The sequence below is a fragment of the Lithobates pipiens genome, unplaced genomic scaffold, assembly GCF_037356315.1.
Source record: "Lithobates pipiens isolate NorthernLeopardFrog02 unplaced genomic scaffold, aLitPip1_a1.2 Scaffold_8, whole genome shotgun sequence".
Classification (NCBI taxonomy): Eukaryota; Metazoa; Chordata; class Amphibia; order Anura; family Ranidae; genus Lithobates; species Lithobates pipiens.
In genome coordinates this window covers 639,177,051-639,321,229 of record NW_027507903.1, presented here as the reverse complement: position 1 = coordinate 639,321,229, position 144,179 = coordinate 639,177,051, and the positions used below count along the sequence as shown (strand labels likewise).

At 44.6% G+C, this 144,179-nt stretch overlaps 1 protein-coding gene across 1 annotated transcript; it reads left to right on the top strand.

Moving 5' to 3' along the window:
- Positions 1–35,188: 35,188 nt before the first annotated feature.
- LOC143964152 (proteinase-activated receptor 1-like) lies at positions 35,189–122,655 on the top strand. The gene is made up of 3 exons (XM_077473845.1): positions 35,189–35,352; positions 86,566–86,592; positions 121,470–122,655. Exons 1-3 carry the CDS (start codon positions 35,208–35,210, stop codon positions 122,447–122,449), a joined length of 1,152 nt encoding a protein of 383 aa, XP_077329971.1. The 5' UTR covers positions 35,189–35,207; the 3' UTR covers positions 122,450–122,655.
- The last annotated feature ends 21,524 nt before the right edge of the window (positions 122,656–144,179 follow it).

Here is a 144,179-nt window from a genome sequence, read left to right as displayed (position 1 = left end):
TCAATCCAACGTTTCTATGGCAACCCTGCTTCACTGTTTATAGCTGACTTGTTTATTTCATAGTATTTACTTGTGCTGATTACCTAGTGTTTGCCTGTATGAGTCCTTTCAGCTTCAGCTGATAAGACTGCAGTACTGCTGTCCCATTCCCTGCTTTACACTGTATGTGATGTCACATGGTCACATGGTGTGTAGAAGGCAGCTCTGAGTGATTAGCAGCCTGCTGGGAGTTCAGTGCTGTGGCTAGAAAGTCCTGATAACAGATGCACATAAAAAAAGGGGAAGTTTGGGACTTTAAATGAAGCACTCGGATAGTAAAAGACAGAGATATATCATTGGACCATATAAATTTATTTAATTGGGTGTTCAAAAGAACTACTCATTATAAATAAGTCCAATTTATGATATATATACATATCGATACAATAAAAACATAATATATGACATAATATATAGTATCCACATGTAGTTATACATAACAGTAATACATAGATTAATTAAGTAATGTGGCAAAATAATGCCCATGACAGCATGTCCGACATCGCAGATGTATGCACATGATAGATATGCATCCCATAAATGAGGACAAAATTTAATTTGTAATGAATGGTCAAGGACTTCTAAATAGGTAATTAAGGACTTATAGATGTGGTTCCATATACAGGTATAACCCGAGCATCAGAAAGCAGAGCTCGACGCTTTTCGTGGGTGTCTCCCCACTCATCAGGAGCAGATGCTACCACAAAGTTTCAGTCCAGGCGTCAAATGCAACGCACAGCGGTAGGCGCCGGGCGGGCCAGGGACAAGCTCCCCCTACGGGCACTGAGGCGGCAAATAAATGGATACGACATATGGCACAGAAGGAGTGTATCAGCATGAGAAAGTGTGCCGAAGTAGCGTTGAGACTTAATATCGATCCTGGAACAATAACCAGCTAACCAGATAGCTGGTGTGTTCAGACCCCATGCAGAGACTGGCCTGATAACAGATAGATAAGACATAGAGAGTGTGCCGTAAATCAGGGGAGATCTGGGCATGCTCAGTGACATAATTCTAAAGAACAAAAAGGATTACAACAATACTAAGCAAGTAAGGAGATATCTACAAGCAGGGTTCATTGGGGTTTTTTATGTTGATTCACATTACTTTAATTCCTGTTTATTTCTATATTGATTTTTCTGTACTTTTTTTCTTTTACACATTTATATAATATTTGTGATTTGTTTGGATGCACACTTATTATTTGTATATTTAATTTGTTTATCCTCATGTATTCAGATGAGTGGTGAGTGTTGCTCTGGAAAAAAAAATGACACTAAGCACAAAAATAGGATTTTTATATACAGCTTACCTGTAAAATCCTTTTCTTGAGAGTACATCACGGGACACAGGAGCTTCATTACATAGTGGGTTATATAAGCACCTCTGGTGATTGGACACTGGTTGACCCTAATTAAGGAGAATTCCTCCCCTATATAACCCCTCCCATTTGGGAGGCACCTCAGTTTTGTAGCAAAGCAATAAGAAACCACGTAAAACCCAAGAGGGGCGGGAGCCCTGTGTCCCGTGATGTACTCTCAAGAAAAGGATTTTACAGGTAAGCTGTATATAAAAATCCTATTTTCTTGATCATACATCACGGGACACAGGAGCTTCATTACATAGTGGGATGTCCCATAGCAATGCTCAGGTTGAGGGGAGGGAGACACAGATCATAAATATAGACCGCCAGGGACCGGAGGACCTAAACTGCAGCCTGCGGTACACTGCGCCCGAAGGCGATATTCTCTTGCCCTCTGACATCCACCTGATAGAATCTGGTGAATGTGTGGACTGATGACCAAGTCGCAGCCTTACAGATCTGAGCCAGGGAGGCCTGGTGATGCACTGCCCAAGAAGCACTAACAGCCCTAGTAGAGTGCGCTTTCACCCGAAAAGGAGGAATCTTCCGCTTTAAGTCATAGGCCTGAGAAATAACTTGCCTGATCCACCTTGAGAGAGTGGACTTTGACGCTGCCTGGCCCTTTTTAGGGCCTTCCGGCAGAATAAATAAACAATCAGTCTTCCTTATCTGAGAAGTTGCTTGAAGATAAACACTGATTGCTCTAACCACATCTAAAGTGTGTAAAGATTCTTCTTCTGTGGACTGAGGGTCCGGAAAAAAGGATGGTAGGATTACATCCTGATTCAAATGGAAACCCGAAACCACCTTAGGTAGAAAGGACCTGTTGGGATGCATGACCACCCGATCCTTATGGATAATTAAATACGGCTCTTTACTGGAAAGAGCTGCCAACTCTGATACTCTTCTAGCCATAGATATGGCTACTAAGAAGACCAGCTTTTTAGTCAGAAGAGCTAAAGAAGCCAGCTGCAAAGGTTCAAATGGTTGCCCCTGTAAGGCCGAGAGAACCAAATTCAGATCCCATGGGCATACCGGAGGTTTAACTGGCGGTTTTGTCCGCATGGCCCCCTGGATAAAAGCCCGTACCAGGGAATGTGATGCAAGCGGTTTTTGAAAAAAAAAAAAAATACCGACAGGGCCGAAATCTGCACTTTGATAGTGCTTATGGCCAAACTCATTTCTAGGCCTGACTGGAGAAAGGCCAGGATTCTGTTAATGACATACTTTCTAGGATGCCACTTCCTGAGTTCACACCAGGAAACATATGTCCTCCAGATTTTGTAATAAATAAGCCTGGAGGCCGGCTTTCTGGCATTGACCAGAGTAGAAAGGACTGGCCCTGAAAGGCCACGGTCTCTCAGAATGTGGGTCTCAGCAGCCAAACCGTCCAATTCAGACCGCGTAAAGCAGGATGGTAGATTGGACCCTGTGAGAGCGGATCTGGCCGGAGAGGGAGGGTCCATGGCCTGCCTACTGCCAGCTTCATGATTTCCGCATACCATGGTCGCCTGGGCCAAGCCGAGGCCACCAAAAGGACTGACTTTGTCTCCCTCTTGACTCTTCCCAGGAACCGCGGCAGAAGCGACAGATTGTACTGATCCCAGGGAACTGTCAGAGCATCTGACCCCTGAGCAAGTGCATCTCTTGTCCTAGATACAAACTTGTCCAGTTTCCTGTTGAACCTGGATGCAAACAGATCTACGTCTGGAGTACCCCACTTGTGACATATGTTCTGAAACACGTCGGGGTGCAGAGCCCATTCTCCTGGGCACAACTGCTGGCGGCTGAGGAAATCCGCCTGCCAATTCTCCACTCCTGGGATGAAGACTGCAGAAAGACACGGAACATGCTTTTCTGCCCAGACAAGTATGCGATTCACCTCTTTTTGGGCCACCAGACTTCTGGTACCGCCCTGGTGATTGATCTAGGCCACTGCGGTGGCATTGTCGGACTGAACCCGAACCGGGAAACCTCGCAGTCTGTAAGACCACTCTATGAGTGCCATGTAAACTGCCCGAATCTCCAAGATGTTTATGGGCAGTAGATTCTCGGTCGCAGACCATTTCCCCTGCGAGCATGTTTCCTCCAATACAGCTCCCCAGCCTGTCAGGCTGGCATCTGTTGTGATAATCTTCCATGAGAGAGGAAGAAAAATTTTGCCTTTCAGCAAATTCTTGGTTTGTAACCACCAGACAAGACTCTTGCGTGTCCCTGGGGATAAACGCATAGGAAGATCCAGAGATTGGGGCTTCCTGTTCCAAGCCGCAAGGATGCATCCTTGCAGAGGCCTTGAGTGGAACTGGGCGAATGGGACGGCCTCGAAGGAGGCGACCATCTTCCCTAACAGTCTCATGCACAACCGAATGGGGGAAGATCTTCTGCCCAGAATCAGGCGTACCAGATCCCCAATGGCCAAGGCTTTTAGCCTTGGGAGAAACACCCTGCCCTGGGCGGTGTCGATGATCATACCTAGGTATTCCAACCTGGTAGTCGGTTGTAGGGACGACCTTTCTAGGTTTATGATCCAACCTAGGCGTTCTAGATGTTCTAGCGTTTTGGTGACGCTGCGACTTAGGAACGCTGCATTATTCTCCACGAGAAGCAAGTCGTCTAGATAAGCCATGACGGCTATGCCCTGAGCTCTTAGGATTACTAAGAGAGGGTCCAGAATCTTTGTGAAGACTCGAGGGGCTGTAGCAAGCCCGAACGGTAAGGCCATGAATTGAAAATGGCGCCGCTCTACCGCGAACCTTAGAAATTTTTGGTGTGCGGGAAAAATTGGCACAGGGAGATATGTATCCTTGATATCTATTGATGCCATGAATTCTCCCCCTTGCAGGGAGGAGACCACAGTGCGGATTGACTGCATTCGGAAGGACCGGATGTTTAAAAACCGGTTCAGATCCTTCAGATCCAGGATAGGTCTGACACTTCCATTTGGTTTTGGAAGGGTGAAGAGATTTGAGTAAAAACCCTGAACCCTGATCTTTCGGGCTCACTTCTACTATCATACCCTGGGATAGTAGCTGATCTAAGGCCAGAAATAGCGGTTTTTGCTTTACTGGATCCCTGGGGATCCTTGGCCTTAGGAAACGAAAAGGTGGAATCTCCAACTCTAGCTTATAGCCCAGAGATACTGAAGAGATCACCCACTTGTCCTGGATCTCTTTCCGCCAGACTCCCGCAAACTGCGGGAGCCTTCCCCCCACTCTGTAGAGCGGGGGCGCCCCTTCACAAGGAAGTTCTTGGGCTTTGCTTGGCAGGCTTTCGCCCCCAAGTCTTTTCCTGCCCCTGGGCTCTGCCTTGAGCCTTTCTAGTAGAGGAGGACTGAGAAGGCCATTGCCATTGCTTAGAGCTTGATGCTTCGGAAGAGAGAGCACGCCTGAATAACGGACGTTGGCTCTTTTTGATTGGAAGGAGAGTAGATTTTACCCCCTGATATTTTGGACGAACTTATCCAAACAAAACGTTCCCCTTTAAACGGGAACCCAATCAAATGCTTCTTGCATGACAGCTCAGCTGCCCAATTCTTTAGCCATACGGCCCTTCGCATGTGTACTAACATGAGGGACAAACGTGATGCTTGTTGGACGGAATCCAAAATCGCATCAATCATAAAGCACAGAATATGAGGCAGTTCTGCATAATGTTCTACTTCCTCACTGGGAAGGATCCCAAGCATCTGCTTAGCCTGTTCCTTGAGGAACTGACAACCCCACGGCTGCGACTGTAGGTTGCACCACAGCGCCAGTCATGGAAAAGGAGGCTTTTAATAAGGTTTCCAGCTTCTTATCAGTTGGATCCTTTAAATACCTGCGCAATATCCAAAGGACAAGTCAGGTTTCATTCACGTAAGAAACAACCGCATCAACAGATGGGACCCCCCACTTCTTGGTGAAACTTTCCTCCAGAGGATAATGCAAAGAAAACCTTTTTAGGAGGAGCAAACAGTTTATTGGGATGTCCCCAATCCTTATACAACAATTCATCCATTTAAGGGATGGATTGGAAAGGAATAGGCAGTCTGTGAGGCTTTCCTGACTCCCAGGGAAGAAACAGAGGATGTAGCGACTTCAGCAGCAGGCATTCTGAATGTGGTACGCACCAATTCAGTATAATACTGCACCTGTTTTCTGAGTGCCTGGGAGGAGGGGACTATCTCCTCTTCCTCTGATTCCTCCGACTGCTCAAGATCCCTGTCCCAAGATAGGGATCTCTCCTCATTGTCAGAAGATTCATCTGAGAGAGGAATTTCAGCAGAGGGAGGGGATCTACCCCTTTTCATGCTATATTTCAGGGAAGCAGTAATAACATTCATTATTTTCTCTTCAAAACCCTCCAATGTAGCCCTAAGGGAGTATCTCAGTGACATAAACCGGGGCTGACACATTAGGAGAGGCTGCAAACCTGACAGGTGCACTGACTCGTCTAGAGAGGCTGGCTCCAGTCTTGCAGGGGGGGATGGTAACTTACAGGCACTCTTTTCGAACCCCTGGACCTAGGCGGTGACTTACCAGTGCCCTTATTACCTCCCCCTGAGACCCTCTTACGAGGAGACAAAGTACTAGGCTACAAAGCAGAGGTACTAGTACAAGTGCGATCACTGTTGCGCTTAAAGTCTCACAATAATATATATGCTTAAATTGCACAACCTGATGCTGAGTAGGTGTCTTAAGGTTTGCCTGGATCCATTCCCCACGGATGCTTACTGCCCACAGCTCCTGTGTCTCCAATTACAGCCCCCTGACGCTCTGGGCTTTTAAACTGCCGCCTGGCGCCTGCGTGCACAGCTCGCAACCACACCCCCCCCTCCTCCATTAGGCTGGGAGCACGCCCGGCGCTCGTGCATGCGCCCGCGCGTGTGCACGAGGACCGCGGAATCCAGGGGGGGGAGGAGAACCCAAAACGGAGCTGCATGGATCTGCGTGGGACCCCTGTTTACCTTATTTGTGGCAGGGACTGCAATGGAGACGTGAGTTAGCTGGAGAAAACAGGCTTTCACTGAGCGTGTGTATTGAAAGGCATGTAAGTATGCATCAGGCTGCTCTTACTCCCTCTAGTGGTGGAAACCAGGTAAGACATACAACTACTCACAATGAAGAAATCCATTCATATATTAAATATACAGGATGACTTCCCTTACCTGTCCCCGCCGCAGGAATTGCTGTACCAGACAAATTCCAGCCTTCACCCATCACGGCGGGTATTGTTAGCCAACCTTCAGGTATATCTGGGGCTCTTACTCGGAAGAACCTCCCACCTGGGCCATGTAAAAAGCTCTGCCAGAAACTTTCGTGCGCTCTGTATAAACAGTACACCAAGTCTGGTTTTCCCAGAGCCCAGTCTTCCAATGGAGAGGACTTACAGGCAAAACCTCGCTTCTTCGGCAGACGAGGCCCGGGTACCATACCATCTTGGGAGTCAAATATCGGCCCGAGGTTTGGATCCGGTTTGTTGTAGCCCTTCGGCCCTCGCAGGGACCTGCATAGAGCTAAAGTTTTACGTGACCATCACCTAGACACTGGCGAAAAAACTGAGGTGCCTCCCAAATGGGAGGGGTTATATAGGGGAGGAATTCTCCTTAATTAGGGTCAACCAGTGTCCAATCACCAGAGGTGCCTATATAACCCACTATGTAATGAAGCTCCTGTGTCCCGTGATGTATGATCAAGAAAATGGGATTTTTATATACAGCTTGCCTGTAAAATCCTTTTCTTGAGAGTACATCATGGGACACAGGAGCTTCATTACATAGTGGGTTATATAGGCACCTCTGGTGATTGGACACTGGTTGACCCCAATTAAGGAGAATTCCTCCCCTATATAACCCCTCCCATATGGGAGGCACCTCAGTTTTGTAGCAAAGCAATAAGAAACCACGTAAAACCCAAGAGGGGCGGAAGCACTGTGTCCCGTGATGTACTCTCAAGAAAAGGATTTTACAGGTAAGCTGTATATAAAAATCCCATTTTCTTGATCATACATCACGGACACAGAAGCTTCATTACATAGTGGGATGTCCCATAGCAATGCTCAGATTGAGGGGAGGGAGACACAGATCATAATTATAGACCGCCAGGGACCGGAGGACCTAAACTGCAGCCTGCAGTACACTGCGCCCAAAGGCGATATCATCTTGCCCTCTGACATCCACCTGATAGAATCTGGTGAATGTGTGGACTGATGACCAAGTTGCAGCCTTACAGATCTGAGCCAGGGAGGCCTGGTGATGCACTGCCCAAGAAGCACTTACAGCCCTAGTAGAGTACGCTTTCACTTGAAAAGGAGGAATCTTCCCCTTTACACTATAGGCCTGAGAAATAACCTGTCTAATCCACCTTGAGAGAGTGGATTTTGATGCTGCCTGGCCCTTCCTAGGGTTCTTCCGGCAAAATAAACAAGCAATCAGTTTTCCTTATCTGAGCAGTTGCTTGAAGATATATACTGATTGCTCTAACCACATCCAAAGTGTGCAAAGATTCTTCTTCTGCGGACTGTGGGTCCGGAAAAAAGGATGGTAGGATTACGTCTTGATTCAAATGGAATCCCGAAACCACCTTAGGTAGAAAGGACCTGTTGGGACACATGACCACCCGGTCCTTATGAATAATTAGATACGGCTCCTTGCTGGAAAGAGCTGCTAGCTCCGATACTCTTCTAGCCGTGGATATGGCTACCAAGAAGACCAATTTTGTAGTCAGGAGAGCTAACGAAACCAGATGCAAAGGTTCAAATGGTTGCCCCTGCAAAGCCGAGAGAACCAAATTCAGATCCCATGGGCATACCGGAGGCTTGACTGGCGGTCTAATCCGCATGGCCCCCTGGATGAAAGCCCGCACCAGGGAATGTGACGCAAGTGGCTTCTGAAAAAACACTGACAGGGCCGAAATCTGCACCTTGATAGTGCTTATGGCCAAATTTATTTCTAGGCCTGACTGGAGAAAGGCCAAGGTCCTGCTAATGACATACTTTCTAGACATGTGCAGAGTAAAATATTTTGTTTCGTAATTTCGTTTTCGTCCGAAAACTTAATTTATTTAGTTACTCCCGAAATTCGCTTTTATTTATTTCGTTTTTCGTTCAAAAATTGCATTCGTCCGAAAATCCACATGAATTACGATCAAATCTGTCTTTGAAGGCTTATGGTGTCTGTCGAATGTATAAAGAAGATTCGATGGAGCTAGTATACAGCATACTTTAGAACCCTATTAAAGTCTATGGGACTCCAACGTTCAAAATCTAAAGTGCTAATTGTAAAGACTAATTTGCAAGTTACTGTCCTAAAAAGTGTTTGGGGACCCGGGTCCTGCCCCAGGGGACATGTATCAATGAAAAAAAAAGTTTTAAAAACTGCCGTTTTTTTGGGAGCAGTGATTTTAATAATGATTAAAGTGAAACAATAAAAGTGTAATATTCCTTTAAATTTCGTAGGGGGGGGTTGTTTATAGTATGCCTGTGAAGGGGCGCATGTTTCCCGTGCTTAGAACTGTCCCTGCACAAAGTGTCATTTATGCAGGAAAAAAAGTCCTTTAAAATCACTCGCAGCTATTATGAATTGTCGGCTCCGTAATACAGAGAACACTCATTGAAAGTCATTGATAAAAAAATTAATTAATTAATTTAAAAAAAAGCGTGGGGGTCCCCCAAATTCAATTACCAGGCCCTTCAGGTCTGGTATGGATATTAAGGGGAACCCTGGCTCAAATTTAAGAAAAAATTTGACGTGGGGTTCCCCCTAAATATCCATAACCAGACCCTTCAGGTCTGGTATGGATATTAAGGGGAACCCCGCGTCAAATGTAAAAAAAAATTGACATGGGGGGTCCCCCTAAAAATCCAAACCAGACCCTTTATCCGAGCACGCAACCTGGCAGGCTGCAGGAAAGAGGGGGGGACGAGAGAGCGGCCCCTCCTCCCTCCTGAACCGTACCAGGCCACATGCCCTCAACAATGGGAGGATGCTTTGGGGGTCTGTGACCCCTCAAAGCACCTTGTCCCCATGTTGATGAGGACAAGGGCCTCATCCTCACAACCCTGGCCGGTGGTTGTGGAGGTCTGCGGGGGGGGGCTTAACAGAATCTGGAAGCCCCCTTTAACAAGGGGACCCCCAGATCCCGGCCCCCCCCTGTTTGAAATGGTAAGGGGGTACAAAAGTACCCCTACCATTTCACAAAGAAAGTGTCAAAAATAGTTAAATAAGACAAACACACTTTTGAAAAATTCCTTTATTAAAAATAAAAAAAAATAAAAAAAAGATTCCAGCGGTGGTAATCCACTCTTGCTATCCAGCGACGGACGGTCATCTCTCCAGCGATGGCTCATCTCATCCAGCGCAGCGTATCCATCCTTCTTCTGTCTCCGCGGTGGAGACACTGCAAGGATTCCGGCTGCCTGACGTTTCTTATATACGGAGGGCGGGGCCACCCGTCACCTGACCCCGTCCCCCTCTGACGCAAGGGGAAACCCGGGGTTCCCCGTGACGTATGGGTGACCCCGCACCCTCTGATGTAACGGAAACCTGCCCAAATGGGGTTTAAATATGCCCATGGCGTTGGCGCCCCTGTCGCTGGTTGATGACCAGGGTTGGGCGCGACCCCTCCCCCTCTGTCTCACGCACGTGGCGTTGGCGGCATATTTAAACCCCATTCTTTTTTATTCTTACCTACATATTCCTTGCTCATGGGTAAATTGGCCATTCCTTCTTGCCTATTACCACCAACACATACCCTACCTCTTATTCCCACACTTAAATATATTTACGCACTCACACTCTCATACACATATCTAATTCACATCCTCACACTCATACTTTATCAAGATGTCAGTTATTCTTACATACTCACCACACAGCATCACACTGTTTTGTGTTCATTACCCTTTTAGGTTACTGTTGTAGAATATTTTCACATTTATTTTTCTTAGTATCAACACCACTTTTGTGCATACTTACAATTATCAATCTGTTCCCAGATATTTTGGTTTCCACATTCATCACACCTTCCACCTTTTGGTACACCTTCTTATGCTGGTGTATTCTTTCTGTGCTGGATATCACATCCATCCATCTGCCGCCTCAGTTCCCGTGGAGGAAGTGTGTCCCTGGCCCGCCCAGCGCCCACCGCTGTGCGCTGCATTTGGCGTCCGGACTGGTGAGTCCGCCCTGGCCAAACTACCTATTCATATTATATTCTCATGAATCTATTTCTATCCATTGGTCAGTATATTATTCATATAATTTTTATTTTATTCTATAGGAACTTTGTGGTAGCATCAGCTCCTGATGAGTGGGGAGACACTCACGAAACACGTCAAGCTTTTTAATGTGATGTCCTTGCTACACTGTATACGAAACCACACTTATAAGTTCTTGACCACTCACTTAGAAGTCCTTGACTATTTACTACAAATCGATTTTTGTTTTATATCTATTGGATGCATATTCACCATGTGCATATATTTGTCGATGTCGGATATGCTATCATGGACATTATTCTACCACATTACTCAATTAATTTTATTTATTATTGTCATGTGTAGTTATATGTGGATACTATATATCAGGTTATATATCATGTTTTTATTGTATTAATGTCTATACATATTATGAATTGGATTTATTTATAATGAGTAGTTTTCTATTGAACAGTGAATAAAACAAATAAACATGGCTTTAAAAAATATTTTTTCTTTCACTATCCAAGTGCTTCATTTAAAGTCCCAAACTTCCCCTTTTTTTGCGTATCGATTACCCAGATGGAGGTACTTAATTGTGCTTCATTTAAAGTCCCAAAATTTCCCCCTCTTTGCTTATATACATATATCGGGATGGAAGCACTTGGATAAATGGGTTTGGTAGTGTTCCCCTACCTTCCCTGTGATAAAATTGTCAATATAGTGTTATCTTCAGTGCTGAATTGCGTGTATCCACATACATTTATTTTTTCCATCTATGCACACATTGTACAATGACAGCATTTACCAACACCGTATAATATGTCTCATATGGATAATTAGTCATCATGGTTTGATACCCGCCCACTGGCCGGCCGATTTTGCTCCGTGTGAGGCGATTGGGCATTTGGGCGGTGCTTGGTCTTTTCCTTCCTCGCGGGTACTGCGATGCACCAGTGGGTCCTCCCCTCCTCCCTTTTCATTTTGATTGGGAGGTTCGGGTGGACTCCACTCTGCCCATCGGCGCCATGTTACCCACGCCATGCGTGTGACGTTAACCTTGACGTCATCACGCCGGCGTTCGGGGATTTTATTCTCCGTGTCTCTAAGAGGGGGTGTTGGCGCGCCTGTCACTAGTTGATGACCAGGGTTGGGCGCGACCCCTCCCCCTCTGTCTCATGCACATGTCGTTGGCGGCATATTTAAACCCCATTCGGAGCTAGCTGCTTGCAAGGCTAGTCTCTGCATGGGGTCTGTACACACCAGCTGTTTGGTCTGCTGGTTGTTGTTCCAGGAACAATATCCAGGTGCATACCTTTATTTCTTTCCTTATTTTCCTTCTTTCTTATTCTTACCTACATATTCCTTGCTCATGGGTAGTGATGGACGAACTTCCGACGGGACGTTTCGCGAACGCGGACCGGGAACGGGGCCAACCGTTCGCTAAACCGAACGTTCGCGGCGGGCCCCATTGACTTCAATGGGAGGCGAACGTTTTAAACCTTTAGGTCGAATTTCCAGCCACAGGATAATTATTAGCTGGGCAAACATAGTCCCACCACATGGCCAATGACATAATACATGTATGAGGTGAATTTGGGATCGATAACTACAAGCATTCTTTTTTTATATGGGAAATTGTTCTGACAATTCAGGACTGTGGAGCGCATGAAGGCAATGGAGGAGAGGGAAGGTCAGGGACCAGGGTAGGCAGAGAAGAGGGTGCAGGAGATGATCATCAGCAGCGTGACATACAGCAATGACACCTGCACCGTGACATACAGCATTGACAGCAACACCGTGATAGAGAGCACTGACATCAGCACCGTGACATACAGCATTGACAGCAACACCGTGATAGAGAGCACTGACATCAGAAGCGTGACATACAGCACTGACATCAGCACCGTGATATACAGCACTGACAGCAGCACCGTGACATACAGCACTGACATCAGAAGCGTGACATACAGCACTGACATCAGCACCGTGATATACAGCACTGACAGCAGCACCGTGACATACAGCACTGACATCTGAAGCGTGACATTAAGCACTCACACCAGCACCGTGATATACAGCACTGACAGCAGCACCGTAAGCAGCCCCAGGAGGAAGTCAGCACAGCACAGGGATGGTGTGATCCCCTCATAATAAGAACCCCCAGGTGAAAATCAGCACAGCACAGGGATGGTGTGATCCCCTCATAATAAGAACCCCCAGGAGGAAGTTAGCACAGCACAGGGATGGTGTGATCCCCTCATAAGCAGCCCCAGTAGAAATATGACACCGCTCAACCTCTTCAAAGAGGAGGGTAAGGGCATATAGTACGGTGTGCTTTTTTGGGACAAGGAAGTGAGCCAAATGAAGAAAGAAGGTCTGTGTGCTTGATTAAAAAAAATGTTTATAGACATATACATGGTCTACTGGTCACATGTGTTAAATTCCTCCGAGATCCATGCCTCATTAATTTTTAGAAATGTGAGGTAGTTAACACTGTCGTGAGCTAGGCGAGTACGCTTATCGGTCACGATCCCCCCTGCTGCGCTGAACGTCCTTTCGGACAGGACACTGGATGAGGGGCAAGCCAACAGTTCGATTGCAAATTGGGCAAGCTCTGGCCAGAGGTCAAGACTGCCCACCCAGTAGTCCAGGGGTTCATCACTCCTCAGAGCTTCCACATCGGCCGTTAACCCCATGTAGTCGGACACCTGACGGTCTAGGCATTCCCTGATGCTGGATCCGGATGACACCTGTCGATGGGTCGGCTGAAAGAATGACCTCATATCCGAAGTCACCAACACATCTTCAAACCGGCCTCTTCTTGCAGGCGCTGTTGGATTGGTACCCGCAGGTCCTTCTCTGGGAGTGGGAATTGCTCCTCTGCCAGCGCACGCAAAAGCAGAATGCAGCATTTCTCGAAGCAAGGCCTGGAGGTGCTGCATTCTGACAGCCCTCTGCAACGGCGGTAACATTTCCGCCATTTTGTGTTTGTACCAGGGATCTAAGTACGTTGCCACCCAGTACTGGTCCTTGACCCTTATGCTTTTTATACGGGGGTCCCTATTAAAACACTGGAGCATGAAGGCCCCCATTTGCACTAAAGTGGAAGCGGTGTGGTGGCCTGGCTCCTGCTCATCATCCAGGATAATGTCGTCCTCTTCATTCTCCTCTCCCCATCCACGCACAACAGGGATCCCAGAAAGGTTTAAAGCACGCTCTTCTTGCTCCTCCTCATCCGCCCCGGCACCATCCTCCTCTAACTCCTCTTCAGACTCCTGTTGTTGACTTGTCTCATATAGAGTAGCCCCCCCTGGCAATTCATCCAGCATTGCGACTTCCTCATCTTCCCGCTCCTGCTCCTCCACAGCCTGATCAATGTCACGACGCAATGCAAGCTCCATAAAGAAGGCATAAGGTACCATGTCACTGATGGCGCCATGGCTGCGACTGACCAGTTTGGTGATCTCCTCAAATGGCCGCAGAAGTCTGCATGCGTTGCGCATGAGCAGCCACTGGCGCGGTGAAAAAAACCCCAGCTCCCCAGAACCGTTTCTTTCGCAGAGTTCATACAGGTAGACGTTAACTGCACGTTTCTGCTGGAGCAGCCTATCAAGCATATAGAAGGTTGAGTTCCATTGCGTCGGGCAATCGCAAATAAGACGTCTGACCGGCAGATTGTGTCGCCGCTGAATGTCAGCAAGGCGAGCCATGGCCGTGTAAGATCTTCTGAAATGGGCCGAGATTTTCCTTGCCTGCCGCAAGATGTCCTGGACCCCAGGGTATTTGACAACGAATCGCTGCACGACCAAGTTTAAGACGTGTGCCATGCATGGCACGTGCGTAATTTTGCCCTGGGCAAGAGGGTTATCCGGCGTCATCATTTTTTTACGCTCAAACATTTGGCCCACGGAAGCCTGCCTTTTTGCAGAAAAACGTGAGCTTGGCGTGATGTAAGGTAGAGTGGAGGACAATTGTGAGGAGAAGGAGAAGTAGAAGACGAGGCCTGACGGTGAGAGCCTGGAGAGTGGCTTTGTGTGTTCCGTTGCTCCCACTGGGCTCAGTGATGGCAGCTCATGTGCCTTCTTAAGGCGGTCGTCCCTAGGTGAGTGTTGGGCTTACCGCGATTTATGCGTTGACTGCAAAGCCACTGGCGCAGTGAAAAAAAAAACAGCTCCCCAGAACCTGTTCTGCCACAGAGTTTGTACAGGTAGTTGTTAACTGCATGTTTCTGCTGGAGCAGCCTATCAAGCATATAGAAGGTTGAGTTCCATCGCGTCGGGCAATCGCAAATAAGACGTCTGACCGGCAGATGGTGTCGCCGCTGATGTCAGCAAGGCGAGCCATGGCCGTGTAAGATCTTCTGAAATGGGCCGAGATTTTCCTTGCCTGCTGCAAGATGTCCTGGACCCCAGGGTATTTGACAAGGAATCGCTGCACGACCAAGTTTAAGACGTGTGCCATGCATGGCACGTGCGTTATTTTGCCCTGTTTCAATGCGCTAAGCAGATTGGCACCGTTGTCACACACCACTTTACCAACTGTCAAATTGAGCGGTGTTAGCCACTGATCTGCCTGTGAACGCAAAGCTGAAAGGAGTGCCGGGCCAGTGTAGCTCTTGGCTTCCAGGCACAACAGACGTAGCACGGCATGGCAACGTCTCACCTGGCATGTGGAATAGGTTCTGGGGAGCTTGGGCGGTGCAGCGGAAGAGACGCTAGCAGCAGAAAAGGAGGAGGCAGCTGAGGAGGAGAGGGAGGAGGATGGAGTAGGAGGAGGAGGAGAAGAAGAGTCAGGCCTGCATGCAATCCGTGGCGGTAAAACCAAATCTACATGGGTGCCACAGGTTACATGCTTGGCGGCCGTCAGAAGGTTCACCCAGTGGGCAGTAAAAGTGATATACCTTCCCTGCCCGTGTTTGCTAGACCACGTGTCTGTGGTCAGATGTATCTTGGCACCGACACTGTGTGCCAGAGATACATTCACTTGCCGCTGAACATGGCCATATAGCTCTGGGATGCCCTTCTCAGAGAAATACTTCCTTCCTGGGACCTTCCATTGTGGTGTTCCAATGGCCACAAATTTGCGAAAGGCCTCCGAGTCCACCAGTCTATATGGCAGTAGTTGGCGGGCTATCAGTTCTGACAAGCCAGCCGTCAACCGTTGGGCAAGAGGGTTATCCGGCGTCATCATTTTTTTACGCTCGAACATTAGGCCCACGGAAGTCTGCCTTTTTGCAGAAAAACGTGAGCTTGGCGTGATGGAAGGTGGAGTGGAGGACAATTGTGAGGAGAGAGGAGAAGGAGAAGTAGAAGACGAGGCTGGATGGTGAGAGTCTGCAGTGTGGCTTTGTGTGTTCCGTTGCTCCCACTGGGCTCGGTGATGGCTTCTCATGTGCCTTCTTAAGGCGGTCGTCCCTAGGTGAGTGTTGGGCTTACCGTGACTAATGCGTTGACTGCAAAGATTGCAGATGGCAACGCTATTGTCAGCAGCGGACACGTTAAAAAAAGCCCACGCCCCCCTGACTTGAACTACAGAGTAATGACTCTTAGATTACATTCTATGCTGACTCTGTATTGTTCTGCCATGTTCTTTTTGCTAGGTTGTGTTCTCGATCCCATAGATTCTGCTGTACGCATTACTTTTAGGCATATGGCTGTTGGTTACGAACCATGTAACTGTGTTCCGTGTTCCTTGTATATCTACTGTTTATGTTTATTGACTGCTTGTCATTCACAGTAAAAGTAATAAAAATTGTATTAAAAAAAAAAAAAAAAAAAAAAGCCCACACTGCGGAGCCATGTGTCGGTGTCCTGGGAGTGCCAGATGTGACCGTACATGGTCGATGACTCGCTCCTGATACATTTGCAGTCTGCTTTGTCCCTCTTGTGCAATGTAAGTTAGTCCTGCTTCTCCTCCCTATCTGCTGGTCCATATATCCCTCTGAACTCCCCTCCTCTTCCTCTCTTGTGGGCACCCACGTGACATCACTAGACACGTCATCATCAACGTCACCTTCCCCACCGCTATAAGTAGAGATCTCGGAGTAGGCAGCAGCAACACCGGGGACCAACCTCCTCCTTGGGCTGATCTGGGTACTGTCGTCAGACTGCTGAGTAGTGGTTGTTGCTACCTCCTCTTCCTGATCCAATACCAAGAGTGGCTGCGCATCAGAAATGTCCTCTTGATATGGATCGGAAAATAATTCCTGTAACTCAAGCGGAAGGTATGTGGTGGTGGTGGTGGTGGTGTTGTTGGTGGTAGTGTCTTTGGGGGTGCACATAGCAGAGAGTGAAGAAGAGGGTGCAGATCGAGAGGATGAGGAGGGTGCAGAAGAGTAAGGCTGAGTGAGCCACTCAACCAAGTCTGGTGCATCCTTTAAAATAATTGAACGCACCTTCTGCAACTTCCCACTTTGGCTCAAGGCTGTTGCTCCTGCCCTACCCCTACCACCCCTGCGGAAGGGCCTGCCTCTTCCTCTGCCTGTCATTTTTTAAATGACCCTGTGACAAAACTGTTAGTCCCTATACCGATGAAGGACTGCTGCAGTATAGGGCAGCGGTCAGCAGTGGTGCACCTCAACCCTATGTATTGTGGACCGATAACAGTCCTTATAGAATAGCAGACTGTACCTCACTCAACCCTATGTACTGTAGCACTCTAGACCAAGTTACCAGTCCTTATAAGAACTTTTGTGGACCAAGCAGGTTGTGTGTTAGTGATTAGCAGTCTGTACTTCAGTCCCTATACCAATGAAGGACTGCTGCAGTATAGGGCAGCGGTCAGCAGTGGTGCACCTCAACCCTATCTATTGTGGACCGATAGCGGTCCTTACAGAACAGCAGACTGTACCGCACTCAACCCTATGTACTGTAGCACCCTAGACCAAGTTACCAGTCCTTATAAGAACTTTTGTGGACCAAGCAGGTTGTGTGTTAGTGATTAGCAGTCTGTACTTCAGTCCCTATACCAATGAAGGACTGCTGCAGTATAGGGCAGCGGTCAGCAGTGGTGCACCTCAACCCTATCTATTGTGGACCGATAGCGGTCCTTACAGAACAGCAGACTGTACCGCACTCAACCCTATGTACTGTAGCACCCTAGACCAAGTTACCAGTCCTTATAAGAACTTTTGTGGACCAAGCAGGTTGTGTGTTAGTGATTAGCAGACTGTACTTCAGTCCCTATACCAATGAAGGACTGCTGCAGTATAAGGCAGCGGTCAGCAGTGGTGCACCTCAACCCTATCTATTGTGGACCGATAGCGGTCCTTACAGAACAGCAGACTGTACCGCACTCAACCCTATGTACTGTAGCACCCTAGACCAAGTTACCAGTCCTTATAAGAACTTTTGTGGACCAAGCAGGTTGTGTGTTAGTGATTAGCAGACTGTACGTCAGTCCCTATACCAATGAAGGACTGCTGCAGTATAGGGCAGCGGTCAGCAGTGGTGCACCTCAACCCTATCTATTGTGGACCGATTGCGGTCCTTACAGAACAGCAGACTGTACCGCACTCAACCCTATGTACTGTAGCACCCTAGAACAAGTTACCAGTCCTTATAAGAACTTTTGTGGACCAAGCAGGTTGTGTGTTAGTGATTAGCAGACTGTACGTCAGTCCCTATACCAATGAAGGACTGCTGCAGTATAAGGCAGCGGTCAGCAGTGGTGCACCTCAACCCTATCTATTGTGGACCGGTAGCAGTCCTTACAGAACAGCAGACTGTACCGCACTCAACCCTATGTACTGTAGCACCCTAGACCAAGTTACCAGTCCTTATAAGAACTTTTGTGGACCAAGCAGGTTGTGTGATAGTGATTAGCAGACTGTACGTCAGTCCCTATACCAATGAAGGACTGCTGCAGTATAAGGCAGTGGTCAGCAGTGGTGCACCTCAACCCTATCTATTGAGGACCGATAGCGGTCCTTACAGAACAGCAGACTGTACCGCACTCAACCCTATGTACTGTAGCACCCTAGACCAAGTTACCAGTCCTTATAAGAACTTTTGTGGACCAAGCAGGTTGTGTGTTAGTGATTAGCAGACTGTACGTCAGTCCCTATACCAATGAAGGACTGCTGCAGTATAAGGCAGCGGTCAGCAGTGGTGCACCTCAACCCTATCTATTGTGGACCGATAGCGGTCCTTACAGAACAGCAGACTGTACCGCACTCAACCCTATGTACTGTAGCACCCTAGACCAAGTTACCAGTCCTTATAGGAACTTTTGTGTACCAAGCAGGTTGTGTGTTAGTGATTAGCAGACTGTACTTCAGTCCCTATACCAATGAAGGACTGCTGCAATATAAGGCAGCGGTCAGCAGTGGTGCACCTCAACCCTATCCATTGTGGACCGATAGCGGTCCTTACAGAACAGCAGACTGTACCTCACTCAACCCTATGTACTGTAGCACCCTAGACAGACCAAGTTACCAGTCCTGATAAAGAGCTTTGTGGAACAAGTGAGTTGTGAATGATTAGCAGACTGCAGCAGATGGGCAGCAGTCAAGTATAATATTCTTTCTATATTTGGAAGAAAGAATATTATACGTGTACAAGCCTATTACCATACCACTGATACCAGTCCTGAAAAGAACCTTTGTGGAACTAATAGTAACAGCAAGTCTTTAAACTGACCCTCACTGCCTGACACACTGCTTCCTTCCTGTCCCTATACAAAGTGGCAAAAAAGAGGAGACTGAAACGATTAGTGGTTACTGGAATAGCTCTTTTGTGGACCTGATAGTAACAGCTAATGATGATGATGATGATGATGACTAATCTGGCTGTCCCTAAAATAGCAGCAGACACAGCGCTCTGTCCCTTTCTCTAAACTGACAAAAGACACTCAGGCTGCTGCAAGAATCAGTAGCACAGCAAACCTATATACACCTAACACCTATACCAGTCCTGAAAAGAACTTTTGTGTACCAAATAGCTAGCGATTTATCTCTCCCTACTCCACACAGCAACCTTTCCCTATAGTGACAGAAGAAAGAATGTAAAATGGCCACCGGATCGGGTGTATTTATAGGTTAGGGGGAATGTCCAAGTGTCCATGTGCTGTCATGTCTCAATTGGCTGTCCTGTACCCCATGATGGATGTGTCATCATAGGTCAAAGTTCTTTTACACATTAAACACGTAAGTCCGCCGGGGCGAACGACGGCAAAAGGCGAGCGAACGAGTGGACCACGAACGACCGAAATCTGCCGCGAAACGACCGCCGGGCGAACCGTTCGGCCATCACTACTCATGGGTAAATTGGCCATTCCTTCTTGACTATTACCACCAACACATACCCTACCTCTTATTCCTACACTTAAATATATTTACGCACTCACACTCTCATACACATATCTAATTCACTTCCTCACACTCATACTTTATCAAGATGTCAGTTATTCTTACATACTCACCACACAGCATCACACTGTTTTGTGTTCATCACCTTTTTAGGTTACTGTTGTAGAATATTTTCACATTTATTTTTCTTAGTATCAACACCATTTTTGTGCATACTTACAATTATCAATCTGTTCCCAGATATTTTGGTTTCCACATTCATCACACCTTCCACCTTTTGGTACACCTTCTTATGCTGGTGTATTCTTTCTGTGCCGGATATCGCATCCATCCATCTGCCGCCTCAGTTCCCGTGGAGGTAGTGTGTCCCTGGCCCGCCCAGCGCCCACCGCTGTGCGCTGCATTTGGTGTCCAGACTGGTGAGTCCGCCCTGGCCAAACTACCTATTCATATTATATTCTCATGAATCTATTTCTATCCATTGGTCAGTACATTATTCATATAATTTTTATTTTATTCTATAGGAACTTTGTGGTAGCATCAGCTCCTGATGAGTGGGGAGACACCCACGAAAGGCATCAAGCTTTTTAATGTGATGTCCTTGCTACACTGTATACGAAACCACACTTATAAGTTCTTGACCACTCACTTAGAAGTCCTTGACTATTTACTACAAATCGATTTTTGTTTTATATCTATTGGATGCATATTCACCATGTGCATATATTTGTCGATGTCGGATATGCTATCATGGGCATTATTCTGCCACATTACTCAATTAATTTTATTTATTATTGTCATGTGTAGTTATATGTGGATACTATATATCAGGTTATATATCATGTTTTTATTGTATTAATGGCTATACATATTATGAATTGGATTTATTTATAATGAGTAGTTTTCTATTGAACAGTGAATAAAACAAATAAACATGGCTTTAAAAAATTTTTTTTTTCTTTCACTATCCAAGTGCTTCATTTAAAGTCCCAAACTTCCCCTTTTTTGTGCGTATCGATTACCCAGATGGAGGTACTTAATTGTGCTTCATTTAAAGTCCCAAAATTCCCCCCTCTTTGCTTATATTCCCCTGTAAAGCCATCTGGACCAGGTGATTTCAAGTTAGGAAGAATACAGATAGTTTGTAGAATTTCAGGGATAGTAAAGGGAGAATTGAGAAATTCTAATTGTTGTGGGATAATAAATGGAAGTTTGACACTCTCCAAAAAGGTGTCAATCTCCTTCTGAGAAGGTTGATGGGTATCGCCATCGTTCTCAATGTTATATAAATCATTTTAATATGAGCTAAATGCTTCAGCTATTGAAGAAGGCTTAAGCAATTTTTCATTAGATGGTAGAGGAATGGGATTTTAGTCTTAGATCGATAACCTTTAATGTGTAATGCCATTGTTTTCCCCGCTTTGTTACCTGTTGCATAAGTGGTAGCTCTGATTTTTTTTATAGGATTTCTCATGTGTCTCTAGAAGTAGGGTTCTTAATTCATTACGTAACTGGAAAATTTGTGTTTTTATGAAAGGAGAAGGATCATTTTTATTGTGTTCCTCAGCTTTGGCTATCTCCTTAGTAAGTTCATCCATTCTCCGAGTTCTCTTTCTTTTAGCTTTAGAACCTAATTGCATAAACACCCCTCTCATAACAGCTTTATGAGCATTCCATAATATCATTGGGTCAGATATAGACATTGAATTAATTGAAAATAATTCAGTAAGGTGTTGGGATGGGATGATGTGGTTGTTATAGACATGCTAATGGGAGCGTGATCTGACCACATGGCCGTATGTATATGGGAGGATGAAATCTTGTCAAGCAGCCATTTATCTGTCAAGAATAAGTCAATTCTGGAGTAGGTATTGTGTCGCGGTGACAAATATGTGTAATCCCTTTCATTAGCATCTCCACATCTCCACACATCAAATAAGTCGGTCGAAGTTATGAACTTATCAAGGGGAGAAGCATATCTTTGGACTTAGCAGAAGAATCCATATCATTGTTTGGAATCAAATTGAAATCTCCACATATCAGGAAGTGTCCTTTTTGAACTTTCTTCAACTCCTCTATAGTTTTTTTTATGAAATGCATTTGCCTCATATTCGGAGCATAAATAGACACAAGGGTGTATTGAATATTGTTAATGGTACAAATCAAAAAAATATAGCGACCTTCAGGGTCAGTGATACAATTATCTAATTGAAATGTAATAGTATCTCTAATAGCTATTAACACCCCTCTTTGTTTTTTGGAGAATTTTATTTGAAAAATATGAGGAAAATGTTTATGTTGACATTTGGGAGATGCATCTTTAGCAAAATGTGTCTCTTGAACACATAATATGTCACAATTAAAGGATAAGGCAGACCTCCACATAGAGGTTCATTTCGCTGGGTGATTCAGTCCCCTTGCATTTAGGGACAATATTTTGAAAGACATATTAATATAAATCAAAATGAGATGTTACTATAATTCTATATATTCCTAAAAGAATATTCTCTAGTTTCTATAAGGCTTAAACTAAATATCTAAGTATTTGTTATATGATCAGTTCACAGTTACTATTAAATCATGCACACAACAATGTAGATTTTTTTTTTTCAAACCTATGAAAAAATTAGTTATTACTCTATTAGTAGTTATTTTGCAATATATATTGCAAGAGGAAAAAAAAAAAGAGAGAGAAGAAAAAAAATAAGAGTAAAGAAAAAATATTTTCCAAGAGTCAGCAGTAATCCACTCAAAGGAATGCTTACCAGGATAAGGGGTGAAGTTCAAGTAGTAAGGTATTGAGCATCAAACCAGACCGTATATGTCAGCAATGTGATAATATGAGCTAACAGGCAGGAGTAGTTCATTTGTATTTAATTCTATTTTGTTCACGTTTTTGTCCAAAGTGGAACAAATTTGGTTTTTCCTTCAAGGCAGGGGTGTTATGTGGAAGATCAACTATAATACCCCATGTTTGGAGTAATTGCATGCCATCTTCAATGGTAGATATAGCAAAATATTTCCCGTTGTAAGTGGTCAAGATAGTGGCTGGATGTCTCCATTTGTATGTGATCTTATGATTAGATAATGCCTTCGTTACAGTTTTGAGCTGTGTTCTCATTTGTAGTGTAAATTGCGAGAGATCGGCGAAAAAATTGTATATTTGAGTATGGTGGTGGCAGAGTAGTTAGCTCCCTCGCTTTGGAGAGAATTTGCTCTTTAGCTTGATAAAAATGAATTCACAGAATAACATCTCTGGGAATTGATTCTTCTAGATGTTTTGATGGGGAAATGTTGATGTATAAAATTCTTCACATTTCCCAGTGAAACGCACAGCCAACTTCTCTTTTAAATCGCTGACATGCCCACATGTTTAAGTTTATCAACATAAATTTTATACCAATATGTTCACAAAGGCAGAGTGTCTCTTAGACCCCTTTCACACCAGGGCGTTTTGCATAGAAGTTGGAAATAGCGTTAGAAATAGCGCCTGAAATCCGCCCTAAAGAAGCTGCACCATTATGTGTAGTGTGAAAGCCAGAGGGCTTTCACACTACAGCGGTGCACTGGCAGGATGTCAGGGAAAAGTCCTTCCAGCAGCTTCTTTGGAGCGGTGAAGGAGCGGTGTGTTTACCGCTCCTCCACCACTGCTCCCCATTGAAATCAATGGGGCAGTGCTGTAATACCTCCGGCAAAACACTGCTATTGTGGCGTATTGCCAGCGGTTTTAACCCTTTCTCGTCCACTAGCGGGGGGTAAAAGTGCCTCGCTAGCGGCCAAAATGCGTCGCAAATCCAGCGGTAAAACGCCGCTAAAAATAGCGGCTTTTTACCGCCCACGCTATGGGCGGTGTGGTGTGAAAGGGGTCTAACGGTCAAGTCGCTGTTTCCATAGCATGTATTGTTGTGGATTTATTAAGACTTGTTTGAAGGATTCCCTCACACTGTCTCTCACTCAGGCAGCTAGCAGATAGTGAGGAGATGTTTTTTTCCAGTGTGTTCAGAGGACAGACAGCTAGCAGATAGGGAGATGTTATTCAACATTCCCAACCATTTTCTCCAGGAAATGCATTTTCTAGTTTTTCCTAACATTATTTTCTTTGGTACTAGTTCTAGTCTTTTTATTTGTTTTTACTTTTACTAGTCTCTACTATCATAGGTCAAAGTTCTTTTACACATTAAACACGTAAGTCCGCCGGGGCGAACGACGGCAAAAGGCGAGCGAACGAGTGGACCACGAACGACCGAAATCTGCCGCGAAACGACCGCCGGGCGAACCGTTCGGCCATCACTACTCATGGGTAAATTGGCCATTCCTTCTTGACTATTACCACCAACACATACCCTACCTCTTATTCCTACACTTAAATATATTTACGCACTCACACTCTCATACACATATCTAATTCACTTCCTCACACTCATACTTTATCAAGATGTCAGTTATTCTTACATACTCACCACACAGCATCACACTGTTTTGTGTTCATCACCTTTTTAGGTTACTGTTGTAGAATATTTTCACATTTATTTTTCTTAGTATCAACACCATTTTTGTGCATACTTACAATTATCAATCTGTTCCCAGATATTTTGGTTTCCACATTCATCACACCTTCCACCTTTTGGTACACCTTCTTATGCTGGTGTATTCTTTCTGTGCCGGATATCGCATCCATCCATCTGCCGCCTCAGTTCCCGTGGAGGTAGTGTGTCCCTGGCCCGCCCAGCGCCCACCGCTGTGCGCTGCATTTGGTGTCCAGACTGGTGAGTCCGCCCTGGCCAAACTACCTATTCATATTATATTCTCATGAATCTATTTCTATCCATTGGTCAGTACATTATTCATATAATTTTTATTTTATTCTATAGGAACTTTGTGGTAGCATCAGCTCCTGATGAGTGGGGAGACACCCACGAAAGGCATCAAGCTTTTTAATGTGATGTCCTTGCTACACTGTATACGAAACCACACTTATAAGTTCTTGACCACTCACTTAGAAGTCCTTGACTATTTACTACAAATCGATTTTTGTTTTATATCTATTGGATGCATATTCACCATGTGCATATATTTGTCGATGTCGGATATGCTATCATGGGCATTATTCTGCCACATTACTCAATTAATTTTATTTATTATTGTCATGTGTAGTTATATGTGGATACTATATATCAGGTTATATATCATGTTTTTATTGTATTAATGGCTATACATATTATGAATTGGATTTATTTATAATGAGTAGTTTTCTATTGAACAGTGAATAAAACAAATAAACATGGCTTTAAAAAATTTTTTTTTTCTTTCACTATCCAAGTGCTTCATTTAAAGTCCCAAACTTCCCCTTTTTTGTGCGTATCGATTACCCAGATGGAGGTACTTAATTGTGCTTCATTTAAAGTCCCAAAATTCCCCCCTCTTTGCTTATATTCCCCTGTAAAGCCATCTGGACCAGGTGATTTCAAGTTAGGAAGAATACAGATAGTTTGTAGAATTTCAGGGATAGTAAAGGGAGAATTGAGAAATTCTAATTGTTGTGGGATAATAAATGGAAGTTTGACACTCTCCAAAAAGGTGTCAATCTCCTTCTGAGAAGGTTGATGGGTATCGCCATCGTTCTCAATGTTATATAAATCATTTTAATATGAGCTAAATGCTTCAGCTATTGAAGAAGGCTTAAGCAATTTTTCATTAGATGGTAGAGGAATGGGATTTTAGTCTTAGATCGATAACCTTTAATGTGTAATGCCATTGTTTTCCCCGCTTTGTTACCTGTTGCATAAGTGGTAGCTCTGATTTTTTTTATAGGATTTCTCATGTGTCTCTAGAAGTAGGGTTCTTAATTCATTACGTAACTGGAAAATTTGTGTTTTTATGAAAGGAGAAGGATCATTTTTATTGTGTTCCTCAGCTTTGGCTATCTCCTTAGTAAGTTCATCCATTCTCCGAGTTCTCTTTCTTTTAGCTTTAGAACCTAATTGCATAAACACCCCTCTCATAACAGCTTTATGAGCATTCCATAATATCATTGGGTCAGATATAGACATTGAATTAATTGAAAATAATTCAGTAAGGTGTTGGGATGGGATGATGTGGTTGTTATAGACATGCTAATGGGAGCGTGATCTGACCACATGGCCGTATGTATATGGGAGGATGAAATCTTGTCAAGCAGCCATTTATCTGTCAAGAATAAGTCAATTCTGGAGTAGGTATTGTGTCGCGGTGACAAATATGTGTAATCCCTTTCATTAGCATCTCCACATCTCCACACATCAAATAAGTCGGTCGAAGTTATGAACTTATCAAGGGGAGAAGCATATCTTTGGACTTAGCAGAAGAATCCATATCATTGTTTGGAATCAAATTGAAATCTCCACATATCAGGAAGTGTCCTTTTTGAACTTTCTTCAACTCCTCTATAGTTTTTTTTATGAAATGCATTTGCCTCATATTCGGAGCATAAATAGACACAAGGGTGTATTGAATATTGTTAATGGTACAAATCAAAAAAATATAGCGACCTTCAGGGTCAGTGATACAATTATCTAATTGAAATGTAATAGTATCTCTAATAGCTATTAACACCCCTCTTTGTTTTTTGGAGAATTTTATTTGAAAAATATGAGGAAAATGTTTATGTTGACATTTGGGAGATGCATCTTTAGCAAAATGTGTCTCTTGAACACATAATATGTCACAATTAAAGGATAAGGCAGACCTCCACATAGAGGTTCATTTCGCTGGGTGATTCAGTCCCCTTGCATTTAGGGACAATATTTTGAAAGACATATTAATATAAATCAAAATGAGATGTTACTATAATTCTATATATTCCTAAAAGAATATTCTCTAGTTTCTATAAGGCTTAAACTAAATATCTAAGTATTTGTTATATGATCAGTTCACAGTTACTATTAAATCATGCACACAACAATGTAGATTTTTTTTTTTCAAACCTATGAAAAAATTAGTTATTACTCTATTAGTAGTTATTTTGCAATATATATTGCAAGAGGAAAAAAAAAAAGAGAGAGAAGAAAAAAAATAAGAGTAAAGAAAAAATATTTTCCAAGAGTCAGCAGTAATCCACTCAAAGGAATGCTTACCAGGATAAGGGGTGAAGTTCAAGTAGTAAGGTATTGAGCATCAAACCAGACCGTATATGTCAGCAATGTGATAATATGAGCTAACAGGCAGGAGTAGTTCATTTGTATTTAATTCTATTTTGTTCACGTTTTTGTCCAAAGTGGAACAAATTTGGTTTTTCCTTCAAGGCAGGGGTGTTATGTGGAAGATCAACTATAATACCCCATGTTTGGAGTAATTGCATGCCATCTTCAATGGTAGATATAGCAAAATATTTCCCGTTGTAAGTGGTCAAGATAGTGGCTGGATGTCTCCATTTGTATGTGATCTTATGATTAGATAATGCCTTCGTTACAGTTTTGAGCTGTGTTCTCATTTGTAGTGTAAATTGCGAGAGATCGGCGAAAAAATTGTATATTTGAGTATGGTGGTGGCAGAGTAGTTAGCTCCCTCGCTTTGGAGAGAATTTGCTCTTTAGCTTGATAAAAATGAATTCACAGAATAACATCTCTGGGAATTGATTCTTCTAGATGTTTTGATGGGGAAATGTTGATGTATAAAATTCTTCACATTTCCCAGTGAAACGCACAGCCAACTTCTCTTTTAAATCGCTGACATGCCCACATGTTTAAGTTTATCAACATAAATTTTATACCAATATGTTCACAAAGGCAGAGTGTCTCTTAGACCCCTTTCACACCAGGGCGTTTTGCATAGAAGTTGGAAATAGCGTTAGAAATAGCGCCTGAAATCCGCCCTAAAGAAGCTGCACCATTATGTGTAGTGTGAAAGCCAGAGGGCTTTCACACTACAGCGGTGCACTGGCAGGATGTCAGGGAAAAGTCCTTCCAGCAGCTTCTTTGGAGCGGTGAAGGAGCGGTGTGTTTACCGCTCCTCCACCACTGCTCCCCATTGAAATCAATGGGGCAGTGCTGTAATACCACCGGCAAAACACTGCTATTGTGGCGTATTGCCAGCGGTTTTAACCCTTTCTCGTCCACTAGCGGGGGGTAAAAGTGCCTCGCTAGCGGCCAAAATGCGTCGCAAATCCAGCGGTAAAACGCCGCTAAAAATAGCGGCTTTTTACCGCCCACGCTATGGGCGGTGTGGTGTGAAAGGGGTCTAACGGTCAAGTCGCTGTTTCCATAGCATGTATTGTTGTGGATTTATTAAGACTTGTTTGAAGGATTCCCTCACACTGTCTCTCACTCAGGCAGCTAGCAGATAGTGAGGAGATGTTTTTTTCCAGTGTGTTCAGAGGACAGACAGCTAGCAGATAGGGAGATGTTATTCAACATTCCCAACCATTTTCTCCAGGAAATGCATTTTCTAGTTTTTCCTAACATTATTTTCTTTGGTACTAGTTCTAGTCTTTTTATTTGTTTTTACTTTTACTAGTCTCTACTATAATTAGTTTTGGTTCTTGGTATAATGGTCCTAGCTGAGCTCAGCCTTGTGTCCATGTATTAACCACTTCAGTGCCGGAAGGATTTACCCCCCTTCCTGACCAAAGCACTTTTTGAGATTAGGCACTGCGTCACTTTAACTGACAATTGCGCAGTCATGTGACGTGGCTCCCAAACAAAATTGACGTCCTTTAATCCCCACAAATAGAGCTTTCTTTTGGTGGTATTTGATGGTGGTGTGTATGTTTTTATATTTTGCGCTATAAACAAAAAAAGAGCAACGATTTTGAAAAAAGTGCATTATTTTTTACATTTTGCTACAATAAATATCCCCCAAAAATATATAAAAAAACAATTTTTTTCCTGTGTTTAGGCCGATACGTATTCTTCTAAATATGTTTGGTAAAAAAATCACAAGCAGCGTTGATTGATTGGTTTGCGCAAAAGTTATAGCGTTTACAAAATAGGGGATAGTTTTATGGCATTTTTATTAATCATTTTTTTTACTAGGAATGGCGACGGCCAGCGATTTTTTAAAAAAAAATTTTAATTTTTTAATTTTTTTTGTGACTGTGACATTATGGCGGACAAATCGGACATTTTTGACACATTTTTGGGACCATTGTCATTTATACAGCAATCAGTGCTATACAAATGCACTGATTCCTGTGTAAATGACACTGGCAGTGAAGGGGTTAACCACTAGGTGGCAATGTGGGGTGTGGCTGTGTGTGACATGTCACTGATCTCTGCTCTGATCACAGGGATCAGAGATCAGTGACACTGTCACTAGACCGGTTTTTCCTCCTGTAAGATGATCGCGGGTATCCCCAGCGATCGAGTCCGCGGGACCCGCAACCCGACTCACGGAGCTTGCCGCTGGCCGCCTCTTAAAGGGCAACGTACAGGTACGTGATTCTGCCTGTACAAGCTCTTCTGCCAACGTATATTGTGGAGAGGTTAATCTAGGCAGGAACTGTTTTCCTTCTTCACCGTACTTATTATTATTGTAGTCAGAGTCTTCAAGCGGGAAATGCGATACTCCTAAGAACCAAGGCCTGAGGTGTGCCTTGGCCTAGCTGGTCGGTATGCCTGAGAAGAGGGCATACCCTGAATGTAAGAATAAGAACAAAATACTATGAGAATGTATGAAACTGGGGAACGGGTGGGTGGGAACCCAGAAAACCTACCGACACTGGCCCTGCCAGAGGAGGAGGTTTAAATAGCCCTCTCAGGCTCCTCCTACAAATACAGGCTGGCCTGCGGCCAGCCTTACAACTTGTAGTCAGAGTCTTCAAGCGGGAAATGCGATACTCCTAAGAACCAAGGCCTGAGGTGTGCCTTGGCCTAGCTGGTCGGTATGCCTGAGAAGAGGGCAAAAAGACACAAAATTTAGGTGAAGAAGGGAAGGTAAAGAACCATCACGGATAAAGGTGTGCTCTCGGACGGCAGCAGTACGTATCCAGCAAGTAACTGGAAAGTGGTTGCAATGGCAAAGAACACACTGACTCCTGACTTGGTGATGAGAAGGAACCCCCTATCGAACCCGTGACACTACCCTGAACCCAACTGAACATCCCCTGAAAGATTGATTTGAGCCGGATGCCGCGACACCCAGACCCGAGAATGAACTGCTTGTGAAATGAGAAGATATGAGAGGGGAATGGAACAAGGCCTGGCCCAAGAAAAACCCCTGCAAAGATCGCAAAATACCCCAATGAACACCAGTGAAATAGCCCAGAGACATACCCCCCGAGAGGGTGAGTGGCAAAAAGACCACTAGCAGGAGTGTGAAAAGCTGGAAACCTGATGGATGTGACGGAGTAGGCAGATAAGGCAACATGGCAACAATACTGTCAACCTGGAGAAACCATACCGGACGCAGGACCCAGGTCCCACCGGATACGATCGGGTCATGCTACAGCCTGAACCCAACAGCTGGGACAGAGTCCTGAACCAAGGAGGGCCAAAACTCCCTCCCAGGGAAATAGTCCCCATGGCATGATACAGACATGCCCAAGCCCCCCTACTTGGAACAAGCTGGGGATCGGAAAAGACGACTGGACTGATGTCCCTAAGTGGAACTCCAGGCAATAAGTTCCAACAAGATCAGAGCCAAGAGTGCAATCCAAAACCATTGTGACATCTGCCCAACCTACCCCCCAAGGACCGTCACGGGGACGTGGCTTAACAAACACCCTGAGAGAGACTATACATCCCTGGGCAGTAACCAGGGCCTCAACACAACAGGACATCAACTGAAGGAAAAATTTGACTGCTTCTGACCCAAGGGTGAGCCCAGTGGTGAAAAGACATCAGCACCAATCAACTAGCCCCCAACAACGGCCGGGCTGAAGGAAGTGATAGCAAGCATGGATGATATCGGTAGGGATTCCAAGATGGCCCAACCTGAAACACAAACTAGAGAAATGACAGACAACCAGACATGAGAACAACAATACCCCCTGCCTAACTGAATGAAACATGAGTAGAAAAGTCAAGACCACTGCGCTTAAAAGAAACTGACGGATGGACCCCCCCCCCCCCAACATGTAAGTGGTAAGTGAGCCCGAGTAACCTGCAGTGCAGAGGCAGGTAATTAACTGAAAACTCAGGGCTAGCGTACCCACAGGCCGTGGTGGGTAGTCGTATATATGTGGTGAATGAACATGGAACGTATGACGTATGGTATACGGGCGAGAAGATTGAGGACAACAATCAATTAACAAACGAAACCTCAGCCCGTATGGATCTATAGACGTGACAGATCCGGACGTGTGAGCCCTAGCTACCTGACCCAGGTACAAAACATGACACAGACACGATGGGACATGACAATCAACAAGGACGAACGACTACCAGAGTATGCCATGAGTGAACAACGCCCCTCTGAGAAACTCTGAGACTGAACACCAAGTCTGAAAACCATGACAGTCATGCTGGCAGCAACACAAAGACAGAAAACGCTGAGACAGAAAACGCTGAGACAGAAAACGCTGAGACAGAAAACGCTGAGACAGAAAACGCTGAGACAGAAAACGCTGAGACAGAAAACGCTGAGACAGAAAACGCTGAGACAGAAAACGCTGAGACAGAAAACGCAACATGCCATGATAAAAAACACCATGACAGAAAACGCTGAAACTTAATGCTGAAGCAGAAATGTAGTGACAGAAACAGAGGCAAAACGCAATGACAGCAACAACCAAGTCTAAAACTCTGAGGCATAAATGAAATGCCAGAAAACGCTATGACAGCAGTCCAGGGGCAGACAGAAGTCCAAGGGCAGAACGCTAAGACAGAAGTCCTGGGGCAAAAAGCTACGACAAACATGCCGGGGCAGAACGCTATCACAGGTAACCAGGGGCAGAAACGCTATGCCAGACATGCTGAACAGAACGCTATGACTGAAAAGCTGGACAGACAGCTATGACAGTAATGACCGCTGACAGGAGATGCTGCACAGAAACGCTGTGCCGGAAATGCAGCGCAGAGCGCTGTGACGGAAATGCAGCGCGGAATGCTGTGACGGAAAAGCCGCACAGAACGCTGCGACAGAAAAGCTGCGACAGAAATGCTAGACTGAGCGCTGCGACAAATGTTACGTAGAGCTAAGGCGGAGGGGGGGGGGGGGGGGGGGGAGACCCGCCACGTGGAGCTCAGGCGGGTAAGGAGACCCGCCACGTGGAGCTCAGGCGGGTGGGGAGGAGGAAACCCGCCACGTGGAGCACAGGCGGGGGATGCTCACCACGTGGAGCTCAGAGGGGGGGGGGGGGGGGGAGACCCAACACGTGGAGCTCAGGAGGCCCACCATGTGGAGCTCAGGAGGGGGGTCCCACCATGCGGAGCTCAGGAGGGGGGGTCCCACCATGCGGAGCTCAGGAGGGGGGGGGGGTCCCACCATGCGGAGCTCAGGCGGGTGGGGAGGAGGAAAACCACCACGTGGAGCACAGGCGGGGGACGGGACCCACCATGTGGAGCTCAGGAGGCCAACCATGTGGAGCTCAGGGGGGGGGGGGGGGGACCCAACACGTGGAGCTCAGGAGGCCCACCATGTGGAGCTCAGAGGGGGGGGGGGGGACCCAACACGTGGAGCTCAGGAGGCCCACCACGTGGAGCTCAGAGGGGGGGGGGGGACCCGCCACATGGTGCTCAGGAGGGGGGAGAGACCCGCCACGTGGAGCTCAGGAGGGGGGCTCAGTAGGCCCACCACGTGGAGCTCAGGAGGGGGGGAAGAGACCCATCACATGGCGCTCAGGAGGCCCACCACGTGGAGCTCAGGAGGGGGGGGGGCCTGCACAGAGTCCTGACCTCAACCCGACAGAAACACCCATGGTATGACCCAGAACGAGAATCTCGAGATTGGACGAGAGTCTTGTGCAACGTCAATGCCCGATCTCACAAACGCGCCTCCGGAAAACGGCCAAACACTTCCACAGACACACCCCCAGCCCCCGCGGACAGCCCCCCCAGAAGAGCCGAAGCCGTCACAGCCACAAAGGGCAGGCCAACCCAACACCGGACCCCACGGATCAAGACGTCATTAAAGTTCATGTGCATGTAAAGGCAGGCGTCCCAACACTTTTGGAAATACAGTGTATGTGGCGGCTGGGCGTTAATGTCAACTTCTTGCTGTCGCACACGCTGAATGCCGTCGGCAAGAGGTTACGGGATAAAAAATTGGGGAAGTGTATGTTTGCAGAGATGTACTGCTTGCATTTTTTTTTTTTTTTTTTTTCTTATTGCCCCCACATGCACAGGACTTCAATAAGAATAGACCCGGAAGATGGAATGATCTGCAATGCTGTACATTACTACTAGTCATATTATCGACTTACCTCTTGTTAAATATTGGTATTTTAGCCAGTATGTGAAGACCCACAATCTATATTGAACAGGAAATCCCAACTGGCACACTCACGGTTTCCAATGATATGATAGTTGTAGATGGCCGGACGAAAAACGCTTATGCGAGGGGGGGGGGGAGGGACCCGACAGCGGCGACTACCTCCCCCTCCCCCCCCAGGAGAATCGGCGGTTACCCTGCATATGTGAGGGGGGGGAGGGGGAGCCGGCGTGGCCGAATACCTCCCCCTACCCCCAGGAGAATCGGCGGGTACCCTGCATATGTGAGGGGGGAGGGGGAGCCAGCGTGGCCGAATACCTCCCCCCAGGAGAATCGGCGGGTACCCTGCATATGTGAGGGGGGAGGGGGACCCGGCGTGGCCAAATACCTCCCCCCAGGAGAATCGGCTGGTACCCTGCAAATGTGAGGGGGGAGGGGGGAGTCGGCGCGGCCGAATACCTCCCTCTCCCCCCTGCCAGGAGAATTGGCAAGCACCCATCTGATGGTTTGGTGCTGTTGACATCTGATATATCGGGGTGGGCTGCTCTGGACATCTATCTTAAATGACTGACGGAGTCAATCAATGTGAGTTAGCCAATCAGGGGCAGCTCAAGGGAAAGGATGTGCACTGTGATGTATGGAAGGGCCCAGGAAAGCAGGCGCTGGGCGGCTGCACACTGGCCACCCGGAGCCGCGGGGGGGGGATCGCAAGATGGAGGACGACTGCCCACCCCCCTCCCCCCGGTGGGAAACCGGGGGGGAAGGGCGGACTGCACGCGGGAGGGGAGAATGTGAGCGGAGGACGGCCGATCACCCCCCCTCCCCCCCGGCAGGAATCCCGAGCGGACTGTCCGCTGGAGAGCTGAGGGAGGGGAGAGTGTAGGCGAAGGACGGCCGAATCGGTGGGTGTATAGCATAAGTGAGGGGAGGGGGGGGGGCCGGCACGGCCGACTATCTCCACCTCCCCTCGCCAGGAGAATCGGCGGGCGGAGCCAGCCGACCCCCCTCTCCCCATAACGGGAGAAAACTCGTCCAGTGCTGCATCCCACAAGATACCCATCTTACATCCCCCACTGCACCCGAGACCCACCATGCGTGCGGCTCCCTTGAGGGAATGCAGCATGGAGAGTGGAGCTGGCGCGGGCAAGGGGGAGCCAGAGCGGCTGATTACCTCCCCCTTCCCTGCCAGGAGAATCGGCAGGTGCACTGCATATGGGGGGGGAGAGCCAGTGCGGCCGATCACCCCCCCCCCCCACGAACAGCGGGCACTCCGTGCCTGAATGGGAGAGGAGGGCTGCAGGCTGTCCCCATGAAGCTGTGGGGAGATTTAGAGCAGGAGAGATGGACTGTCCCGCCCCCATGCCTGAACGCTGGGAGAAGCCACTGCCGACAGCTTGCCACCCCCCTCCATGCTGGAATATGGGCTGAAAAATAAGATAAAGGGGGGGCGGCAGGGTGGCCTCCATAAGCCAGTGTGGACCCAGGGATTGGGGGGGGGAACCAAGGCCGCGGCCGACCACAGCTCTGAAAACGACATGCTACCACCCAGAAAACCTACCGACACTGGCCCTGCCAGAGGAGGAGGTTTAAATAGCCCTCTCAGGCTCCTCCTACAAATACAGGCTGGCCTGCGGCCAGCCTTACAACTTATTATTCAGGATGTATATAGCGCCAGCAATTTACGCAGTACTTTACAATATAAAAAGGAGACAATGCAGTTACAATACAATAAAATACAAGATATCATTTTCTATTATTTGGTTAGGTAATGGCCCTCATGACGCTCATCTGGGCTTCCTCATATATTAGTCTAGGTAGGTATAGCACTCCTCTACCTGTATACTAGCCATGTCCAACCTTGTATTTAATGTATACAGCCCCTCACCGCATTTTGTCTTCTTACACTTGGCAGTCATCCTGAGATGTAAACTATTTATATCTTTTTGGTTTACAGAGGAGGACCCCATAGATGAATATATGTCTCTAGAATCCTTGGTTACTCCACTTGGACATTCATTTACCCATAAAGAAGTGATATTGAGGATTTCTCCCAATATGAGTCTGGTGCTCATGGATGTCAGTATTGAGGCCTTTACACAGGAATGGGGAAATATCGGAGGAGGTAAGTGACACTAGGGTGACAATATTGACTCTCGTTATGTAGTATTTTACCTGCACGTTTATCTCATGGTGATCTGATCTCACTATTGTAGACGGATCATCAAATTCTGCAGAATCATCTTATTAAGTTGTTTGTTACATTTCCTTTTATTTATAACAAATTTGCGACTTTCCATCAATATTCCAATGTCACAATGTCAAGGGTACGGCATTTTCTGATACAAGGTTTGTGTCCCGACTCCCTCACCTTAACATAACCTTCTCCCCCTCACTGTCTACACCACCCAGAGGATACCTGGAGCAAGAGTCATTAATGACCTTTCTTTTGAAAATGCTGTTTGCCTGGCTGTCCATCTAACTTCACTATTTCATGTACACAGACCCTGAACAGTTTACAGATCAGGAGTTTTATCCTTGATCCATCTTTCCTTGCTGCATGCTAGTGCTAAGTCAGTCACCAAGGAAGACCAAAACCCAGAAATAACTAACATTCTCAGAACTCAGCTGCAGCATTTAAAGTATTTCCATTTTTAGGAGAGCTGCCCTCTCCTCCAGGGCATTCTCTGACATATAAACCCTTCTTGTAAGAAAAGGCATAGAAGTTGCTGGGATAGCTGATCAGTGGACATCACAGCTCCCAGGTGCCTAATGGAAAGCCCAGATCACTACTTGTGATTTAGGCTGCATTCACATCTGAGCGTAGCGTTTTCAAGCAGAAAATAGCGAGAATTTACAGCTGCGTTTTTGCTGCGTTTTTTACTGCGTTTCGCAGCGTTTTTTTTACCGTGATTTGCCGCGATTTTGTGCAGGGCAAAAGGTCACCAATGTTAGAAGAAGAAAAATGGCCAAATCTGCTCAATTCGAGCGACAAAAAAGGGTCTGGAATTTGTTTGAGCTTCAGGCGTTCGTCTTCAGGACATGTGAACCATCTCCATTAAGAATAATAGATTTTTTCCCCTCTAGCATTTTGTATCTTCAGGCTTCAAGCTACAAAATGCTCAGGTGTGAATGGGGTCTTAGAGCTTTCCAGTCATGTAACCACTGCAACAATGAATCACAGGAGGGTAACATTATGATAAAGCCTGCCCACCTCCTGGCATCAGAACCCCTTTAAAGGGCAATGGGAAATGGAAAATTAGCTGGCACATTATCAGGGTTCCAACTCATCCTAAAGGCATTCAGTAGGGTTGAGGTCAGGACTCTGTACAGGACACTCTATGGATCTGGCTTAGTGCAGTCATGCTGGAAGAGAAAAGAGATGTCCTCAAATTGTTGTCATAAGTTTGGAAGAGAATAATTAGCTAAAGAGTCTTTGTATACTGCAGTGTTAACAGTTCCTCATACTTTTAGTCATATAGTGGTAGGTATTAGGTAGGTTGATAGATAGATAGATAGATGGATAGATAGATAGATAGATAGATAGATAGATAGATAGATAGATAGATAGATAGATAGATAGATAGATAGATAGTCAGGAGAGTACAAACTGTAAAAATTAACAAAAAAAGTTTCTCTCTAACGGAAAACTAAATTGTATTTTCTTTTGTATTATCCAACACAAACTTTGCAGAGTGCGAATGGAACTCAGGTGTCACTGGTAAGTAGCTCATCATACAATTCAATTTACATTTTAGTATATTGTATTTTTCACTCAAAGTTTGTAAGATTATGTAATTGTTGGGGATGAGAATTTACCTGGATATGATTTGTGCCCAGTTTGTTGAAATGTCCTCAAAATTCAGAAACCACAAACTTTTCCCCAAAAGTGTATGGTGGTGAATCTTGGTATTCAATGCCTTATTTCTGAGGGGCAAATATACAAACTATTGTCAAAAAAGATGCATAGGAAGCCAGACTCTGCCATTGGGGGTATGTACCAAAAAAGAAAATACAAAACAAACCACACCGTGTTCACTCAGCAGAGCATTTTGTTTGTATGCCAAACCCAAACTCCATTAAAATCAGTGGGAGACAAATCTGTCATTTTAAACATACCCGTTTTCTGGGATAACATGCAAGGGGCATGTCAAAAATTTCAAGGATGTGGGCACTGCTCGGTGGACAGTGGTGTCTTTTGGTTTTGTGCTGCCCTAGGCAAGACTAAAATCGGGCGTTCCTCCATCTAAATTTGTCCCACCCAGCCCGTTATACCATTCTTGTCTCAGGGTCTGATGAGGAAGCTGCAGCCATTCACAGTGAACAGCTGTGGCTTCCTCATCAGACCCTGAGACATGATTCCTCCTAGTGCCACGTATGTGGTCAATGGAGCAGAGGATGGGGTCAGCAGGACATAGGAGGTACTGCACTGGTGGGTACTGATGAGGATGCACTGATGAAGCTGTACTAATATGCTGCACCGATAGACACTGATAGGTGACATTGATGGGCACAGAAGGGTATTGATAGGTGGCACTGATAGGCAGCAATGAAGGGCACTGATGGGCAATACTGATGGGCAATAATAGGAGGCACTGATGGGCAATAATATGTGACAGTGAAGAGCACTGATAGGTGGCACTGACGGGCACAAATAGGAGGCACTGATGGGCACTAATAGGTGGCACTGATGAGGAGACACCGATTGGCAGGACTGATTGGCAGCTCTGATAGGCACTGATTGACAGCACTGATGGGTGCTGTTGGGGCTGCACTGATAATCAGCACATTGATTATCAGTGCCTTATCAGTGCAGATGTCCCCTTTTATACTTGCCCGTTACCGGCTCTCCTCTTCTCGCGCTGTGACAGCTTGAAGAAAGGAATGCACATAACTGGCAGTTTTTTTTAGATCCTGGAAGAAAAATAATAAGCCGCGCTAAATCACACAAACATCAAGTTGTGCAAAAATGAAAAATGAATTGTGGACTGTTAATAGCCTCTCCACATAAATTGATATAAAATTATGTCATAAATAGTGAAATACATATATGTGTTATAAACTCAGGCCATGCAAATCACTCATTCCCTGCAGTATAAGATCAAGTTGCATGTACCTATATATAATAGTACAAACTCTAAAAAACACCCAGTGTATGAATTGCAAGTTCGTATATATAAATCACAAAAAACTCCTTTCAAAAACTGTGAATAGAGTCCTCCACAAATGAACCATAAAAAATCCACTGCTGAGTCCAATTAAATAGTGCTTGATCCACCACCAAAAAGCGATTAATTTGCCCCTTACCGGAAAAACATGACCCTCCACTACAGAGGGTCACCAAAGACCTATGGATATAAACTCGTCTTCCAGCCAAGAGGGATCCTCAGTGTTCCCCTTACGTCACCACTCCAATAAAGGTTATGGGGAAACGCTCCCAGAAATCTTTCTCATAGATCCAGAGGGACTCAGCATAGGAACATCAAAGCCATGATGTTAGGGAACTTCCCTATAGCAGCAGCTGATCAGTGGTCGCTGCCAGGACCTGTGTGTTGTCACCACGATCATCGGGGACAGCGCCGCTCCCCGGGACTACGGAGCACATCACAGAGAGACCGCCGTCATATACAGTAATAAAGGGTTTTACACTATTTGGAGTTCTATCTTTCTTCCATGGCTTTGATGTTCCTATCCTGAGTCCCTCTGGATCTATGAGAAAGATTTTTTTTATGTTTCACTGCGCAGTTTTCCTCCCTTTTTTTCTTTTTTAGATCCTGATCAGCTGTAATTGAACACATCTGATCATGTAGTAAAGAGCCTCTGTGATTAGCTGTTTACCCCAATCTGTTATCAGCTCTGTCCATAGGACAGAGCTGATCGTAGATAGTAATAGGTACGAGCCAATAGGTGCGAGCCTCAGCAATTGCGATAGGTGTGAGCCGCAGCAGGCACTCGGTTCTGGAAGGGCATTAATAGACGACCTCCCAGAAATGGACGACTGAGCTATAGCTGTGTTTGGGTTATAGTGGGGACGCCTGGGGGTCTTCCCCCTGAGGATGCAACACAAAGCAAATGCCTTGTTTGCCTCGTGGCAGATATGTGTGCTTGGGGAACATGTACAGTGCAAAAAATGTTTAAAAAAAATGCCATTTGAACAGGAGTAATGATTTTTAATTGCGTAAAGAAAAACATTAAAAATGTCCAATTCCTTTAAATGACATGCCTGGTGGGTGTTCTAATCCTGCCGGTGAATGGGGCATCTCTGTGATGTACAGAAAGTGCTGCAGCAGTGCTGACATTTACAAGGGAAAAAAAGTTTTAAATTGGCCGGTGAATGACTTTGACAGCTGAGATTTGTTTGTTTAAAAAAAAAAAAACAGAAAGACCTCTCCAAGGATCTGCTATGTATTATGGGGGACATTTGGGGGATCTGTGTACTTTTTTAGAAGCTGACAATGAATGTCATTTGCTTACAATTATAACTGTGTAATTTTTCTTCCTCTGTAAAGTTTTGCTTAGGGATGGGCCGAACGACTCCCTGTTCGGTTCGCACCAGAATATCTCAAATGTTCAGAACCGAATAATGAACCCCATTGAAGTCTATGGGAACGAACTGTAAAAATCAAAAATGCCTAATTTGAAGGGTTATATGCAAGTAATTGGACATACAATGGTTATGGGGGTTCGGGCACTTCCCCGGGAGACATGTATCAAGAGATTTCATCTTCTGCACCCTCTTTGGGGACAGGATAAGTTCTGAGTATTTCCCCTGGTAACGGTGATCAAGGAGGGTTGCCAACCAATAGATCCTTCTCCTTGATACCACATAGTCTTGGGTCCTTTCGCAGGCTTTGAAACATGAGGGAGCCCATGCACCACAAGATGAGATGCCTGAAATGGCTACAGACTCTTCTGGCCTGCTTTAGCAAATCTTCAAACCCTGGGTACCTATTTAAGAAATGCTGCACCACTAAATTGAGGACATTTGGCAGGCATAGCACATGTGTAAATTTTCCCTTTCTAAGGGCAGACAGGAGGTTTGTGCCATTATTGCACACTACCATTCCTGGCTCCAGCTGGCATGGCGTGAACCACCTCTGGGCCTGCCCCTGCAGAGCTGCAAAAATCTGCTCTAGTGTGGTTCCTGACCCCTAGGCACACAAGCTGAAGCACTGCATGGCACCTTTTAGCCTGACTCATTGAATAGCCCCTTGAACGTTTAGTGGGTATTTGTGGTTAATAGGACACTACAGCAGAGGAGGCCATGGAGGAGGAGGAGGGGGAAGAGCTGAAATATCTTGCATCATCACTACTAGCTGCATGGAGGCATGGGGGCAAAACAAGCTGCAGCACTGATCCCTGTCCTGAATCCTTTTGAGTTGCAATCAGCTTTATCCATTGTGCTGAGAATGAAATATATCGTCCCTGGCCATACTTGCTGGACCACGTGCCAGCAGTAATGTGGACTTTGCGGCTGACTGCCTTGCCCAAGGATGCCACAACATTGCCTTCCACGTGATGGTACAGAGCTGGAATAGCCTAACATGAAAAGAAATAGTGACTGGTAACGTGCCATTGTGGTACAGCACATTCTGCAAATTCACGGAAGGGGGTAGAATCCACCGGACGTAAAGGAAGAAGTTGTGAAGGCAGCATCTTTGACAAGCTTTCATTTAGATGCTGGGTATGTGGGTGGCAGTGACTATATTTGTTTTTCGCTGCAGCAGATGAGGCAGAGAAATTTGCCAGCTATAGTCTACAGATGGTGGTGTGCTACTGGCAGATGTTCTGCAAGGACTTGGAACACCCTGCACTTTACCATCATCCCTGTCAGTGGAGGCTGCAGAGAGGTCATGGGGTATAGCAGGGACAGACTGAGGTGAGTAAGGAGGAGGAACACGTTTGCGCCCCTTTAGTATGGCTTTGCCAATGGGCTAAGTGGTAGGAGGTTAAATGCCTTGTCAAGCATGTGGTACCCAAACGGTTGGTGTTTTTGCCACGCTTGATGTGTTTGAGACAAAGTTGGAAAATTGCAACAGTGCAATCAGCTGCACATGTACTAAAAATGGCCCAGACAGCTGAGCTGTGGGAAGTGGGCCAGGAGATAACAGCTCCACAATGTGATGGAATAGGGTGGCTGCTCTCTACTTGTCCATAATGGCTGTATCATTGGAGTTGTGCTTCAACCTCACTTTCACCTCTGTTCTATCCGGTACCCAAGTTGTGTCAGTGACCTCATCATCATCATCTCCTCCATCCTTATTACCACTGGAGACAACTTATCAATATGCTGTGGCAGAGTGAACATGACTGCCAATTTGTGTACCAGTGATCTCCCCTCTCTGTAGGCTCATATTCCTGCATTCCTCAACCCCAGAACCAACATATGAATGGAGTAATGGCTGTGCATCATCAAGGAGCAAGTGTCTGTCCCTGTGTTCAAATAACTCAGTTGACTCCTCCATGCCTGATGCTGGATCTATGGCTGGAATAGCTGTGGATAAGGAAGCAGCATAAGCCGCTCTGGCAGCTGCACTGTGCATTAGTCTTTGCTTGGTTGATGGAGGATGAGGAAGATGAGGGTGGTTTAGTAAGCCAGTACACCACCTCCTCTGCATGCTGTGACTGGATAGCACGGGCAACATCACTAAACAGAGGAAATGATGCCCTGCCTGAGGACTGACCATGTCCACCTTTGCCTGTGGACACATGCTGCTGGCCCCCTCGGTGCTATGGGAATGTCTGCCTCTCCTTGTTGGCCTCCCAGACATGATTTGGGGTGCTTATTAACAAAATGTAATAAAGATGTGGAAATATGTACATGGATGAACTTTAATCAATTGAAAGTGGTGTTTGGTGCACTTTAACCTGAGTACTCACTATGCAGACACATTCCAATGACACACTATAATATACTGCAGTAAAACTGCACTGATACACTGCAATATACTGCATTAAGCGTGCAGTGATGCACTGAAATATACTGAATTAAACGTGCAGTAATGCACAGAGATGTTGTCAGGGCTGGGCTCAGCCCTTCCTTCTCTGAGCTGGCCGCTCAGCTGTCGGCTAATTGGCAGCTCCTATCTCTCCACAGTGACTTACCTGTTGTTGATATGCTGCTTGTCAGTCCTGCCTACTTAAACTGTCCAGCCCACATGATGTCTGCCTTCGCCTTGGTCCACGTCTAGAGATGCTCTCCTGCGTTCCTGTTAAAGACTTGCTTGGCTGACATTCTTTCTGGCTCCAGATCCTGCTTGCTGTTCTACTACGCCCATCTCTGTCTCCCTGACGTTTTTGCTTGTCTGACTATCCGTTTCGGTTCCTGAACTCTGGCTATGTTTTGACTACGTTTACCCTGTTTACTTTTTTTATTATTATTGAACAAGTGAGATTTAACTGTACTCCTGTCTCAGTCTGATTCATAATTTCTGACAGTAGGCAAAGGCCATGAATTCAGAAGATGCAGTCAATCCACTTGTTGGTAATATATTTTCCAGATTGGATGAAAAGGATCACCACATAGATCAGCTTGCTACGTCGTTAAAAACCCTTCTAAATTGCACAGCTCACCTGGAATCTCCCACTGTGGCTGCTCTGGTAGAACCTGTGTTGTAGGCCATCCCTGCTGCTGCTCCAGGCTCTGTGCAGGCATCCGCCTCGTGTATTACCTCTATAAGAGGTATGTCTGGTGCCCCAAGTGTTTCCCGCGGACAGAAGCAAAGTAGGTTTTGTGATATCTTTGCTGTCTGAGAGAGCCTTGGCCTGGGCAAACCCTCTATGGAAGACGCAAAAACCTGTTGTCTTGAGTTAACTTGAGTTTGTGGCTTCCTTTAAAAGGGAATTTGATGTTCCTGAATGCTCAGCTTCTGCTGCTAAGTGCCTCATGTCCATTCAACAGAGTATGAGAACTGTTGCTGATTACGCCATTGAATTCCTTACTCTGGCAACAGAGGTTGCTTGGAACAATGAGGTCTTTGTGGTTGTTTTTTTCTCATGGTCTTTTGGATACCATCAAGGATGAGATGACAGCCTGAGATATACCCACTGAGTTGGAGAAGTTGATCACATTTGCCATCCTCATTGACTCCAGACTCAGAGAAAGAATCTTTTGCGGAAGCCTCCTGTATATTTGTCTCTGAGCTTTGCAGTCCCATCCTTAACTTCCTCACCTCCCATGCCTCCTGGTACCGAGTAAGTCTGTAGAAGATGAACCCATGGACGCGGGCTTCACGTGTCTCTCTACAGATGAAAGAACCCTTAGGAGGAGGGAGAGATTGTGCCTTTATTATGACCAGTCTTGTCCTACCTGTCAAGGGAACGCCCGGACCTTGAGGTCCTGTCATGGACAGACCTTAGGTTTAGTTGTTTCATCTCCAGTTATCCAGAAGGATAAGCCCCTTGTTTCGGTTAGCCTTTCTTGGGCTGAGTTGTCCATCGAGATACAGGCTCTAATTGACTCTGGGGCTGCAGACCTGTTGATTGATGCTGTGTCACGACCGTCCTGGCGTTCCGGTCGCACACGGGAGATCTACCCGCAGAAGCCTGCTGTTGAGAACCTGTCGCCCCCTTTGGCGTGTGTTAACACGAACGGACGCACGCGGGTGCGTGTTGGCACGAACGAGCGCACGCGTGTGCGCGGGGTCACGAATGGGCGCACGGCCACTCGCAGGGGCATGCTGACTCGTCGTGCGACCGTTTTGGCGCCCTAAAGGCTTCTTAAGGACTCTGCTTCCGTTCCCCTCTTGCTGTCCAGTCTACAGCGTGTTCGGAGATTCTGCTACCTGCTACCTGTTACCAGTTGCCTTGATTCCTGTGATCCGGCTTGTTCTTGACCACGATTCGTTGCTGCCTGCCACCGACTACCTGCCTGTCTGACCACGTCTCTGCCTCTTCCCTTGTACTGTTGTTGACTGCCTGCTGCCAACCCGGCCTGTACCCGACTCTGCTGTTCCTGCCAATCCGCTCGGATCTCTTGTGTCTGCTGTCTCCGCTGACGATTGTCTGCCTGGCCAGTCCATCCACTTGTGCCTGCAGCCACCTGCTGATTGTCTTCAGCTGTATCTACCTGCTGTCTGAGTTGCTGCTGACTATCCGGACCTGCCTCTACTTGCCAGGCACTTGTGCCCTCTGAACTTTTGAATCCCTGTTACCACCTCCAGGGGTTCTTGAGCCAGGGGATACGAGAGGCCGCTCCCTGCATTCCGGGCTCGCCTACTAGGTACGTGACAGTACTGGACTGCCATGTCCGAGCCTGCGCAGGGAGCCTCCCCTATGGACGAGCTCTGCCGCCATCTTGCCGGCCTTACCCAGGCGGTGAAGAGTCTACAGGAAGGTTATGGCAGACTGGAAGAACAAGTCCAAGCGCTATCTGCTACCTCGCCAGCTGCCCCTGGGGCCCATGCCCCACCATCAGTGGTGATGATGCCACCCGAACCCAGGGTCCCTACTCCGGAACGATTTGCGGGCGACCGGAATAAGTTCAGAGCCTTCCGCAATTCTTGTGAGCTCTTTTTTGCCTTGCAACCAAGGACTTTCTCCCTCGAGGCAACCAAAGTGGGGTTCGTCATTTCCCTATTGACGGACGAACCGCAGGCCTGGGCGCACCGTCTACTGGAACGAAAGGATCCATCTTTGGACACTTTAAACACCTTTTTCCTGGCGATGTCTAGACTTTATGAAGACCCCCAACTTGCTGCGACCGCAGAGGCAGCCTTACACGCCCTGCAACAAGCTCTTGTGTCTGCTGTCTCCGCTGACGATTGTCTGCCTGGCCAGTCCATCCACTTGTGCCTGCAGCCACCTGCTGATTGTCTTCAGCTGTATCTACCTGCTGTCTGAGTTGCTGCTGACTATCCGGACCTGCCTCTACTTGCCAGGCACTTGTGCCCTCTGAACTTTTGAATCCCTGTTACCACCTCCAGGGGTTCTCGAGCCAGGGGATACGAGAGGCCGCTCCCTGCATTCTGGGCTCGCCTACTAGGTACGTGACATGCTGTCATTGTATCAAAGAGTTTGATTCCGCTGCAACTGCATGACACTCCATTTGCCTTGAGGCTCTTGACGGGAGACCTCTACAGCCTGCCCATGTGACTTATGAGACTGTTCCATTGTCCATGGCCGTAGGGGCTCTTCACCATGAGATAATCCAATTCCAAGTCTTTTGCTCACCTAAGTTTCCACTGGTTATTGGTTATCTTTGGTTACAGAGGCACAACCCCTTGTTTGATTGGCTCCATGCTGAGGTTTTCTCCTGGTCACCACAATGCAGTGATACATGCTTCCAGAAGGTAGCCAAGGTTCTGTGCACCTCTTCACTCTCCTCCCTGCTGGAGAAGTACCGTGATTTTTGCAGTCTTTGATAGAGGTAAAGGCCCCTAGTTTGCCTCCACACTGGTCATATGGTTGCTCAATTGGCCTTCAACCTGGTGCAATACCCCCTCATGGCCGGGTTTACCCTTTGTCAGTCTTGGAGGATAAGGCCATGGAGAAGTATGTTGCAGGTTAACTTTCTGAAAGTTTTATCCGCAAATCCTCATCTCCTGCTGGTACTGGTTCCTTCTTTGTGAAGAAGTGTGGCAAACTGAGACGTTGTATTGATTATAGGGTTCTCAATCGTTTCACGATTAAGAATAGCTATCCCATTCCATTGATTACAGAGCTATTTGACTGCCTCAAGGGAGCAACGGTTTTCATGAAGCTTGATTTGAGAGGGGCATACAATCCTGTGAGGATTAAGGAGGACGATGAGTGGAAAACTGCGTTTAATATCAGAACAGACCAGTATGAGTACCTCATAATGCCTTTTGGCCTTTGTAATGCCCTTGAAGTTTTCCCAGGAATTTATTAACGATGTCCTTCGAGATTTGTTGCAGTTATGTGTGGTGGTTTATCATGACAATATGCTCATATTTTCCAAGTCCCTGGAGAACCACCACACAGATGTCTGTCGTATGCTTCAGAAACTTAGAGAGAAATGAGAATTCCATTGTGAACAGGTTAAATTCCTGGGTTATGTAATTTCTACTGTTGGTTTTTTAATGGACCCAGAGAAACTTTCAACAGTCCTATAGTGGCCCCGACCCATGGGTTTATGTCCTCTGCAGCGTTTCCTTGGCTTTGCTAACTATTGTCGGAAGTTTATTCAGAACTTCTCGTCTCTGGTCAAGCCCCTGACTAATATGACAAGAAAGGACGGTAACCCACAGAGTTGGTCCATTTAGATTTTTTAGAGTCTCCAGGCTGCCTTTGTTTCTGCTTCTGTGTTGGCACATTCTGATTCTACGTTACCTTTTATCCTTGAGGTTGATGTTTTGGAGACTGGAGCTGGCACCCTTCTGTCTCAACATCATACCTCTGAGAGCGCTATGCATCCTTGTGGTTACTTTTCCAAGAAATTGTCACCTGCAGAGTGCAATTATGAGATTGGTGACAGAGAGATGTTAGCGATCATTTTAGCCCTGAAAGTTTAGAGACATCGCCTCAAAGGTACCACTGTGCCGGTTCTCATTCTTACTGACCATAAGAATCTCAAATTATTGTCTGAAGCTAAACGCCTCTCTCCCAGAAGGTTCAATTACATTGTCTCATTCTTACCCAGTACTAAGAATGGAAGGGCTGACGCTTTGTCACGACAATTTTCTTCCACTTCCAAGATGGAGTCGGTTCCTGTTCCTGTGATCCCTTCTGATTGTATTCTGACTGCACTAGTCTCACTTCTCTTTCGGGTGACAAAAGTCTTGCTGCTCAGGTTCATGCTCCTCCTAAGAAATGCCTCAAAGGTACCACTGTGAAGAAACCATCTGAACGCTGCTTTGTCCCAGGGAGTCTCCATACTGCCGTGCTCCAGACTTACCACGGCAATTACATTGTCTCATTCTTACTGAAAAGGTACCACTGTGCCGGTTCTCATTCTTACTGACCATAAGAATCTCAAATTCTTATCTGAAGCTAAACGCCTCTCTCGCAGAAGGTTCAATTACATTGTCTCATTCTTACCCAGTACTAACAATTACATTGTCTCATTCTTACCCAGTCAATTACATTGTCTCATTCTTACCCAGTACTAAGAATATAAGGACTGACACTTTGTCATGACAATTTTCCTCCACTTTTAAGATGGAGTCGTTCCTGTGATTCCTTCTGATCGCATTCTGACTGCACTAGTCTCATTTCTCTTTCGGGTGACAAAAGTCTTGCTGCTCAGGTTCATGCTCCTCCTAAGAAATGCCTCAAAGGTACCACTGTGCCGGTTCTTATTCTTACTGACCATAAGAATCTCAAATTCTTGTCTGAAGCTAAACGCCTCTCTCCCAGAAGGTTCAATTACATTTCTACGTGCTGATGTAACTGCCTTCATAGCTGCCTGTTCTGTGTGTGCTCCACGACGCCTTCCAGTGGGCCTCCTACAACCCATACCTAATAGAGAGAAGCCCTGGACCCACCTGTCTATGGATTTCATCATTGTGGAGATACCCAACTCCCAGGGCAACACACTTATCCTTATGGTGGTTCCTGAAAATGTCTCATTGCATTCCACTTAAGAAGTTTCCCACTTCTAACAACCTGGCTTCCATTTTTGCTCGCTTACATGGGCTACCCAAGGTGTTTGTCTCGGACAGGGGTAGTCAGTTTGTGTCCCGGTTCTGGAGAGCCTTTTTTCCACAGTTGGGAATTCAGCTTGCTTTCTCCTCTGAGTATCACCCACAGTCTAATAGGGCTGCAGAACGAGCCAATCAGTCTTTGGAGCAATTCCTACATTGCTATATTTCTGACCATTATTACAACTGGTCAGACCTCTTACCATGGGCGGAGTTTGATCACAATAGTGCCTTGAATTTTGCTTCTCGATTGTCCCTGTTTATGGCGAACTATGGTTTCCAACCTTCCATGTTGCCTGACTCATTTGTTCCACAGAGTATACCTGTGTTAGTGGAGCATCTCCATGGTCTTCGTTCCACTTGGGTACAAGTCCAGGAGGCTTTTCAACATGCTAATGATAGGTACAGACTCCATGCTGACCACAGACGCCTGACTGCACCTTGCTATCAGGTTGGGGACAGGGTCTATCTGTCATCTTGCAACCTCCAACTTTGTGTTCCCTCTATGAAGTTTGCACCTTGGTTTATTGGGCCTTTCTGTATTCTTCACAAGATTAACCCAGGGACTTACGCATTAGATCTTCCTTCTAATATGTGTCTCAAATGTATTTCATGTCTCCTTATTAAAAAACTTTGGTCTGCAACTGCTTTACCACCTCGGTGCCTCATCCTCACCCTGTAAAGGTTGAGAATTATGAGGAGTATGAAGTCCATTGTTCACTCCCATAGGTTCCGTGGGCCAATACAGTACCTGGTGCATTGGAAAGGGTATGGTGCACCAGGTACGCTCTTCGGTCTCATCCTCGGACGTACATGCCCCTGTCCTCCTCTGTGATTTTAAGAGACGATCTCCTGCGCTCCTGTTAAAAGATTTGCTTGGCTGACATCCCTTCTGGCTCCAGAGCCTGCTTGCCGTTTTACTATGCTCATCTCTTGCCTCCTGATCTTTGGCTTGTCTGACTAACCGTTCTGGTTCCTGAACTCTGGCTATGTTTTGACCACATTTTTTCTATTCACTTTTATTATTAAACAAGGCCAATTTACCTGTACTTCTGTCTCGATCTGATTTCATGGTTTCTGACAATGATGCATGGCTCCCCCTGAATGGGAGGCCAAACAGGATAATGGCCCAAACACCCAAAGTTCAGTGTGAACCTATGTTTGGAACAAACCATCAGCTCATCCCAAGTTGGTATTTATAATAGCGACCAAGGTAAGAGGGCCTCTAATGCTATGTGAAAAGATTGATTTTAATACTTTTCACTTTGTATTTACTAATCAAATGTGAGTAACCTTAGTTTATATGAATAAACACACTTATTTTTTTATGGTAATACACTATGGAGCTTTTTCCTTCTCTACATGTGGGCATTATAAGAGGCTAGCCACAAGGAGATCACTTATACTGCAAACGTGTAAGCAAACAGCTGATACTGGACAACAGGCTTTTTTACCATATGCTACACAGTGGCTCATACTGTGAAGGTGAAATACCCCCTTGTGGGGTGAATAATAGCAGTGAGTGCGTTTCCTATGGGGCACCTTTTAAAGAAGCCCTGAATCACAGTTCTGAAGAGAACTTTGTCACTTTATTATCTGTATTTGGACTTTGTAGTGCACCAGCACTGTTTACTTATGGACGTCATATACATGCTGAGCCTAGTGCAATATATTATTATCATAATATTGGTTTCACTTGCGATCATTGCACAGGAATATATCCAGTTATCTTTCAGTGCACTATTATGGTTTTTTGATTTATGTTTCTCATTTTATTGGACAATTTAAATCAGATTGTGGTCCCCTGCTTAGGTGGCTCACATCATTGCATGGGCACTAATTTTGCTGCTTAGGATTAGTATATGAGAACATATTGTTTTTTTTGCACTTTTGTGTTTTTTGCACTTTTATTTATTTGTTAGTTACCACAGCAATACCACATCAGTCTGCCATAACTATTCAGACATTTGCACTTTCAGCAATTTTTGCATATTTTCACTTGGTATGCATTTTCGCACTTTGTTATAGCATTTATTTGCACAATAATTATACTAGAAATTCACTACTTTAATAGAGGGTTCTGAGCACCCCAAATCCAGAACAGCGCCAGTTCTATGCCTTTTTCATCCCTTGGTTGCAAGCCCACAATCTGCAGATAAACAGGATTTAAGAAGAAATTATCCTTTCATCCTCCTACTGCCAGCAATCCTGCCTTCACCCCATTTCCATGAGACCTGCACCCCTTCTGGGTGTACACACTGACTCTCCTGTGTCACACTTCATATTTGCAGTTTATCATGAATTCCTGGAGGTCTTTGATAAACAGAAGGCAGATATCCTACCACCTCATCACCCATATGACTGCCCAATTGAACTTTTGCCTGGTTCTGAAATTCCTTTTAGGCACATCTTTACCCTCTCTGAACTGGAACTTAAGGTGCTATGTCAGTACATTGATGAGAAATTGTAGAAGGGCTTCATCTGGTCTTCCACGCCCCCTGCGGATGCTGGAACTTTCTTTGTGGAGAAAAAGAACCATACCCTGGGCCCCTGCATTGATTACCGGGAATTAAATAAAGTCACCATCAATAACAGATACCCTTTGTCCCTGGTTCTGGAACTTTTTCAATTTTTCAAAACATCTACTGTGTTCACAAAACATGATTTACGATGTGCATGTAACTTAGTACGAATCTGCAAAGGGGATGAATGGAAGACGGCCTTCCGCACTAGATTTGGACATTATGAGTATCTTGTTATGCACTTCGGGCTGTGCAATGCTCCAGCAACATGCCAACATTTTGTTAACGATATTTTCAGAGACTTCCTTGATCTATTCCTGATCGTATACTTAGATAATATCCTCATCTTTTCTAATTCCCTCTTGGCACACCGTGAACATGTGAAAAAGGTTCTCGGCTGGTTAAGAGATCATGGACTATATGCAAAAGCCGAGAAGTGTGAATTTGAAAAGGAAACTATCCAATTCTTGGGACTTATCATCTCCACTTCTGGCATCTCCATGGATCCCCAAAAGGTCAAATTCATCCTTGAATGGCCCACTCCTACAGATAGCAAGAGCACACAGGGGTTCATTGGATTTGCCAATTTCTATTGCAAGTTCATTAAAGATTTCTCCGCCATTATCTCTTCTGTCACCCAACTGACAATGCAGAATACCCGTTTTCAGTGCACACCTGCAGTGCAAGCAGCTTTTGATCAACTAAAAACTCTGTTTACCTCAGACCCATCTTACAACATCCAGACCGTGCATCACCATATGTTCTCGAGGTGGATGCTTCAGAGAATGCCGTGGGTGCCATCCTGTTACAGCGCCAGTGTATGACGTCACTATTACATCACATTGCCTTCTTTTCTAGGAAACTCAGCCCCTCCGAGAGAAATTGCAACGTAACATAAAGACAGCCCTAGAAAAATGGTGTTATTTGCTGGATCAAGCAGCTGACCCCATTTTGATCTTTACTGATCACAATATCTTAGAACAGCCAAATGATTAAGACCCCGGCAGGCCAGGTGGGCAAGAAGGACAATCTCACCAAGCACACACCTGCCTGCTCAAAGTTTTCTGCCACTACAAGTAGACCTAATCATCCAGCTTAAGAAGGCACCCACAAGGGATATTCTACCACTAGGTATTTGTTTCCAGGAACAAGAGGAATTATTCCTACATGACCAAAAAGTGTTTGTACCTCAGAGTCTGCAACCCAAGATCCTTAGCCTGTGTCATGACCATCCCTTGGTGGGACATTTTGGGGTAACCAAGACAGTGGAGCGTCTGCAATGGTCCTTTTGCTGGCCAGGTCTAAGGTTGACTGCAAAAATTATATCAGTACCTTTGGGGTCTGTGCCCAAAACAAGAACAATAAGACCAAATCCTGGGGTCTGTTAAGGCCATTACCCATTCCCATGAGTGAAATTATCAACATGGACTTTATCGGTGAGCTCCAAACCATATGAAAGATTCACCACCATTTTTGTGATTATAGACAGAGTGACATATGTTCAGAACCCCTTCTGCAACAGAGACCACTTACACCTTCATCAAGGAAGTAGTTAGACTCCATGGGGTACCCAACAGCATCACCTCTGTTCGAGGGGTACAATTTACATCCAGATTCTGGAAAGAGCTTTACAGGATGTTAAAAATTTTAACTAGTTTTTCATCAGCATACCATCCCCAGACAAATGGCCAAAATGAACGCACAAATCAAACTCTGGAACAATATATTTGGTGCTTCTTATCCTTTGCCCAGGATTACTGGGCATCACTTTAACCCCTGGCAGAATTTGCATACAACAATGCAGTTCATTCGGCTATGGGACAAGCCCTGTTTTTTTGCTAATTATGGATACTTCCCAACAGTGGCGGATTGACAACTCATGGGGCCCCCGGGGAATAGGAGATCCTGGGGCCCCCTGTCCCTGCCCATGTGTTCCCACCCACACTCAAGCCACACCCACACAAATCCCCACAATCATGTTGCACTGCCCACACTACATACATTTGTGTTTGTAAAGACTTTTTAAAAAAAAATAACAAACATGTTATACTTACCTCCACTGTGCAGTTCGTTTTGCACAGAGTGGCCCTGATCCTCGCCTTCTGGGGTCCGGCAGTGGCCCTCACGGCTGCTCCTTGCATCAGATAACCGCCTACAAGAAGCGATCTCCCAGGGGGGTTACCTTGTGGGCGTGCTCCTGAGTCCAGCATTTTCATCTATAGACACATATTTACATACAGTGGTGTGAAAAAGTGTTTGCCCCCTTGCTCATTTCCTGTTCCTTTGCATGTTTGTCACACTTAAGTGTTTCGGAACATCAAACCAATTTAAACAATAGTCAAGGACAACACAAGTAAACACAAAATGCAATTTGTAAATGAAGGTGTTTATTATTAAAGGTGAAAAAAAATCCAAACCATCATGGCCCTGTGTGAAAAAGTGATTGCCCCCTTTGTTAAAACATACTATAACTGTGGTTGTCCACACCTGAGTTCAATTTCTATAGCCACAGCCAGGCCTGATTATTGCCACACCTGTTCACAATCAAGGCATCACTTAAATAGGAGCTGCTTGACACAGTAAGGTCCACCAGAAGATCCTTAAAAGCTACACATCATGCCGAGACCCAAAGAAATTCAGGAACAATTGAGAAAGAAAGTAATTGAGATCTATCAGTCTGGAAAGGGTTATTAAAGCCATTTCCAAAGCTTTGGGAATCCAGCGAACCACAGTGAGAGCCATTATCCACAAATGGCGAAGACACGGAACAGTGGTGAACCTTCCCAGGAGTGGCCGGCCGCCCAAAATTACCCCAAGAGCGCAGCGACGACTCATCCAAGAGGTCACAAAAGACCCCACAACAACGTCCAAGGAACTGCAGGCCTCACTTGCCTTAGTTAAGGTCAGCGTTCATGCCTCCACCATCAGGAAAAGACTGGGCAAAAATGGCCTGCATGGCAGAGTTCCAAGGAAAAAACCACTGCTGAGCAAAAAGAACATCAAAGCTCGTCTCAATTTCTCCACAACACATCTTGATGATCCCCAAGACTTTTGGGACAACATTCTGTGGACCGATGAGACAAAAGTGGAACTCTTTGGAAGGTGTGTGTCCAAGTATATCTGGCGTAGAAGGAACACTGCATTTCATAAAAAGAACATTATACCAACAGTAAAATATGGTGGTGGTAGTGTGATGGTCTGGGGCTGTTTTGCTGCTTCAGGACCTGGAAGACTTGCCGTGATAAAAGGAACTATGAATTCTGCTGTCTACCAAGAGATCCTGAAGGAGAATGTCCGACCATCTGTTCGTGTACTCAAGCTGAAACGAACTTGGGTTCTGCAGCAGGACAATGATCCTAAACACACCAGCAAGTCCACCACCGAATGGCTGAAGAAAAACAAAATGAAGACTTTGGAGTGGCCTAGCCAAAGTCCTGACCTGAATCCTATTGAGATGTTGTGGTATGACCTTAAAAAGGCCGTTCATGCTCGAAAACCCTCTAATGTAACTGAATTAGGACAATTCTGCAAAGATGAGTGGGCCAAAATTCCTCCAGGACGCTGTAAAAGCCTCATTGCACGTTATCGCAAACGCTTGGTTGCAGTTGTTGCTGCTAAGGGTGGCCCAACCAGTTATTAGGTTTAGGGGGCAATCACTTTTTCACACAGGGCCATGATGGTTTGGATTTTTTTTCACCTTTAATAATAAACACCTTCATTTACAAATTGCATTTTGTGTTTACTTGTGTTGTCCTTGACTATTGTTTAAATTGGTTTGATGTTCCGAAACACTTAAGTGTAACAAACATGCAAAGGAACAGGAAATGAGGAAGGGGGCAAACACTTTTTCACACCACTGTACATGTGCTTATCCTACATAAAGCTTTTCCTATAGAGCGTGTGCTTTATATTTTTTTTTATTTATTTTTTTATTTACTTTATATAATTTTCACTGATCGTCAATGTAAGGAACATTCTTCCCACTGACCATCAATGTAATGCTGCGTACACATGATCAGACTATCCGGTGGACAAACCGCCGGATAGTCTGCCGGACTTTCCGAACGAGCGGACCTGCCCACACACGGACCAACTTTCCGCCGGACTATGGCGGGAGTCCGCCACACCTTTGAAATGAATGGACTTGCCGTCATTTTGAACGTGGCTCCAGGTAGCCGGGATTAGCGAAGAAAGTCAATGTTACTGCCTTTGGCGGTGAGATTGACACGTCGCTGTGAGAAGGCAGCGGCGGTGGCGATAGAAGACCGGGCCAGCGCTTGTAAAAGAGCTGGAAGAAGGCGGGGAGGCCTGACAAGAAGAACTGAAGAGGGAGACAAGACCCCCGAAGTCGGAAGAAGACCACCGGATGGTGGCGGCGATGAAGAAGAAAGTCAGGCTCTTCCGCTAGTGAAATAGCTAGTAAAAGAGCAGAAGATAGCGGAGGAGTCCGGCGAGAAGACCCCCCCAAGATGGAAGAAGACCACCGGAGCTGTGCAATAAATCATTTTAAAAACATGTGTTATGTTTTATTTTTACACTTTTTTTCACAGGTGAAGGGGTAGGGGTACATGGTACCCCAATACTCATTCACATAGGGTGCGGGGCCGGGACCTGGGGGCCCCCTTATTAAAGGGGGCTCCCGGATTCCGATACGCCCCCCGCCCCAGACCCCGAAAACCATCGGCCAGGGTTGTCGGGAAGAGGCCCTTGTCCTCATCAACATGGGGACAAGGTGCTTTGGGGTGGGGGGGGGCGCTCGCTCGTCCCCACCACCTTTCCTGACCGGCCGGGCTATGTGCTCTGATAAGGGTCTGATATGGAATCAGGGGGGACCCCCACTGTGTTTTTCGGCATAGGGCTTCCCCTTTAAGTCCATACCAGGTGACGGGGCTAGCGACGTGTCAATCTCACCACCGTAGGTGGCGACATTGACTTCCTTCGCTAGTCCCGGTTACCTGGAGCCACGTTCAGAATGAACTGACTTTCCTCCGTGAGCGGGAAAGTATGTTCATTTCAAAATTCCAGCGGACTAGCACACACACGGCCAGATTGTCCGCCGGACAGTTTTTGAGTCAAAACCACTTTCTACGTTTGTCGGACTATTGGGTAAATAAAGTCTGCCGGAGCGCACACACGGGTGGATTGTCCGGCGGACTCTGGTCCGCTGGACTTTTCCGCCGGATAGTTAGATCGTGTGTACGCAGCATAAGGAACATTCTTTCTGCTGACCATCAATGTAAGTAACATTCTTCTTACTGACCACCAATGTAAGGAACATTTTTCTTACTGACCACCAATGTAAGGAGCATTTTTCTTACTGACCACCAATGTAAGGAACATTTTTCTTACTGACCACCAATGTAAGGAACATTCTTCCCACTGACCACCAATGTAAGGAACATTCTTTATGCTGACCACCAATGTAAGGAACATTCTTTCTGCTGCCCACCAATGTAAGGGACATACTTCTTACTGACCACCAATGTAAGGAACATTCTTCCCACTGACCACCAATGTAAGGAACATTCTTTCTGGTGACCACCAATGTAAGGAACATTCTTTCTGCTGACCACCAATGTAAGGAACATTCTTTCTGCTGCCCACCAATGTAAGGGACATTTTTCTTACTGACCACCAATGTAAGGAACATTTTTCTTACTGACCACCAATGTAAGGAACATTCTTTCTGCTGACCACCAATGTAAGGAACATTCTTTCTGCTGCCCACCAATGTAAGGGACATACTTCTTACTGACCACCAATGTAAGGAACATTCTTCCCACTGACCACCAATGTAAGGAACATTCTTTCTGGTGACCACCAATGTAAGGAACATTCTTTCTGCTGACCACCAATGTAAGGAACATTCTTTCTGCTGCCCACCAATGTAAGGGACATACTTCTTACTGACCACCAATGTAAGGAACATTCTTTCTGGTGACCACCAATGTAAGGAACATTCTTTCTGCTGCCCACCAATGTAAGGGACATACTTCTTACTGACCACCAATGTAAGGAACATTCTTCATACTGACCACCAATGTAAGGATCATTCTTTCTGCTTACCACTAGTATAAGGAACATTATTCTCACAGACCACCAATGTGGGGAACATTCTTTCTGCTGGCCAATGTAAGGAACATTCTCTCTGCTGACCACCAATGGAAGGAACATTCTTCTTACTGACCACCAATGTAAGCAACATTCTTCTTGCTGACCACCAATGTAAGGAACATTATTTCTGCTGCCCACCAATGTAAGGAACATTCTTCTTACTGACCACTAATGTAAGGAACATTCTTTCTGCTGACCACCATTGTAAGAAACATTATTCTCACGGACCACCAATGTAAGGAACATTCTTCTTACTGACCACCAATGTAAGGAACATTCTTCTTACTGACCACCAATGTAAGGGACATTCTTCTCACTGATCGTTCCTTCCGCTGAAGTGTACAGATATATCAGTGTTAGGGAAAATCACTCAGTGTATAGATGTCAGTCTAGAGGCGATTCAGTTCGCATTGTGTGCTATATAAGTATTTCATTCATTCATTCATTAACACTAAGCCCTTGTACACACGGTCGGATAATCTGTCGGATTGCGTCTTATCAGACCGTGTCGTCAGATAATCCGACTGTGTGTGGTATGCATCGGACTGATTCTGTCCGAATCTCCGTCCGACCCAATTTTCCAACATGTTGGAAATATTTCCCGACCAACTGGGCTGGACGGACCTAATCCGATCATGAGTAGAGCATTTTCATCGGACCAAGTGCCACGCATACTCAGATCATTCCCATCGTAACGAAATTATGTCATCACATTCTGAAAGATCGGATTTTTCGCCAACTTGGCCCGACCGTGTGTATGCAACAGTTTCGGACAAGATCCGACGGACAAAATCCGACAGGCAAAATCCGACGGATTTGGTTGTGGAAATCTCTGACCGTGTGTACAGGGGCTAAGTGCTATTCTCTATATATAACTGACATCTATACACTGAGTGCTTTCCCTAACACTGATATCTGTATACTGAGAGCTATTCCTTATATACAATACTGATATATCTGTACACTGAGGGGCACTCAGTGCACAGATATCAGTGTACCAGGGAATAGCACCTGGTAGATGGGCGTTGGGGAAGAAGGAACACACAATCAGCCTGGCTGGTGATCAGAGACATGCTGTGATTACACACTGACCTGCTGCTGCACACAAGGCAGGTCAGCTGACTGTCCCCGACCGGATGACTCCTCTCTGTCCTCACTCTGCAGCCTCCAGCTCTCTCACTGGCTTTCCCCGCGGCATGGATGTACACTGTGGCCCCGCCCCTCTGCTGAATTCCGCAGGAGGAGAGGTGGCCGGAGCACCTGTTACTTCTATCATTCTCATTGCTCCGTGATCGCTCTGTAATCGGCCAGCACCCCAGTCCTCTCATATAGCCTCACTAACTGCAGGCAGGGATGACATCGCTCACTACCTCCACGGTGCATAAACTTACCCAATCCTTCATAATAAGCTGTGGGCACATCCAAGGGACAGACTGAGCAGCCCAAGGGGCCCCCTCACTCTGGGGCCCTCGGTTGGCGACCGAGTGACCGAATGGTCAGTCCGTCCCTGCTTCCCAACCTTCCTATCTGACATCTTTCCTGATTCCTCGGTTCCTGCAGTCCAAGAAAGGTTAAGTGCTCTTCAATCAAACAATAAGGTATTGCAAAAAAAAACCCCAAAGATTATTTGACAGGAAAAGAAGAGGAGACCTATTATTATTATTATTATTATTATTATACAGGATTTATATAGCGCCAACAGTTTGCACAGTGCTTTACAACATGAGGGCAGACAGTACACTTACAATACAAATCAATACAGAAGGGACTAGAGGGCCCTGCTCATTAGAGCTTACAATCTAGAAGGGAGGGTCAAGTTGAAACAAAAGGTAATAACTGTGGGGGATGAGAAAATGAAAATACAGTTGTTAGGTGGGGGTAGGGTAGGCTTCTCTGAAGAGAACGGTTTTCAGGATCGTCTAAAAGCTAATAAAGTAGAAGATAGGCGGACAGATTGGGGTGGGGCATTCCATAGGATTGGAGAGGCTTTGGAAAAGTCCTGGAGGCGAGCATGGGAGGAGGTGATGAGGGAGCAAGAGAGCAGGAGGTCTTGAGAGGAACGAAGAGGACGAGTAGGTTGGTATTTAGAGACTAAGCTAGTGATGTAGTTGGGGGAAAAATTGTGGATGGCTTTTGCAAAATACTTTGTTAGTATTTTGAATGTAATTCTTTGGCTGAGCGGAAGCCAGTGGAGAGATTGACAGAGAGGAGTAGCAGACAGAGAGCAATTGCTAAGGTGGATGAGTCTGACAGCAGCATTCATGATGGATTGAAGAGGTGATAGACTATGTAGAGGTAAGCCAATGAGAAGGGAGTTGCAGTAGTCAAGGGAGAGAGATGACCAGCAAGTGAATTAAGGGCTTTGTTGTGTCATTGGTTAGAAAGGGGGCGTATTTTGGAGATGTTGCAGAGGTTGAGGCGGCAGGATTTGGACAGTGATTGGATGTGTTGCTTGAAGGAGAGTTCTGAGTTCAGGACTACACCTAGAACCTTGGCATGTGGGGATGGGCTTATGGTTGTGCCATTGATTTTGACAGTGAGATCAGGGGATGGGGCATATGGGGGAGGAAAAATTATAAGTTCGGTTTGGATAGATTGAGATTGAGGAAATGGTGCGACATCCAGTCTGATATATCTGATAGTAAATTAGTGATACGTGAGGAGAGAGAGGGAGTGATCTGAGGGGTAGAGAAATAGATTTGGGTGTCATCAGCATAGAGGTGGTATTGGAAGCCATGAGAGGCTATCAGTTGACCCAGGGAGGAGGTATAGATTGAGAACAGAACCTGAGTTGTAAGAAACACTAAAGGTGCGGTTGGATAAGTAGGAAGAGAACCAGTGAAGAGTACAGACCAAAGTTGTGGAGTTTTTTTGAGGAAAAGGGGGTGGTCAACCGTATCAAAGGCAGCAGAGAGGTCCAAGAGTAGGCGTACAAAATAATGTTGATTGGTTTTGGCCATTAGTAGATCGTTTGTTAGTTTTAGGAGAGCGGTTTCTTTTTTTTTTTTTTTAAAGTAGTTTTTATTAGGATTTTCCAAGTAAAAACATAAGAACAACTTTTAGATACTTGCCCACAATAGGCAGCAATATACATACACATCAGATACATAACAGTATGTGTACAAGAAATCAAGGCCTACTATACATATGTACGGAGCTATACATTAGTCTCCACTGCACATCCATCACTTACTTGCATAGTATGCCACATATAATCTACTACTCTCCAGTTTAGGCACTGACACAAATATTACTGACCACGGAGAGCAAGAGTTAAACAGAATGGGAATAAAGCAGAAAACAGAATAAAAGAGAATAGAGTAGAATAACGAAGAAAAAAGGAGAAGAGAAACTAGAATACTGATAGATGGCCCAGCTTATACCAGACTTTTACGAAGCTCAATTCTTGGCAGAGGTATTCCATTCAGACCAGTTATTCAGATATGTCTTAATTGACCCATCTCTGTACGCTAAAATTTTCTCAAATTCTGAGATAATGTTTACTTTCCTAATCAATTCTGATATGCTAGGAATGTTGTTCGTTTTCCAGTTATATACTATTAGAGTTCTGGCCGCGAAGATAACATGCATTGCTATCGTTCTCTTGTTGACTTGGTAAGACGACATACCAATACTGAGTAGGGCTTTTTCCGGGGAGGGCTCAATGAGAACGCCAGTGATACGGGCAATCAGTTTAAATACCTCGTTCCAGAAGCTCCGCAGGTGCGGACATCTCCACCACATGTGTAGTAACGTCCCCACCTGTCCACATCCCCTCCAACACTCGCTTGAGCTGTCACCTGAGAATTTGGCTAAAACATAAGGGGTAAGGTGCCATCTTGCCGTAATCTTCGCAGCCAGTTCCTCATAGTTAGCACACCTCGAGAAACTAACATTAGTTCTAAAGGCCTGCAACCATTGTAACTCAGTAAATTTCTGACCTAGGTCTTTTTCCCATTTTTCCAGGTGACCGAATCTGGAAAACTGAGATTTCGGACCTAATACGTTGTACATTAATGAAATACCCTTATTTTTTGTATGAGGCGAGGTCAGGAAATCCCACACTTCCGTAATAACTTGAGTACCTGAGGTTTTCTTAGTTTGAAGCCAAGACACAACTTGGCAATACGGCAGAAATGCATTCTGAGATAGCCGATATTTGGCTTGAAATGTCGGGAAGTCTATGGGGCGGTTATTTACCATAAGATCCTGAACCGTAGATATCCCGCTCTGTTGCCACCCGACTAGTGATAAGTTCGGGATCAACCACAGGAGCGACTCCACTGGAATAAGAATCCGTGTAAATGTGTTTGTGGCTTGGTACGATTCCAGGAGGGATCTCCAGGCCCCAAGGGAAGCCTGCACAGTTGGTAGATCAGTATTAACATGAAATTGTTCAATATTATATGCAATTAGGAGGGAGCGTAGTGACCCATAACGAACCTCTGCCTGTTCCAATTGGCACCAGGGTTTCAGCTCCCGGGAAGAGAACCACTCCCGGAGCTGATCTAGGACCGCTGCCGTAGCGTAGTCCTTTAATATGGGTACACCCAGGCCCCCAACCCATTTCTTCTTGCCCTGTACCAAGGTGGAAAATCTAGCTCTCTTCCCCGCCCAAATAAATGTTAACATTTGTTTTTGTAATGCTTTAAAAAATTGGTCAGGTATGAGGATAGGAAGCGCCCTAAATAAATATGTCAATTTTGGGAGGAGCAACATTTTTTAAGCCGCTAGTCTTCCATGCCATGTAATATAATGTTTCTTAAGTCTATTCATATCCATTTGCAGGGATTCAAATAAGGGGGGAAAATTAGCTTGAAACAGCTGTTTGATTGAAGGCGTAAGATTCGTGCCCAGGTACTTAATGGAATTGGAGGCCCATGGGTATGGGAGGGCTGCTTGAATTTGAGATTGCATGTGGACATCTACACCAATGCCTAAAATGCAGGACTTGTTTTCGTTTATTTTATAATATGAGGCTTCCCCAAATTGTACGATAATGTTATGCGCTGCCATGATAGAGTTAATGGGATCAGATAGCGTCAAAATGACGTCATCCGCAAACAATGACAGTTTGTGTTGAGATGTCTGAGAAATAATGCCCTTCACTGCCAACTGTTTCCTAATGGTTTCGGCAAAGGGTTCCATTACCAAAGCGAAAATAATGGGGGATAACGGGCAGCCCTGCCTAGTGCCGTTTGAGATAATGAATTTTTTGGAGAACATACCTTCAGTGTACACATAGGCAGATGGGGATGAGTACAAAGCTAGAATGGCCTGGTAAATGTTTCCCGTCAAACCAAACTTTTTTAGAACTTCGGCTAGATAACCCCAATGTATTCTATCGAAGGCCTTCTCTGCATCCAAAGAGAGGAGCAGAGAAGGCCTTCCCGACCTTTCAGCCGTATAAATTAGATTTATCAATCTTCTAGTTGGGTCATTAGCCTGACGGCCTAGTACAAAGCCAACCTGATCATGGTTGACAAGACCCGGTAGTAATCTCGCCAATCTCCCAGCAATGAGCTTCGCATAGATTTTGATATCTACGTTTAGTAACGATATCGGTCTGTAGCTTTGTGGAAGTGTGGGATCCTTACCTTCTTTGGGTAACGTAATAATGGATGCTGTAAGCATCTCGCACGGAAATGAGGCAGCGGACATTGCGGCTCCAAAGATCTGTTGCATATATGGAGACAATTCACCTTGGAATAGTTGATAGTACTCAGCCGAGTAACCATCCGGGCCCGGCGCTTTATTATGTGGCATACTGCCAATAATTTTTTGAATTTCTGTAATTGTACAAGGCGCGTTCAACATCTCTAAATCACTTTGAGAGACCTTGGGTAAATTTAGCGAACTTAGAAAATCCGAAATCGATCGCTCGGATGGTTGGAGTGTATCCGGGTCATTCTTAAGATTATAAAGAGATTCATAATAGTCGCTGAAAGCGTCCGCGATTTCCTTAGGGTTGTGCACTGTACGCTTCGTAATGGGGTTAACCATGCAGCCAATTTTTTGCTGTATCAACCTTTCACGAAGCTGGCTCGCTAGCAGATTCCCCGCCTTGTTGCCATATCTGTAGTTGTGAGCTTTGAGAGAACGAAGGCGGTTCTCCTGCTGCGAGACCAGCAACGCACGCAGATCTTGGCGCAACCCGAACAGTTCTTCCCTAAGTTTTAGTGTTGAGGTTTGTTTGTTTATAGACTCCAAAGCTTCTATTTTCTCTAACAGACCATTAAGCCTTTCTGTCCGCTGCCTCCTAACCCTAGCACTCAACTGCAACAATAATCCCCTCATATACACCTTGTGCGTATTCCATAGGGAAAAGGGATCCGACACCGACGGAGCATTAATCTGAAAAAATTCTGTTAATGCCATCTTTAAGTGATTTGCATTCTCCGGTTGGGAAATGACAGATACATCATTTCGCCACCTGTTAGCTCTCGTCGTGGTGCCACGATCCCCTACCCTAATTGAAATTGGCGCATGGTCTGACCAAGTTATTGTGTGTATCTCAGATTTAATAACTTTTTGCAGTAAGAATTTATCAACATGAAATCTGTCTATGCGTGAATATGAATGGTGTACATTTGAAAAAAACGTATAGTCCTTTTCGGACGCGTGTTGACACCGCCACACATCAAAGAGATCCCCAGATGAGAAAATTTTTGAGAGAGTTTGCCTGCGTGACTTACGGATGTGCGGGTTAGAAACATCCATTTCACTGTGCATAACCGCATTAAAATCCCCACATATAATTACATGCCCTTTTTTCATGGTTGAAACTTTTTTCAAAATTTTTTGTAGGAATCCCCCCTGATTGGAATTCGGGAGATATACATTTACTAGAGTGTAAGTCACCCGGGCAATCTCACAAATAATAATAATAAAGCGACCCGACCCATCCAGGTGAGAGTCCATAAGACGGAAAGGAATAGTGTTCTTAACTGCTATGATCACTCCAGCCTTCTTCTTGGGGCCATTCGCTAAGAACACCTGTGGAAACTTGCGATTGGAAAATGAGGGGTGATTTCCTGCCATGAAATGAGATTCCTGAAAACAAATTATGTCACTGTGCAGTTTGTTCGCCTCCTTCCACGCCATTTGACGTTTGAAGGGGCTATTAAGTCCTTTAACATTAAGTGACGAAATGGTAAAAGCCATATTGAAAAAAAAAAAGGTAAGCAAGCCAGATCAAAACTCAGCCTTCGATGATATGTGCAAATAAAATCTTCAACAGTATTCTGGAAAAGGCCAGGCACTGAATTCAAAAAAAAGAAAGAAAAAAAACAAGAGAAAAAAAAGAAATACAAAAAAAAAGGAATAGACAAGAAAGAAAATAAAAAGTAACGATTCCCTATGGAATCTGTGCTGGCTAAAAGCCGCTAGATTTTGGGGGTATAGAAGGGTGTCTGTGACGACAACCGATCGGTGGAGAGATAACACTCTTCAAAAAACGAACAGCCAAAAAAGAAAAACAAAATAGAAGTTAAACTCTTCATAACAATTCCTGAGCGTAAAGGCGAATGAGGTATTACCGTCAAAGTATGCTTTCAGCCGGTTTCAGCATCCGAACTTGTTCGAGTAGAGGGAGGTGATTCCGTTCTCTGTGGACCAGCAGATTGTGGTGATAAAATTTGCCACTCTTCCAGGAGGCGGATGCCCTCCGCGACTTTGGCCACGACGTGCGACTTCCCTTCAAATGTGATCAGCAGCTTGGCCGGATATATCCATCTGTATGGGATTCGATGGTTATTTAGAGGTTTCGTTATGGTGACCAGTTGCTTTCGCCGTTGCATAGTGTACGCCGAAAAGTCGGCGAAAAAAGACAGATCTTTAAATTCCGGAGGTAGTTCCTCCCGCTGTCTTGTCGCACGGACGAAATTTTCTTTGATATGATAGAAATGAATCCTCACTATCGTATCTCTGGGCAGATGCGAGGGAATGCTCTTAGGTCTGGGCAACCTGTGAATGCGGTCCACCACTAATTCTTCCACAGGAATGTCTGGAAGCGCAGCTTTCAATAAATTGATAAAAAACTCCCGCAACTCCTGAAGCTGTACAGTCTCTGGAATTCCACGGATTCTGATATTATTGCGCCGTGAGCGGTCCTCGAGGTCCGCTAATTTAGCCTGGATGGCCGCCATGTCCTCATCTCTATCATTGTGGGCATCCACAAGCTCATTAAAGGTTTGGGCAAATTCCCCCATTTTCGTTTCAACATGGGACACTCTGCTAGTTACTGCCTGCACTTCAGATTTAAACTGCTGAGTGATAGCTAGTATGTCCGCATGCAAAGTGGACCTTAGTGAGACTAACATGTCCTTTAAAGTAGTATCCAGCACAGGCTGATTTAATGTGGGAAATTCAGTGATAGAGTCCTGCAGCTCTCTGGTATCCTCCAAGGAAGAATTAAGAGCACTCACCTCCCCTGTATCATTCAATCGCTCCTCTGTTCTCTGCTTGTTTTTCGCCGGGCTGGTGGATGCAGAGGAGGAGGCAGAGTGGAAGGCCTGCATCGCTGCATGTTGGGCGCCTTGTTCTGTGTGACGGGCCGTCCATTCCCGCTGTGACTGTAGGCCTCGTGCGCCGCCGCCATCTTGGACGGGCCTCTGCCGCTGCTGGACAAAGAAATCCAGCATTTTGTTCGGTTTGGTATGTCCCTTTCTTTTCCTCGATGGCATCAGGGATGTTGCCCGCAGGTACTGGCAGCAAATTCGGCCGAAAACGAGGGCTGGAAAACGCTGTTATTCGCCTTTTTAGCTCAGGGTACAGCGGAGCTTCTCACTCACACGTCCATCCGCTCCGCTCGTTGGCCACGCCCCCCCAGGAGAGCGGTTTCTGTGGAGTGTTGAGAACGAAATCCAGACTGAAGGGGATCAAGAAGGCTATTATCAGCGAGATGGATGCTCAGTCTGTTGTACACCAGACGTTCAAGGACTTTGGATAAGAAGGGGAGCAAGGAGATGGGGTGTAGGTTGTTAGGATTGAATGGGTCCAGTGAGGACTTTTTAAGTATGGGTCTCATAAGTGCATGTTTTAGAGAGTTTGGGAAGATGCCAGAAGAGAGGGAGAGATTGAAGATGTGGGTTAGAGGGTGTAGCATAGAGCCAGAGGGTGAATGTAACATTTATGAGGGAACAGGATCCAGAGGGCAGGTGGTAAGGTGGACATTACCAAGTAGTTTAGCAACTTCATCTATAGTGGTGGGGTTAAAAGAGTTAAGTAATGATTGTGCCTGTGGGCATGAAGTGTAAAGCGTGGAGAACAGTAGAGATCTCCATGCGAATTGTATCAATCTTCTGTTTGAAGTGATTGGCAATCTCCTGGGCAGTGAGTGAGTTGGCGGCTGGAGGCGGTGGAGGATGAAGTAGAGTGTTGAAGGTAGAGAAGAGTTGATGGGGACGGGATGGTAAGTTGCTAATGAGAGTGATAAAATAGGTCTGCTTGGCAGAGAGGAGGCTGGAATTGTATTTTTGGAGGGCAGATTTATATTGGTTGAAATCGCTTTGAGACTTGGTCTTATGCCACAGGCGCTCATGAGCATGACTATGTTTTTTCAGACTTCTAGTAACATCTGTTTGCCAAGGTTGAAGGGGTCGGGGCTTGATTCTGTGTGTAGTTAGGGGGCCAGTGAGTCCAGTGAGGCTAGAAGTTAAGCGTTGTAGACAGAAGTGGCTAGGTTGGTGCAGGATAGGGGTGAGATTTTGTCATAGAGGTTGTCGAAAGCAGAGTAGAGAAGAGAAGGGTTGAGATGACGTAGGTTTTTGTGGGTAACTTTAAGGCAGTTGGAGGGAGAGGAGGTGAAGGAGAGGGAGAGAGTGAAAATAATAAGGTGGTGATCAGAGAGAGGGAATGGATAGTTAGAGAGGTTGCAAGGAGTGCAAAGGGGAGAGAAAATGAGGTCAAGGATATTGCCTTCGGAGTGAGTAGGAGCATGTATCCACTGCTTCAGGTCAAAGGAGGAGGTTAGGCTGAGAAGTTTGGAATTGGAGTGTTAGTATTAATATGGATGTTGAAGTCCCCGAGAATGATTGTGGAGATTTCAGAAGAAAGAAAGTAGGATAGCCAGGCAGAGAAGTCATAAAGAAATGTTGATACCGGTCCAGGGGGCCTGTAGATCACGGCTATCCTTATAGAAATTGGCGTGGAAAGACAAATGCAGTGTGTTTCGAAAGAGGAGAGTGACAGAGAGGGAGGTGGCTGAAGTACCTGGAAGGTGCTATGTGGGGCTAGAAGGATTCCGACACCTCCTCCCTTACGTCCATTGGATCTAGAGGAGTGATTCCAGAGAAGACCACCATGGGATAGGGCAGCAGAAGACGCAGTGTCGGATTCGGACCTAAAACGTCAAGTAGGAGACAAGGTCTGGTTATCCACTGCCAACTTAAAATTATCATGTCCATCTAATGCTGCGTACACATGATCGGACAATCCGCCCGTGTGTGGGCTCTGGCTGACTTTTTTTCTCAAAAGTTTTGACTCAAAATTGTCCGCTGGACTTGACAGTCTGGTGGACAATCCGGCCGTCTGTGTGCTAGTCTGCTGGACTTTTGAAATGAATGGACTTGCCCACACACGGAATAAAGTCGATTCATTTTGAACGCGGCTCCAGGTAGACGGGACTAGCGAAGGAAGTCAATGTCGCCGAATCCATTGGCGAGATTGACACCTCGCTGGCTCCGTCACCTGGTATGGACTTAAAGGGGAGGCCCTACACCAAAAAAACGGCGTGGAGGTCCCCCAAAGTGCATATCAGACTCTTATCCGAGCATGTAGCCTGGCCGGTCAGGAAAGGGGTTGGGAACTAGTGAGCGCCCCACTCCTAAGCTGTACCAGGCCACGTGTCCTCAACATGGGGGGTGCTTTGGGAAAGGGGGGCCCTGCGGCCCCATCACCCCAAAGCACCTTGTCCCAATGTTGATGAGGACAAGGGCCTCTTCCCGACAACCCTGGCCCTGGTTGGTTTCGAGGTCTGCGGGCAGCTTATCAGAATCCGGGAGCCCCCTTTAATAAGGGGGTCCCCAGATCCCGGCCCACCATCCTATGTAAATGAGTATGGGGTACAATGTACCCCTACCCATTCACCTGGTGAAAAAAAGTGTAAATAAAACACAACACAAGGTTTTAAAATAATTTATTGCACAGCTTTGGTGGTCTTCCTTCTTGGAGGGTCTTCTCGCTGGACTCCTCCACTATTTTCTGCTAACTCTTTTACTAGTGGAGGAGCCTGGCTTTCTTCTTCGTCGCCGCCATCCGGGGGTCTTCTTCCGACTTCGGGGGTCTTGTCCCCCTCTTCGGTACTTCTTGCCGGGCTTCTGCCTTCTTCCTATAGCTCTTTTACTAGCGGTGGCCCGGTCTTCTGTTGCCGCCTCTTCTTCCGACTTTGGGGGTCTTGACCCCCTCTTTGTTTCTTCTTGCTGGGCCTCCTCTTCCTTCTTCCAGCTTTTTTACTAGTGGTGGCCTGGTCTTCTGTCGCCGCCTTTTCTTGAGAAAAGTACTTCTTTTTTGTCAGTGTGCTCATCTTTGCATTTTTTGGTGTGTGTTTTGGGTTTCAACTTACCACAACTCCATTATTATCTTTTTTGTATTTTGTTTTTCCTTTTTAATATACAGGAGGTTGTTTAGTGTTGGTGCCCCTTGTCATTCGTTTCACTTTGTATTTTTGAAATGTACCTGCCTGCTCACAAATAAACTCTCCTTTTTGAAGTAAAACACATACGCAAGTATTTCTTCAAACAAAAAAAAACTTTATTTAGGTGTCAAACAACTAAAAAGAGGGAGGCAGCGCTGGAGAAACTTTTCAATTTGGCGAAGCCTTTGGCCCCTGGGGCAGACATGAACTAATTAGAAAAAGAGAAATTGGTGGCCTGAGGAGTACATATCTCAGGGAGAGAAGTCTGGTCCAGAAGTCCTAGAGATCATGAAGAGCATCTATGTCCCCAGGATGTGGTTCTTCAAGAGGCTGCATCTTCTGTCAGACCAGACTGAACCCAGGCCATCACTCTCTCGTCTTCCTTAGGCACTTCCCGCCAGGCATTCTTCGAGGCTGTGGCTGGGCTCCTGTAGTTGTGGAAGGAGGAGGAGAAGGAGGGCGATGGTCGACCTCCTGGCTGCCACTTGCCACAGCTTCCCCCCAGCTGAGGTCTTCCTGTGTATGAAAATGGGACATAGTTTTAGTTTTTTGCTCATCAATCACACAACTTGGTGCTCATGACTGTTGCAAATTGAATGTTACCAAATAGAACAGACTATCATTCTGAGCCCAGCATTTTTCATTCTTGTCCCAAACATTTTTGCTCACTACTGTCTATTGAGATGTTAACCACTTTGTTAAATCACAACTTACTGATCAATAATCAAAACATCTAGTTAACATCATTAAATGTATGACAAGAAATATGTTCAACAATGCAATACCTGTCTCAAGCTGGGCCCCTCCACATGTTGCTGCCTGGAAGGCCCAGGGTGGATGTTGGAAGCCTCAGCTGGGCGTGAAGGAAGCCTTGAAGGAAGACGGTCGAGTGGTGGCCTGGGTACCCCCTGGTCTACCAGAAAATGCAGCCTCTCGAAGTACACCATCCTGGGGTAAAAAATGGCATCTGGATCTCCTGATCTCAGGGACTCCAGGTGCTTCTTTCTCTCCCTGACATATGTACTCTTCATGGCACCAATTTTAAACTTGGCATGTCTGCCGTGGGGACCATGAGCCACACCAAAGCAAGAAGTTTCTCCAGCGCTGCCTTCCTCTTTCTTCGGTCATGATAAAATGGGTTGTTGAGCTGCCACAGGCAGGGCAGCTCCCTGAACAGTTCAATGAATAGCCCCATAAAATTGGTGTTTTGGAAGGGATCCATCTTGTCTGCAAGACACAACACAAGACAAACCCTAAAATACTAATAATGCCATGATAAACCCTCCTAATCTTGTCACAACATAGGCCTAGATAGAAGCAGTCTAGTCTAGTGATGTACCAAGTTAAAAATGTTACCTTCGTTTGCAAGATCATCGCGTCAGCTCCTCACTCTGTTGACAGATCGTACGTACGACACACGCGTGTTGCGTTTTATATACAGTGCGCATGTGTGAAACTCCGCCCGTCCCTGACGTTCTTTCTAGACTTTTCCCCGCCCCTTCTCTTTTGGCACAGTGGGGAGAGCACATGGCGGAGACAACGCAGGTGCGCAATCAGAGTTCCACTAATGAGGAGGAGGGCGAGGAAAGCCCGGAGCCTGAAACGTCCCGATCCTGGAGGAGAAGATTTAAGGCCTCAAATATGTCTTTTGGAGAGATGTTGGAGATGGTGGACATATTGAAGAGGACCGACTATGATGGGAAGTATGGACCTTACCCAAACCCAAATATCAGAAAGGCCAAGATCATGACTAAAGTTGTGAAGAGTCTTCAGAAGAATTTTGGGGTACGACGATCCAAGGATCAACTGAGAAAACGCTGGTCAGACCTGAAACTGAGGGAGCACTATCAGTACAGAAGGATCAAGCGTGTTCTTCAAAAAAGTAAGTAGTTGTCGTGTGTTCATATGATTATTCTTTCTTGCATACTGCTCCATGTGCTTTGATTTAATGTTGTACAGTTTAAAATGGCCACGTTCATGTTCATGGTTTCAATCCTTTGTAAGAAACATTGTTCGTTAGCCCACTCCCAAAACGAGGTTTTCCCAAATTATACTTCACTACATTTGTTCACACTGCAGGTAAGTATTCCAGCTTAACAAAGTGTCCACAATAATGTTCTCACCTTTGAACTCGGTCAAAAAACACAATTGGACCACACTTCCAAGCAATGTTTCATATTCCTATTTCTGCCCTCTGTGTGCTAAGTATTCCTTTTTTACATTCTCATAGGGGAGAGAAGACTCAGGAAGTCTGAGGACACCAGGGACCCCACACCTCCCAAAGAAGGCGAAATTGCACCACCAGAAGCAGAGGAGCAGGAGGAGGAAGGAGAGATTGTTGAAGTTGGACAAATTGTCACCACAACAGGTGAGTGTCGGAGACCACAGCTTCCGATAAGCTAATCAATGCATGTCGTCATATTTCTAATACATAGTGTGTTTTTTTGCTTTTTTTTGTAGGTGATGTGGAAGAAGAATCACATTTTACCAGTGAAAGTGCCCAGATTCTAATTGGGGAGATAATGGGGTGCAATCGGGATTTAGAAAATATACAGCAAAACATCAATGATGTTCAAAATAAATTGAAGAACATCATTGATGTTTTAGGGAGAGTCTGAAACACCCCAAACTAGCGAGGGTTTTATTTTTGTGTTTTGAAACAACAAATTTTGTATTTTACACAAAGCCAAATTTGGAAGATGCACACAGTGTGTCCATGCCCTATCTCCCATCATGAGGGATCAATGTAAGTGTTTTGTGGAAAGTGGCTGAGATGAAGGGGGTTGCAGCCCCAAAACATGTACATTGATCCCCCATGATGGGAGATAGCACATGTTGATAGCACATGTTGACACACTGTGTGCATCTTCCAAATTTGGCTTTGCCAGGGGTGACACCCCATGTGACGAAGGCAATCTCAGCCCAGTTTGTACATACTCATGTCTGATATTGTCTTCATTTTTCAAAGTTGAACTTTGTAAGTTCCTGTGTTCTGTATGTTACGCTTTGATACATGCCTGTTTACACAAAAACGCCAAGTTACAAAAATTTGTTGTAAAACCCTTTTCTAAACGCACATGTGAATGTGCTTTGATTAAAAAGTTAAATTATCAAAAATGTGTGGCAAAAGCAGTTTTTGGAGTAAAATTGTTGTTTTTGGTGACAATGGGTGTTATTTACTAAAGACAACTCCACTTTGCACTCTAAGTGCAGTTTCAGGTGTACTTTTGCAGTGCACTTGTAGTGCATAGTGGATGTGTCTTTAGTAAATAACACCCACAGTGATGTGTAAATTTCCCAAATCATGCCATTTTCCTGACCCCACATATTTCTGCCATGATGCTGAAAATTAGCAAGAATTTTGTCAGTAATGCACTACATACATTAGTTAACAAAAACAAGGTGTGTGTAGCAGACCCACAACAAAATAAGATTATCTGAACAAGAGACTGTCCCCTAATCTCGCTCAGAACTTGGGTTTGCACTGTTGTAGAAAAAGGCACAACAACAAAAATCAAAAATTTACCTAGGAGACACCTAAAACCAAGCCAAGCAGTAAATGAAAACAAAGATTTTGTAGTTTCAAAGAAAAATTTATTACAAAAATGCCTCTCAGACATTGTCTGGCATATCAATGGCCCCCCTACCCACAAAGTGCTCCATGTATTGGGTTCGGACCTTGCGGGCGCTTTGGGGGGGCAAACCAGGACGAGCAGCTTCAAGGGCCATGAGGTTATCATTTTCAGGCAAGTCTGCATCTTGGCCAACTGGTTTGCGGAATGGCCACATAGTTTGCGGAATGTCTTTTCAAGAAATTGTGCAGAACACAGCAGGCAAGCACTATGTGATTGAGTTTATATTCAGCCATGTGGATAGGCGTTAAAAAAAGGTGGAACCGGCTGGCCAGTATTCCAAAAGTGTTCTCTACAACTCTTCTGACTCTGGCCAGCTGGAAATTAAAGATCCTCTGGTCCAGGGTGAGGGTCCTCATCGGGAAAGGCTGCGTCAGATGGTTTGCCAGGGCAAACGCCTCATCCGCGACTAAGAGCAAGTCCTTCCTGATTCTCCTCTGGGGGTGGCAAGCCCAGACTGCCACTCTGGAGACGCCAGTAGAATTCCGTCCGTGAGAACACTCCACCATCCGACATCCGGCCATTTTGCCCCACGTCCACATACAGGAAGTCATAGATCACTGACACCACTGCCAACATCACGATACTATTAAACCCCTTGTAATTATAATAGTACGACCCCAAGATGGGGGGGGGGGGGGGGCGATGCGGACCTGTTTCCCATCAATTGCACCTCCACAATTGGGAAGGTCCCAATGACTGGCAAAGTGGGAGGCCACAGTCTGCCATTCCTGTGGCGTTGAAGGACACTGTGGAGCGAAACAAGACAAAAAATTAGTAATTTTGCTAATCAACATTGCAAGCAGATTAGACACCAACATGTTTGGCCAAGATCAGTATAACATTTTGGGAAATTAGTATTTAAAGCCTAAAGTATAAGGTCCCCTTATCAGAGTCATCACCCCTCATCCCCCCATCTGATGGGCCCTTGCAAAAAATGAGGGGGGATATTTTGGAAAGGTAACCCTCTCCACTTGATTGAGAGCTGAATGCCTAAATAATGTGTGATACTTTGGGAAGCCCCTCCTTACTTACACTATTGGCAGCCCATCGGACAGGTAAGAAGTGTCATAATACCAAAAATAAAACAAAATGGAAGCACATTTTGACATTCTGCTATTACCTATCAAGATAATAATAGGGTAAAAAATAAAAAAATATAGCATTTGAAAGTATTGAGGCAGGCCCTTGCACTACATGCTTTGGTGAATTTGTTCATAAATGTGACCATAAAAAAGGTAGGTAGAGTGTGTATTGGGTTTGTTAAAGTCAACAGATATAGGATTGCTATCAGCTGACCTTGCAGTTGGGGGGAGGGGGGTTCCTAAGGAGTTTGGCCCAACCAAAAAAAAATGTCACTCTGCATGAATTGAAGCACACACACATAACATTTGTAGACATTTTAGGGGGTGTTTAGGGGAAAGCAATACTATGTAGCTGACAAAAGACATTGCTAAGTGACTAGACTATAGTTTTATGGGCCCAGAAGAGCATGGTGGGGAAGTTAGTGAGGCAAATATGCATGAGGACAAAGGGACAGAGCATATGAATTAGAGCATATTGCAATCATGGTAATAAGGGAATGAGGAAAGAAATCCAAGACATTAGCAAGCATTAAATACATAGAATGTGATATTAAAGGATAAAAGTTAGCTTCATGTAGTCCTTCTGCAGGACCTGAATGATGGCAGAACAGGTCTCTGAAATAATGATCCCCAGAGCCTGGGGAGAGATGCCTGTGGAGAACTTCAGGTCCTGAAGTCTTCTCCCTGTCGCCAAGTAGTGCAACGTGGCGATGAGCCTCTGCTCCGGAGTGATGGCTTGCCGCATGCAGGTATCCTGCCTGCTGATATAAGGGGTCAGCAAAGCCAGCAGACGGTGAAAAACGGGGTCCGTCATCCGGAGATAATTCCTGAAATCATCAGGATTATTCTCCCGGATCTCACGGAGCAAAGGCATATGTGAGAATTGGTCATGCTGGCGCAACCAATTCTTGGTCCACAAACGCCTCCTCGCCCTGTTCATGGACCGGGCCTGTGTGAAAGCTAACAGCCCAACACCAGGCCCCTGCACAGCACAAACTCTACGATGAGTATGTACACGAAACATGGTTTAAAACGGTCAGCTGGTCAGAACGGAAAACAGAAAGCATCGATAAACAGCACTGAAAGAACGACTTGAAAAGCAGAAGCAAGCAGACAATAAGCAATGCAAATCAAAGCGTACTATACCAAGATACCGTCCACAATGAGAAACAAATGCTTACTGACTACACGCACTGATAATCAGGTACGCAAAGACAAGCAGAAACTGAAGAGCAGTACCGAAATGAAGCACAAATCTGAAAAGCGCGAATCATCTCTCACCAAACTTCTACTAACACGCAATAAACACGAGATCAGCAGAAGGACGTGGTGCTGATCTTCCTAATTCTAGTGCCGTCGTACGCGGCTTACGTTCTTGGCAACCGAAACTTCCGGCAACTTAGTCCGACCGTGTGTATGCAACATCACTTCCAGACCTCTTCTGGAATAAATCCGTTGGAATTTATCCGACGGATTTGGTTGTTGGAATCTCCGACCTAGTGTACAAGGGCTAAGAGAGCCTTACGTGTCTGTTTGTCCGAGCATATAGGGAATATAAAGCGTGGTTTTAGTAAGCACAATTTATCTAGGCATTATGCTAAATATCACAATAAAAAATTGAAAGGGACATTATTTGTAGCCTTGGATAAACTCCAACCTCATTGAAGGGGTACAAATAAAATTAGAGCCATCTCTAGAATGGAAACCAAATGGATTTTTATTATGCAATCTTACATACCCAATGGTCTCAATGTCGAATGGGGCATTCATTGTTTTATTAATAATTCATAATATATTTTTTAAACTATATATTTTTTTCTTCCTCCTCTTCATTTGGATTTTATGGATTTTTTATATTCTAACTTTTACTTAATATTTTTGAGTTTAATATTATGATTGTAAACACAGTGTCTCCTCTTTCTTTTGTTCCCCCTCTGCTATGTACCATCAGCTCAGTTTGGATATCCTTTTTGGCCACAAGATGGCAGTAATACATTTTTTTGTGTCCCATTCATTCACATAGGATGCCACAAGTTAAAATGGTGTGCTTTCCATGTATCTATCTCCACACATAGAGTTGCCAGTACTCAAGATGGCGCCGCGTGACTATATAAAGTTAATTCATAATGACAGCGCCACTGGCCAATCCCCAGATGACGTCCTATTGTGACAAAACGTGTAGGGAGGAGCCTGTGGCGGCGATGTCATTACGTTTGATATCCAGAGATTGATGGGACTTAGTCGGTAGGTGGACAGAAGCCTGTGGAGACGCCGCAAATTCCGAGACTATTTGTTTACCAATACTCTGCTTGATGATGTTTTATCTTGTAAGTGCAATTCTTTTATTTTATTAAATCTTGTATAAAATACTACCCTATAGAATCCTTTTCTGCTTTTGTCTCATGAGCGAAACAGTTATTTCTTTAAGGGTGGAAGCCGATATAGCTTGCGGGGGAGTCCTGAATTTTTCCCCTAACGCTTGAAGAGACTATCTGTATGGTAGTCATTTACTGTTGGTTAAGCCCCATACACACTATCAGTTTTTCTGATAAGTTTTTCCTTCAGCTTTACCAAAACCATGTAGTGGAAGGGCCTGCCTGATTGCATACACATTGAAACTTCTAAGGTTTGACCTCATATTATATGGTTTTGGTAAATCTGAAGGAAAAACTCAGCAGAAAAACTGATAGTGTGTATGGGGCTTAAGAGGCTTTGATACGCACCTTGGTGCGATTCATCTTGGATTTGGGATCTTTTCACTGCTGTCGTGTTTGGAGCAACTTTTGCACTTTATGGTCTCGGTTTCATGTATTATATAGGGGTACATGATACCCCAATACTCATTCACATAGGGTGGGGGCCGGTATCTGGGGCCCCCTTATTAAAGGGGGCTCACGGATTCCAATAACCCCCCGTCCACAGACCCGACAACCAATGGCCAGGGTTGATGGGAAGAGGCCCTTGTCCTCATCAACATGGGGACAAGGTGCTTTGGGCTGGGGGCCTCAGGCCCCCCCTTCCCTGAAGCACCCCCCCATGTTGAGGGCACGCGGTCTGGTACAGCTCAGGAGTGGGGGGTCACTCACTCGCAGGGCTGGACTGGGACAGAAATTTGGCCCTGGACTTCATCCAGACCGGCCCACATTTTGAGTGTCCCATCAACACCCCCTTACATCAGAATGTCCCATTACCAGCCCCCTTACATCAGAGTGTCCCTTGAGCAGCCCCCTTACATCAGAGTGTCCCATCAGCACCCCCTTACATCAGAGTGTCCCATGAGCAGCCCCCTTACATCAGAGTGTCCCATGAGCAGCCCCCTTACATCACAGTGTCCCATGAGCAGCCCCCTTGCATCAGAGTGTCCCATGAGCAGCCCCCTTACATCAGAGTGTCCCATCAGCAGCCCCCTTACATCAGAGTGTCCCATCAGCACCCCCTTACATCAGAGTGTCCCTTCACCAGCCCCTTACATCAGAGTCTCCCATCACCAGCCCCCTTACGTCAGAGTCTCCCATCACCAGCCCCCTTACATCAGAGTCTCTCATCACCAGCCCCCTTACATCAGAGTGTCCCATCACCAGCCCCTTTACATCAGAGTCTCTCATCACCAGTCCCCTTACATCAGAGTGGCCCACTGAGCCATCGGCCCACCGGGAAACTCCTGGTAGACCTGATGGCCAGTACATGCCTGCTCGCTCGTCCCCACCCCCTGACCGACCAGGCTACGTTCTCGGATAAGGTTCTGATATGGACTTTAAGTCCATACCAGGTGACAGGGCCAGCGACGTGTCAATCTCGCTGATGGAAGTGGCGACATTGACCTCCTGTGCTAGTCCTGGCTACCTGGAGCCGCATTCAAAATGAACTGACTTTTCTCTGTGTGTGGGCAAGTCCTTTCATTTCAAAAGTCTGGCGGACCTCCACTGCAAAATCCGGCGGGTCGTCCGCCAGACTAAGTCTACCGGGCTGTCCGATCATGTGTACGTGGCATTAGAAGTTCAGACCTAGATATATCGGTCCTTTCCCTGTCAAAAGGCAGATCAATCCAGCAGCATACAAACTTTCACTTCCTGAAAATTACAAAATTCACCCTGTTTTCCATGTTTCTTTACTAAAAAGTGCAAGGTTAGAGCTTTTTCCTGGTTATGAGTCAGGTCCACCTGCACCTACTATAATCGACGGTAATGAGGAGTATGGGGTCAAAACAACTGTGAACTGTAGAAAAAGAAGAAACGTGGTCCAATTGTTAATTAGATGGAAATGTCTTGGGAACCAGAGTCCAAGCTACATGCCAAGAGATTGATACAGGCGTTCTTCCAGGCTCACCCTGAAAAGAAGTTACAGATGGGCATCCAGAGGTTGCCCATTGGTCGGGGCAATGTAAGAGAAGTCCGGTTGATTGATGCGCAATGGTGCACAGGTGTGTACACAGTGTGTGCGCCAAATATAGCATGTGCTGGTGCAAGCCCTGATGCACGCGGGTGTGAGCAGGCACACATTTCTGAGTGGTCTTTCAGCTTGTTCCTGTTTACCTATGTTTTTATCTGTTCCAGTCTCCCTGTGTTTGACCCGCCTTCACCTGAATCTTCCCTTGGACTTCCACCTGCCTTCCTGTGACCTCAGCTTGTGCTTGACCCTGCTCCTGCTTCATGCTTTTGTATCTCGCTGCCCGACTGCGTACCGAACCCGGCCTGTATCCTGTCTTAGCTTCTGCCTTACATTCCGGTATCTGCTCTGCTCGGCTGTTGATGACCCCCTGGCTTATGTTCCGACCATGCTTCCGCCTGGTCATCCAGGTTCTTGTTCTCTGTGCTTATCCGGTGATCTGTAACCATCGGGTTCCTGCCAAGGCCCAGCTGGTGCAACCTGCTACATCGGTCCTCATGCTACTCTGTGACCTTCACTCCCTGTCATCTCGACCAGGGGGTGCAAGAGAAGCCCTCTCTACAGCTCGATCTCCACCAAGTACATGACAACACCACTTGGATCCACCAATGAGACTGGCTACCTGTGTTATGGGGGGCTCTGTGTGTGTGCCCTGTTGCAGTGCCATAAATTGCCTCAGCTCCTGGGACTGACTACCTCTCTGGCCCTGGCCCCCGATTCACCATACCTTATCTCACTGAATTATCTATAAGCATTCATGACTGGTACATTTGCCTTTTCCTGTTATGTTTATGTTTAATACTACATGAGTTTAATCATACTTATCCTTCATAGATACTCTTGAACTTCTACTCCTGATGAATGTTTATACACAAAACACGTCGGACACTATAGGATGCAGATACATGCCTGCACCAGCATTTACTTCAGTTCACCATTTACATAAATCATGTTTATACTATTCCATATTACTTACTTCCATTGCAATGTGCCACCCATATGATGATTGTACATACTGTATATAAATTTACAGGGTTTATCTACCAACTTTTTTATAGTATGTGTTGCCAAGTCGATATATATTCATGTATCCTTGATGTTTATTGTACATGCAAATGTGTGTGTTTTATGCACATGATTTATACTTTTTGTACTATTTTTTATGTATTTTTACATCTTTGTATGTTATTAAATATGTTTTTCCATTCATTTCCTCCTCAATGTCATAAGTTTAATTTAAAGTCCCAAATTCCTCTTTTTTATATTACTTGAAAGCAGGATGGAGGCACATATCATATGTGCTTCATCTAAAGTCCCAAAATTCCCCCCTTTTTAATTATGGTAATATTGAAAATATGACTGATAATGCCAATAAACTGTCTTTTATTTAAGGATAACAATCACATGAAGCAATTTAATACATAGTTTTTTGGATCCTTTTAAAATCAGAATAACAGGGGGCGCATGCGTGGCGCTGAACGTGATGGCGGCTTGAAGAGATAGCTCCGTCTCGCCCGGAACTCTATCAGCGCCCTGGAGGGCTTATAATCGGTTTGGCACTTCACAACCTACACCCTCCAGGTCCCCTAATCACGGTGCATGCCGTCAAAGAAGAAGAAAACCCGCAGCGGGAGCCAACATACCTTAACTCACTATCTCCTGCGCACGAGGGATAGCGACGTGATGGCCCAAGATGGCGCGGAGCGGTGCGGTATCACCTCCTCCCCGCTCGCCTCACCACAAGTCTCCGCGGGCTCTCCTTTGCTCCGGCCCCAGGTAGGAGATAATAACTCTCTCTCAAAGGCGGATCTGGACGCCAGCCTGGAAGCTATGTACGACAGGCTGGCGTCCAAGTTTCAAACGGAGCTGCACAAGTCCTCGCAAGCCTTATCACAGGAGATTGCGGCCCTGGGTTCCAGGACGGACAGGCTGGAAAGCAAGCACGACGAACTTGCGCTCGCACACAATGATCTCAGCAGGGAACATGAAACCCTCGTTTCAACCGTTCTGACTATGCAGTCGCAAATCGAGGAGCTCGATAATAGGAATAGGCGCAATAACCTACGTCTCAGAGGGATCCCGGAATCGGAGACAGACCTGATACCCACTGTTATCCGCCTCTTTAAATCTCTCCTACCGGATCACGAATCGTCCTCCTTTACGTGCGATCGGATTCACCGAGCTCTCCGTCCGAAGCCTCCTGCAGACAAACCCCCACGGGACATTGTCTTGTGCATGAAAGACTTTCTAGTTAAAGAGGACATATTGCGTGCAGCAAGAAACAAACAGCGCATCCTTTTGGATGATGCTCTTATTCAAATTTTCCCGGATATTTCCCCAGCCACTTTGGAGAGAAGGAGGAACCTCAAGGATGTTACTTCTGCCCTGCAATCAGCCCGGATTCGCTACAGATGGGGGTTCCCCTTCAAGTTAGTGGTGCCTCACAATGGCAGCACCTACTCTGTCACTACGCTCCAGGAGGGCCAAGAACTCCTTGTCAAGCTGGGTCTCCTAAATGCAGCGGATCTTCACAGACCACCCTCCACCCCCAGACCAGCACCTATTTGGCAAACTCCACCCTCGCGGAGAGACAGAAGAAGGATTCGTTATGGAATCGGGGACCACAACGCTGACAGCCCACGTTAGTCAGAGCCATTTCTTTTTGGGTTCCCCCCCTGTTTTCTAACCCTGGCTACCCGCCTTTCACTTGAACTTTATGGCCACCATGACGGTATGCTCCCTAATCTACACATTGTTCCGGAAGGGCCTCTTTGTTGGTCTGCCACGGGTTTGAGCTGCTGCCTGCTTCCCCCACCCAGCAAATTTCCTGTTTTTTCCTTTTTTGTGGAATTCTTGGTGTTTTTACGCTTGTTCTGAGCTGGGTTCGAGACCCTGTAGTCTCGGTGTTCTTTATTTCTCCCGTTTTTGGGGTTATCAGGTAATTGGACGGTTCACCTTTTTTCCTTTTTTTTTTTTTTTTTTTTTTTCTCCTTTACTAGTTACCTGACCCTACTCCTTTTGGAACAGGCTAAGCCTGGGTACGTTCAATTTTCTGGATATGTTCCAGTTCCTTGACTCTTTTCGGCTTGTTTTTGTTTTTGATTTTTGTTTTTATTTTTCTCTCTTTTTTTTCTATTACCCTCCACTAGCGATGGTGGTTGCTTCTCTAATAATACAGACTGAATATGTTGGTTTTTTTCTATATTTTGTTTCACTGAGGGGAGGTGGTTTTCGGATGTTATCGGACGCAGTGGATGGCAGTGCCCCTGGTAATCTTATTTGGGCTTTTCACCCCACCCCCTTGTATCTGTTATTCTACTCCAATACTGGGGTTCTCTTAGCTAACCTCATCTTAGATCTTATCAATGGTAATTACATGCATATCTCATAATGTTCAGGGGTTTAACTCCCCTAATAAAAGGAGGAAGGCCTTTGACTTTTATAAGACGTTGGATGCCAAGGTTCTCCTCCTCCAAGAAACCCACTTTGCACGTAAATCTCACCCTAAATTTTTTCATAGGAATTATCCCCAAGCATTTTACACCCTTCATTCCTCCAAGTCCAGGGGGGCTGCCATCTTCTTGCACTCTTCCTTTCCTATGGACATTAAACGTGTGTATAAAGACGCAGAGAGTAGATATGTGATTATCCACGGGGTAGTATGTAATAGAGAATTGACTATTTCTAGTGTCTATGCTCCGAATGATGCACCAGCTACCTTCTTTAAGCAATTTTTTGATAAACTCTCCTCATTCCAATCTTCTCATTTAATCATAGGTGGGGACTTCAATCTGGTTGCGAATCCCACCCTGGATCGCTCTACTCACACACCTCTATCCAAGGCCTTCCCCAAATCCCTAAATTGTAATCTAGTAGAGTTTCAACTCTCTGATACCTGGCGAGCACATAATGTGGGTATTAAAGAATTCACATTTTACTCCCGCCCCCATAATAGCTCGGCGAGGTTGGATTATATCTTCACCTCACCCATTATACTGGCCAACTCAACCAAAGCGGTCATTCACCCCTGTGTTTGGTCTGACCATCACCTCACCTCCTTTTCCACCACATTTATCAAATTGGCCCCTACGCCACATTCCTGGAGGCTTAATGAAGCCCTGCTGTCTGATCCCTCTTTTATACCCCTTATCGAAGAGGCCATTGAAGACTATTTTAACTTTAATGCTCAACCCGATATTTTACCCTCAGTATTATGGGTGGCTCATAAAGCAGTCCTCAGAGGGAAGATTATTGAGGTTTCAACTATACGCAATAGGATGACCAATGGTAGAATTCTGACTCTCACGCGAGAACTGGACCAACTTTACAGGAATACGGCCGCCTTACATTTAGAATCCACTAGACGAGAAATAGATAGCAAGAGGCTAGAGTTGGACTCCTTGTTGTCCAACAAGGTGGAGAAGTCTTTTAGATGGGCAAGGGCTAAACACATCCTCTTAGACAATTCGGCATCCTCACCATTCGCACGAAAACTTAACCGCCTTTCCCGCCCTCCTCATATCTATAAGTTAAACAACAGAGAGGGACAACTTACATCCCACCCGAAAGAGGTCTTAGACATCTTTAGGAATTTCTATTCTTCCCTGTTAGCCCCTAACGCAGACATTGAGGCCCAGGCAGTGGATTCCTGGTTGGACACGATACCCCTTCCCACTCTATCTCAGTCACAGTCTGAACAACTTAATTCACCTGTTTCCACAACTGAAGTTTTGAACGTCATTAAATCCCTTAAATTGGGCTCAGCCCCTGGTCCAGATGGGTTTGCGGCAGTCTATTACAATAAATTTGCATCCCATTTAGCACCTAGACTTGCATGCCTGTTCAATTGGGTGATGCGTGGCGGCAGTTTCCCAGAAGAGATGTTGCTGGCAAACATGTCTTTGATACCTAAACCCGACAAAAATCATTCCCTCCCACAAAATTACAGGCCCATATCCGTTATGAATAATGACCTCAAAATTTTCAGTAGGATCCTTGCAGACAGGTTGGCTAAATTTATTCCCTGTCTTATCTCCCCATTCCAATCCGGCTTCATTCCCCACAGACTGATAACCGACAACATCCGTTTGGCCTCGGATATTATCCAAGATGCCAACTCTAACTCCCGTAGCTTACTTTTACTTAGTCTGGACATCCAAAAGGCCTTTGATAGTGTTGCCTGGCCCTACCTTACTTCAGTTTTGCAAAAAATGGGTTTTGGGGGAGAATTTTTGCATTCCTTCCACACCCTCTATAAGAATCCCATGACCAGAATCAAAATTCCTGGCTGCTGCTCTGATTTCTTCAATGTAGGTAGGGGCACGAGACAGGGTTGCCCCCTTTCCCCATTAATTTTTTGCCCTTGCCCTTGAGCCCCTAGCCATAGATATTCTGAATAACCCCGATATTTCTGGTTATAACAAAGGCCCCCTGTCATATAAGTTTTGTATGTATGCGGATGATGTCCTCATGTTCCTAACGAACCCTCTGCTCTCCCTTCCCAATTTATTTGCCTCCCTTTCAAAATTTGCGGAGATATCGGGGTTGACCATCAATATGTCTAAATCATCTGCCCTTCCTATAGGTATCCCCCCGTTAGATCTCTTACACCTCAAACAGTCCTTTCCCTTCCACTGGCCGGACTCATCTCTATCCTACTTGGGGATAGCACTCCCAGATCATTATAATAAATTATTCACGTCCAACTACCCACCCCTTGTCAAAAAAATTAAAATGACCCTGAAGATGTGGTCCAGACTTCATATATCCTTCATGGGCAGGATTACCGCTCTAAAGATGGTGGTGCTTCCTAGGCTCTTATATTTTTTTCGTTCTCTCCCTATTAGATTATCAAGGTCTTATCTTAATGATGTACAAGCTTCCCTCCTTCGCTTTGTTTGGCAAGATAAACCTCCTAGATTTTCAAAAGCTATATTGTACCGCTCCTCTAAAAAAGGGGGATTGGGGGTTCCACAGATATGGCTGTACTATGTGGCCAGCAGATTCTCGCAACAGGCTCAATGGAATATCAGGGCTTCCAGGGTTCCGTGGGTACAATTTGAACAAGAATCTGTAAAGCCCCTTTTTCTTCCGGGTATGATGTGGATCCCTCCTTTGGCCAACCACACTAAGTCCTATGGGAATATGCTTGTCTCGGATGGCATGCTCCTTTGGCATAGATATGAGCACGTTTATGGTTTGGTGTCTCGGGCTCCTGGTGGTGCCTCCTTTTTGGGGGACTCCAGGTTCCTGACTGCACACAACCACTTAAATGCTTTCCGTCTTTGGATAGAGTTGGGTCTTATATCCCTTAAGGACTTTATAGTAGATTCTAACTTCACCACATTCCAGGACCTACAAGTTAGATTTCAGATCCCCCACACGGAGTTTCTCCATTTTTTGCAACTTCGACATTTCTTTCTTCATCATTACCCAGGCCCCTACTCAACGCCCCCGACTTCTTTTGAGGAGATCTGTTATACAGCCCCTAGACAGAAGGGGTTGATCTCTTTGCTCTACCGGGGCCTTGAGGAGGTGACGGGTGGAAATGACCTGAAATATAGGGCCTCCTGGGAACAGGAACTTGGGGATCGGAGTGACTCAATTGACTGGGTGGAGTCCTGGCGCAATATGTGCCAATGCACGAAATCCCTGTCAGTAAGGGAAACTGCTATAAAAGTGATTACTAGGTGGTATTATACTCCCCTGCGGTTACATAAAATCTTCCCACAAGCTCCGAACAGTTGCTTTAGGGGCTGCCCCCATCCAGGCTCGTATACACACATCTTCTGGGACTGTGACCGGATACTGCCTATATGGCAACTTCTCTTTGATATAATTGATAAGTTGGCAGGCTCCCATATCACTTTAACACCACATCATGCTCTGTTGTTTCAATCCCCTCCAGATGTTCCCAAACCACTGAGAAAGTTGATTCATTCGATCTGCCTGGCCATGCTATGGTCAATTGCTTTCAACTGGAAGTCCCCCTCGCTTCCTCTCCCACAGGTCTTGTCTCGAGTAGATCTTATGATGCATTCTGAGAAAATTTACCACACTCTTCATGACACTATGCCTCTGTACGAGGCCAAATGGAATCCATGGTTTATATTTTGACTATCACACTGACCACGCTAGTCTCTCCTTCCCACTCTCCTTCTTTTTCGCTTTGTTTTTTCTTGTGTTCTTTTTTTTTTTTTTTTTCTTTCTTCCTTCTTTTCCATTCTATGTATCTACTTTCTTTTTGCTTATATTGTATCTCATGCTCATTATACTTCTGATTTAGTTGGATGTAACAATTAAAGCCCATGAGTCTGTCCCAGTTCCATGCAGAGTATTATTTTTGAAATATCTCTCTCACCATTGATTACATGTCATTTTGTTTACGGTAGTTGTTTATCACTATGTTATTTTGCTGTATTAACGATGGATATGTAATACTGCTGTTTGCACCCCCTTTCTTTTTCTTTGTATGGTTCTGCATGGGAATTTCCCGATACTCATTCTTTGTATTTCAGTTGAATCTTTTTCAATAAAACGTTTGAAAACATAAAATCAGAATAACAGAATTACCCTGGAATGTTTGGCCTTGGTACAGACACAGAAGGCGGCACACAGGTTAAAATTGCAATTAAAGGCTAATTTCCATAATTTGTGGCTTTTTAAATCACAATTGGTGTCTTATATAAATAGTTAATAAGTCTATTAGCCCTCACATGGATTCACTAAGCAGGCTAGGCACTGAGCCATGAGGAGGTAGAAAAAAACAGTCAAAAGACCTGCATAACAAGGTAATGAAGCTTTTCAAAGATGCAAAAAGATATTCAAGGCTTTGGATATCTTTTTATATGCCAGTCAGTACTGTTTAATCACTTATTAAGAAGTGAAAAAATGAGGTGCTCTTTTGATGCCAAGCCAAGGTCAGGTAGGCCAAGAAAGACTGCAGCCACAACTGGCGGAAGAATTGCTCAGGTTACAAAGAAAAACACACAGGTAACTTCAGGAGAAATACAGGGTGCTCTCCAAAAAGACAGTGTGGTTGTTTTTAAGGAGCACAATTCAACGATACTTGAACAAAAAAGAGCTGCATGGTTGAGCTACCAGAAGGAAACCTTTACTGGACCAATGCCACAAAAAAGCTAATGAGGCAAGCCAAGGTGTTGGGTATATTGTAATCAGGCTTTTTTGTGGAACTTGTACGGTAAAGGCTACACCATGTTTTTCCAGAGCAGCGTGTATTTCTCCAGAGGTTACCTGTGGGTTTCTCTTTGTATCCCAAACAGTTCCTATGGCAGTTGTTGAAATCTTTCTTGATCTACCTGACCTTGGGTTGGTATCAAGAGATCCCCAAATGTTCAACTTCTTTTTAAGTGATTGAACAGTACTGACTGGGATATTCAAGGCTTTGGGTATCTTTTATATAATTTTCCATCTTTTTAAAGTTTCATTACCTTGTTATGCAGGTCTTTTGATTGTTCTTTTCTACCTCCTCGTGGCTCAGTGTCTAGCCTGCTTAGTGCATCCATGTGAGAGCTAACACAAAGCCACAAATGTGGGAAATGAACCTTTAATTGCCATTTTAAACTGTGTGTGCCACCTTCTATGTCTTACCAAGGCCAAATATTCCAGGGTATATAAACTTTTGATCAGGGTTGTTTGGGTGATTTCTGTTATGATTTAAAAAGAATCTAAAAAACTATGTAATAATAAATGGCTTCATGTGATTGCTTAAATTCCTGAAATAAAAGAGAGTTTTTTGGCATGATCAGTCAACATTTTAATATTAATGCCAAAATTTCACAATTTGTCAAACTTTTGAGCACAACTGTATATACTGAATGGATGACAGTAGCGGTTTGGATTCATTCCTGTGACCTCATGTATGAAATCTTGGATTTTCCCTTATGAGCAATTTGACTCCCTGTAATTGGGGTCAATTAACTCTGGAGAGTGCATTGTGTGTCTGCATGCGGGTGGAGAGGAACACTTCCTGTACTCACTGAGGATGTTACTAACGTGTGGGAGCAATACATGGACTTCACAATTTATATGCATCTGTTATAATTTAAATGAAGATTTATGTGTTTATTCAGTATGGTGATATGTAATTTATGATATAAGAGTGCAGTTCTTTTGTTTCTTTTCAAGAGGACCTGTAATGTTATCATGGACAGGATTGGGATAAGAGGGCCTGTAATGTTATTATGGACAGGTTCGGGGTAAGGGGATTCTATACTGATCAATCAATTTACCCCTCATTGATAGAAAAATTATAATTAGAAACATTTAAAAAATGTGTAACAAAAACTGAAATGTAGGTTCGGATTTTATGATTGTCTAACACTTTACTCCCATACTTTTGCAGATGGTGAATCTACATTTGTCATCTCAGGTAAGATACTTATCATGCAATGCAATTTAATTTAAAAAATACTATCATGACTTCAAATATGTCCATCCAATTTGTTTGTTTTTTTTTTTTTCACAATTTCAACTGCCATCTATTAATAGATAATTAAGATGCATGTTTCAAAGTTAACCAAATGATCAAAGATAATGAAACCAAATAGATAGCTAGATTATAACGAGGGAGATAGACAGACAGACAATATATAGAAATACAAAGAAAGAGAAAGATACGGGCACTACCCATCAACCCAAAGAAACAAAAATTGCAGTGTTCCAAAAGAAGAACACTAAATGAGTTCTTCCTTTACATGAACTACTTTCCACCCCCCCCCCCCCATAGTACCCGTACCATGATGTACCAGTATGTCACTTAGTACATGCACACTGGCACACCCACTGGGGTAAAATAAAAACGTGTGAAAAATGAAATACCCGATTCCCCCTGTGACTGACGGATCCGATCCCACTCTCTGAGTGAGTGCTTCCGTCAGTATATCCCACTTCCTCCAATCTGACTATCAGAGAGATATATTCTCATAGCTGCATTGAATACAAGTCTAGCTGAAAATAGCTTGTAGAATCTTGAACCCTTTATTGGACAGAATATGGCCTTTTATACACATTTTACACAAGCGGGTAGATAACGAGGTACCAGATCCTCAGCTGGAGAAGTTTGTTGTAACTCCATAGATGCTGCTGGCAGAAAATCACATGTCCCTGTCAGTGTTGTGGGAGAAAGGCTGACTACCTCTTCTCTCAAGAAGGTCAAAGCCACTGTTGGTGTTGGGCAGAAGTTAGCAGATGCTGTTCCTTCCTTAACAAATGGTCCAGATCAGGTTTAAGCTTTGAGACCCCTGCAAGACCGAGCATAGCCTCTCTATTTTCTCACAGGTCCTCAAGGGTAGGTTCCCCTTTATCGCCAAACACAAAATGATCTGTAAGGCTCTCCCACAGCAATCCAGGGCCTCCAAAGTCATATCCCTCCGGAGAGCATTCTGTTGTCTCCCCTAAATATCGCTGCTCTGCATGCCATTGCAGAGCCTGATTGTCCAGCTCTATCTCCTGCTGGATCAGCCTGTCCAAATCAGTCACCCATTGCTCCTGGGGCCCTTCTCCCAGGAATGCCATCCGCAATGCCCATTGGTCACTGGCCCGTTGCTCTTGGGTTGGAAAGCACTTGCTCTGTTTTTTACCAGCGAGCTGGAGGGCTCCAATCCAGAGCTCCACACGAATTTGCTGCCTGTGCTCCAGGTATATATCCTCAGACACAGTCGTGGTGTATGCTGAAAGGACGATCCGCAGCAGCCCCAGGGACTCTGATGCCAGGTCCATATCTCCGCTGGGGTGACTTAAGTCTGCTATCCTGATCTTGGATACCGGCGGAGATTTGGATGTCCCAGACTGCAGGAAGCAACCCACTGCTTGCCACCAATGTGACGGAACATCCCCCACACTCCGATTAAGTGCTTCCGTCAGTATATCCCGCTTCCTCCAATCTGACTATCAGAGAGATATATTCTCATAGCTGCATTGAATACAAGTCTAGCTGAAAATAGCTTGTAGAATCTTGAATCCTTTATTGGACAGAATACGGCCTTTTATACACATTTTACACAAGGGGGTAGATAACAAGGTAGGGCTGCTCATGGATATTCCCCCCTCCCCTATGTTAAACATGTTAATTAACCCAGCACTTAAGGCAGCCTAGGTGACCAGACAGTCCATCTCCGGAGGTCAACGTAATCAGCTCTTTCAAGGATTGTGTATTCAGAATTAACAACCTAAGAATATTCTTTACATATATCCTGGGAGATACTGTGGATAAATATTACTTACTTACATTTTAAGTAATCCAAGATATATTTTCTCACTCACCCTTTACCAGGATGGCACAGGGTGACTTAGACATAAGATTTGTATGGGGAGCTGAAACATGGGTTTCCCAACCTTTCCAAGGGATTCTGGGTTCCATGTGCCCTCCCGTCACACCCCCACCCCCCAGAGAATTACAGTGACACTAAACTACTCTGATAACGGGATGTAAAAAAAAAATTGTTTAAGAAAATGGAATAAAAAATATTTTATTTTACACATACTGTCACCAGTCAGTATCCCTGATCACATCCCCACCAGTCATATGATGAAGCTGTATTTACACTGGTGACAGTATGTAAAAAAAAAACAAAAAGTGGAAAAAAATTATTTAATTTCTTTGCTTTCCAAAAAATTATAACTTCAAAAAAACTTGTCCTGCCTCTTACTAAATGCTGTTTAGTTTGCAAAAGGTCATTTGGGGGATATTTGTACCGTCCTGCCATTTTAAGGGCCTCAAGAAATGAGATCCATCAGTATATCAGGACTGATCAATTTTCAGATATATATCATACAGTAGTTTGTAGACACTATAACTTTCACACAAACCAATTATACACTTAGAAAGCTCCATTTGTGTGAAAAAAATTATATCAATTTTATTTGGGCATAGCGTCGCATGACCGCGCAATTGCCAATTAAAGTAGGGCAGGGCTAAATAGAAAAAAATGGCCTGGGGTCTCACAAAGAGCCTCAGGCCCAGTACTTTTGATCGGGACCCAGATCTCCTGATTCCAGGTCACCTGATTGCTGTAATAGCCTCTGATTGGCTACCACAGGGATCAGTCACTGTGAAGCCCACCCCTGTGTTTTTTTTTATTTCTGTGAATGGAGAGGATACATTGAATGGAATGGATACATCGTATCTCTCCCTTTCCTTGAAGAAAGGGTACTGTCATACCCACCACACTCCTCTCCTGTACATACTGTCCACTGTCATACCCACCACACTCATCTCTTGTACATACTGCCCACTGTCATACCCACCACACTCCTCTCCTATACATACTGCCCACTGTCATACCGGCCACACTCCTCTCCTATACATACTGCCCACTGTCATACCCTCCATACTCCTCTCATGTACATACTGCCAACTGTCTTTCTCTTCACACTCCTCTTCTATACATACTGCCAACTGTCATCCCCCCCATACTCCTCTCTCGTACATAGTGTCTACTGTCATACCCCCACACTCCTCTGCTGTACATACAGTCCAATGTTATATCCTCCACATTTCTCTCCCCTGCACATACTTCTCACTTTTATACCCTCCATACTCCTCCTCTATGCCTCTTAAGCCCCATGCACACTATCAGATTTTCTGCTGATTTTTTCCTTCAGATTTACCAAAACCATATAATATGAGGTCAAACCTTAGGAGTTTAAATTTGTATGCAATCAGGCAGGCCCTTGTACTATATGGTTTTGGTAAATCTGAAGACAAAAATCAGCAGAAAATCTGATAGTGTGTATGGGGCTTTACTCACAAAAACAGTTCCTAAAATTATATTGAATATCCTCAATGTTACCAGCTCTAGAACGGGCACACTTTTGTTAGTTCAACTAAAGGAAATCTTCTCAGTCCTCATATGTGTTTTGCCCATTATTAGTACTCATTTAATTTTGTGATTACTACTGTGATGTATAGTGGAACATAGGGGATCTCAGCTACTCTAAATATACCACTGGTAAAAAAAAGTGTCCCTGAAAATATTTTTGAAATGTTGGCAACTATGCACTTGGGCACTGCACAAGGGCCACCGGGTCAGTAGGGATATCAGTTAGTAGGTGGGGGGAGTAACTGGGAGTGATATCTCTTGGAGTCGGGTCTGTCATCTGCAGGTTGGGAAATGGTCACCTGTGATATAAGATGAAGGGAGGTAGATAACATGGGAAGTGGTTGGGGAGTGACCTGGTTGGTGGGGAGTGTGAAATGGATGATGTGTTTCAAGTTTCTTTCACATTTGCGGTAATGTTTACTACCCTCTGAAAAGTGATCTGTGGTGGATTGCTTTTCAACGAGTGGTATAACAGCAGCTGACAGGCGTTCATGAGGTGCTACACCTTATAAAAAAGCCCCACCAAAATCCTCAGCAACAGGCCCATGAGGTTCTGAATCCGGCCCTGGCCAGGAGGGCTAATAAGAGAGACACCTGCATCCAGACGGGCTGGTGCTGGGATCAGTAGCCTCAGGGATGGAAGCTGGACACTGACATTTGCTGCACAAACAAGGGGCCCATGGTCCCTGCCTGTAAAGGGCCTTTGCTTTATGTGACTGATGCCATTTGTCAGATTAACTACCAGGGTGCCAGCTGGGTCCGTGATTTTTGTTCTGCAAGCAAGCGAGTGCTGGAGGAAGAAGAGGTGTACATAGACTGTATACAGGAAAGTTGTCCCTGAAGAGTTTACTTAAGTCAAGTGGGCATCCCATAATACCCCCTAACCCCATCCAAGTTAATTAACCCCTAATAAAACACAAAATTCCTGGACTGTTTTCCTGACTCAAGTGTGCCTGTGAAAGCTCAGTGTGCCTGGCTGTGCAGGGTGGGGGATCCCATTTCATTAGCTGCTGCTTCGTGGGGTAGCGCTACACATGTTACACCCTAAATATTGGTGTAACATGTTCATGAAAGTGAACTTATCCTTTAACTATGTAACTATTGTAGTGGGTGCCGACCCCCCCACTAATCCCTCCACTGCCGCCAGACACAGGCAGAGCCACAACTGCGGTGGATTTCCTCTCCTTCTCTCTTCTCTCTATAAAACAATGTTCTAAACACATACTGAATCTATATTATAAGGTGGCGATTTGCCTTCATTCTGAATGCTTTTCAGTGGACTGCACATTTAAAATTCTTGTGTCTATATACTGTATGATGGTTTCCTAAATATTCAGAAATATTCACTAGAAACAAAAAAAATAAAATTCACAAATATACACATACAAATACTGTAGCTGCTGACTTTTTAGTATAGGACACTTACCTGTCCAGGGATCCAGCGCTGTTCTCACCTGAGCTGGCTCTTCAGTCATCTTCGGGTCCAGGCACCGCCACGTTTACTTTGGGAAGCCGGCTGTGACTGCTTGCAGCTTCACAGTCAGCTTCCCCCTGCACATGCATGAGCCACACTGCACCTTGTGAATGGTCCTGCAGCTTTCTGGGACCTGGGACATGTCCCAGAAGGCTGTGGGGGAGGGAGGGGGGCTGAATTGCCCTTGGATTTCCATGGCGATCTGACCTGAAGTGGGAGCGGGTACCTGTCAAAACTGGGTACCCACTTCCCCCTAACGGGGAGGAGGGAAGAGGAAGACAAGTGGAACTTCCCCTTTTGGGTGAAGTTCTGCTTTAATATTAAAGTTGGAACTTCCTTTACAAAAAGCTCCCTTCCCTGTAGAGTGTATTAATGTCTTTTCTAGAGAATATATAAAGTTTGATGGTTTGCTGGATGTACCTTGTTCCTACTCTTCTGTATATAGTATGGATTTTCAGATACAAAACTATGTGGATTTTTGTTAAGTGTAAGTGCAGCCAGGTGCTGGCTAAATTGCCTGTGTCATTGGGGAGATGTTCTACAACATCAGCCACAGTGAGTCTGTTCCCTCTAGTGCTCAGCTTGGATACTGAATTGTCACCTCCTGAATGCAGATCGGGTGAGATCCGAGAGGAGAGCAAAGGATCGTGGAACATGTAGTCCGGACAGTCAAGTTTACACTGGGATCAGACCATTGTAGACTACAAGTTCCAGCCGGCTGGAGAGAGAGCAGAATGCTGGGAGAGGATATTTATATCCTGGGCTGGGGAGGAGTCACTCTCTTGGGACCCCGGCCTTCAGCTAGGAGCAGGGACCCAGATGCTCAGAGCAATGTGAGGAGCACCGCGGCCTAGTCAGTGTGGAGAGCCTTCAGCAGATGATCTGATGGCTGACAGTTTCCTGTCAGTCATTAGACTGTTGGGGGTCACTCTCATTGTCATCGGCACAGATCCCACTGAATCCCACCACCGCAAGATGTGCAGTGAGGCACCCTTCCCTGGTGACCGATTTTACAGGGGCTTATTCTGGGACTTCCTATTCCCTTGAGCCTGGTATCATCAGGATTGGTGAGTGGGCAAAAGTCCACCCTCAAAGGACACTGCATGCAGACACCTTTATTCCACTTCTTTGCAATAAAAGTTTAAAGAGGAGACACTTGGCATATGCTATTTACAGTACTGGATGTCACTACACAGAAAATGTCTCTGGATCCTTATTAAACTAGCTGAAGACACTAAACAGTTCCATCACCAGGACTCACCAGGACTCCTCCATCCTCTCCACCACTTAAAGGACTTTGTGTACAGTATCAGAGGCTAAATGTTATATTTCTGGTAATCTGTTGAACTACTATTGTGTTAAAGAGTTTGGTGAGCTTGTAGCGTCAGGAGTTGAAGGGTGTAGTCTGACATAAAAAGGGCCATTCCTTCCCTTTTACTTACCTGCGGTCATAGGTTCTACCAAAGTTACTGGTTGTTACTATTCATCCTACTGTGATTCTGTATGCATTGAATACCTGTTTATGTGTGCTAAGAGCAAGAGTTTAATACTAAAAGTATAATTGCCCAAGCCATATTTTGTTCTTGTTTGCAGAACTTTAAGTAAAAATACCTAATTACTTGTTGCAGTCTGGTGTCTGTGTAATTGCATTGTCATATTGAAATATGTCTGAACCCAGGGTGTCAGAGGAGTCGGGAGGCTTGTAGGGTCAGAGCAACCTTTGGGATCCGTCATCTTCTATTACACCAGAGTCCGTAGTAGTCCATTTTACATCAGCATTCTCCTTTACATTGGGGGTGTGACCTTGAAGGGGTGGGTCATATTTAAATTAGGGGATGCACGAGTTTAGTCAGGCCTGGCCTAGGGAAGCACAAAACCTAAATACACCACTGAGTATGTGTGTATTTTTATACATATATATATATATATATATATATATATATATATATATATATATGTGTGTAGCGCTGGTATTTTCAATACCGACGATATTATTTTTGTAAATTTAAGTTTGTCTAAAGCTGCAGTTTGGCTCAGACTGATTATGTCAAAGTTCTGTTTTCTGTACCAGTTCAGCTGGATTGTGCTAGTTTCCACTTGGCCGTGGGTGTCGCTGTCACCACCGGTAAGTGTTGGAAATCAGGCTGAATGCATTGGGTACCCCTTTTACTCAGAAATAGCCCGGTGGGAGTGGTTCACCCAATGTGCATTCTGGGTAAGGGTACTTAAGGTACATGCTGAAATGTTCCAACATGTCAGGAATGCGGTCTGCTATGGGGCCCAGGATGTTCTCTGGGGGTACGACTACAAGTTTCAGATTGCCTGGAACATTATTGATGGACACTGGAATTCGCCTGAAACTGCAGGGGTGTTTTGCACTGTACATGACAGGAGATGTCGAGGCCTTGGGCATGTTGTGTAACAGGTGCGAGGGACTGGTCATAAATTCCTGTCCATTTGTTCGATGCCTACACTGCGGGGAGTACCTGTTCACAGTAGAGCAAGCCACTGTGCCACCTTGTGCCTACCAGATGGATTAGGCCATTGGCATCATCACTGAGGAGACCGGTACGTTCACTCCTATGGTCGGGCCTACATTCTCAAAACCTGCTACACCGAGTGTTCCCGAGGGAGATGGTGCTGTTACTGCCATCGGAGGAACAAAAGTGGACATTGCTGAAGCCATCACTTCTACTACCACCCACTTCACTGCACCTGCCCAAAGGAAGGTGGGATATGTGAAAGCCTCCCACGGCCGTGGTCGAGGCCTACCTCAGAGATTGCTTAAACCAGATCCGGAGAAAGAGATCACTCCAGAGGAATCCATGACAGGAAAGAGTGAGAAATCTGGGGGAAATGTACATAGAAGGACTGTGTGTAAATACGTACCTGCAGAGGAGTTACGGGACTCTGAAATAGACTCTCTCTGATGTATCTGGAGATGATGACCTCTTTGATTCTATGTCCAATTAGATGCTGTGGACAAGTGCTCATGATGTTGCCTCGGCATGTAATGTATCTGATTGGATAGCTATGAACTTGGGGAGTACATCACCTTGGGTGGAAACCCCTGTCACTATTAGCAACACTTTGCCCAAAGATCCTAGTTTGTTCAGGTCAAAGAAGTTACCCATTTATCCTATGGTGCAAAAATTGCTGATTTCATGTGTGCCGTTCTGGAAAGAGGAATTCTTAAACTACAAAAACTGTGGGAAAAACTGTGGGAAGTATAGCCAGGTAGTGTTAGCTCTTGGGTCAAGATCATCTACTTGCCACAGTACTTGCATGAAGGACTTGTGTTATGATGTTCCTGCCACTAGATGGTAGAAGTTTGCACAACAGAGGTTGAACTCTTGCACTTAGTCAATACAGACAAGCAGAAGAAAGAAAGTGTCATTTCCACGGAAATAGGGCTTAGCCTCCTACAGTGTATACTGATTTGTATGTTCTTGTTTTTTCTGTATTTTTTTCTTCAGGACTCAACTGGATCTACTATCAAGCTGCTGGAGAGTGGGTGGCCTAGATAGATAGTCAGGTGTTGGGAGTTATGTTGTTGCAATCTTTCCATGTGTGAATCTGCTCATTGTACCATGTGTTATTATCTTTTCTTTTTCCCTCTCTGTCCAAGTTTTGGGATTCAGGTACTTGACTCTCAGGACTGAGAGTCTTTTCTTTTTCATCTATTGCAGTCAGGGAGAGTATGTAACGCTGGTATTTTCAAAACCGACGCTATTATTTTTGTAAATTTAAGTTTGTCTGAAGCTGCAGTTTGGCTCAGACTAATTATGTCAAAGTTCTGGTTTCTGTACCAGTTCAGCAGGGTTGTGCTGGTTTCCACTTCGCCATGGGTGTCGCTGTCAACACCGGTAAGTGTTGGAAATCCAACAGGCTGAATACATTGGGTACCCCTTTTACTCAGAAATAGCCCGGTGGGAGTGGTTCACCCGCTGTGAATTCTGGGAAAGGTTACTTAAGGTACAGGCACCATATTTTTGAGGTTCATTATCCCAACCTCATGGCCCTCCTGACTTGAGGTGTGTGTGCTGCATTTCTCTATGTCTCGGGGCCAGCTGGCCCGAGGCTTTGCAACTGAAAGGGTGGGCCCAAAAGTATTGGGGCCTACCGATCTGGGGGTGGTCCTGTGCTGTCTTGATTGCAGGGAGAAGCTAAGCGACTGGAGGATCCAGAGGAAAACTTTTTCAGGAGAGGACCGAGCAACAAGGCTGGTACCTCTGGAAGAGCCTGGAAACTCAGTTGGAGGACGCATCCTAGATCACCTATCACACAGTATCGCCGGATCGGCTTAAAGAAACTGGTACTGAGTGACTGGGGGAGGGGTGTAATGTGTAGATGTGACATGGAGGGCACAGACTGGGGGATGGGTGTAATGGGTAGATGGGACATGGAGGGCACAGACTAGGGGAGGGGTGTGATAGGTAGATGGGACATGGAGGGCACAGACTGGGGGAGGGGTGTAACGGGCAGATGAGACATGGAGGACACAGACTGGGGGAGGGGTGTTATAGGTAGATGGGACATGGAGGGCACAGACTGGGGGAGGGTTGTAATGAGTAGATAGCACAGGGAGGGCACTGACTAGGGGAGGGGTGTGATAGGCAGATGGGACATTGAGGACACTTACTGGGGGAGGGTTATGATGGGTAAATGGGACATGGAGAACACAGACTGGGGGAGGGGTGTAATGGATAGATGAGACATGGAGGACACTGGCTGGGGGAGGGGTGTAATGGGTAGATGTGACATGGAGGGCACAGACTGGGGGGGGGTGTGATGGGTATATGGGACATGGAGGGCACAGACTGGGGGAGGGGTGTTATAGGTAGATGGGACATAGAGGGCACAGACTGGGGCAGGGTTGTAATGAGTAGATAGCACAGGGAGGGCACTGACTAGGGGAGGGGTGTGATAGGCAGATGGGACATTGAGGACACTTACTGGGGGAGGGGTGGGATATGTAGATGGGACATGGAGGGCACAGACTGGGGGAGGGGTGTAATGGATAGATGAAACATGGAGGACACTGACTGGGGCAAGGGTGTGATAGGTAGATGGGACATGGAGGACACAGACTGGGGGAGGGGTGTATTGGGTAGATGGGACATGGAGGGCACAGACCAGACTGGGGGAGGGGTGTGATCAGTAAATGGGACATGGAGGGCACAGACTGGGGGATGGGTGTTATAGGTAGATGGGACATGGAGGGCACAGACTGGGGGAGGGTTGTAATGAGTAGATAGCACAGGGAGGGCACTGACTAGGGGAGGGGTGTGATAGGCAGATGGGACATTGAGGACACTTACTGGGGGAGGGGTGGGATATGTAGATGGGACATGGAGGGCACAGACTGGGGGAGGGGTGTAATGGGTAAGTGGGACATGGAGGGCACAGACTGGGGCAAGGGTGTGATAGGTAGATGGGACATGGAGGACACAGACTGGGGGAGGGGTGTATTGGGTAGATGGGACATGGAGGGCACAGACCAGACTGGGGGAGGAGTGTGATCAGTAAATGGGACATGGAGAGCAATGACTGGGGGATGGGTGTGATGGTGGGTAGATGGGACATGGAGGACATAGACTGGGGGAGGGTTGTGATAGGTAGATAAGGCATGGAGGGCACTGACTGGGGGAGGGGTGTCATAGGTAGATGGGACATTTAACTTTACAACAAGTTGCTGGTTGTGCTTCCTGTGGCAGAGGATTGCACAACGATTCCGTTGAATTGACAAGTCTGTGGCAGAGACTTTGTATGAGCATCTCACTGGCTTCTAGGTCAGTGAGAGAGGCCTATCCGCTGGTTGCCAGAGCCAGCCTGTGGAAGCTATTTTTCCTCTGGATCAAGGAAATACCTCTAACCCGCAATTACAAGGTACCTGAATCCCCCTTAACTCACTATTCCTCTATTGCAACACTTCATGTTCTTTCAAATAAATCTTTGGAAAAAGGACTAAGTGTCGGAGCTAACATTCTTTAATCCACACTACAACCGGACCTGTAAGCCCTTGTATATACGGTTGGAGATTCCGACAGAATGTGTCCTATCGGACCGTTTTGTCAGATATTCCGACTGTGTGTGGTCTCCATCGGACTGTTTCCATTGGAATATCCGACGGACCAACTTTTCCAACTTGCCGGTAAAATTTTCCGACAAAATGCTCCGATCGGACATACTCTGATCATGTGTAGCCTACTCTGATGGACAAAGTGCCACGCATGCTCAGATCAAATTTCTAGACCAAAGCTATTGGCTACTAGTCTGAACGTAGTCCCGTCGTAATGAAATAACGTCATCACGTTATGTACAATCGGATTTTCCGACAACTTTGTCGGACCGTGTGTATGCAACAGTTTCGGACAAAATCCAACGAATTTGGTTGTCAGAATGTCCGACCGTGTGTACAAGGGCTAAGACGGATACAGTGAACAGGTGAGGTAATGGTAAGCTCAAAAAAACAAAAAACCAAAAAAAAACAACAGCTCCTTTAGGGGTTAGTGCTATATATATATATATATATATATATATATATATATATATATATATATATATATATATATATATATATGGCTTTTTTTTCAGCAGGAACTAGGGGGGACTCAGTTCCACCACCTCTGGCTCAGGTCTTCTACTCCCTGCTCACCCCTATCACTTGGTAACACTGAAGTCCAGCTTCTGCATTTACAAGTGGTAGCTTATCTCAGGTGCCCAGTGTTCAGTGCAGTCATGGGCAAGAGAGGGTGCGTGGTAGGCTGCACCCTCTGTGGACTCAATTTTTTGCCTGGTGACCAGTTGTTGATGCTCCTATGGCATGATCTCCCTTGCAAGTGACGGATAGGTGTTTCAGCTTAATATTGCAACAAAGGTAAGACATATATGTCAGATGGTGGAGCTTTTAAGGAGGGAGGAGAAAATGAGGGCAGTGGAGGGAGGGGGTTATATAATGCAGAGGGAAGAGCTACTATTTGATGCCATTTGGCAGGTATGTGTTTGTGCCAGGCATGGTTGAGTTCCTGCATCTATTCTCTGAGAAAAAAAGCCCTGTTGATATATATATATATATATATATATATATATATATATATATATATATATATATATATATGTATTGGACAATCGGCTTCAAATTAAGCTCACAGAGAGGTTATCCAAACACCAAAGTTTGTTTTAGGGCTTCCTGCCCATGCTTATTCATCCGTGTTGCCGCAGAAATGACCAAAACAAATCAAGAAGTTCCCTCACAGGGCTAAGTAATCACATTTATTTAGTCTCCTGGCTTGTAGTAACGCACCAATGAGTCTCCAAAGACCTGCAGACATGATCCATCATAGCCCGTATATTTGCTATAGATGTAGCCTGTGGCCTGTGGTTACCATCCTGTACTAAGTTTTGTAGATGCTCAACTTGGTGGGGTCGAAAGGAGAGACAAAAAGTGCAGAGATCCCAGATGCGCTACAAAAAATCATAATAAAAAAAGTGATAAAAAATAATTGAAATCAATACAAATTATATTATACCAATCATGAAAGAAAAAATAGTAATAATAATAAACATCAAATGAAAACTAACACATTAACTAAACCTTCTACAATAAAACTGTGCGATCCACTCGGCAGCAAGGCTGAACACCACCCTCCAAGAAATGAGCAGTGTCAGCCATGCTGCCAGATAGGCCAATTTAAATATAGACAGAAAGGGGAGGCCGCTGGCACCACCTACCCGCTGGCCAGACCTCCTCCCAAGCGCAATGCATCCTAATGCCATGTACACATGATCGGAAATTCCGCCAGAAGTCCGATGAGAGCTTTTGGTCGGAAAATGCAACGTGTGTATGCTCCATCAGACTTTTGCTGGCGGGAATTCCACAAAAGATTGAGAGCAGGGTCTCTATTTTTTGGTTCCAAAAATGCATTAGTCTGTAGCAATTCCGACATGCAAAATTCCTACGCATTCTCGGAAACAATTCAACGCATGCTCGAAAGCATTGAACTTAATTATCTCAACTCGTTGTAGTGTTGTACGTCACTGCATTCTCGACGGTCGAAAGTTCAGAGAACTTTTGTGTGACCATGTGTATGCAAGCCAAGCTTGAGCGCAATTCCGTCAGAAAAACCATCCAAGATTTTTCAGACGGAAAATTCACTTGTGCGTACGGGGCATTACAGGATGCATTCCAAGAAGCTAGAAAAGACAGACCAGAGCATGGGGGAAACAAGAACCATGGGAGGAAAACCTGGCATGCAACACACAACCTGAGCGACCCCACAGTGCCCCCATGCCTGAGAGGCCCACAGGCAAGGGGCTGCCTATGCTGGGTGGAGCCAGGTGGCTCCCAAACAGACCTCCAATGCAAAACCACACCAACAGGCACCACCACAAAATTTGATAAAGAATAACACTAATAATGACATATCAAATACAAGCCAGCATGCTTGGTCAATGACATCACAAGGGGGCAGGGTCACATAGTAATATCACCGGGTCGTCCTGCCCCTCAATTTATTTAGTGGTGGGAGGCAGCGGAGCTGCTATATGGCTGAAGCCAGCGTTGGGTGCAGGACTCTTTTTTTTTCCTGGTTGGCAATGACAGCGTTCGTTTGTGATTGATGACGAGCTAGTCGCTGCCCTTTCCCTATGTACAGCTTAAAAGAGCTGCAGAGGGGAATGATAAGCCGGTGGTTTTAGGTGGTCTTATAGTATGAGGGACAGTTTAGTGAAATAAGCATTTCAAGGGGGGAACTGTAATGGATGTGACCATGAGTGTTATAAGTGAAATGCCTATTTCTGGTACTCTTATAGGTATAAGTAGTTATCTTTCATTATCAGTTATCAACCTTAATCATAATTAAGATGTCTGCCTGCTTCTCCCTTCATGTGGAATGAAACGGCAAGGGTTAAAAAGGGCAACGTCAAAAAAAAAAGACTGCGCCTGTTTTCGGCAACATGAGACTATACCCAAGAGGAAGAAGGGGCTGAAAACGTTTCCCTTTTTTAGACATGAGCTAAAAAGCTTATACTCCGTCACAATAATGAATACGTATAATTTGTGGTTTGTACACACTGTCTTTTATCTAGTTTTTGATTTGATAGTATGATATCCGGCTATGAGCATATCAGTCGGAGTTTCAGGAAATAAAAAAGCAGAAGTATCTGAATACTGAACTACATGTGTGTCGGTGTTTGACTTCAAGTGTGCACACTTATATTAAGGATTAATTTGGCCAGGGAGTCAGAAACAATCCCAAGCTTTCCCAGTTCAGATCCAAAACAGATCTACACTAGGGACATTTTTGAGCACTTTTTTGATGAATGAGTAAGGGTATCTACACAATACTCATTCACATGGGAAGGGGTGGAATCTAAGGGCTCCCTTGTTAAAGGGGGCTTCCAAATTCCAATAAGCCCCCCCACAACCACTAGCCAAGGTTGTGGTGAAGAGCCCCTTATTCTCATCAACATGGGGACAAGGTGCTTGGAGGTGCTCCCTGCCCCAAAGCACCCACAATGTTGAGGGCATTTGGCACAGTATGGTTCATTAAGGAGGACATTTCCTTATCCCACATTTCCTGACCTGCCTGGCTCCATGCTCTGATAAGGGTCTGGTATGGATTTCGGGGGGGGACCCCACGCTGTTTTTTTAAAAAAAACAATTTGCATGGGGTTCCCCTCAAAATCCATACCAGACCCAAAAGTCTTAATTTCTGGAAATTCTTATGTTTACATTCAGCTGACAGAGGAGAACCCCACTGACAGCTGACGACTCATCAGTTGTTAAGAACGCAGCATGTTGTTAACTGGTTGTTAAGGATGCCGGCATTCCTTAACTATCGCATGCCTGGACCACTAAAGCCCCATACACACTATCAGTTTTTCTGCTGAGTTTTTCCCTGAGGCCGCGTACACACGCGGGGACTGTTCGCCCAACTTTGTCCGTCAAACAGTTTCGGCAAACAGTCCGCTCAAAATTAGCATGGACGGACATGGCCACACACGACGAACGAACAGTTTGCTGAAACCGTGCGCGATGACGTGAACGGCACGTACGACGGGACGAAAAATACGACGTCCTATACACTGCATTATAACTTTCGGCGTGAAAATCCTTTCTGAGCATGCGCGCAACTTTGTTTGACGAACAAGCCTACACACGAGCGGACTGTTCGCTGAAACAAGGTTTCAGCGGACAGTTTTTCGGAAATTCCGAAAAACCTTGTCCGTCAAACTGTCCGCTGAAACTGTCCGCTGAAAGCCCACACACGAGCGGACTGTCCGCCCAAACACTGTTCAGCGGACAAAGTTGGGCGAACAGTCCGCCCGTGTGTACGCGGCCTCAGGTTTACCAAAACCATGTAGTGCAAGGGCCTGCCTGATTGTATATAAATTGAAATTCCTAAGGTTTAACCTCATATTAAATGGTTTTGGTAAATCTGAAGGAAAAACTCAGCAGAAAAACTGATAGTGTGTATGGGGCTTAATTATTTACTGCAGGCATTTCACTATTTTTTTTCTTCTGTGAATTGAATTTAACTCCTTTTCATGCGGTATTCTTTGAGCGTTTTCAGCGTTTTGCGGTAAATATCGGCAAGCGGTATAGTGAGTTGAAGTGATGATCGCATGCGATATTTAGACAAAATGTGTTCAGACACCTGTAGCGGCCATAACCTATTGCAGGGCGGCCTTGACATAATGGGCTTACCGGTTACCTTCTCTTGGCCTGGCCCTCCACGTCTAGGGGTTCCCAGGGTTGATACCCAACGACTTGTACCCTAACACAGATGAATTCCTTTTAAAAAGATTTATTTTGCAGTAGAATTTTCACAAACACAGTCTCTTAGGGAACAGAGGGCAGGCTGAAGAACTCATGCACCTTGAACTGCAGGTTTAGCAAAGTCTCTATTTCCACCCAGAGAGTAGCCACTGGGTACTTCAAGGCTGAACAGATCTCTAGCCAGAGATCATGGCAGTCAGCACGTTGACTCAAAACTTGAACAATCAACTGAGGGTGAACAGGAACCTTTTTCCACCATACCTGGAACGTTTTCCGCTTCCTCAATGGTACTGGAAAAGTGTAAATTCATCAATGTCCTTCCCAGCTCAGTAATCAGGCACTTCTCAGGATGCCACTTGCCAGCCCTCCTCCGAAGAGTCCTCCCCCGGTCACTTCCATGAGCTGTGATGTCCCTCCAAGCCAAGAGCACACCCGGACACTCAGAATCCTCCCTCAGTTAGTGCGCCTCGGACCAGCCGGTTTCCGAGACTTGGGGATGGACAGATCGCTACCCCAGACCAGACAGGTCTATCAGGGGCCACTGACAGGAACATGTTGCGAGGTGTTGAACACCCCATGACCGGGACCCCTCACGGGGCTACCCCAGTCCTGGTACCAGAACAGACCACATGGGTCTCACGAACAACTCCGGAACCTCGAACACGTGACCCACACTCACTTAAGTACCCTCTCCCAGACTCCGCCGCAGGCCCCAGCACTCTGTGAATGGAGCCCATTGTGTCTAAACATCCGGTATACACAATGTCAAAACATGATACTGAAACATTCAATACTAAAACATATATATATACAAAACAGTACACATATTGTGTAACAGAGATCTGAAAAAGGACACACAAGGGTCCTTAAAATAGCATAAAAACCTTATTCCATTGTGGTATATTTTTTTAAGATTAGGGCTTTTTCACACTACCGATCCGTTCAGGTCCGCCTGTCAGTTTTTAAGGCGGACCTGAACGGATGCTCCATAGAGGTCTATGGAGCGTTGGATGTCAGAACTTGAAATAGCCTCTAATGCCGCGTACAAACGATCAGAATATCCAGCAGACTTGGTCTTTTTTTTCCCCATAAGTCCGGCGGACTTAGAAAGTAGTTTTGACTCAAAAATTACGGCCGTCTGTGTGCTAGTCCGCCGGACTTTTGAAATGAACGGACTTTCCCGCACACGGAAAAAAGTCAGTTCATTTTGAACGCGGCTACAGGTAGACAGGACTAGCGCAGGAGGTCAATGTCGCCACCTCCATGGGCGAGATTGACACGTTGCTGGCCCCGTCACCTGGTATAGATTTAAAGGGAAGGTCCTACGCCAAAAAAATGGTGTGGGGTCCCCCCCAAAGTCCATATCAGACCCTTATCTGAGCACGCAGCCTGGTCGGTCAGTAAAGGGGGTGGGGGCGAGAGAGCGCTCCCCTCCTGAGCTGTACCATGCTGCGTGCCCTCAATATAGGGGGGTGCTTTGGGAAAGGTGTGAGCCGTGCAGCCCCCCAAAGCACCTTGTTCCCATGTTGATCAGGACAAGGGCCTCTTCCCGACAACCCTGGCCATTGGTTGTCGGGGTCTGTGGCAGGGGGCTCATCGGAATCTGGGAGCCCCCTTTAATACTTTAATAAGGGGGCCACCAGATACCGGCCCCCCACCCTATGTGAATGAGTATTGGGGAGCAATGTACCCCTACCCATTCACCTGGTGAAAAAAAATGTAAATAAAACACAACACAAGGTTTCAAAATCATTTATTGCACAGCTCCAGGGATCTTCTTCTGCCTTGGGGGTCTTCCCCCCGACTCCTCCGCTATCTTCTGCTAGCTCTTTTACTAGTGGAGGAGCCCGGCTTTCTTATTCGTTGCCGCACGTGGAATTTTTTCCGACTTCGGGGGTCTTGTCCCCCTCTTCAGTTCTTCTTGCCGGGCCTCCGCTTTCTTCCTTTAGCTCTTTTACTAGCGGTGGCCCGGTCTTCTTCTTGCCAGGCCTCCGCTTCTTGTTCCAGCTCTTTTACTAGCAGTGGCCCGGTCTTCTGTCACCGCTGTCTCCGCCTTCTCTTCTTCTTCTCTTCTTCTTCTCTTCTTCTTCCTTGAGATGTTGACTCAATGCTCTCTCTGGCCGGAATGACAGGGACACGGTGTGCGGCGACTTATATAGGACAATGGGCGGGGTCACCGGATGATGTCCCCGCCCCTTATGATGTCACAGTCTCAGCATCCTCTGGAACTGTGACATCATAATGGGGTCCATTCTTTGCACTGAATAGGCAGCACTTCCAAAGCACTTTACAAGTGATTTGAAAGCGCTGCAAAAAGGGACTTTTTACCATGTTTTTAAGGTAAAAAGTGTGCCACTAGCACCCAAAAAGCTGCGCTAAAACATCACTAAATCACTGCAAAAACGTGCAGCACTTTAGCGCTAACGACTGGGTGCTGCAGTCTGAAAGGAATCTATGCCATAGACATATGGCAAATTATTTTCCACCCCTGACGTTTCCTTTTTTTCAACATAAAAGCAACCAGAGTTACATGTAAATAAATAAAAAACTCCTTCAGGTGACAAGCTTGGTTTGTGATGGGAGGAGGGGCACACTGCCTCTAGGACAGTTCAGACTGGGAGTCTCAGACTAGCTGGTCCACCCTCTGCAGCGAGCAGGAAGTGCTTGTTTAATGAACAACTACAGGAGGGATGTGACAATACTAGTGGCTTTGGAAATATAAGCAGTTGCGGCCCGTGCATTGTGGGTGCACGGGCTCTGCTACCCCTGACACCTCCGCCGCTCTCCCTATTCATGTGCCTGGCCCCTTTCATGACGCCGGACACATGAAATACTATGGCAGGGATAGGCGGGGGTGTATATTTTGAAGCATGTGATTAGAGCCAGAGGCTCTTATAGGCTTCAAAATAGGGTGGGCTTGGGGCGCAAAGCACTGCATCCTGATCCCACCCTGCTGTGTGGCATAGCAAATTATTTTTCGCTATTTTCACACCAACCTTCCTCCCTGCCAATCAGCAGGCAGGTCAGTGAGACCTGTCTCCCAATTGGCCAATTCATTAGGCGTTCCTATTGGATGCCTAATGCTTTGGCGGAAGAGGACACATGGCAGAGGAACTGAGCCGCTGAAGAAAAGAGCTGCTGAGCCGCCGAATTGCTGAGCTGCTGAGGAGAGCCCCGTCACTCCAGGAGAGGATCAGTGAGTGCTGCCGGACTGGCCACGGGGGTGGGGTGGTTAGTGAAATGATGGCTGTATTTACTGGGCAAAAGTGGCTGCATTTACTGGGCACAAGTGGCTGCATATGATGGGCACAAGTGCCTGTATATGATGGGCACAATTGGCTGCATTTACTGGGCACAAGTGGCTGCATTTACTGGGCACAAGTGGCTGCATATGATGGGCACAAGTGGCTGCATTTACTGGGCACAAATGGCTGCATTTGACGGGCACAAGTGGCTGCATATGACTGGCACAAGTGGCTGCATATGATGGGGCACTATTGGCTGCATTTGATGGGCACAGTGGCTGAATTTGACGGGCACAGTGGCTGCATTTGACAGGCACAATGGCTGCATTTGATGGGCACAGTGAGGATGCAATTGATGGGGGGGGGGGCAGTATTTTTCAGTTTGTTTGCATCCCTCTCAAAAATGTTGGGCACCAGCTGCCACTGAATATAAGGCATAGCAGCTGCCAGTCTTGCAAACAGGGAGCCACAGGAAATAAGCCGCATTATTTAAAAAAATGCACATGCTGTTTCTCTGAAACTACAGAGACAACCAGAAGATGTACTACATATTCTAGAAAGGTAGGACAGCAGAAATAAAACTATGCAAAGAAGTTTATGCCCGGGGTTCAGCTTTAAGTGTAATTTTTTATGGTGCCATTTTAAAATTCCTTCCATCGATCAGACTTTTTTCTATATACTGTACATATAGAATGCAGCGTTCAAGATTGTGCTATGTACAAAGTGCAGATATTAAGAGTGTGCTATGTAAATGATGCATGGTTCAGGAGTGTGCTAGGTACAAAGTGCAGAGATCAGGAGAGTCCTAAATACAATGTGTTTACAATGTGTTTAAGAGTGCATTATGCAAAGAATGCAGATTTCAGGTGTTTGCTACATACAGAATGCAATTTTCTGAAGTTTGCAACATATAGAATGCAGTGTTTAGGAGAGTGCTATGTACAGAGTGCAGAGTTCAGGAGTACACTACCCAAAAAGTGCAGGGTTCTGGAGTTTTCTACACACAGATTTCAGGTTTTAGGAGTGCGCTATAGACAGAGTTGCACAGTAAGTATGTAGAGTGCTCACAGTTAAGGAGTGTTAAGGCATGTGCTAGACAGAGTGAGCACAGTAAAGAGAGCAACATGTACAGAAATAAGGAGTGTAGGACTTACAGAGTGCAGTGTGCAAGAGTGTGCCATGCACAGAATACAGAGTTTAGAGATTTGCCATGTACAGTGTGCTGTGTTCATAAGTGTACTACGTACACAGTGCAGGGTTCAGAAGAGTGCTATGTATAGAGTGAAGCATTCAGAAATGTGCTATGTATATAGTTCCGGGTTCAGGAGTGTGCTATGTATATAGTTCAAGGGTGTGCTATGTGTATAGTTCAGGGTTTAGGAGTGCATTATGTACAGAGTGCAGAGTTCAGGAGAGTGCTATGTACAGAGTGCAGTGTTCAGGAGAGTGCTATGTACAGAGTGCAGAGGTCATGAATGTGCTGTGTACATCAGGCAGTGTTGTGGAGTTTGCCACATACAGAGTGCAATGTTCTGGGGTTTGCCATGTACAGAGTGCAATGTTCTGGAGTTTGCCATGTACAGTGTGCAGTGTTCAGACGTGTGCTATGTACACAGTGCAAGGTTCAGAAGAGTGCTATGTATAGAGTGAATCATTCAGGAGTGTGCTATGTACATAGTTCAGGGTTTAAGAGTGCATTATATGCAGAGTGCAAAGTTCAAGAGAGTGCTATGTACAGATTGCAGTGTTCAGGAGGGTGCTATGTACAGAGTGCAAAGGTGATGAATGTGCTGTGTACAGCATGCAGTGTTTTGGAGTTTGCCACATACAGAGTGCAATGTTCTGGAGTTTGCCATGTACAGAGTGCAGGGTTCTAGAATTTGCCACATAGAGAGTGCAGGATTCTAGAGTTTGCCACATAGAGAGTGCATGGTTCTGGATTTTGCCACATGGAGATTGCAGGGTTCTAGAGTTTGCCACATGGAGAGTGCAGGGTTCTGGAGTTTGCCACGTGGAGATTGCAGGGTTCTGGAGTTTGCCACATGGAGAGTGCAGGGTTCTTGGGTTGTCCATGTAGAGAGTGCAGGGTTATAGAGTTTGCCATGTGCAGTGCAGGGTTCAGGAGTTTGCCATGTACAGGAGCTACAATACATACCGAATGCAAATTTAAAGAGTGTGCTTCATATGGAGTGCAGAGTTCAGTATTTCCTTTAACCACTAGAGATCCACGCTATAGCTGAATATTGGCTACAGTACGGACCTGCATTGCCAGGACTACGTCTATTGACATTGTCCAGTGCATGAGCGGCCTGTGCACCCCCTGAAGGGGCGTGCACGGTGCGCTCTGTGATCAGTGAGTCTATGAGACTCACTGGATAACAGACCGGAGTAAGGGGTCGATCCTGACCCCTTACCACATGATAAGCTGTCAGCCAATGACAGCTGATCACTTAATGTCAACACAGCCGGTAATCGGCTATTTTTTCTCCTCGTGCTGACAGCGTGAGAAGAAAAAAAAAGCCGATCACCGGCGGCAGTGAGAGGGACCAGTGAGAGGGACATTAGTCCCGATCACTGCGATGTGCCGCCAGCTCCTCAGTGCCCAACTGTGCCCCCTACAAGTGCTGCCTACCAGTACCCACCAGCACCACCTGTCAGTGCCATCTGTCAGTGCCCAAAGTGCCACCTATCAGTGCCCACAATCAGTACTTGAACAGTGCTGCACATCAGTGCCACCTATCATTGCCCATCAGTGTCACCTACCAGTGCCCACCAGTGCTACCTATCAGTGTCCATCAGTGCCACCTATCAGTGGTACCTATCAGTGCCCATCCATGCCACCCATCAGGGCCCATCAGTGCCATCTTATCAGTGGCCATCAGTGCCATCTTATCTGTCCCCATCAGTGCCACCTTATCTGTGCCTATCAGTGCTGCCTTAACTATGCCTATTAGTGCCCATCAGTGCAGCCTATCAGTACCCATCAGTGCCCACCAGTGCCGCCTCATCAGCGCATATCAATGAAGCAGAAAAATTACCTGTTTGCAAAATTTTAGAACAAACTATAAAACATGATTTTTTTTTTTTTCCAAATGTTTTGGTTTGTTTAGCAAAAACTAAAAACCCCATCTGTGATTAAATACCACCAAAAGAAAGCTCTATTTGTGGGAAAAAAATTATGAAAATTTAATTTGGGTTCAGTGTTGTATGGCCGCGCAATTGTCATTCAAAGTACTTCAGTGCCGAAAGCTGAAAATTGGTCTGGGCAGGAGGGGTTTTAAGTGACCAGTAAGCAACTGGTTAAAGGAAACATAACCCCAAATTCTTACATTTCTATTACTTTTATATAACAAATATTAACCACTTACCGACCAGCGCACGCCGATGTACATCCTATTCTTGAAGAGGGATATCTCGTAACGGCAGCAGCTGCTGCCACAACCAAGATATTCATCTCTTCAGGCGCCAGTCGTCTGTACGATAACGGTGGTCTCCACGGCGGATTCCCTGCGAGATCACCGCTATCGGCGGCGGGAGAGGTGCCACCCCCCTCCCGCCGCCCTCCCGCACCTTCCGCAGCTTACCGGAGCCGGTCGGTAGCGGCGGAGGCAATCGGGTCCTCTTCCTAGCTGGGTATGGAGACGAGTGAGGCTAAGATGGCCCCTACTCGTCTCTATACCATAGGAGGGCGGAAGCGACGTCAAAACGTCACTTCCTCCCATACCTCTTAAAGGTATATTTTTTTTAAATGTCATTTTTTCTTTTTTTTTTTTTTTTTGCATTTTAGTCCAAATATGAGATCTCAGGACTTTTTGACCCCCAGATCTTATATTTAAGAGGACCTGTCATGCTTTTTTCTATTACAAGGGATGTTTACATTCCTTGTAATAGAAATAAAAGTGATCTTTTTTTTTTTTTTTTTAAAACAGTGTAAAAATAAATAAAATCAATTAAAATAAATAAGAAACAAAAAAGGGTTTTTAAAAACACCCCGTCACGACGAGCTTACGCACACAAGCGAGCGCATACGTGAGTAGCACCCGCATATGAAAACGGTGGTCAAACCACACATGTGAGGTATTGCCACGATCGGTAGAGCGAGAGCAATAATTCTAGACCTAGACTTCCTCTGTAACACAAAAAATGCAACCTGTAGACATTTTTTAATTTCGCTTATGGAGATTTTTGAGGCTAAAAGTTTGACGCCATTCCACGAGCAGGCGCAATTTTGAAGCGTGACATGTTGGGTATCAATTAAATGTATCAATTTACTCGGCGTACCATTATCTTTCACAATATAAAAAAAAATTGGGCTAATTTTACTGTTGTCTTATTTTTTTATTCAAAAAAGTGAATTTTTTCCAAAAAAAGTGCACTTGTAAGACAGCTGCGCAAATACTGTGTGAAAAAAAGTATTTCCTGACGCCTTCATGGCAGCACACACTGGGTTGTGACTCCGCCCCCACAACCTGACAGGATTGGATTAACTATAAATTTGAAGGGGAGACACCCTGCTGCATTCTCTTTTTTATCCTCACCTGACAGGTTGGACGGACGGAGTTTTCCTGTTACAGATGAATAAGCCTCTACCGCATTCGCCCCAGCAGGTTCAAGCCTCTCCTGTTTGGAAGTCCCTCCTGTACAGTCTCTAAAGGAGCTTCTATGGAGGGAACCCCCGCTCTGGTGGTCTCAAGGGGCTACTGGATTTCTGGCATTACCAAAGCTTTAAAGAAGCTTTTTTACCTTTGCAGTGGACTCCCCTTCTTCTTTTGCCTATTAATTCCTCTTATTTAAATAATATCCATCTTTTATTCCTATAGTAAGTGGTGGTTTATATTCCTTTTTTTTTTCTCTACCTTTGGGATTGCTGTCTCTTGTAGTCCCCTGTCATGGCCGCCGTTTGTTTCTCCTTCAGTGGTGTTTTCTCTATGCTGTAATTCCAGCCTAGATGGTGCCGTTCGGCCACTCTGAGCACATGCAGTGCCAGTTTTTTTTTTTTTTCCCCTATGTTTTTAATGTGTGTTCCCTTATCCAAAATGGCGCCGGAACACTTGGGACGCTTCTGTGCATGCGCAGAGCGTCAATTAGCTGCCGCAATGGCGCTATTTTCAAATACAGAGCTGTATTTCTCTGTGATTCTGCTGTGCAATCTGCAAAACTTAAGGAAGGTTGCTGCCTCTGCATGTAGATCACTCTGCAGTTTCCAGGTAAGTCCCTGTGGGACTTCTATATATATTATTATTGTTATTATATTGTTTCTTGCAGATAAACTTTGTTAATAGATAATATATAGATAAATGGTGTGTATGTGTATATATATATATATATATATATATATATATATATATATATATATATATATATATATGTGAATTGTATGTGTATGTGTATATATATATATATATATATATATATATATATATATACATACATTATTTCTCTCTATATCTCAGACTGTCCTTCACCCCTTTTTTTCTATGGAGTCCACTGCCCACGCAGACCACCATCAGCAAGTTAGGTAAAAGGCTTTACCGGGCAAGGTAAGTATTGAAGGGGAGAAAAAAAGAGTGCCAGACGTTAAATGCTGCATTTTTTTGGCAGCCCGTCTAGATCAAGAGCCGCAAGTTCCAGCCATGGGAGTAGGTCTAGCCATACGTCTAGCAGGATGTCCCGCATGAGTCGCTCAAGATCTCCTTCATGGCACTGAAGACACAGCCACTCACAACATAGCAACTCACGCCACAGTCGATCAAGTCGCAGGAGATCTCCTTCCTCACAATGTCAAAGCCGCCACACCCAACCTGCAGCAAACGCTTGCTGGGTATGCGGCGCTCCGGCACTGCCAGATAACTTGCCTGTCGCAGACGCAAGAATTGCTACAGACCTCATAAGAGAATCAGTGCTGGAGTCCATACTGGAAACAACAACACCAGCATTAGATAGAGCTGCTCCCAGTACGTCTTCTGCAGACCCCCATTTCACTCAGGCATCACAATCTTCCTCTGAAGATGAGGGTCAGGAGATGTCAGTGGGCTTTGATTTTTCCCTGGTGGAACCCTTTGCAAAGGGCGTTAAAGAAGCATTCGGCTGGCAAGATGATGCGGCAGAACCTCAGAAAATACGCAAATATTTTCCAAACCTAAAAAGAGATCCGTTATCCTTCCCATTTATAGAGGAGCTGGAGGATCTCATTAAAGACAAGTGGGAGAGGTCTGACAAAAGATCTAGTCTTACAAACAGATTAGCCAAGATGTACCCTTTAAAAGAGTCAAAAGTGAAGCCTTTAACTAATGCTCCCATCGTCGATTCCTCATTAATGCGCCTCACCCGCCACGTCACACTACCAATCGAGGACGCTGTTTCCTTTCGGGATGTGCTCGACCGAAAGATGGACCTAGAATTGAAGAAGGCATATTCCATGGCTGGGGGAGCCTGTAGACCAGCAATTACCACAGCAGCAGTGGCCACAGCCATCTCAGGATGGGCATCTAAAATAGAAAAAGACCTACAGGATGGCATTGAAATGGGAAAGATTATTTCCTCTCTGCAAGAAGTCAACCTAGCAGAGGCATCGGCAGATATTATAAGATCTTCAGCCAAGGCTATGCTGGCCTCCGTAACAGCGAGAAGAGCACTATGGCTCAAACCGCGGATGGCCGATACAGCATCAAAAATAAATTGGTGCTGAATTCCATATGATGGCGCAAATCTGTTCGGTGCCAAGTTAGACTCTGCCATATCCAAGGTAACAAGAGGGAAGTCAGGCCTGATCCCCTCCGACAGGAGACCCAAGACGCAGAAGGGACCTGTTTACAGACGTAATCTTCCGGACAAATATAGAGAGTCCAGGTCCTACTCTCCTGGTAGGGAATTTAGAAGGGACTGGAAAAACACAAAACCTTCTTTTCTAAGGATACAGAAATCTAAGGCCACCCCGGCAGGGGAACAGAAGGAACTTCACCAAGATCTGGTCAGACCATATAAAGGATTTATGGACATTGTCCACAATCCGATTCGGACACAGGTGGAAATTCAAAAACAGACTCCCACCAAATCATTTCCAGGCAACCAGAGTACCATCCTCAGTACCCCAAAGGATTCTGCTAGTAAAGTACATAGCAGAATTGAAACAAAAGGGAGCGATCCTGGAGGTCCCATCATGCCAAAAGGGAAGAGGGTTCTACTCTTCCTTGTTTCTGCTAAAAAAGACAGGGGATTTGCATCCTGTATTAGACCTCAAGATGCTCAACAAGGATATCAAAGTGGAGGCTTTCAAAATGGAAAACCTTCAATCCATACTTCTAGCAATAAATATGGGCGATTGGATGCTTTCAATAGATTTATCGGATGCATATACCAATTCATCCGGCCTTTCAAAAGTTTCTCCGGTTAGCCATAAACCAACATCATTTCCAATTCCAGTGCCTCCCATTCGGCATCTCTTCGGCACCCAGGACATTTACAAAAGTATTGTTACCGTTGGTGGCTTTCCTCAGAGAAAAGGGATTACGCGCCCACCATTATCTGGACGACATCCTACTTTTAGCAAAGGATCAGGAGACGTTGATTCATCACCGAGAGATCCTCCTTACAAACCCTCCAGAAGTGGGTGGATAATCAATTGGGAAAAGAGCTGTCTGCAACCCACACAAAATATGATATTTTTAGGGGCAGATCTGAACACCAAAACAAACAAGATGCAGCTCCCACAAGAGAAGATCCGGCCTCTGATACAGAAAATGCAGAAGCTGCTATCAAGGAATCACTTACCAGCCAGAGCCTGTCTGAGTGTACTAGGGTCCATATCCGCAACCATACCCATGGTGCAATGGACACAGTGACACATGAGAACCTTACAGAACTCATTCCTCAGGCAGTGGGATGGAGTCTCAATGCGTCAGACCATCTTCATCTCCAGATCGGTGAAGCAATCGATATGGTGGTGGACGCGCCCGAGCAATCTCAGGAAATACAAACCGATCGTCCCTCCAGACCCGGAAGTAGTCACTTCGGATGCCTGCCAGAGCGGTTGGGGGGCCCACTATCAAGGCCAGGCAGCCCAGGGCCAGTGGCATATTCAGGCTCAAGGTTTGGTCTCGAACATTTTAGAGCTCAGGGAAGCCGTTTATACCTTAAGGGCATTCGCACCATTTCTGACGGACAAGAATGGACAACCAAGTAGCAGTGTCTTATGTTCAGAAGCAAGGGGGTACCAGGAGTGCCACCTTGATGGAAGAAGTTCGGCCCATCTTGGAACGGGCTCAGATACATCTAACAAGTTTAAAAGCAGTGTATGTCCCAGCGGCACAGAACAATTACCGTATATACTCGAGTATAGGCCGACCCGAATATAAGCCGAGGCACCTACTTTTACCACAAAAAACTGGAAAAAGTTATTGACTCGAGTATAAGCCTAGGGTGGGAAATGCAGCAGCTACCGGTAAATTTCAAAAATAAAAATAGATACCAATAATGTTTTTGAATATTTATTTCAAAGAAAAACAGTAAACTATCTCTGTAAAAAAATATAAAAGTGTAAAGAGGGTCAATAAAACAATATGGTATCAACAATAACTTTAAAAGTACAAAAACCTTAGCTCATTCAGCAACCAAGCTAAAACACAAGAGTTAAAATCCTTCAAAACTGGATTCCTCATCATCTGTATGTCCAAACAGAGCTTCAGCATTAGCTGGTGTGAGATTATCAGCGTAGACATTGTCATCATCACTGAGTTCGCAGTCATCACTATCACTGCTGTCGTTCTCATACAAAGCGCTGTCTTCACTGCCATCCATAGCATTACTAATGCCACATTTCTTGAAGGCGCGTTGCACCATGTCCTCCGGAATCTCTTCCCATGCATCACGAACCCACTTTGCTATCAATTCTATGTCGGGCTTCATCAGATTTCCACCTTTTGTCAGTCGGGCTTGACCAGATGACATCCATTCATGCCACATCTTTCTCACACGGTCTTTAAAAGGTTTATTTAAACACACATCTAGCGGTTGCAATACAGATGTAAGCCCACCTGGAATAACGGCCAAAGTAACTTGAGAAGATTTTGCCATTTCTTTTATGCCATCAGATGTGTGGGCTCTGAACATATCCCAAACTAGCAATGATGGTTTTTTCTTTAAGGCTGCTCCTGGTCGTTCTTTCCAAATTTCTTCCAGCCATTTTTTTGTTCCGTCTTCATCCATCCAGCCTTTCACATGTGCGCGCACTGTAATTCGTGGTGGGAATTTGACCTTTTTAGGCAAGGTCTTTCTTTTAAAAATAATGACAGGCCGCAGCTTTGTTCCATTAGCCAAACATGACAGAACAACTGTGAAATGATTTTTTTCATTTCCTGTGGTTCTGAGAAAAATAGTTTTGTCTCCCAAACTTGCCACAGTTCTGTTGCTTGGAAGATCAAAGGTCATCGGTGTTTCATCCATATTTCCAATATCTCCCAGGTCATAGTTATGGATCCTTCTTTGTTTTATGATGAATGAATGGAATGACATCACTTTTTCATCAAGGTCTTTTGGCAACTTCTGTGAAATCTTTGTTCTTTGCCGCAAACATAGGCCAAACCTATTCATGAAGCGGGTACACCATCCTGCTGACGCAACAAATTTTTCAATGCCTGGTGCTTTTAATTTGTCATCTTTAGCCATCTGAAGGGCACGTAAGCGAATTCCCATGCGTGTTACGCAGTAACCATTTTGACGACACTCCATAACCCATTTATGCAATTCAGTCTCTAGAGCCCCATATGAAGTTGTTAAACCACGTTGAGCTTTTTTTGCCTTTGGAATCTTTTCCAAGTCAGCTTTCTTTTTCCGCCATTCCCTCACTTGTTTTTCATCAACACAAAATTCCCTACTTGCAATACTGTTATTGCTTTCTTCTGCTCTTGACACAACCTTAAGTTTGAAACCAGCTTCGAATGACCTGCGTTTTTCTTTTGGTCCAGGATTACCGGTAGAAGTGTTGGGATCCATTTCTAACAGGATAAAAAAAAAAAAGACTTGTTTGGGTACCTTTTGAGGCCTAATGCAGGCTGATATTACAGAAAGTGATGACATGACTGTTTGCATAGAGCAGCCTGTGTTAGGGCTCATAATATACGGTACCGTACATTCTACCAGTGTCCTGCCTGTGCCCATTAAATATACAGCCTGCCTGTGTCCATTAAATATACCGTCCAGCCTGCCTGTGTCCATTAAATATACCGTCCAGCCTGCCTGTGTCCATTAAATATACCGTCCAGCCTGCCTGTGTCCATTAAATATACCGTCCAGCCTGCCTGTGTCCATTAAATATACCATACAGCCTGCCTGTGTCCATTAAATATACAGTAGCCATTGTAATAATGCTCTGGATAACACATTAGACACATACCGGTATACAGCCTGCCCAATAAATATACAGTAGCCATTGTAATAATGCTCTGGATAACACATTAGACACATACCGGTATACAGCCTGCCCAATAAATATACAGTAGCCATTGTAATAATGCTCTGGATAACACATTAGACACATACCGGTATACAGCCTGCCCAATAAATATACAGTAGCCATTGTAATAATGCTCTGGATAACACATTAGACACATACCGGTATACAGCCTGCCCAATAAATATACAGTAGCCATTGTAATAATGCTCTGGATAACACATTAGACACATTTTTTTTGCGGCGCCTCGCCACGATTTCTTCAGATGTGGTCCACTGCAGTGCAAATCACATGCGGTCTCTGTGCGATGCGAGTTCATCCATACAGATAGTATGGCTGAATTGGCATCGCACGTGGCCCAAACTCACACAGGACCCTTTTTTGGTCCGCAGCAGAATCGGATCGCATGGGTGTTCACACCATGCGATCCGATTCCTGTCCGAGTTTGCAGATCGCTACAGGAAATATGGCGGGTTGGAAAAATTGCAGATTGGGAAAAATGTGGCATTGTAAGGCTAAGCCATCTATATGGCGGCAAGGGTATTAAATCTTTCGACCAGCTGCAAAGAGAATTTAAGATATCACAAAATTCATTCTATGCCTATATACAAGTGAGGCATGCTTTAAGGACCCAGTTTGGAAACCTGTTATTAACATGGGAGGAAATGCCCTTGCTATACCCAGTAGCACAAGCAGGACCCACTAAAGGATTAATATCTAAATTCTATGCCCAGCTGGGTGAACAGATTAATAGTGAGAGGAAAGGGAGGGTTGAGAAAGGGAAATGGGAGCAGGACCTAGGTAATATAACACGAGCACAGTGGAAAAATATCCTAGCGGCATGCCCAAAGGTCTCGGTCTCTCCTCCTCAGAGGATTTCCCATTTAATGGTAATTAATAGAGCATACTATACTCCCCAGAAATTATTTAAATTTGGTAAGAGAACAGATGACTTTTGCCCCAGGTGTGGGGGGTCAGGGAATTTAATGCACATGCTTTGGAAATGTCCCAAATTATTTAGATACTGGGAAGGAGTGGTAAAGATAATAAGTAGGGTTTTTGGGACGGTAATAGAGTTAAATCCCATAGTGTGCATTTTAGGCTACAGAGAGGAGGAAGTAGAAAGGAAGGGAATAACAACGGCAATCCTAAGATGTTTATTTCAAGCTAGAAGGATGATAGCTAGGAGATGGCAATCAAAGCTACCCCCTACAGTAGAGGATTGGACAAGGGCGGTAAATGACTATCTATGTAAGGAGAGGGCAGTATATGCAAAACGAAATAACCTAAAGGAGTTTAATAGGAACTGGCGAGAGTGGATAGAAGTGATGCATACCCCAGTTTAAACCATGATAGGAAAGGGAAGAGGGGAGGGGGGATGGGTAATGGGAAGGAGTAGGGTAGGGTACATAAAAGGTTCGGGAATTATTATAACACATTTATGCTATACTGTAGGATAAAAGCACCAATATATATATAAGAGGGGAGGGGAGGGGGGGCGGGGTTGATAGAAGGGATGGGAGGGAGGGGTGGGGTTATAACAATAGGAAAAACGTAGGAATTGCAAAAATAGTGATGGTAGGAGAAGGGGGGATATGGTACTGTTTAGATAATGTGCTTTTTTTTTTTTTTTGGTTAATTATATGTGATGTATGGATGTATCTTCATGTCCCCCTTCCCTTCCTAGAACTCTAAAACTCAGATCTCGGAAGGGAAGAAAGAGGTATTTGAACCCTGGTAATGTTATTTTAAAATGTGGTCTGTATAAATGTGAAAATTTAATAAAGATTAATAATAAAAAAAAAAGAGTTTGCAGATCGCACTGCGATATGCGAACTGATCTGGGGGTGTCATTAACATTTCATTGACACTCCCAGCAGTTCGCATAGTGCAGTGTGAAGTGCCGCTGGGAGGTATGCGATGCGGGAAAACACTGCGGATTCACGGCGTTCCCGCTGCAGTGTGAACCCAGCCTAAAGTGCAATTATTAAAATTATGTTTAAAAAGGCTGGGTTCACACTGCAGCGATGCGGGAACACCGCAAATCCGCGGCGGGTTCCCGCATCGCATACCTCCCAGCGGCACTTCACACTGCCCTATGCGAACTGCTGGGAGTGTCAATGAAATGTTAATGACACCCCCAGATCAGTTCGCATATCGCAGTGCGATCTGCAAACTCGGACAGGAATCGGATCGCATGGTGTGAACACCCATGCGATCCGATTCTGCTGCGGACCAAAAAAAGGGTCCTGTGTGAGTTTGGGCCACGTGCGATGCCAATTCAGCCATACTATCTGTATGGCTGAACTCGCATCGCACAGAGACCGCATGTGATTTGCACTGCAGTGCAGTGCGAATCACATCCGGTTCTCGTAACCTCTGCAGTGTGAACCCAGCCTTTAAGTACCGTACAAAATTGCTTAAGATTTTAAATTTTTTTTTAAATATTTTAAAAAAACAATTACGGTACAAAAAAATTACAGGATTCTAATCTACAGTATCTACAGTATGACAGTATGACACAGTATGAGACAAAAGCAGGTTTTTTTTTTTCCATAATTTACCGTATGCCTCGTGAATTCACCTCACCTTTACTTCCATAGACTGGATTGCCCGGCCCCTGCTCTCTCTGCTTCTTTCTATGGTAGTCCTGTGTAGAGAGAGAGAGAGGGGATTGGGCATATCACTCCGCAGCACACAGTATCCTATGCTAATACTGTGTGGTGTGCGGAGCGCGTGCAGAGATTCCTCCGCGCCCGAAATAAAAGAAAGAGTCCCCCCACTGCAGTAACGATGTGCGGTCTGCGGAGCGGGTGCAGAGGCTGTATTCCTCCGCGCCCGAAACAGAGGAAAGAGTCCCCTCCCCGCTGCAGACATAGAGCACATCGAAGGAAAAAAAAAAACTATAACGAAGGGAATCGAAAGATGAGGGGATTGTGCTGACCGGCAAACTGACAGGCCATTCACCAGCGTCAGCCAGCGACATGGCCCCGCCCCTTTTTCTCCTCCAGCTCGGGCAAATTTTCAGTGACTCGAGTATAAGCCGAGGCGGCTTTTTTCAGCCCAAAAAGTGGACTGAAAAACACGGCTTATACTCGAGTATATACGGTACTCAACTGCCTGAGTCGAGAAACGCTATCCAACAACGAGTGGTGGTTGAACCCTCAGACTTTTTCCCTCCTTACGGAAATCTGGGGATCGCCGGAAGTAGATTTAGCAGCCACTACGATGAATACCAAGTGCCACAGATTCCTGTCAAGAGGTTCATTCCCATCGGTGGAGGGAGTGGACTGTCTAGTTCACCCATGGAACTTCAAGTTGGGGTATATATTCCCTCCAACTCCGTTAATTGTGAGGTTCCTATCCAGGCTTCGGAGATCCTCGGTGACTGTATTTACGATTATTCCACTGTGGCCGAGGAGGCCGTGGTTCACGACACTCTTACAGCTCAGCCTTCAACCTCCAGTTCTTCTCCCAATAACTCCGGATCTTCTGTCTCAAGGTCAATTTTTACATCCTGCATCAGAGAAATTGCACCTGATGGCCTGGAGATTGAGAGGGCTAGACTAAGAGCGCAAGGCTGTTCTCATGAAGTCAACCCTGATGCAAGCCAGGAAAGCCACTACCAAAACCATCTATTCAAAGGTTTGGGGAAGATTCTGCTTCATGGCACAACAGAAAGGATGGAATTCTCTTTCTCCGGAACCCTCTCAGGTCCTGGAATTCCTCCAGTCCGGGGTCAACAAGAGTCTAAGCTTAAGTACCCTAAAGGTTCAGGTATCAGCTCTGTCAGCTAAAACAGATACTAAGTGGGCATTCCACCCATTGGTAATCCAATTTACAGAGCCTAAATCTAAACATTAAACCCCCCAGGAGGCCAGTCTTTCCATCATGGGATCTTTCAATAGTTCTCCATGCTCTCGCTTCTCCTCCGTTTGTTCCATTTGAAACTATCTCTTTATGGGACTTGACTTTAAAACTGTCTTTTCTCATTGTGATTACATAAGCTAGGAGAGTGTCGGAGATCCAAGCATTAAGTTAGTTCTCTTTCCTGACAAAGTAGTCCTCAGACCTTCCGAACACTTCATACCCAAAGTGGCAACTTCCTTCCATTACAACCATCATCCTTCCATCCTTCACGGACGATCAGGGTAATCCTCATCCACTAGATGTCAAAACAACCATCATGAACTACTTAACTGCTACCACCTCTTTTAGGAAAACTAACTCTCTTTTGATCATTCCCCATGGAACCAGGCGTGGGCAAGCCACCTCCTCATGCACTATTGCATCCTGGTTAATCAGAACCATTAAAAAAGCTTACTCCACCCAGCATATGGCGATTCCTGAAGACATCAGGGCTCATTCAACTAGGGCAGTGGCTACCTCTTGGGCAGCGTATTGCAGGGTCTCACCAGAGACAATATGCAGGGCAGCAACGTGGTCCTCCAGGAATACCTTTATTTCCCACTACAAGGTGGATTCTGCTCATTTATCCATGGCCGACTTCGAGAGATCCGTCATTAGAGCCAATTCTTTAGCATTATAAGGAATAAATATTATTTTACTTGCACCCACCCGACTGGCGAGTTATTTCCCAGTGTGTGCTGCCATGAAGGCGTCAGGAAAATGGAAAATTGTATACTCACCTTTCCGTAATTTTCCTTTCCTGACGCATCTTCATGGCAGCACACAGTTGCCCTCCCTGTTTCTTTTGTGATGATATTTACAGAGAATGCAGCAGGGTGTCTCCCCTTCAAATTTATAGTTAATCCAATCCTGTCAGGTTGTGGGGGCGGAGTCACAACCCAGTGTGTGCTGCCATGAAGATGCGTCAGGAAAGGAAAATTACGGAAAGGTGAGTATACAATTTTCCATTTTCAATGACTGCCATTTTATTCTCTAGGGTGTTAGAAAAAAAAAACAATATAAAATGTTTGGGGGTTCTAAGTAATTTTCTAGCAAAAAAAAAAATGTTTTAAACATGTAAACGTCAAATCTGAAAAAGAGGCCTGGTCCTTAAGTGGTTAATGTATAAACGCTTAACAAGCTTGCTTTTTTTAAAGCTATGAAATTGTTGCCAACACGTTAAAGACTAGAGTGTCTGTGCACATCCCCCACACCGTAGTCTGCTGTCATAGGAAAGTGCAGGACAGGGAGGGTTCTGTGTGTGGCACTGGGAGAGTCCTGTCCCTTGTACCCATAGATGCCAGGCTTCTGAGCAACCAGCAAAGGGCCAGCGCTGGAGGTGGCAGAACTTTGTTCTCCATATTCCGACAGAAAAAAAAGCCCGGTATATATAGCTATATAGAGGAAGGAGGGCTCTGGTTCAGAGTGATTGTTGTTTTTGTTTTTTTTCTTCTTAATTTTACTTTATATGAGCGATTTCTTTTTTTTTCAACCACAGTTAAAGAAAAGTTAAATGTATTCAGTATATTTACTGTATTAATGCTAATACTGGGTGTTTACTTTCCAGATTATGTTTATGAAATCCTCTGTATTTTAAGACATTGGAGTGTTACCATTCTTGTCCCATCGATCTATACTGTTGTGTTCCTCGTGGCTCTTCCTCTCAATATCATGGTGATCGTCATGTTCCTGGTGAAGATGAAGGTCAGGAAGCCGGCAGTGGTCTACATGCTGAACCTCGCCATAGCAGATGTCCTCCTTGTTTGTGTCCTTCCTTTCTATATTGTCTACAGATTCTTGGGATCTAACTGGATCTTCGGAGATGGAATGTGTCGCTTTGTCACGGCCACATATTACGGTAACATGTACTGCTCCGTCCTGCTCATGACAAGTATCAGCGTGGACCGTTTCCTGGCCGTAGTCCACCCGGTGCGGTCTCTCCCCTGGCGCACAGTGACCCGAGCCTGGCTGGTGTGTGGTGCCATCTCGGTCATCTCATTGGCCAGCACTGTGCCCCTTTTCATAAGAGAACAGACCTTGTATATTGGCAGAGACAGAACATTGTGTCATGAAAATCGGCATTTAGGGGCTTATTTAGATTCTAGTTATGTTTACTTCCCCACTGTGTTCTCACTTTTTAATTTCTTACCGTTATTCATTATAAGTTTCTGTTACATCGGAATCATCCGCAGTCTCAGCAGATCAGCATTTGATCGCAGACATAAGAGATCGCGATCTATCCGTCTATCTGTGATTGTACTGAGTGTCTTTGTCCTTTGCTTTGGCCCCACCAATGTCATCTATTTCATTTCCTACAAGCAGATAAATAAGAATTATGATCACTCTCTGTATATTGCCTACATCATCTCTTCCAGTATCAGCAGTATAAACTGTTGTCTGGATCCTCTTATCTATTATTTTGCATCCTCCCAGTGTCAGAGATACGTCTCCAGCTTGCTGCGCTGGAAGAGAAATGATCGCCCTCCAGTACACATAGAGCAGGTACCCTTGAGGACTCATTCTGCTCAGATCACTAAGAGTGAATGATCTATTTTAACCCCTTTCTGCCCAGCCCTGGCATCTCTTTAACTGGGTCTTTACACCCAGGAAGAACTGCCCAATTACATGACCACTGTGATTGGCTGTCACAGTGGTCACTTGATCAGAAGCTCCTCCCTCCAGCTCTCGATCATTGCTATAGACTTTGAGCTGTCAGTGACAGTTCCATCACTGTGGAAAGAGGACACAGTGAGTTTAAGGGGCACTGATAAGGCAGTACAGCCAGCCCTCCTGTACTGAGCCCCATCAGTTCAAAAGGGGGGATCGAGCACCTGCTGAGCAGGGAGGACCACCTGTACTGTCTTATTGCAGACACTGATTCTATTCTGCCTCCCCCTGCAACACTGGCAGCTTCTCCCCCACTCCCCCCCTCCAGCTGGGATTGTTTATAACACATGTGCCCGCTCCATCTGCTGTCTGGGACCCCCTGTGTGCTCCTTTCCCCACACAGTGGTGCCGGATCCCCTCCTTTCCCACCGGCAGATGCTGTGGGCACACAGGGGGATTTTTCAGGATTGAAAGTAGGGGAAGGGGCTTGTAAATATTTTATTTACTGGCCCCTTCCTTTCCTGAATGTACACAGTGAGTGATCACTACTGCGTTCCTTCATCACTGAAGCATAGTAAGCATAGTAAACTGTGCTAACTATGCTTCAGTTTGTTAATGAGCAGGAAGCCTCGCAGCGCTTCCTATTCATTCACCTGTACAGTCACTTCCACTTCACAATTATGTGCCACGTTGTGTTGGTCTATCACATAAAATCCCAATAAAATACATTTACGTTTTGGGTTGTAACCTGGCGAAATGTGGAAGATTTCAAGGGGTATGAATACTTTTTCAGGGTACTGTATTGTTATTTACATTTTTGTATGGTCTTTGTATTTTCTCACAGTTTTTTTTTTTTTTTTGAGGGTGTGGGTGACTTTCCAGCGGGAATTGTGTGATGAAAAGCTGTTGGCGGAAAATCCGACCGTTTGTACGATCCATCGGACGATTGTTGACGGATTTTCTGCGGACAAATGTTGGATAGCAGGCTTTAAAATTTTCCGCGGACAAATGTCTGTTATCGGATATTCTGAGCGTGTGTGCACAAGTCCATCGAACCAAAGTCCAAGGTACAAACATGCATGCTCGGAAGCAAGGATGAGCCAGAAGTGGCCGGTCTTGTAAACTAGCGTTCATAATGGAGAATTAACATTTGTGACGCGGCAAATTATGAAATGTCGAAATGCAGCGCACAATTCTCTTATAATGGGATAATAATGAAGCTGATTTGCTGGTTATACTGATGGAATTATTGCAAATGTATTTTAACCACTTCGGATCTGGAAGATTTGGCTGCTGAATGACCAGGGCATTTTTTGCGATATGGCACTGTGCCGTTTCTAACTGACAATTGCGCGGTTGTGCGGCGCTGTACCCAAACAAAATTGACATCCTTTTTTCCCCACAAATAGAGCTTTCTTATGGTGGTATTTGATCACCTCTGCAGTTTTTATTTTGTGCGCTATAAAAAAAAAAGAGCGACAATTTTGAAAAAAACACGATATTTTGTACTTTTTTGCTATAATAAATATCCCTTTTTTTTAAAAAAAATAAGATAGTTTTTTCTCAGTTTAGGCCGATATGTATTCTTCTACATATTTTTGGTAAAAAAAATTGCAAGCGTTTATTGATTGGTTTGCACAAAAGTTATAGTGTCTACAAAATAGGGCAGAGATTTATAGCCTTTTATTATTATTATTATTTTTTTACTAGTAATGGCGGTGATCTGCGATCTTTATTGGGACTGCGACATTATGGCGGACACATCGGACACTTTTGACATCATTTTGGGACCATTGGCATTTATACAGCGATCAGTGCTATAAAAATGCACTGATTACTAAAAATGCCACTGGCAGGGAAAAGGTTAACTGTATTCCCTGGGAGGGGATTCTAACTGAAGGGGGAGGGGACTGACTAGAAGAAGTGACAGATCCTGATTCCTAGCTAATAGGAACACACAATCTGTCACTCCTCTCAGAACACAACACGGATTTGTGTGTTTACACATACACTTCTGTGTTCTGTCCCTTGTGCCAGCGATCGCATGTGGCCAGTGGTCATTGTGACTGTTGGCCACAAGCATCTAACCCCCCGCAGTGCGACTGCTATCCCGAACCCGCGAGCCGACGTATAGCTACGATTGGTCACGATTAATAAAGCAACCAATTTTTGGACATCCTCCTCCTCTTGTTCCTGGACTGGACTTGGGTCAAAGCAATAACTCCAGGGCCAATAGGAAATAACACATTATCTCCTCCGATTCCGCAACATGTCTGGTTGACGAACAGCCGTTCAGAAATGACATGAAAAGTGTGAAATGAAAAGAGCGAAATGAAAAGCGCAAATCAACACTCACCAAACTTCTACTAACACGAAATTAGCAAAAGGAGCCCAAAGGGTGGCGCTAAAGAGCTTAAAAATCACATAGCACGTCACTACATTCGTGTTTGTTGGCCAACAATTCCTTACCATTTTGTATGCAAGACAAAATCCAGGAACACGCCTTCAGACAAAAGTCTGAGGTTTTGTCTGTGGAAAATCCGATTGTGTGTACGAGGCTTAACTCCCAGCTCTCACCATCTTGAATCTTGTGTTATATTAAGAAGTGATAACCTGGGTAGTAATCTTTGTGTATTGACTTATAACAACCTAGGAGGAATTCAGATTCTTTCACATGCCCTTTCTTGGCTTGTTCTTATTATGTTCAGATCCACTTTAATGGACACCTGGATTGTGATGTTTATTTTTTCACTCATTATTTAATATAAGTACAATTATTTAGCACAATGTACTGAAAGCCGTAGTATTCCCATCCTGTGCTATTTCCACCATATCAAGATTTCATACCTAGTGAACTTGGAATGTAAACCGCTTCCTTCCTTATCCCTTTCTGTGTAATCTGTCCTTTTCTAATCAATGACGTAATCAGTGCATGCGTAGTTAGTCCCATTTTTCCGACAGGCTCCTCTTGCCAGAAAATAGCATTTACATACCGGGGCTACGTCATCTCCTTTGCCGGACGTCAGCTCCGAGATCCCGCGAGATCGTTTAAAGCTGAGCCTTAACCCGGCAGCCATCGCTTGGCTTGATAAATACGGCGCAAGCGCAAGAATTGGGACATGGAAAGGAAGGGCGGAAGAATGAACAGTATTGAACACGGAAATCAGAAGTCAGCATAGTGGTGGCCGCAAAGGAAAAAGAGCTTATAGAATACAATATTTTTATTAGTAAGAAGACTTCATATATTTTTCCTATGTGGTGCTTTGATTTAAAGTAACTTCATGAACTTTGTTCCGTGTATTTTCAGATAGAAGTATGAGAGTTTACTACCGCTTTAAAATCAATAAGCTTAGTACTGGATATAGATTCCAGCTTGTAGGCAGCTTCATAGTCACTTGTCTTATAAAAGTAGATGTAATCCCAAACTGAATGACATTTAGTTCGCTAAATCTGTTTTTTTTCTTTTCCAATAAAATGCTTTTTTAATGTTTTATCCTTTGTTGCATGTCAGTGCTGCTCATCTCCTGCAAACTTTTTAACCTCTTGTTGACTGCATAATATATATACACACACACACACACACACACACACACACACACACACACACACACACACACACACACACACACACACACACACACACACACACACACACACACACACACACACACACACACACACACACACACACACACACACACACACACACACACACACACACACACACACACTATATTACCAAAAGTATTGGGACACCTGCTTCCGCATGCACATGAACTTTAATGGCATCCCAGTCTTAGTCCATAGTGTTCAATATAGAGTTGGCTCACCCTTTGCACATATAAAAGCTTCAGCTCTTCTGGGAAGGCTGTCCACAAGGTTTAGGATTGTGTCTTTGGGAATGTTTGACCATTCTTCCAGAAGGGCATTTGTAAGGTCAGTCGCTGATTTTGGCCGACAAGGCCTGGCTTGCAGTCTCCTCTCTAATTCATCCCAAAGATGTTGTATCGGGTTGAGTTCAACCCTGTGCAGGCCAGTCAAGTTCCTCCACCCCAAACTTGCTCATTCATGTCTTTTTGGATCTTGCTTTGTGCACTGGTGCACAGTCATGTTGGAACAGGAAGGGGCCATCCCCAAACTCTTCCCACAAAGTTGGGATCATGAAATTGTCCAAAATGTCTTGGTATGCTGACACTTTAACTGGAACTAAGGGGCCAAGCCCAACCCCTGAGAAACAACCCCACACCATAATCCCCCTCCACCAAATTATTTTGACCAGTACACAAAGCAAGGTTGGAAGACCGAAACCAAAGGTTGCCCTGACCTTGCAAGCCACCCAACATCTCTGACACCCTGGGTTCAGACATAATTCAAAGTGATAATTACACAGACACCAGACTGTAGAAAAGTAAACAAGTATTTTACTTAAGATTTTTTAAGGCAGATAAGAACAAGAATTGCTTACACAGATATCTTTCAGTGTTAAACTTTGGTCTTAGTAAGTATATAAAGGGTATGCAATGCAAAGGAAATCACAATAAGTCAAACAATAGTAACCAATAGGTCCTGAAAGCACCTATGACCCCGGTATAAAAGGGAAGAGATTCGATTTTTTTCTGTGTCAGCCTGCTCTTTTAAAATCTTGATGCCACAGGCCCAGAAAGTTTGTGGCACAATTGTAACACAATTTGTAAGAAATGCAATAATCAATATCTGAGTAGAGTTCCCCTTAATGTGAACAGATGTTATGCATAGTGTCCTTTTAGTGAGAAGGGGGAGAGAAAGTAGTGAAGTTCTTGTAGTGTAGTCTTCAGCTAGCTCAACAAGGGCCCAGAGGAATTGCTGAACAATGACGATAAGAAATAAAGGATAGTGTGTTTCCTTTTTAAAGCCTTTATGTAGAGAGATGGGATAAAGATGTCTGCATGGGGTGTCTTTGTTTGGTGTACACAAAGTGGGCTTCTGCCTGCTCGCCAATCCTGATGATACCAAGGCTCAAGGGAAGAGGATGTCCTGGAGCAGGCTCTTGAAGAATCTGCAACCAGGGGATGGTGCCTGGCCCTGCACCACATGACACTGGGATTCAGCTGGGTCTGTAATGGTGACGATGAGAGTGACCCCCGACTGTCACTTGCCCGCCAGGGGGCTGGTGATGGGAGATCTGCCTTCAGGTGTAACACTCACTTGCTGGAGTCTCCTCAACTGTCAAGGTCGTGTCATCCTCTCATGTTCCCCAAAGTGGCCAAGTCCCTGCTCACAGCTGAAGGCCATGCTCCCAAAAAGAAGAGCTCTTCCCAAGACCGGACTATTTATGTCCTCGCCCACCATCCCTCTCTCTCCTAGCCAGCTGGAACTTGTAGTCTACAACATCACTGGCTCCAATGTAAATCCTGGCTCTCCAGACCAAATATCCCACAATCCCCTGCTTTCTATAATTGTCTCTCTCTCTGCATTCATGAAATGATGGCACAATGACCAGGCTGAACACTAGAGGTAAACAAGCTCACTGCAGCTGCTGTTACAGAATGTCCCACAATGACACAGGCAAGTTAGGCAGCATCTGGCTACATACAGTATATAGGGCACATGTGCTCCGTGGTGGTATGAGGTTTTGTGCTGAGACTACAATTACTATGCACTCCGAGCACACTGACTGAACAGCCCTCAGTCAAGGCTCCTGATCAGGAGTCAGTGGGATGGGCTCCCGATCATGTGACAGCGGTGGGAACCAATCACAGAAGTTACAGAATTCAGAAGCCTGTATTGGGGTGTCCCAATAGTTTTGGAAATATAGTGTAACATGCTATTGGAAAATAACTAAGATTAAATATAATTCATTGTCCATAAAAAATTCCTCCCTCAGAGTCCCCACCCTTCATGGATGTCCATGGCTCTAAGTTTTGGGGATTCTGGGAACTCTAGAGGATATCTGAGGAATGGGAAGGCTTTCCACCCCCCTGTTTGCATTCTCAAAGTTTATTATAGGTACTTTTAAAATGGCTCAGCTCTCTTGTACATTATTTAGTTATATATTCACGTATTTGATATTATTTATTGTTACTCTGCTTATAATAAAGACAATTGTAAAGTGTCAGATGTGTGTCCTGCCTGTGTGAATTGTTTGACTTTAAATATAAAAGAACATAATGACCAACAAACTAATTTTAGTCCACCTGGAAAACTTACACAGGGCTGTGTGTTAGGACAGTCATGGGGAAAAGTCAAACGCTAAAAGAATAAACACTCCTCAGTTCTCATTGCTGTCCCATTGGGGAGATTTCACCTCACTTCCTGTCCCAGTGACAGCAGGACCGCCATTGGGATGAGTATATCTCTAGACAAATCTTTATTTTTTATTTTTTGCTTGCATATTGCACTTTGAAATATATACAAAAAAACAGTGCTGCGCTACTAAGTGACTCAAAACATATAAAACATGAATACATTCCTAGTGTATATAAATAAGTCCACTGAATGTGAAAAAATGAATCAAAGTTTGTGCAAATAAATGGTGACAGATTGAAGAGGATCCAGCCGTAAATCAATTCACTCAAATGCAGACAATATTATGCGCTCTCCTCTACCAGTTTCACAAGCTGCTCACCTCATATCAGAGTAAAACCAGCAGTTTTCCCCTCTGGGGATAATGAAAACAACTGGCGTGATATGGATGCAAAAACCCTCCTTTGGCCAAGGCTCCTTATTTGGATTCTGTGGAAACCCGATCGTCTTGTCTGTTAGATGTTATATGTAAAGAAAAAGGTAACATCTAGTGCTCTCTGTTTTAGATTGTTTACCACTTTTTTATACTATTAAATTAACTCACAAGTAAAGCACAATCAGCTTGTGCTAGCTGCAAAGGCATTCAAACATCCCAATCTCAAAATGACGTCAGTACACAGACTCCGCCCCCTAAATGCATGAAATGTTTAAACCCCTAAATGGATTAAATAATCAAAATCAAATAAGACTGAATATCACCCCATGATTCACCTGAAATAAAAGTAAAATTATGTATCATCGATATATCTCAGCTGAACACCTACAATCTCCAAATCCAAACATAAATTTTAACCATTTGGTTGGATGGTCTTGTGTGTCTTTTTATCCTGACTATGTAACTATGTAAAGGCAAAAAAGTGACCAATCTTTTATGAAGTGGAAAACTATTGCAGGGAGTTGCATTCCAATGAGACCTATAGGAGAAAGAATGCTCTGGAAGGTTTGTTCCCAATATTTATCACCTCCCCTCAGCTCCACCACTCAAACTCCTCAGTGATTGGCTAGGCTGGATAAATATCATTACTCAGATATTGTGACTTTCTACACTAACAAATGGTGACAACTCAACAGCAGCGGGGAAAAGTAATCAATGCTCTGAGCTCAGTAAAAATATACAGAGTACAGAAAACATAAGCAGTTAAACACAGGAGACAGAGTGCAGAAAGGTGTCAGCAGCAATAACCATATTTATTATACAAAATAAAATATCAACTTAAGCCGACCATACATGGATTGAAATTTGCTTGTTTCAGCAGGGACTGGCTAAATTTTGATCTATGTATTGGCACCCTGGTTGTACACAACCAGTCTGTTGGGTTTCTCCCAAGTGATTAGTGCTGCTGGCTACAGCTGGAAACACTAATCATTGTGTTCTGCCGACAGGGAAGGTTCCCCGTACTCCCCACCAGCAGAAAACAATAGCACTGTGGGAAGGATTCCCCCATCAACAAGAAATTACATAAACTATGGCCTGCCTTACACATAAGAGAGAAGGATTACGCCTCTGCACTGGAACCATGGGATCATCATATCTCAGAGCATAATCACAGGTCTGGGGAGAGATCCAGGGAAACACAGAGTGGTGTTGTGTGAAACAATCGGTAATCAGAAGCAACCAGTGGCCACAGATAAACTCTGCTTTGGAGAACTGTATGCAACCTGGAAAACAACAGACATGTTTGTTACAACATGTAAGTTACTGAAAAATATCAGGGTTGATGAAATCAGAAGAAAAAACACACACAACTTGAAAAAAATACTTCAAAAAAGGGTAATTTATGAAAATCAATGGGAAATACTTATTGGGAGTTAAAAAAGACATAAAGAGACTAGTGTGTTCCCTAGATCTCTACCTATACAGAGATCACACACTACATGGATATAGCAAGCACTGTACTCCATTAATGAGCAGAGGGAGGGCTGAAATTAAAAACAAGTGTCAATGAATAGATACAATGAGCATCACTGAGAAGAGAAAAGCAACAAATTAAGAAGTGAAATGTAAATAGTAATAAAGACACAATCTGATAAACATACTGGAAACTAAAAAAGCTGTGTGTGTATAATATATACACAAACAAGAGAGATTTATAATGCCATATTCTTATCAATAATTGAATTTAACCCTTTAGGAGACAAGGTTTCAAACTTGTAGAGCCAGGGCATCTCTTTCTTTCACAGAGCCTTTTAAACTGCTCAACAGGGGAAAGACTGCCTGGTATGGTTTCCAGAATGCACATTTGTTAAACGAATATGCTTCTCTAAGAAGTGTCTAGAGACATTATGACCATCTTCACCCTGTTTAATAAATCTTATGTGATTGCCAAAAGGACTATGGAGAGCTCAGATAGTGAGGCTTACATAAAGCAGGTCAGGTTAAACAATATTTTACAGACTGTGTGGAGCAATTTCTAGCATTGATACATCCACACAAGATTTCCAAACATATTACCACTAATACAGTGGGGTGGATTTGGCTTTTTAAGTTCACTAGGTGCAACTTTTCCTTATTCACTCAGGTCTTTACAGTAGACTACTTTAGGTTTCTTAGGGAGATGTGGGCCCAATTGGGGGTCCCTTAGCAATAGGGCCCAGTGCATATTCGGGGTTTGTTCCATGTGCTTAAACTGGGTATGAAACTGGGTAATAAATCTAACGTCCCTGAAGATGTTATTTGGTCATTATTAGGAATAGTATTTTTAAACTGGAGTTTAAAATATACAGTAACTGGTTGGCTTCTTCCAGCACTTCTTTTTGATATTGCTTGTCCTAAAATTTTCTGACCTCATTCCGCTGGGTATAACCATCCAGTAGGATACAGTTCTTCCAGAGTCAGCAAAACTGGTTCTAGTGTATGTCACGTTCCCACTTTGGATTGTGGCAACTTATAACAGGAATTACCTGCAAATGTCTTATGGGCTTGGTTCCTCCTTGCTTCCTTCCTTGAAAACTATTACCTCCTCAGGTATGTTTTACATTACAATTAAAGTAACACACCACAAAAATACTGCTCAATCAGCACTCTGACTCTACAATAACACTATATATTCAATCATCAATGATTACAATTACATAGTGTTATTGTATGTTGACCAGCATTTTTGTGGTGTTAAACAACAACACTTTAGGTCAAGAGGCATAATGCCATATAAATTCTGCCTAACACTTTGCAAAAGATGCATTCTGAAGGCATTATGTGTGGTTGAGGAGTAGTAAGGTAAGGTTACCCAGCACAATGCCTTCTGAATTCATCTTTTGCAAAGTGTTAGGCAGAATTTATATGGCATTTTCATGCCTCATGCCCTAAAGCGTTACGTTTTATTTTTGGGAACTTGTGTTTTTTTTGCACACACAGTGTTGAGCAGCAGTTCAGACTCGAGCAGCAGTGTTTTTGTGGATATGGCTCCGCCTCCTTCTTGAAAACTATGTTACCTCCTCAGGTATGTTTTGCATTAGAATTAAAGTAACACGACACATAAATACTGCTCAATCAGCACTCTCTACAATAACACTATGTATTTAATTCAATCAACGATGATTACAATTACAATACATAGTGTTATTGTATGTTGACCAGCATTTTTGTGGTGTTAAACAACACTTTAGGTCAAGAGGCATAATGCCATATAAATTCTGCCTAACACTTTGCAAAAGATGCATTCTGAACGCATTATGTGTGGTTGTCTGGTTGAGTAGTAAGGTAACACACAATGCCTTCAGAATGCATCTTTTTCAAAGTGTTAGGCAGAATTTATATGGAATTTTCATGCCTCATGCCCTAAAGCATTACCTTTTTATTTTTGGGCACTTTATTTTGGTATATTATGTCTTTCATGTGTTTTGTACACACTACACAGTGTTGAGCATGAGCAGCAGTGCAGAGCAGCAGTGCTTTTGTAGCATTTTTATATTGCATTTTTTTTAATGCTTCAGGCTCTGAATTAATGGCAATGGCATAATCATTATTCGTGCCTGATGCTAAAGTGTTGTTTACATTTTATTTTTGGCACTTTTTTATACTGTAAAAACTTTACCACATTGAAGTACTTTTTGGAAAAAATGTAATAAAAGTTGAAATATTATAGTTAGAAGTTGTACGTATAATTTTTTTGTAAAGTTATCCAAAGGATTATTATCTAATCACAAAAAGAACACACTAGATTCATAAAAAAAAATCGGATAGTCGTTGACTAATCGAAAAAATAATCGATAGATTAGTCGACAGACAAATTAATCGTTAGTTGCAGCTCTAATACATTCCCACCTCAAAATCTCACTTTTGAATATTGATTTGAAGCTTTATGCAAGAATGGTAGCAGTGCTTCTACCCACTCTCATTCACCCCGACCAAACGGGTTTTACTAAAAACAGGCAAACATCAGATGCCACCCCTGGACTAGTAAATATTATCCACATAGCAGAACAACAGCAACGGCCTTCTCTGCTTCTGACTTTGGATGCAGAGAAGGCCTTCGACTGGATACACTGGCTATATTTGGCCAGGGTGTTGAGGTCATTCGGATTTGAAGGGACTATATTTTCAGCCATAATGGCACTCTACGCTAAGCCATCAGCCAGGGTGTATATGTCAGCCATTTTGTCATCACCCTTTACTATATCAAATGGAACTAGACAAGGGTGTCTATTATCGCCCTTGATCTTTAATCTCTTGATGGAACCCCTAGCTATATATATTAGAAATCACCCCAACATTAAAGGTTTCCCAGCAGGTGAAGGAGTGCACTCTATCAGTTTATTTGCTGATGACATAATCTTGATTTTGACAGATGTGGGCCCTTCCTTGGCAGCGGCACATGAATCTTTAGTTTTGTTTAATAACATTTCTTATTACAAGGTTAACGATGCTAAATCTCATATACTCAGGTTGGGAATTGATAAATCCACAGAAGCAAATCTTCAATCGCAATACCCATATGCGTGGAGCACTGAGGGAATATGCTACTTAGGCATAACACTCACATCCAATACGAAACAGCTGTTAGATGCAAATTATACCCCATTCCTTAACTCCTAGCTAGAAGCTATTTCAAAGATACAACTGAATTGGTCCGGAAGATTGGCGGCCTTTAAAATGACCATATTGCCACAATTAATTTATTTATTCCGAACCCTCCCAGTCCCAAATTCCTTTTATGCCAAGGCACAATTCATAATTAACCTTTTTTTGTGGCAGGGGAAAAGGACAAGATGTGCTTTCCAAAAACTGATCAAAGCTAGGAGTGTGGGTGGAGTAGGCCACATTCTCATAAAAGATTACTATAGAGCAGCTATTTTAGCACAAATAAGACAGTGGTTCACTCAGAGCAGCACACCCATATGGTATGAACTAGAGAATCACCAAAGTCCAAATAAAAAAATATTTGACCTACTCATGGCCAGTAACTTTATGTCAAGCACCCCCAAGGAAATTTCATCTACCATGGTAGCTGCACTACAAACCTGGAAAGTATTCCTAAAAACTCATACGGATGATGCTCCCTTCAAGCACATCCCTCTACCTATCACAAGCCTACAGCTATTAATACCAAATTTAAAATGTCCTCCATTGGATATCCAAAGGCATAACGACTGTTAAGGATATCTATATTGGCCCTACACTCAAAACTTTTAGAGCACTCCAAATAGAATATGGATTGATAAATAGTGACGCTTATACCAATATACAGATTTCCCACATGTTATCAACAGCTCCCAACTCTTCTATTAAATTACCATGGGAAATATCTCTATATTTTACCAATCCTACAACCTCATTGAAGGGAATTTCTCTATTTTATAACATTTTAAACCATAAATCACTATTTACTAAATCACCCTCTATGAATCAATGGGAAATTGACCTAGCAGTTTCATTTTCCAATAACCAATGGAAAAAAGCACTATCAGCGACCTAAAAAGCTACTAAAAAAGTGTCAATCTCTGGGAATTGCATCAAAAGACATTGTTACGATGGTATCTGACGCTCACAAGAATAGCAGGTTTTATACCGCAATCATCTCCATTGTGCTGGAGACAATGCGGAAATAGAGGATCATTAATTAACATATTTTGGAAATGCCCTTCATTACAAACACTGTGGACATCTGTCTTTAACATTATTAATCGCATAACAGGCATACAAGTCCCCAAATGCCCAGGGATGGCCATATTGTCCCTGGGAATGGAACTGATCCCACCACCCTTCAGGAATATAATCTCCCACATCTTACTGGGAGTAAGACTAGAAATTGCTAGACACTGGAAACAACCAGATGCCCAGACCCTTATTGAAGTATTATGAACCATTAATCTACATATCTCCTATGAAATTATGTTTGCTATTTCCCAAGACAACACCCAAACAACACAAATACACTGGAAACCTTGGTCAGATTGGTACGACTTAAACAAAATCTAATAAACACTATTTTTTATCATAAATAAGAATTTTGACCCAATCCCTGTGATTCAAATCTCATCCCATTTTCATTTTCTGTTTATGACTCTGTTTCTGTTTATGATAATTTTTTTATATTTATTTTGGTATTGCTGTATTAGCATCCTACTAAAACAATTCACCTTGACACATAGCTAATCTACAAGATGCTTGAGTGTGTGGCTGGGGCTCTCTAGGCTGCTCTTCCATGGAGTCGCAGTGTGCGCCCATTTGGAGCGACTCAGGGAGGATGGGTGTGGCCCGTGCCGCATAGTCGAGATGTCCTCCTGACACATTAATACTAGTCCTACTCTCAATCCAAACCATTGTATAGGCCCGTACACACGGTCGGACTTTTTGACAACAAACATGCAGATTAGCTGTTTTGGAGCAACATCCGACTGTGTGTACGCTCCATCGGACAAACTTTTTCTGTTTTCCTCGGACTTTTGTTGGCTGTGCAAACGGACAAACTTTCTGGCAACAAAAGTCCGATGGAGCAAAGTCCGACCGTGTGTATGCAAAAGCATCGGACTTTTGTACAAGGTACAAACACGCATGCTCAGAACCAATGCAAAAGATCAGACTACAATACAGAAGTTGACCAAAGGTGGCGCTGGAGTCATTGAACGTCCTCTTTTGAAGTGGCGTCAGTAGGTTGTGACGTCACTACGTTCGTGTTTGTTGTCAAAAAGTCAGATCGTGTGTATGCAATACAAACTTGTGGACCACGCCCTTTGTACAAACTTTCCCGTGGACTTTTGTACAAAGTCCGATCATGTGTATGAGGCTTTATATATATTATGGTTGGTTAGGAAATTACACCATATTCTTGATTCATCAGTGAATATAGATATATGCCAAGAAAATTGTCATAACCTTTGCATTGGAAGAACTTCAGAGAACTGTATTCATGATTTATATGTCATACATCCTTGTTTCAATCTTGTGTTCTTATTTCTTATTGTATCGCTAATACAAGTTGTATTTGGAAAATTTACCAATAAAAAACAATGTTCAAAAAAAATAAATAAAAAAAGTGTATTCCATATTAGAATTAAAAACCAGGTGTATACAATAGTGCAAATACACTGAAATGGATGCACATTGGACTGAAATCTCAACACGTTTCATGGAACAGCACTGACTTCCTCAGGAGACAGCCAAAATTAATTATAGCACCTTCTAGTGTGTGCTAGAAGTTAGAGTAGGTAAATTATAGTTTAGCTCAGGGTTAAGCATGAGCTATGGTATCTGGGTCAGGGGTTTACTAAAGTTCAGGGCTGGCTGACTAATCCTGGCAGCCCTCTGGTGCCTTCCCCTGATTTAGAATGTTGGGGAATCTTCTGGAACTAGAGGTTAGAGGTTAGGAGGAGCTGCCTTGGATATTTATGGAGCCTTGGCAAATCCTCAGAGGTAGGCTGGCAGGGGGCTTAGACCACTCCATAGACATGGGTCATGCCAGCAGGGCGAGTTGGGTGGAATATGGAGATACAGTGTTGGGAGTTTGTTGTGGCCCTCAGGGGTATCACCTAGGCTAGGGGGATTTCCTGCTGTGGGCCAGGGCTCGGGTGCTGGAAGGATCCCATCAAAACACACAGGAGGCTTTCTTGGAGGTACGCAAACAAGAGAGAGACAGTGAGTAGAGCAACACTGTTGGGGTCTAAAAAAGTGGGGAGACCACCACATGTAGCCAGTCTCCCTGAAGACACTGCTGTGCTTAAGTGTTCACCCCTTCCCTGAGAGAGATCCTGAGAGTTAGCCAGGTAAGCTGGTGAAGATTCGGCCGGGTGGGCTGGTGAAGAGTTAGTTGGATGGACTGGTGTAGAGAAGCATCCAGGAGGCCTGTTGAAAGGGCAGTTGCAATCAGGTGAGTTGGTAGTGCCTGAAAAGGTGGTGCTGGAATCAATGGCCACAGAGGAGAAGTTACATGCTGTTTCATTGCTTCTGTGCTACATAAAAAGCGTTTATGAGTTCCTGCCTGTAAAGGCTATTGCTAAATCTCATAGGAAGCCTGTCAGATCATTCTGCAGTGATTTAGCTGGAGTAAGCAAGTGTGTGCAGGAGAAAAGTGAAGTAGACTTTATATATGTGTATAAAGGAAGAATGTCCCTGAAGTTTGTTGAAGTAAAAGCATTTGTAACCCTAAAAAAAAAAAAAAAAATAAAAAAAAAAAAAAATCCTGTTCCTTTAAAGCTGTGTCATTTAGACATTTATATCACCTGAATTACCTGGCTGATCCTGCCTGGCTATGCCCTTCCCCCTGTAAAATTACCTGCTGAGCCCTGACACTGTGGTCAGTTTACGTGCCTCCATCATCTGCAGCTCTCCTCTCCTCTCCTCTCCTCTCCTCTCCTCTCCTCTCCTCTCCTCTCCTCTCCTCTCCCTGCCTGCCAGCTCTGTGTCAGGGCCTGCCCCCCCCCCCTCTTCTGCAGCTGAAGTAACAGTAATAACAGTAACAAGTACAATCCCCTCTGTTAGAAAACGTTCTATGCTGCAGTGACTGTGCTTTGTAAAATATATGCCCATTTCTACCTTATTTCAGATCACTGCTCAGCGCTCACGTGACTCCTCAATGTTCCCCTCCTCCCTGGCTGATGTCTCAGATTATTCCTCCTCTCCTCCCCTCCTCCCTGACTGACATCTGTGGGGGATTATTGGACCCTCCCATTGTAGCTGTCAAATTGGGAGAGGGAAGAATGAAAAGTCACATGAGTGCCAGTCGGTGCTGTGAAATAAGGTAGTAATGGGGCATATTTTGTACAAAACACAGACAATGAATGTAGGGGATTGCATGTACTGTGGCTTAACAACCACTTTAAGTGGGCTTCGCATAACTTCCCATCCCTATCCAAGGTATTAAAGGAGAAGTCCAGCCTGATCTTGTTTGGCTGGACTTCTAAGGGTCACACGAGTGCAATTCGTTTGGCACTCCTGTGACCCATTTTTTTTCAGCAGAGAACGGTTTAAAGTCCTCTCACTGCTGACATCACCAAGATCTGTGTAATCCTGACACTGGACGTCTGGATCTGCCAGGTGCCTGTACTGATAGCCGTCTTAGTGAGCCGATAAGATGCTGAGACAGCCGCTCCCTGCCCCTCCACAGGTCGATGCTCCAATGAGCGTGGAGGAGCAGAGCAGGAGAGCTGCTGACTGACAGTCAGCAGCTCTCCGCTCAGGGATCTGTGAGAACTGAGCCATCAGTGGTGTTCAATCACTCGGTTCTCAGTGCAGAGACGCCGAGGAACAGATGTAGCATCGGACCGAAGCTGCATCCACCTAGGTAAGTATGATAAGGGAAAAAACACAAACCCATACTTCTCCTTTAACCCTCTAATAAAGAAGCAAAACAAATCTATTGACTGTTCTCTGATTCTGGGATCTCATGGAAATTCGGTGTGCTACATAATGTATCTGTGGAGAAACAATGTCAGAAAAAGAATAAGATAATAAGCCTGTACTGTATGTATATATACAGAGTATATAGGAAAATTATCCTGTATAGGACCACTGTGAGTAGTAATTATTCATTCCCTTAGTGAATATAAATACATATCAAACAGATTAAATCAACAAAAACACAAAGAATGCAATTAAAGCAATAAATGCAAAAGGGATAACATAGACATGGGAGTACATCCACAGAATAAGCTCTGTTATTGGAGCTGAAGGTGGAGCAGGCCTGTGGCCAAGGCAGACATGGGGACCAAAAGGAAAGGAACCCTAGGACATGTAAATATAAAATAATAATAGGAAAGATAAAGTGAGAATGAATAAAAATAAGAAGGTGAAAAAAGTGGAGAGAAGAAGGTAATGAAAGTGAAAATAACTAGATGCAGCTCAGACCAAGGGTTAAATAATTAATTAGGAGGTCCAAGCAAGAAAAATACAGAGACCAAGTGAATGAAAAGTAAATGAGAAGGAGAATGAAGCTTAGGGAAGAAATAACAAAGTGAAACACCAACAAGGGAACCAGACGCAATACCTTATAATGAGTAGGGTGGGGCACGAATCCTTGATGTCACCATGTATTAGCCAGCTGGTCAGACTGTAATAATCTAATTTTTTCTGTAATAATAACAATATTTCAATAATTCATAGTAATGAGGAAAGTTCCAAGAAAGTCCATTCAGTTCTCTTTAAAAACTCAAAAATTGATTTAATAATAAAAATAGAAAAATATTGCAAGAACAATATCAACTTATAGAATGCCATTAATAATGTATACTATTTTTAAGATGAAGATTGAATCAGATGTGTGTGTGTATGTCGTTGTGGCAGCAATGTCTTGTGATGTGTGTAGTTGCCCTCTCATGGAGAGAATGTCTGCCCTCTGTTACTAGCTTTTTACGCCTAAAATAAGCCCACACCTTCTCCTATAAAGGCTGGCTTAAAGGTTTGTTTTGTTTTATATTTCCACTGAAAACTGTGGCAAAGGGTTTTCTATCTTTCAGTCTGATGCCAGATGTTGAAATACAAAACCATCTCTATGCAAGTCGTTCCATGGGGATGGGCAAGACTGCTATGGGTAAAGTTTTAAACATATACAATATAAGTTTCCTTTAACTTCTAAATCAAATACTACATATATCAGTAGGTATATTTATTTAAAACGCAATGTTCTTATTAATATCCTAATCAAGAAATATTGTAATATAAAGAAATTATGATCTTAACTAAAACATGATCCTTTACATCTTAAAGTATGTGAATCCTTCCTTCTCACAGATGGGGGCGGTGAGAGCTCAGCTCACTCTTAATTACAAACACATGTTTAGTTCTCCGTAGGAATGTTATGAAGCTCTTAACAGCATATACTTTCACGAATATAAAGATCTTATATAATTTCACTTTTTCCATATATATATATATATATATATATATATATATATATATATAGTGGTCACTACCTAAAGATAGGTGATCTAGTATTGGTTTAGTGACAGAATGCAGCCTCAGGCAAATTTAGCCAGGTCTGTGACTTCAGACAGGCCTGGATGTTTTGATCTGGGGAATGGGAGTGTCAGTGTAGTGGGGGGTGTGGCCACCTGTGCTCTGGCTCAAAGTGATTAATTTGCATTGGCAGGGGCATGTCTCTCATATCAGCTGGGGTCACATGCTCCCAGGAAGGAGTCTGGCAGGAGAAGAAGACAGCAGGAAGTAGCTGTTGCAGCCTGGGCATCCCCCTGTGGGGAGGGTAACGTGCCATGCGGAGAGAAGAGATGGAGGAGCCATCAGGAGGAAGTAGGAGCAAAGCGGAAGAAGAAGACTGGGTGATCAACTTTCTGTGAGTGGAACATGGACTATTGATTTGGAGGACAAGTGAGTGGAAACCCAGGGAAACTAATGGAGAGGAGAATTTAAGCTACATACTTTGAATCTACAGACCACAGTATAAATTACATAACAGTACTTCCAAAGACTGAGGGAGGTTGGCACGTGAGTCATAGAAATAGGCTGAAAATGGAAATAGGCGATAATGGCCTGTGGCTCTAGGTTCAACACCCAAGGAAATCTAATCAGTCAGATAGAAGGAATTATTCAGAGTAATGCCCTTTTGTTTAACTTGGGAGTGCTGCACAAATGGATGTAGTGGTCAACTGTCCCTAGATAGATCAGCAAGTATGACTGGAAGGGACACAGAAATGCTCTAAGGGAAAAGGCCTACGGGTGAAGGGTTATTCAGAGTGACTCTCCACCACAGTACTGCACTAAGTATTTGCACAAGAAGTCAAGGGAAGAATTGATAAGCAGTAAAAGAGCATCTCAAACAATCCTTCTCCTATCCAAGTTCAAGTTATGCTAATAAAACCAAGTATAAAATTCTAATATGGACTGTCTCAATTTTTATGGGTTGTGATGTGTATAGCAGTAAACTAAACCAGCAGCTCCTACGGGAGTAGTGCGCTACATATATATTCATTTAAACTCAATTATTCTGTAAGATCTAATCCATTCATAAATATTAATATTCTAACATTTCCCTCTCAAAATGATTGATTAAACAATCTTAATAATTTTCTTATCTAAATCCATTCATACCTTAAATGCGTCACAGTAGTATCCATACATACTTTTAGATCTTAAGATAATTGACTTAAATATATTTAAATTTTGATTCTATATAAGGAAAAGTGAACTTTTTAAACCTTTTGCTTCCTATACCATAAAGAATATTTTCATCCTTATCATTTTCTTTTACCAAATAATCAATCCCCTTAATTTCATAATTCATAAATATAACATTGATATATAATATTCTAAAATATGGATGTCTCTTCAGAAATATATGTTTCATGCTTTCCCTCCAAATTGTGTTTAGTATAAATCTATAATCCATACAACCTTTCAAATAATCTTTGTCAAAATTTGAACCTTAACTTCAATTAATTCATATATGTGAGATTATTTTTAAAAATAATTACATATTACAATGTAAAAGTTAGTCCTAACTTGTCTATATGACTTTAGAAAAATGTACTGTTATCTTAATTAGCACCAGAAGTTCCTTCTAAGTAGAGTGACTCTATTGTAAGGATGTTTAACCCTTTCAACTCTGAAAATACACTATATGTGATTGTAAAAAATGTCTCATCTTGATATGATAAACATATCACGTCACAAATATATATATATATGTATATATATATATATATATATATATATATATATATATATATATATATATATATGTATATATATATATATATATATATATATATTTATATATATATATATATATATATATATATATATATATATAAATAAAACTATAAATAAAACTGCAATATATCTGATGGATACATTTTTTCATCAGTAAAATAAAAAGTCAATTGTTTTTAGAAGTTTCTCTCTTATTAGAGATCTTGAGGTGTTTTCTTCTTATTATTATTCCTACACTCTGTAAAGTTGAAAAAACTTTATTAGACTATTTAGACTAATAGACTAAACTAATTATAACAAATTAATTTCTTCTTATCAACTCTTCTCCCAGAAATGATATTCTTAAACTTCAAGGTTTTGTTTTCATGTGGAAGGTCTAGAAATATTACATTCCTTTTCTTTTGGTGACTTACAAGTCAAATTCTGAAATAGAATACAGTATCATTAGTGGTAATTTATTAATGCAAAAAATGTTCTTATTCATTTTACATATCACAATCCTAATATTTTATTATCACAAGAAAGTCATAATTTTGTAATAACATTTCTAATTACCTTACTTTGCTCTTTTTCTTAAACTGACCTATACTCCTTAATCTATTATTCTGTGTATTTTAACTAACAAGACACAATTTCTCTTTTTTTGTCATGGTTCAAAACCTTGTTTTCACAAACAAAGAAAGGTTTCAAATCAACCCCAGAAGACTGAAGCAAACTGTATCCATTCACTTCTCCTCTTTAAGATTTAGATAGTGGCAGACTTCTCTGACTGTTCATCAGTGCTTGGACAAGGTCATCTAGAGCCCAGGGCAGCCATGCCAAATTGCGCCCCCCCCCATATGCCCCCCTCCACATGTATGAGCATTATGTGTAAGCGAAAATAAACCTCCCCTTCCAAAAAAAATGTATATTAATAAGCATGCTCAATTCCTAAGCAAGAATTCCTCCTTCTCTCAGTTCAAATCCACCCCTCCTGAAATTGCCCCTCTGAGCACAAATCTTTGCCCCCTATTTCCCCTGCTCAAATTCTCTCTACACATATGGCTCTAGCACAAACCCCCCCACAAAAAAGTTCCCCCTCCTAGCACATATCCCCTAACCCTCAAATTACCCATCCAAGCACAAATCCTCTCCCCCACTCCAAATCCCCCCTTCCAGCACAAAGTCCCCTCTCCCAATCTGGCACAGATACCCCCAACCACCTCTACTAGCACAAATCTTCTTCCCCTATACCCCTCCCAACATAACCCCCCAAATCACCATTCCTAGCACACCTCCCCATATTTACCCTCTTAGGACATTTATTACCTGCTTCCTCCCCCCAAATTCCACTTCTCAACACAAATCCCCTCCCTCATCTCATTGTGGTGCCCCCCCCCCACTTCACATGATACCACAGTGCCCAGGGAAACCGCCCCTCCTGCCTTCCCCTTGTCCCGGCCCTGTTGTTCATTTCCAGATTTGGTCAGTGATGTAAACCACCATCACCACCATTTTTTTACATGGCTGGGGATCCTCAGCCAGCAAATAAATGATCTGGGTGATGTCACTGGTTGCTAAGAATGCAGCGGGTGCTAACACCATCCGTTCCTTAGCAAACATTGACCGGAAAGAAACTGTCATATATAGTACCTGTAGAAACACCATTATTATAAAAGACATTTGGCTTCCACTGAATGGCTAAAAGCTCCGGCATTTGGAGTAGCTCCAGAAGAACAACGTTTGGTCCAAACACCGACCTCTTCTCTAGTGGTATGATAGTTTGATGCACAGTGTTCTTAGCATAATACAGAGTTTGAAGTCAAGAAAATGTAACAAAGATGTCGGAGCACAAATAATTATTTAGTATGAGGCAATAGAAAACCTATTTTTTGGTTTAACATGCTATCCATACATTGCATACTGTCTATACTTTCCATAGATTATAGCCAGGGCTCCTGGGGCACCAAAGACTTTACTTATACATTGGCCACTTGCCTACCACGCACTGTAGTTTTAATGCTGTAGTGCAGGCCAGCTGTGCAGAATTGTGCATGCGCACCCCCTAGTCTGAATGAATGAAATACTTGTATAGCGCACAATGCGAACTGAATCGCCTCTAGGCTAGTCTGGCTCTTCTGCCACTGGCTCCAGCACTTGCCGATCAGTGGTTCCTTACAAATGAGTAATGGTCGGGGCCCGCCAATCAGCAGAGTGGATGACAAGAGACAGATCTGTGTTGGTAAACAACTCAGATCTCTCTACTGACAGCTGGGATGTGCGGTATTTGGCCTCCCTGCAAAGCAGGAA

Excerpts from the sequence above, each read along its gene's own strand:
- LOC143964152 (XM_077473845.1), top strand. The coding sequence starts at position 35,208 with ATGTCTCTAGAATCCTTGGTTACTCCACTTGGACATTCATTTACCCAT. Across the intron at positions 35,353-86,565 it reads ATGGGGAAATATCGGAGGAG|ATGGTGAATCTACATTTGTC; the intron begins GTAAGTGACACT and ends ATACTTTTGCAG. Across the intron at positions 86,593-121,469 it reads ATCTACATTTGTCATCTCAG|ATTATGTTTATGAAATCCTC; the intron begins GTAAGATACTTA and ends TTTACTTTCCAG.